The sequence below is a fragment of the Mustela nivalis genome (assembly GCF_964662115.1).
Source record: "Mustela nivalis genome assembly, chromosome: 4".
NCBI classification, from domain to species: domain Eukaryota; kingdom Metazoa; phylum Chordata; class Mammalia; order Carnivora; family Mustelidae; genus Mustela; species Mustela nivalis.
The window spans coordinates 27562281-27678695 of record NC_139023.1 but is presented as its reverse complement, the minus strand read 5'-3'; the positions used below and the strand labels follow the sequence as shown (position 1 = coordinate 27678695).

The 116415-nt window shown below is 41.0% G+C and overlaps 3 protein-coding genes and 1 pseudogene across 8 annotated transcripts in view; 1 reads left to right on the top strand and 3 right to left on the bottom strand.

Moving 5' to 3' along the window:
• Positions 1 to 8268: 8268 nt before the first annotated feature.
• CNGA1 (cyclic nucleotide gated channel subunit alpha 1) lies at positions 8269 to 57071 on the bottom strand (the record flags this gene model as incomplete). 5 transcript variants are annotated; one of them, XM_082728375.1, is made up of 10 exons in its annotated part: positions 8269 to 10110; positions 12287 to 12393; positions 13166 to 13273; positions 16191 to 16301; positions 16391 to 16432; positions 20783 to 20845; positions 21188 to 21313; positions 23234 to 23354; positions 40083 to 40185; positions 56974 to 57071. In XM_082728375.1, the coding sequence occupies 8 exons, from the start codon at positions 23338 to 23340 to the stop codon at positions 8696 to 8698; spliced, it is 2079 nt and encodes a 692-aa protein (XP_082584501.1). In that variant the 3' UTR covers positions 8269 to 8695. The 5 variants fall into 5 exon arrangements, with proteins under 5 accessions (XP_082584501.1, XP_082584499.1, XP_082584502.1 ...); XM_082728373.1 differs by lacking the exon at positions 56974 to 57071 and adding an exon at positions 44612 to 44669; XM_082728376.1 differs by lacking the exons at positions 40083 to 40185; positions 56974 to 57071 and adding an exon at positions 24159 to 24349.
• LOC309863493 (tubulin alpha-1B chain pseudogene) lies at positions 51700 to 53085 on the bottom strand (annotated as a pseudogene). Its single transcript has one exon. The product of its transcript is annotated as a tubulin alpha-1B chain pseudogene (transcript).
• Positions 56704 to 83155, top strand: NIPAL1 (NIPA like domain containing 1). The gene is made up of 6 exons (XM_082728385.1): positions 56704 to 57336; positions 69377 to 69643; positions 74493 to 74549; positions 76824 to 76914; positions 78707 to 78867; positions 79392 to 83155. Exons 1-6 carry the CDS (start codon positions 57291 to 57293, stop codon positions 80009 to 80011), a joined length of 1242 nt encoding a protein of 413 aa, XP_082584511.1. The 5' UTR covers positions 56704 to 57290; the 3' UTR covers positions 80012 to 83155.
• A 13769-nt stretch (positions 83156 to 96924) lies between these two features.
• Positions 96925 to 116415, bottom strand: part of TXK (TXK tyrosine kinase) — a 63812-nt gene continuing 44321 nt past the window's right edge. Inside the window, exons 9-15 of the mRNA XM_082728384.1 lie at positions 114736 to 114810; positions 111048 to 111219; positions 109501 to 109717; positions 107254 to 107318; positions 104923 to 105041; positions 103307 to 103464; positions 96925 to 99985 (exon numbers count right to left, since the gene is read on the bottom strand). Coding sequence (XP_082584510.1) covers positions 99917 to 99985; positions 103307 to 103464; positions 104923 to 105041; positions 107254 to 107318; positions 109501 to 109717; positions 111048 to 111219; positions 114736 to 114810 — 875 coding nt within the window. The 3' untranslated portion in view covers positions 96925 to 99916. The remainder of the gene's footprint in view (positions 99986 to 103306; positions 103465 to 104922; positions 105042 to 107253; positions 107319 to 109500; positions 109718 to 111047; positions 111220 to 114735; positions 114811 to 116415) is intronic.

Here is a 116415-nt window from a genome sequence, read left to right as displayed (position 1 = left end):
AAAGAGGTGACAAATTTTTAGGGATGCCTGGGTGGCTCAGTGGGTTAAGCTTCTGCCTTTGGCTCAGTTCATGATCTCAGGGTCCTGGGATCGGGCCCTGCATCGTGCTCTCTTGTCAGCAGGGAGCCTGCCTCCCCCTCTCTCTGTGCCTGCCTCTCTGCCTACTTGTGATCTCTCTCTGTCAAATAAATAAATAAAATACTTAAAAAAAAAAAAAGAGGTGACAAATTTTTAATTCTTTGAGGCCTTTGAAAGAGCTTAGATATTATTCCATTAGACATTATTCATGTGAGCTCAGCAGTAGTTAACCTGACATCTGAAAATCCTTTCCAGGTTTGTTGTTGGATTATTCTGGTGCATTTATTTTTCTAAGATTTGCATCAAAACTACGATACTAGAAACATGTTAGTTCTTAATGTGGAGTGACAGTGTGCTGAACAGCATCTAGTGCTTCTGAAGTTATTAGGATAATTCATTTCCACAAACACTGTGTTCTCTTGAAGAGAAAAGTAAAATCAGGTAAATCTTAGTTCTGAGTAGATTCGATGCAACTTGCAAAACATTCTTGCCATTTATGTGTGATCTATTTCTCTGAATGGGTTGAAAGAAAATCTAAGACTAGAAGAGCCGCTCCTGCGAATGAGGTTGACATTCAGATATCATTTAAAAAGGAAAAAAAGGTAATTCATCCATACATTACGGTCTCAAGAAGTAACAGGCAACCACTCTAAATAAACTATGTTTCATTCTGAGTCACAGCACTGTGAGGAGTTATTGTTTTAATGTTTTATATGAAGAAGCTTCCAGAACCTCCACTGTTGTGTATTTTCCCCTCCCCTCTCCCATTACATGATTTTCCTCACATCTGCCTAGTTTAAAGTGAATTCCTCTTCCAGGCAATCCTACTTATCCTTCTCTGGAAGGGTATCCCCTCCCCCTCCAAATTGCCAGTAATGGCCCATTAATTAATCATGAAATCAATTTAGTAATTTACAACAAGCATTTTTTTCAAAAGAACTAAAATAGGATGGATGGAACAAGTCCTCGAGGATACTGCATGTTTGAAGGGGAAGTACTCTTTTCTGAAAGGTTTGTTACAGCTGCGTGTTTCCTGGATCGCAATCAAAACCCATTTTATATGGGCCCTGTATTGTGGGTCATAATCAGGGAAGGTTGAACAGATTGCTCTAGAAACAGTTACCCTCATTTTTGCGCCTGGCCTTCCCCTACTCAGAAATATTTTTTTTCTTTTTCTCAAAACTCTGCTTAATGATTCACCTTTTTTTTTTGTTTTTTTTTTTAAGAGTTTACCTATTTATTTGACAGAAAGACCACGAGAGAAGGAACACAAGCAGAGGGAGTGGGAGAGGGAGAAGTAGGCTGCTGGCTGGGCAGGGAGCCCAATGCGGGGCTTGATCCCAGGACCCCGGGATCATGACCTGAGCCAAAGGCAAGCGCTTAACAACTGAGCACCCAGGCGCCCCTAATAATTCACGTCTAAGAATCATCGGCTGCCCAGTGAGAGAAGCAAGGGGTCCTGGAGCTTTGGTGCCACGTTATCTGCTGTGTGTCTGTCTGGCAAGTACAGCAAACACTCAGGAAAGTCTAATCAGTAAAGCAAAACCAGAGGCTACTGGGTCACTCTGTTTATCGTACACTTGGCTTCAGGACCTGATGCGTTGTAAGGTCTCTTTCCACCATGAGACTAATGTTCCTTTTCTCTTAGTCATCAGGGACAAGTCTGGGAATCATCAGCTTCTAAAGGCACTTTGAAGATGAATTCATCAATGTTAAGTCTCTCTATGCTCTTCATAATCCTCTAGAGGCCCGTTGGTTGTTGCTGTCTTTTTATTTATTTATTTATTTATTTTTTTAATTTCTTTGACAGAGACAGATCACAAGTAGGCAGAGAGGCAGGCAGAGAGAGGAGGAAGCAGGCTCCCTGCTGAGCAGAGAGCCCGATGCGGGACTCGATCCCAGGACCCTGAGATCATGACCCCAGCCGAAGGCAGAGGCTTTAACCCACTGAGCCACCCAGGTGCCCTGTTGCTGTCTTTTAAAGCATATTTCTCTCAGCCTTTGTCTTTCCATCCTGGAGCCCCACGCTCCCTCCCGCCCCTCCCCCCAGTGACATGTCACCCTCTTATTCATTCTCAGGACCTCATCCACCTCTAATAAAATATATTTCAAGGATCGCTCAAGAGGAGCGTGTACAATTTTTTAAGGTCAGATGCCTCGTGATTTTCTACAAAGGCAAGAAATGATGCTTCTTTAAACTTCCTAAAGAAATCCAGCCTTTTTGTGGGAAAAAAAAAAAATTTTTTTTTTTTTGGTTCCTCCCTGGTCCATTACAAGCTACAGAACTCCTTATGTAGGCCTTTATTGTATTTGATTGCTTAAAGCCAATTGTTTCAAAATTGTCATTTGAATTATTTTACTCCAGTGTGCCCCAGTAGAATTTATCTCTACTGAAGCTCATCCATTAGTTTTAAGAGCATTTTTAAACATGTTAGATATAAGTGGTCCCATCAGGATCAGTAGGTAGAGAATCTATTTATCCTTACCATCATGATGTGATCGTGTTCTAAATGTCATACAGAATTTAATTACTAATCATCATCGTTATGATAAATCTTTGAAACTTCAAATAAATGATTTTTACTGATTTCCTTTTGTCCAGAAATCTATGTACAGCTCAAATAGATGATTTAGTTTTGGTTTCCTGTTCTCGAAGATCACATAATTTGAAGACAGCAATCTTAACTGTGCTCAGGAACACTCAGTCCTCATTATCAGTACCTTTGGCATGCTGTATTTGATTACAGGTAAGTGTTTGAAATATGGTTAAGCTATATGATGTATTTCTAGATTTATTTTGTGACTTATTTTTGACCATCCTCCCTGAGGGCATAGAAGCAAAGACTTTCAGGTGTGGCATGGAGGCCAGGAGAGCGGGCTCCCTCTTCAGGTTCAAACATAGAAATGAAACTAGCTCAGTGGTGGTAAACTAAGAAGTCTATATTCAGAGATTCAGTACCAAAATTTTAATCAAGAATTTCTAACATGCGAGGAAATAGCCATTATTTCAGCTCAGTAAGAAAACGACTCTTATTATTCTGTCACCAAAGAGTCTTGTGTCTCTTTAATCAATGAGGTCAAATGCCCAATTATTTTAGACGTAAAACGAAAAGAAATATAATTGAGGTCTCTTTCATGTCACTTTTTACTGTGGCATACATACCTTATTGGTAATTTTATATATTTCATATTTTGGGGAATTTTGAAATTAAATGTGAATGGAGCAGTGGAAATACCTATAATGTAGATATATTAATTATTAGTAGTTTTTGCAAACAAAAGAAGTAGGGGGAGTGAATTATTGTTCAAAAATGAGTGGGAAAAAATTGCACTCCTGTTCTAGAGCCTCCGACTAATGGTAGGCAAACGTTCATGCCTTGTGCCCTGGGTGTCTCATTGGATACTCTTTATGCTGAGAATAAGCAACAAGGTCACTGAAGGGTATCATGGAAGACCATGGATTTGGGCACCATCGGAATACTGTGCCCCTGGGCATCGTGAACCTTTGCGACAAACCCAGGAAACAGGCTCACAGATATCTGAAGAACTAACTCAAGTAGGTTCTTGGACTAAGCCCAACTGGCTAGGATCAGCCCAGATAGAACAAAAATGAACCTAACTTAAAAGAGGAGAAAATGGCGCTCTGACAAGAAACCCAATATCAACCCTTTTTTAAGGGGCAACATTGTCAGGCTAGTGAGTCATTTTGTGGCAAATTGCTATTTTCAGAACCCCAAAGGGCTGCATTGGTGAAAAAATGCATTCTTTCACCTCTAACTCATCAGGAAACCAAGAGCCAGACCTGAAGTGTGTAATTCTAGAAAGTATTATCTCGAATTTACTCAATATGCAGACCGACTAAAGTGAAAACATAACAGAGAATAGACACGTTATCACCAAGTGGAGCCCCATAAAGCACTCAGCTTGGTCTGCGTAGAAAGCAATCAAGTACAACCTTTTAGTGAAGTTAACATTGAACCAAGGGTCAAAGGTCCAGGCTTTGTCACTAAACCAGCTGTGTGGATTTATACTTACCTCCTCCACTCCTCTTTTCTTCTTCATTTGCGATAGGGCGTGTATACCAAAATTATAGAGACTACCTATATCTGCACCTACGTTTGTCAGACCTTACCATTTGGGCTTATTTCCTTCAGACTGTTGAAAATATGAAACAACAGTGACAGCTGAAGTCCGCTGAATGTGTCCCTCTCCTCGAATCCCATGCCCTCCAGCCCCACAAGTCCAAGCACGGTTCTGATTCCTGCTATCCTTCCCATACCTGTTATTAAACGGTCATATCAGAGGTACAGATTCATAAACACCACACAGGATTGTGTGGTATGTTTGTGAATTCTGTGTGGAAGGGATGGTGTGTACACACAAATTCAGCACAAATGCCAGCATTAAGAGCAGGTACCCTGAAGCCTCAGTATCTGGGTTCAAAGATCAGTTTACCACTTCCTTCCCAGGAGCCTTGGGCAAATTACTTTAACTCTCTATGCCTCCCTTTTAAATAGAAAACACAATGGAACCTGTCTTATACGTTATCCTGAGGATTAAGTGCATCTAGAAAGTCCTTGTACAATGCCCAACACAAACTAATCACTAGGTGTTACTTGTTACTATTCAAACATTTATAGTATTCCATTATATGAACAGGTTCCAATTTATGTAACTAGCTTCCTCTCGATGGGCATTTAAGTTGTCTTCAATGATCTCATGTTCTATGTGTGGCCAATTTTCTGTAGTGACTACACCTAGGAACCTTGGCTCTAGCAAATATTTGCATCTGGTTCTCCAACATGTGGTAATAATTCTCACTGTTACTTCAAGTTTCAATAGCCTCACCAATTTTAATGTTGTCTGATCATCATTTCTGTATTTGTAAAATGAGGAGTCGTGAATTCGATGTTCTCTGGAGTCTTTTTGCATTTTCTATATTCTCTGGTTTCCTTTCCGTGCACGTCCCACTTCCCACTTTCTCCTTTCACCTAGAAATAAACTAGCTCTGGGAATAGCAAGCTTTTCTTTTGAGTCTGTAAGCCTGCTCTTTGGTATTTTATATTCCAAACAGTCTATAAAATGAAGACATCCAAAAATACTATTTCTGTAGTCATGGGAAGAATACCTTAATTGGCAGTGTTTTACCCAGGCATACTTCCAAAACTGTTAAAACAGACCAGTAGGGGGGCCTGGGTGGCTCAGTGGGTTAAGCCTCTCCCTTTGCCTCAGGTCATGATCTCAGGGTCCTGGGATCAAGCCCCACATCATTGAGCCTTCTGCTCAGCAGGGAGCCTGCTCCCCCCGACCCCGCCTCTGCCTACTTGTAATCTCTCTCTCTCTGTCAAGTAAATAAATAAAATATATATTTTTAAATTTTGTGTATATATATATATATATATATATATACACACACACACACACACAGACCAGTAGTTGCCAAACTTTTTAAAGCAATGGACTTTTTAAAAAAATAAAAACGTAACCCGAATTTCAATATAAGTGCTGCTTGCCTCCTTTTTTATTCCTTTTGCCTACCTCTAATACATACCTTACACAGTGGCAAAAAGCTTCTTGTAATGTAGCTGTCATTATTGCTTTGTGAAACTCTCTGAAATTAAGAAATACTACAATGCTTCAATCTGTCTTGTTGCTTTATCCATTCAATTTGCATACTAAATTTTATTTGATCATGTTTTAATGTTAGGCTTGCATAGAGTGTGCCATGCTAAAATCTTCTGGAAATCTTTTTAGGGAAAAAAAAAATGCCCATTATTGCCAGAGAGCTCTGATTTTACTACCTATAATTTCTGTGAAGAAAATTTCAAGCTTTGAAGGTTGTAATTGTAGACCAACATTGCCGCCTAATGGTAAAAAGTTGAATCACATCATATTTCAAGTAGGAAAAGTAGTTTTTTGTTTTTTGTTTTTTAAGATTTATGCAAAACTTTGAGAGATCTACTCCTATAAGAACATTACATTATAATAGAGTTGCGGGGGCACAGAGTAAATACTTATCAGACACACTGGGAAGACTAGCTGATTGGGTTCCTGCTCCCTCATTGATCTGCCATCAGAGTCCCAGAATTCTCTCTCATCGGCTCTCAGACGCAATTACTAAAGATACTCAAATTTCAACCAGCCCTCCCTCGTCTGAACTAGAACCCTGCCACCACCTGTCAGAGCCTCCACCTGAAGGCTTCTGGAAAAGGAGTTGGCTAAGCCGTCCTGACTCCCAGTCTTTGAATCAAAAATCTGTCCCCTATCCAATATAAGCATCAGAAAGAGTCATAGAGCTGCGGGTCAGAGTTCATGAAATCAGAATGCTTGGATGTCTCTAGCTGAAGTAAGACTCAAAGTACCCACCCTCCTGGGGGCTGACTGGGGTTGCTCTGCTTGGGACCCAGGCCCTGAGACAGGTATGTAACCCTTACTCATTCCTATCTTAGCAGATCAAGGCTCTTTACAGTGTCTTAGAGGTTTTTATAACAAGCAACACACGGAACAAAGAATAAAATGTGTGTGAAGAAGAAGAAGAAGAAGAAGAAGAAGAAGAAGCAGTTGTCTCAGGCAGAAATCATGTTGTGTATTAATTACACTCCAGAATTAGTCACTTTCTCTGTAGGGAAGAAATACTTGCTAGCTGTTACTGAATAGATGAAACGAAAAATGCCAACATGAGGGGCCTCTGGGCGGCTCAGTGGGTTAAAGCCTCTGCCTTCGGCTTAGGTCATGGTCCCAGAGCCCTGGGATCAAGCCCTGTGTCGGCTCTCTGCTCAGCAGGGAGCCTGCTTCCTCCTCTCTCTCTCTGCCTACTTGTGATTTCTCTCTGTGTGTCAAGTAAATAAATGAAATCTTTTTTTAAAAAAAAATGCCAACATGAGACTGCAAATACCATATGCAGTTCAATGAATATTTTTTTTTTGGTAGAACAGAATACAGTCTACCATAGGCATACACTGATCAAGGACCACAGAAATATCTGAAATGTCAAATTAACAAGATGCCATGTTAAGTCATATTATTATAGGCAGAGATAGAAATTTTATATCAACTCCAGTGACCTCTGCTAAGATTTTTTTAAACCACATCTGGGTTCAGTGGTAGAAAGCTATATGATTGATTAGCAAAGTCTTTCTCAACCACACACCTGTCATACAGTACCCTTTTCTGAAATTTCTAGAACAATCCCATTAACTCTTTCCTGGCTCTCTAGTTGGGTGCTTCTCAAGATTTAATGTAGGTATGAATCACCCAGGGGGCTTGCTAAAAAGCAGATCCTAATCCAGTAGTCATGAGGTAGGGTCTGAGATTCTGAATTTCTAGAAAGTTGCCTGATGATGCCCGCGCTGGTTCATAGAACTTACACACCTCCTTTCCGGACATTACAACAATTTTTTTTGTTAATCATCCAGCAATGGAATTATTTTTATACCTTTTTTTTTATTGCTGGCCAGTCAGATAAGGAAGATAGTAGTCCTTGCTATCAGGCCTTAATAATCAGAGAATCTGAAAAAGTTATCATAAAAGTACAAACTGAGGGTTGCTGTAGGGGAGGTGGGTGGGGAGCTGGGGTAAATAGCGATGGGCTTTAAGGAGGGCACTTGTTGTAACGAGCACAGTTGATGAATCACTAAATTCTACCGCTGAAACTAATACTACCGTATATGTTAGCCAACTTGAATTTAAATAAAATCTTGAAAGAAAAAATTCGTTATAAAACATTCCTACATTTTATGATTTTTTAAAATATTTTTTTAAAGATTTTATTTATGTGAGAGACAAAGATCACAAGTAGGCAGAGAGGCAGGCAGAGAGAGAGGAGGAAGCAGGTTTCTTGCTGAGCAGAGAGCTCGATGCAGGTCTCGATCCCAGGACTCTGGGATCATGATCTGAGCTGAAAGCAGAGGCTTTAACCCACTGAGCCACCCAGGCGCCTCCATTTTATGATTTTTAATGTTACATATTTATATATAAGCATAGATATGCAAAGTCTGATTTGTCACACTTTTATCGTGAGAAGTTCTCTCTTCACCACCCTTCCTAAGTCCTAGACTACAAGGATTAGTGTCCTTAAAATGACCCTAAAGGAGACTAAAATGACCCTAAAGGAGATTAAAAGACCTTAAAAAGCTCTAACAGATCCTAAACTCCCTACTAAATTATCAAATAAACAATATTCACTCCAGCTTTGTGACTTATTTTAGTTTATTACATTCTAATTCTTTTTAACCTGGTATCCGGGACACGATGTCCCTGGGAATTCCCAGTTGTTCCTCCACAGTGTAAACTGCTTGAAACTGAGGAGTACTTGTTCACTTTTATAAAGAATATTTACATAAAAGGAGCATACATGAAAAAAATCAGAAGACACAGATACTGACAAGTTAATCCTTCTCTATCTTTGCAAAACGTTATCCATTCTGAAAAATCTTAAGGACGACAATCCTTGAATCCCACTACCTCACAGGGGAGTGTGTGGGCCTTGTTCCCTCCACCTGAGCACACTCCCCTTACAGAAAAAGTGCCCCAGCTTCTTCTTCTTCTTCCAATTTAGAGTCGCTTAATCCTACCCCCGAAAGGATCATGAGGCACGTCCTTGTTAGTGACCACTTTTTCAGTCCTGCGTGGAGTCCAGGAGCTCGCTTTCAACTCCAGATCCTTCAAGAGCTGAAAATTCTGTGTCAAGGAGTGGTTTCAGAAATCTCTCAACTTTGGTTAGTCTTTGCTTCAGTTTCTGCTGCATTGACTCATACTCAGCCAGGATCCGAGCAAACCTTGTTTGCAAGAGGTCTACCGACCCCTCCATTCGGGTGACCTTCTCTTCGAGATCTTTGGGATCACTTCCAGCGTTTGCAATATTTATATCCAGTAGACCATCTTTCATCAAGATTTGCTTTCCCTTCTCTTCTAGCATAGTTTTGGCGTCCGGGTACTCAGTCAGAGCTTCCATGAGGTCGTCTTTGGAGAGACAGAACAGATCTGAGTAGCCGATACTTTTAATATTGGCTGTTCTTCGATTGCCGGCTTTGCTGCCTTTAATGTTAAGGATACTAATCTCACCAAAGTAGCTGCCGTCACTCAGTACCACAAACTGAGTGACTCCGTCATCGGCCACCACAGCGAGTCTGCCTTCTTTGATGATGTACATCTCCCGTCCAATATCCCCTTTCTTGCAAATGTAATCTCCGGGACTGTAGACTTGGGGTTGCAGTTTCAAGACCAACTCCACCAAAAGCCCAGCTTCACAGTCCGCAAAAATACGCACCTTTTTTAAAGTGTCTAAGTGAACGTTGATGGCAATCTCTGCTCTCAGCTTATCGGGGAGATACTTCAAGACTTCCTTTTCATCAACTGTTTTTTTGTTGGACCACAGGTAGTCGAACCATTTGATAACTCTCTTTTCCATATCTTTGCTTACATTTCGAAAATGCATATACTGCTTGATTGCATCGATTCTTGCTTGAAATTCTGCTCTGGCAGCATTCATGTTGGAAATCATAGAACCTATGTTACCAACGATGGTAGCAAAAATTAACACTCCGATTAGGAAATCAACCACCACAAAGACATACTCGGAATCCCTCACAGGGGGCGGTGTTTCACCAATTGTAGTCAGAGTCAGTGTAGACCAGTAAAGGCTGTATACATATTTTCTAGCCAAACGGCCAAATTCGGGATCATTAACATCAGGATACACCCATGTATCATTTCCAAATCCAACAGCTTTGGAAATAGAGAAGTACACGCATGCATTCCAGTGGATAATGATGACGATATACATGACAAGGTTGGAAATCCTGAAGATGTTGGGGAAGTTCGTTCTGGTTTCTGTTCTCTGGAAGAACTCAAACATTCGAGAGATCCTTAACAGTCTGTTTAATCTAATTTCTGGATAGTTCCACCCCAGCTTAAAATACAGCAGATCAGTGGGTATCACTGAAAGAAAATCAAGTTTAAATTGCAAGGTAGATTTATATTTCTTTATGAGCTTAGTCTCTTCCTTCACCAGCAGTCCTTGTTCTAAGTAACCTAAAATAGAAGAAAAAAACACAATGATTTAATGTTTTTTTCATTTTTACGCCATTATGAATATTTCTAAAATAACCCACCGAGTTGAAAACAAGAGTTCATTTCCAATAGAGGTGCCTGGGTGGCTCAGTTGGTTAAGCACCTGACTCTTGGTTTCGGCCCATGCCATGATCTCATGGGTCATAATCTCATGGGTCATGAGATCGAGCCCTCACTGAGTCCTGCACTGAGTTCTGCGCTCAGCGCAAATTGAAGATTCTCTCCATCTACCCCTTCCCCTACTTACTCTCTCTAACTCTCTAAAATAAATAAATAAATAAATAAATATATTTTGAAAAGATTTTATTTCCAATATACATGCTTTTTTAAAAAAAATATTTTATTTATTTATTTGACATAGAGAGATCACAAATAGACAGAGAGGCAGGGAGAGGGGAAGGGAAGCAGGCTCCCTGCTGAGCAGAGATTCCCAATGTGGGACGCGATCCCAAGACCCTGAGATCATGACCTGAACCGAAGGCAGCGGCTTAACCCACTGAGCCACCCAGGCGTCCCCCAATATACATGCTTTTACCAATGTAATAAGATATGGGTACTGATCAACATATAGCTATGGAAAATAATCTTTTGAAGAAATAAAACTTTGTAAGAAAAAAAACTTTGTAAGTGTAAAAGTGAAAGCTTATATGTTTCACATACTTATGTTGCATGTACACAAATCTCTCCAGTGCCAGTATCTCTACCCAGCGAAAGGATTCCTTCTACAAACAGCGTTCTTGGAAATTTTTGCAAACACCCTCACACTGTGCCTAACGCCTCACACCACTCTCTTGTCAGAATTCCAGCCCAACCCTTGAAGTTTGGGCACCCGCCTTACTGCCCATTATGTGTATTCTTGTCTTGTCCCTTCACTGTGAAGAATAAGTGTCCTTCAGAGGTTTGTTTTCTCTCTCCTTTTTGTCCCCCCGGCTTCCTTAGTCATCTGGGATCTTCCCTTCTCCTGTGTTGCTGCAGTGGGCCTTGAATGTCAGCATGCTGATACATTTCACCCGAGGAAGAATTTGTTCCTCTTCCTATACCGGCTACCAGAGCTGTGAATAGGACATAACAATGGGAGCATTGCTCCAGCACACTGATGTTTAGAGCGTGTCCCTGTCTTATAGAATGATTCTTTTTTTTTTTTTAAGATTTTATTTATTTATTTGACAGACGGAGATCACAAGCAGGCAGAGAGGCAGGCAGACAGAAAGGGGGAAGCAGGATCCCTGCGGAGCAGAGAGCCCAGATGTGGAGCTCGATCCCAGGACCCTGAGATCATGACCTGAGCTGAAGGCAGAGGCTTAACCCACTGAGCCACCCAGGTGCCCCTGGAATGATTCTTAAATGCTATTCTCTGCACAGCGGTTACCTTGGAACACAGAGCGCAGCATAGAAACGGTAAGTTATACCCACTGAACAAGAATACTTAAGGGGGAAGTTATCAGACCCTACTCCCTGGTCAACGACGCCCACCAGGACCCCAAAGTTGAATTAAGTATTTGTGTACTGTTACAAAAATTCTAGTACAGGGGCCCCTGGGTGCTCAGTGGGTTAAGCCTCTGCCTTCAGCTCAGGTCATAATCTCAGGGTCCTGGGATTGAGTCCCACATCGGGCTCTCTGCTCAGCAGGGGGCCTGCTTCCTTTCCTCTCTCTCTGCCTGCCTCTCTGCCTGCTTGTGATCTCTCTTTGTCAAATAAATAAATAAAATATTTTTTTAAAAAAAGATTCTATATTTTTTAAAAAAATTCTAGTACCGCTCTGTTGGGCACAATGACATCCCCCCCTACCTTGCGTCTTCATAGTATCTCTCTGTTAGGGAACAATTACCCTTTCCCCACAGAGCTGGAAGAACATTTTTCTTCTCTTTATTCCTCTCCCATGGCTCTAACCCAATGAACAAGTTAATGGGGGAAAAGCCACCAACCCACATTCAAAGTTTGCCTAATTAAGTGAATCGGTTGTAGTGACCTAAGCTTGTGGGCAGGTATATGGTACTCTTGCTTTCAACAGTGCCTTTTCCTCTAAAACAGATTTTTGTGAGTTTATTTCAAAGAATACTTGAATTACAAAATTTCAAATCATACCATAGAGATAAAAGCACAAAATTACAAAATATCCAAAGCTGAACATATTTACCTGTCCTTATTCGTACAAACATATCAAGAAGATAGATTATATCAGATATGTAATCTAAAATGACCCAATATGCTAGGTAATCAGACTGAAGTTCCTCAAAGCATGCTCTGTAAAAGAAAAACTTGTGTGATTAAAATGAAAAGGGGGCAAGTTTAAGTAAACATTCTCTCTGCATAATTTTTTATCATGGTAAGAGATATGATGCACTAAGACTAAGAGGGGCTGTAGGCCCATTTAATTAACCATGGCTCTTCTGAATATGGGCAGATGGATTTGGTTTTCTCCTGCTTCTGAATTCCAACATTCTTTCCATTACAATAGTTCACATTGTGAAGACATCAAAAAAAAATAAATAGTCTCAAGCCAATGTCAAAATACAATGGGTCCCACACATTGATAACCAGGTTCTTACGATCTGTCCCTAAAATGCGTCAAGGAATTGTGCTTCGTTCTGGATGGCCAAGATGCTTACTGTCTAAAAGACAGAAAACCATAGAAAAATCGCTTGGGAAACACATCTTGCTCTAAGACAACGTAGGTCTTTGATCTTTTTCCACTCTTGGCAACATGTTTTTCTTACAGTCTGAAAAGTACATAAACAAAATAACTAAGTTTCTCCCAAAATTCTAATGACATAGTTCAGCAATCAAAAGTTTAAAAAGGTCCTCTCACTCCCAGTCCAGTACTGGATTTCTAAGTATATTGAGAAGCAAAGCACCTACTCCTGATCTTAGGAAAACACATTGAGAATAACATAACCTCTCTTTACAACCTGTGGTGGAGAAAAGAGGTACGTCCCCAAAAGCCCTTGACCAAACTGTTAAGTCAGGTAACTTAGAAACCCGAAGCAGGTCAAGATCCACAAAAATAGATAGATACCTTGCAATAACCATAGTCCAATTGTACATAACAGGTAAAGAGATGCAGAACAGCCAGTTGTAATACGTAGTTCCTGAGGGATCAATAACCATGACTTCTTTCTTCTCCCTAGCAGCAATTAGAAAGTGGGAGATCATCAAGAAACAAGGACATTGGGGTGCCTGGGTGGCTCAGTGGTTTGGGCTGCTGCCTTCGGCTCGGGTCATGATCTCAGGGTCCTGGGATCGAGCCCCGCATCGGGCTCTCTGCTCCGCAGGAAGCCTGCTTCCCTCTCTCTCTCTCTCTCTGCCTGCCTCTCTGCCTACTTGTGATTTCTGTCTGTCAAATAAATAAATAAAATCTTTAAACAAAAAAAAAAAAAAGAAAGAAACAAGGACATTTTTATTTCACATATCGAATGTGGTTCTATCCATCACCCACCATTCATGAAACAGATGTAAGCTGGAGAAACTCACTCTGCAGGGAGAAAACGAGCTTGCCATGAGTGTGATAGACGTGAGAAATTGTTTATTGAGGACTGGATAGATAGTTAAATTACTAGTCTTACATTAAGGCTTGCCTGAGATTTTTTTTTTTTTTTAAGATTTTATTTATCTATTTGACAGAGAGATCACAAGCAGGCAGAGAGAGAGAGAGAGAGAGAAGGAAGCAGGCTCCCCGCTGAACAGAGAGCCCGATGCGGGGCTCGATCCCAGGACCCCGGGACCATGACCTGAGCCGAAAGCAGAGGCTTTAACCCACTGAGCCACCCAGGCGCCCCATTGCCTGAGATTTTTTAAACATCCTTGTTGTATTGTGATGTTGCAGACATTTCTATCAACCCAACTCCTGAGAAGGAATGGTGCCACGGATCATGCTAAACTCTGGATACGCCATAGACCTTTTTGGTAGGTTATGGGTGGTAAGAGAATGAGGCGTTGCCACTTCCCCGACCAGGAGACAAAGCAATCAGGAACTATGCTGTCAGAGGGAACTCATGGCTTCTTTCTCTCTTGTATGGAAAGAAGAATATAACACAATCTAATAAAAAGTCCTTGTTGATAAGCATCTGGGGAAGGATGAAGAGGCAATAGAGGGCAGAGGGAAAGCAAGAAGGCAGGAAAGAAGGAAGAGAAAAAGGAGGGAGCGAGGGAGAAAGGAAATATATGGTCAAATGGAAAATTTTTTAAATTTTCTAGGGTCAACCTACATTGGGTTTTGGCAGGGGCGGGAGTTGTTGTTGGTGGTGGTGAGGTTTTTTTTAAGGGCTTTTTAAAAGATTTCTTTTTAAGTAATCTCTACACCCAACACGGGGCTTGAACTTACAACCCCAAGATCAAAAGTCACATGTTTTATTGACTGACTAGCCAGGCACCCCAAGCCCATATTATTAAGAATTTTTCCCTTTTGGAAAAGTTTTAACAGCTTTCCAGCAAGCAAAAATAAGTGAATATTATCTAGTAAAGAGTTTTTTTTTTTTTTTAAAGATTTTATTTATTTATTTGAGAGAGAGACAGTGAGAGAGAACATGAGCGAGGAGAAGGTCAGAGAGAGAAGCAGACTCCCCGTGGAACTGGGAGCCCTATGTGGGACTCAATCCCGGGACTCCGGGATCATGACCTGAGCCGAAGGCAGTCGTCCAACCAACTGAGCGACCCAGGCGTCCCAAGAGTTTTTTTTTTTTAAAGTTTAGAAAACCCCAAAGATACAGATGTAGTGAAAAGAAGGGCCATCTGTACCCCAATGTTCATAGCAGTAATGGCCACAATCGCCAAACAGTGGAAAGAGCCAAGATACCCTTCAACAGACAAATGGATAAGGAAGATGTGGTCCATATACACTATGGAGTGTTATGCCTCCATCAGAAAGGATGAATACCCAACTTTTGCATCAACATGGACGGGACTGGAAGAGATTATGCTGAGTGAAATAAGTCAAGCAGAGAGAGTCAATCATCATATGGTTTTACTTATTTGTGGAGCATAAGAAATGACATGGAGGACATTGGGAGAAGGAAAATAAAAGTGAATTGGGGGAAATTGGAGGGGGAGATGAATCATGAGAGAATGTAGACTCTTAGAAACAAACCGAGAGTTTTGGAGAGGAGTGGGGTAGGGGGTTAGGTGAGCCTGGTGGGTATTAAGGAGGGCACATATTGCATGGAGCACTGGGTGTGGTGCATAAACAATGAATCTTGGAACCCTGAAAAGAATAAAATAAAATTAAAAAAATAAAATAAAAACATCTTTCACTTGGATCATCAAACAAACAAACAACAACAAAAAAACCTCCCTTTAATAAAAAGTGAAAAGATAACTGAAAATATCACTCAGCCTTACCCTCATGAAATTCTAACCCTCAAATGTTTGTTTAAAAAGGATCTTTCAGGGGCACCTGGGTGGTTCAGTCGATTAATTGTCTGCCTTCAGCTCAGGTCCCACATCAGGTTCGAGTCCCACATCAGGTTCCCCGCTCAGTGGAGAGCCTGCTTCTCACTCTCCCTCTTCTGCTCCCCCAATTGTGTTTGCTTTTACTCTCTCTCTCTCTCTCTCTGTCAAATAAATAAGTAGAATCTTAAAAAAAAAAAGGGGGGGGGGTGTCTTTCAAATGGTTGGTGCTGATAAGCATTTGATCTACTCTCAAAATTAAGCATGGCTTTTGCAAGGAAATTTGCTTACTTTTGGATTATTTGCCACGCAGTATTTATGACTCAAAAATGTTAATAAAATTGCTACATTTTTTATTTCAACTCAAAAAATTAATGTTAAGTCCCTAGGAACACAATTTTCTTGAAACCTAAATATCTCTCAATGGTAAATTTATCTTCACCAGAGCTTCAGAAAGATAATTAACCATAGCATTTTTGATGAGAAAACTAAGAATAAAGCTACCACTGCTCATTTTAAGGAAATTAAAAAAAATTGATTCACATTTTATAACAACATATGTAGTCTTTTACTCAAGGCTTCATAACTATAAACTTTCAGGAAATTACCCTGCATTCAAAATCCATTACAAATTTGTTCCTAACTTCAATGCCACTTACTCTTCTTTCTTATCTTTGTCTTTTTCCTCTTTCTTTTTCTTCTCTTTTTCCTTTGCTTTCTTCTTTTTCTTCTCTGAGTCCTTTTTGTTTTCATTTTTATCATCTGATTTGCTGAAAAGTGAGAGATGAAGTCAGTAATAAGATACAAAAATGTTATGGGCCCCAAAACCTGGGATTACTCATGCCAAAGTCTAACTTACCCCTTCTTTTCTTTTTTCTTTTTCTTTTTCTCTTTTGGCTCTCTAAAAAAGAAATGTCCAAGTCACATCATCAAATTACATTCTGACTTCCATTCTTATTTACTTTTCTCTCCATTGAGCCTTGAATTCAGAAACCCATGCTCAGAGACCAGAAATTTGGTTTTCTGCTGGAGAGTTCTACAAAAATGGGCATGCAGCCCAATGACAAAACACACACACACACACACACACACACACACAAAATTTCCTGGGTTAGTCCATGTTAAAAATTGAAGGAAATGGAGGTGGATAAAGGCATAAACCCAACAAGGGAAATTTAGGAAGCAACAGCTACCATGGGTGCAATTTCAAGGCCTCCAGGTGTCCAAAACAATTATTATTTGAAGTTTAAGTTTCTTGATATCACTTATAATAATTTATTATATATAATAATATATATTATAATTTATTATTATTTATTATTGAGTAAGAGCTTTGAAAAATTTCAAGAAAATGCCATCAATTTTATTTAGAGGGATAATCCTAACTGTGGCAATTTTTCATGAGTAGTCAGAAAGCTCCACACCCTAGAACCCTAATTCTTAGAATCATTTACTGGATTTGAGATCGCCTTTTTCTATATGCAATTTCTTCTGCAGTGGAGAATATGTGATTACAGGCGTCTTCCTACAGTTTGGCTCTCTCCCTATCAGCTGAAGGATGAAACCTGGAGGCAGGCAGATCTAAGGTCAAAAATAGGTTGCCATCGCTGGCTCAGATGTCTTGGGAAAGAAAGTTTATTATTCAGACATGAGTGAACAGGCATCTCACAACCAGGAGGGTAGGCAGAGAGGTAGTTACAGGGAGGGAGCTAGATCTAGGCCTCCAAGTATAGGTTAAGAGTTGGAGACATTGAGAAGAAGGGGGGGGGATGTTAATCGGAAGAAAAACTTTCAGGTGCAAATGTACAAATGAATTTATTCTGCATATGAATAGCCCAGCAGAAATGGAATGCTGCTATTGAGGAGGAGCAGGAAACAGAATGGACAAGGAGGAGGGGCTCGGCACCTAAGGTCGTCATGTACAAAGGGCAACACAACATAGAACTGGATAAGGGAGAATTTGTTGCTATGAGAGCACACCCTTGTGATACAGGTTTTAACACCCTAGCACAGATCCTAAGAAATGGTGCTGACACGCTGCTTGGATGGCTCCCGGAAGCTCAGAAAAGGGGACGGCTCATGCTAAGTGCAATAAAATTACAAACGGCCATGGCAGAGGGTAGAGGAAGGTACAAGAAAGACTCAGAGAAGTGATATGGTTAAGTAGACATCCCAGATAAGAAAGACAGTCCACTTGCTGACTATGGTCCCTCAGAGGGCTCAGAGGACACAAAAATGATAAGAAATGTGCTGGTGGGAGGGGCACCAGCATCAATGAGAAACTCAGTGGTACTGTCCTCTGGAAGCCAGGGCTAGGGCTGATAGTGGGAGATGCTTAACTGGGTACAGAACTGGGTTTCCTGAGAGCAATAGGGATGACAGAACCTGGGAATAAGTGATCAGTGGCAGTGTTTACTCATCAGAAGAGAGTTGGGTCCAATAACTGTAATTAACATTAAGGGGAGCAGGGGTAGGCAGAGGATTTATCCCACAGAGAGCTATGGAAGAGGTTAATAGAATCTATTCCTAGATAGATGCACATCCCTTTGGCTTGTCAGGGTACTGTTTAACATATACAGTCACAACAGATCAGGAATGGATAATCAGAAGATTGAGAGCAACTTAACCCAATAAAAAGTCATAACCTCAAGCATAGTTTCTAAACCTGAGCCAGCTCAGAAATGAAATCACTGACTGAAGAATGAAATCACTGACAATATATGACTTATGGGGCTTCCACTGGGTCTAAAGACCCCCACTGTGGTCATTTCTCCAGTTCCTCAGTGTAAAAGTGGAATATATATGTTTGGACATTGGTAGAACCCTCATCCCTACAAGCTCCTTGGCTTGTAGAAAAAGAGTTGACGATAATGGGGTGCGGGGGGTGGGGACAAGTAGAAGCCCTCCAGCTGCCCCCCACCTGTTGGCTGAAAACCATATTGCATCCTGGACAGGAAAGAAAATGCAATCCTTAAAGGCCTCATGCAGGCAGGGCTGGTGGTTCCTTCCCACCACCATTTCATTCAATGTCTGTTCCCTACAAAACCCACATGGATACTAGCAGCTGGCAGTAGACGAAGGCAAAATCAACCACAGAGTAGCCCCAGCTGCAGCTGCCTGGGCTATTGTGAAAAACAATGCTCTCGTGTGATCTAGACCATATACCCAATGTTCTGGGTCAGTCATGGTGAGTGTGTGATTTTTTTTTTTAATCGCTATTAGGGAAGAGGAGCAGAAATAGTTACGAGATGGAAAGCAGCACACGGGCTATGTTGTCTCTCCTGCTCAATGTCATGACACAGCCTAGAGGGGCCTGGACCATCTGGACATGCCTCAGAATGTCACACTGATCTACTCTATCAATGCATCGTGTTAATAAGGCCTGGAAAGAGGATTAACTAACCATGGGACAGAAAATGGCTATTGACCATGAGCTGGATTCTGCCAGAATTAGCAAGTGATAAGGTTGTACAGTAATCCATCCCATGATGAAGTGGAATATCTGGGCTCAAGCATGGGGCACAGTAAAATCCCCCCCCACCATGAGCTCTATCACTGTTGTATCAGCGCCTATCCCTCAGCTCTTCACCATGGCCATAGGCGGGGGTCTTACAGGAGGAGTTGAAGGAGCATGGTCTATGAATGGCTCAGCCTGACATCCGGATACAAGTCAAAATGGGCTGTGTCTACACTATAGCTCTACTTAGAGATGACCCTAGAAGATAATTAGTAAAGTCAATCTTCAAATAACACAGCTTCAAAAGGTGCACCATCAACTACTTGGTATGTAAAAGGAAATAGCCATGTATGGGTCTGGGAAACAAGGAGCTTAAGTAGGAGAGACTCACATGAGTGTGTCCTTCTCATCCCCACAACTTTATGGTCTGTGGAACTACAGGTTTCCAGATGGATCACGTGTCTTCCAGGCAACACAGTTAGTGTCTCATTAAACATTAAGCTGTGACTACTCCTCAGGCACTTTGGGCCCCCCAAAAATTGATAGGCAAGAAAAGGAGTCACCATACTGGCAAAAGTAACTGACTTCTTTCATCACAACTAGATAGTGTTGCTGTTGTACAATGTGTGTGTGTGTAGGGGAGGGGTATATTTGGCACACAGGTGATCTGCTCTGGTGTCTTTGGTGTTCTTCAGCCCAGTTTTAGTGGTAAATGGACAAATAGAGCAGGTATAGCTCAAGAAGAGTATGGTGATGACCAGGGCCCCAAATGCTTTAGGGAGAAGAGTCTATATCATTCATCCCATGAAGTAAATCGACTAGACCAGCAAAGTGCTGACCAGAGGTGACAGGATTCTAGAATGTGTAGGAAAGGAGAGCATAAGCAATTTCAGTTAAAGCCTCAAGACCAGCTGCAGCTGTCAGGGACCTAGGTTTATCTCATTAACCATCCTCTTATAAGCTTTCTCAGGAAAAAAGAGCAGGACTCCTGGAGGAGGTATATTCCCGCATAGGATGAATTTTCTATATGAGGAAATTGGACACGAACATTGCAAGAAGTGTGTTGTCCTGATGCATTAGTGCACAGAACTCTGGCACTCATTCCCCACTGGCCAAAAGTATTGGTTGCTGACAGCTCACAGCTCCCTCTCCTTTGGCTGGCCTTGGCTGACGGAGGCCACCAGACTCAAAGCTATGCCCCCCATCCTATGGGCTGCCCTCACCCAATGACTGAGCATGTGCAAAGGCCCAGTCCTGTTGCCTAACTATGACCCAACTCTGAAGGGGCATCCCTCCTCTAGAGCTTCCCATAGCAACTCTATCCCCCCGTGAAGTTCAACTTCTCTCTCTGCCCAGTCCTGCTCCCCACTCTCCTGGGAATCATTCCTAAGAGCACTCCCAGTAAACCTTTGCACACACACCTCCCTCTCAGAGATTGTCTCCTAAGGAACTTGACCTGGGGATATATTGGCCTAGAATAGAAAGGATGACTGATATTTCATTTCTTTTTGTCCACAAGGAGGGGCAATTGCATTGACACTACAGACAATGGCTTCCTGTATGTATTCAAACACATACATATACATACATACATACATGCTGCTTTTAATATAGGTAGCCACTTCTTTCAGAAATAAATAACCAGATAACAAAATAGTAAAATACTATAGCCATTGTATCAAATAGAGTTTTCCTAATAAAGATCTCCTCTGCAGCAGATTCAGATACATTCCTACCTTCTTAATGGTGTTCTTTAAAAGCACAGCTTTGGTTTTCTATTGTAAATGTACTTACGGCTCCTTATTGCTGCTGTTGTTAACATTGAAAAGCGCAAGGGCACCAGGCAGGTACTGCTCCCTGGAAAGTGAAATCACAATAGTCACCATCTGTATAACATCCATGGTAAGAAAAGTCATAGAGGACTGTGACATGAGGTTCTTCAGGGACAGAGACAGGTCTCAGGGAAAATGATCATCAGGAGCGTTGGTGACTTAAGGCCCCCATGGATATGAATAATCATCAGGTCGTGACAGTTTCCCAAGAGAGGAAAAGGATAAGCAGCAAGTTATTCCCAAGATCCTGTGAAGTGGCCTGGGTAGCAGAAACATTTGCCAAGTGCACGAAGTGGAGGAATAGAATACCTTTCTTTCATCTACATAATAGTTTAAAAGATCAGGAGGCATAGATCATCGTGCTCACCTCTGTGATGGCCCCCCTCTGTGTGAGTTATGTTTACGGGAACCCCTTGCATGGGGGTTTTCATTCTCTGATTCTTCAAACATGGAGGCGCTGTCATCATCATCCTCATCATCATCAGAAAAGGAGCTATGGTCCAACAGGAGGCAGAGATGAATTAGATCAAGGTTTTACACCATTATGAAGGAGTAACATTTCTCATTAGGAGGACCATGGCTTCATCCTTTCTCCTATCCTCTGAAACTAACATATAACTCTTTTGAATTAGAGTGAAATGAGAACTTTCAGGATCCATGGAATTAGGTAAGATATATGCACAATGCAGTAAAATGTGTGTAATTAAGAAACAACTTTTGGGACGCCTGGGTGGCTCAGTTGGTTAAGCAGCTGCCTTCAGCTCAGGTCATGATCCCAGCGTCCTGAGATCGAGTCCCACATCGGGCTCCTTGCTTGGCAGGGAGCCTGCTTCTCCCTCTGCCTCTGCCTGCCACTCTTGTCTGCCTGTGCTCACTCTCGCTCCTCTCTCGCTGACAAATAAATAAATGAAATCTTAAAAAAAAAAAAACTTTCAAAGAGCGCCTGGATGGCTCAGTGGGTTAAAGCCTCTGCCTTTGGCTCAGGTCATGATCCCAGGGTCCTGGGATCAAGCCCCACATCAGGCTCTCTGCTCGGTGGGGAGCCTGCTTCCTCCTTTCTCTCTCCCTGGCTCTCTGCCTACTTGTGATCTCTGTCTTTCAAATAAAAAAAAAAAAAAAGAAAGAAACAACATTCTAGGTCTTCCATATTTCTTTTGACACATTGATTAATGTTAATATTTATCAAATAGAAAGTATGAATCCGTGCTTTAGGTCACATTATACATTTTTATGAACAAGCCTGTAATAACATTTCTTCCCACAAAAAATAAATTCAACCACATTTATACATGCTCTATTCAGTTAGGGGTAACAACTTTATTGTATCTTTTATTTTATTTCCATCAATTAGTTAACATATAATATATTATTAATTTCAGAAGCGGAGGTCTGTTATCCATCAGTTTTATGTAATACCCAAGGCTTATTATATCACTCACTCTCCTTAATGCCCAACACCCAGTTACCCCATTCCTTCACCCACCTCCCCTCCAACAACTCTCAATTTGTTTCCTATAGTTAAGAGTCACTTATTATTTGACTCCCTCTCTGATTTCGCCTTATTTTATTGTCCCCTCCCTTCCCCTATGTTCACCTGTTCTGTTTCATAAATTCCACCTATGAATGAAATTATGTAATTGTTTATATAATTTCTCTGATTGACTTGTTTTGCTTAGCATAATAAAAGGTAACCACTTCAAATTATACTTTTAAAACATTTAGCATTTCACACTTTGTATTATTTTCACATTCATCTATGGCAATGCTTTCTCTGCAGATTTGAAATGTCCCATAAGAAAAGGCCTTGCCAATGAGTAAGGAAATATTTGACATAAATGCTTCTAAATAATGACCATAATAATATCTATGTTCATTTGTGAGACAAGTTATGCTATTCCAAAGTATAAATAAATGGATGAAATTAAATAAATTACAAAAATCAAGGTCACAAAAGTTAAACTGAAATTAAACCTAGTTAAATTTAAGAATGGTGGCTGGTATTAAAAATGCATGGAGGGGCGCCTGGGTGGTTCAGTGGGTTAAGCCTCTGCCTTCAGCTCAGGTCATGATCCCAGTGTCCTGGGATCGAGCCCGGCATCTGGGCTCTCTGCTCTGCGGGGGGGCCTGCTTCCTCCTCTCTCTCTCTCTCTCTCTCTGCCTGCTTGTGATCTCTGTCTGTCAAATAAATAAATAAAATCTTTTAAAAAAAATGCATGGAGAGGGTTGCTGGGGGGTGGGGGGGGTAGGGATAGGGTGACTGGGTGATGGACATTGGGGAGGGTATGTGCTATGGTGAGTGCTGTGCAATGTGTAAGCCTGATGATTCACAGACCTGTATCCCTGGGGCAAATAATACATTTTATGTTAATAAAAATAATTTTTTAAAAATGCATGAAAAAATACATGGATTTACCTGCCCACTCCATTTTCCATCCTTCTTATTTCGCTTTCAATATCTGGAGCAATCACATTGGGAACGTTTACAAAAGAGTACCATGTATTGATAATATTTTTCTTCATGGTAAGTTTAATATCTAGAGAGAAAAAAAAACCCATTAGTGGAAAGACTTTATTATTTACATATATAAACAAAACTTCTACTCTACCGTTTATCTAAGACTGTCATAATGATTTTATTTGGAAATTCTTCTTCTTTGTTTTTAAGATTTTATTTATTTATTTGACAGAGAGAGATCACAAGTAGGCAGAGACGCAGGCAGAGAGAGAGAGAGAGGAGGAAGCAGGCTCCCTGCTGAGCAGAGAGCCGGATGTGGGACTCGATTCCAGGACCCTGAGATCATGACCTGAGCCGAAGGCAGCGGCTTAACCCACTGAGCCACCCAGGCACCCTGGAAATTATTCTTTAATAGAATACAGATGTAGCCTAAACCCTTAATTACCACTAACGAGATTTTTTTGTGTGTATTTTTTAAAAATTCAAAAATACAACAGAGGTGCAGATTTTTTTTTTTTTTTTAAATTTTGGGTTTACCCCAGCTTTAAAATATTCAGGCAATGTAGTCATAGAACAGAGCTATAGAGACCTCACATACACATCAAACAAGTAAGAAAAAAAGTAGTAAAATAAAATACCAAAATGAATGTAATCATTTGTAAATGTCTCCAAGCATTCAAAAAAGGCGGGTTGGGGTGGGGTGGGGAGATTCTTGAACGGTATTCAAACTTTGGAGTGAAAAAGGTTGCGACCGATCCACATTTTTAGCAAGTCCTCTAAATTACTCTGATACATATCGTGCTCGGCTTCCCGTGCTTGCATTTCAGGCTTCAGGAGAACGCCAAGAACCAAGAGATCCTGAATTCCCTCAGGTATGTCCTACCTCGCAGTGGGTTCGAGCCCAACCTCTGGCTCTTGGGGAGGCGCGGTAAAGGGCGCGCAGGCGCACCGCTCCTCGCCTTTCTGGTGAGGCTCTGCCCGGACCCAGCGAGGACGCCCGCTGCATTGGGGACCGGCTCACGTTCATCCCCTGGTCTCCAGTGTGCTGCAGCCTCGTCACCCGCAACTTGGAGAAGTTCCTGGTGGGCGCGAACCGTGCGCCTGTGCGTAGGTTACAACGGCGGCTTTGCGACCACTGGCATTAGAAGCCCTGCTGTCCCAAGGGACGCAGCTGTGCCTAGGGCGCCCCTCCTATCCCCGCTTGCTGGGGTCACAGCGCTGCCCTCTGGGGATTTCATCCCTGGGGATGTTTCCTCCAAAGGCGCGTGAAGGAAAGCCTGAGGTCCAGGAAAATCCCTCGAAATGGACACCGGGTGTGCATCCCAGCCTCCTTTCTCCCGAACAAGGCTCCCCACTCTCTTAAAGTGTCAGGTCTCAGCAGGAAAAAAGAAAAATCAGTATCTGGTCACGGGCTCTGGCTCCAAGAACAGTGCTACGGTTTACTAGCTCTTGTACTGAAGGTGCAAGGCATGGTTTCAGCACCTTCCATGCCTCCGCCTTATCCTCTCTGGACAGCTGGTCATCTACACCCCCCCCCACACACACACACAACAAGCTCCTGGCCTGCCCTCCAGGTTTTTATTTCCTTCGTTATTTTTCGACCATGATTTCTGGGTTTGGACAGCAAACTTGACTTTGTCGTTAACAAGCAAAAAAACAAACAAAAAAAAAAAAAAAGAGAGAGAGAGAGAGAGAGAGAGAGGGAGGGAGAGAAAAGCAATCAAAGGATGTGGAAACGTGCATAAAGCACACCTCATTCTTTATACTAAGGGACATTAAAAAACGAATTGCTTTTCACAAAAGTTAAATCTCCAAGTGAGGATAGCAATCGATGGTGCTCTATATTTAACTCTGGCGTCTAAACAATGATGAAAATAAAGAGCAGCCAGTAGTCGAAAAGTAAATGGAGATTTTTGGTGATGTTAATGAAATGTGCATATGTTTTAAAATATAACTAAATTTGACTAAGAAGCAGCACTTTTTAGGAAGAAAGTTATTTCATTGACTCCTTTTCAGTATCTGAATGGATGTGACTATTCTGGCTATATTTATGGCATGCTGATTTGCTATTGACATCAGTGAACGCTCCCCCTCTGAGACCTCATGCCTCCTGACTAGGAAAGGAAGAACATATGCTTGTTTCATCCATCACAAGACAGAAAAGTTTATGTGAGTTAAAGGTTAAACAAAGACATAAAATATCCAATATGTCCGAACAAACCAAGCCAGGACCTTGCTTGTACCTAAGAAAAGAAGATTGAGATCCCTTGTCCTATAACTTCTTGGCCTAAGCTTTTTACATAGGAAAAAAAAAAATTGTTTTTAATTGCACAGTTACATTTTAATACCTATATGATATTTAATACATATATCACTCTAGTAATACAAATTTCACTCTAGGAAAAAAAGGAGAAAATATAAATGGAAAAATAAAGATACTCAAAATTCCACTCCAGACCTTAAAATTATTTATCAACATATTTTCCTCAATGCTTCTGTGGTTTCCTTTTTCAAAACAGTTTAATCCACCTCCAATTTATTTTGGTGTAAGGTCTGATGTAGAGATTTAACTTCATATTTTCTAAATGGCTAGCCAATATTCTAAAATGACACTTAATCAATAATCCATCTTTTTCCTACTAATTTGAAATGTCATCATTCTAAACATGCCTGTCAACCATAGAGATTTTGATAAAGATTTTATTTTTATTTATTTATTTATTTATTTATTTGAGAGCAAGTGCAAGGGGGAGCAGCGACGGTGGTGGGGGGACCAGGCTCCCCACTAAGCAGAGACCCAACTCTCAGGGCTTGATCCCAGGGACCGACCCCAGGTCATGACCTGAACCAAAGCAGACACTTAACCGACTAAAGTACCCAGGCACCTCAGGGAAACAATTGCTTTTAGAAAGGAAGTTTCAGTTTTCATTTTTTACCTGAATCACAAAAATTTCTCACTTCGGTGGGAATGTGGAAAACTGCACTGAAATATAGCAAAGCAAATGATTGGGAAAATCTTACGGACAGCTCAGGCAAAATTAATTTGGAACAAGAGCTATGAATGCCCAGGAAGCCGTCCATGCTATTGCTCAACATCAGGCTCTGTTTTAGGTTCAAATCCTGATTCTACCACTTACTAGTTGAATCTTATTCAATTTTAACATCTCTACAATCAGATTCATAGGATTTCTTTTGTATCAAATAGCAAAAAAGATAGGCTACATATCCTCGGTCACAAATCCACGCATGCAGACATAATTAACTGTGCAGCAGTGGTTCTCTGAATTCAGTAAGAATGATACCTATGAAACTCGTTTAAAATTCAGATACAAGAGCCCTGCTTTCAGAGTACGAAAAAAGTACGACTTTGTGCACATGAATCTACAATTTTACCAAGCACCGTTAGGTAATTCCGTTTCAAGCAATTCCTGAATCACACTTAATGCAATAGGGCTCTATGCTATGGGCCCTTGGCGCACTACCCCAGCCATATCTGTAATTCTGAATACAGTAGTGAGAGAGAGGAAATAACTGTCAGCAAAGGCTTCAAGGTTGTTGTTACTTCTCTGACATTTCAGACCTACAAATCTGAAACACTGAGAATCAATTTCCAAAGATAAAATCCTCAAACAAGTATTATACCAAATTCAATTTCATAACTTAAGAAATACAGACTTCCGGGGCACCTGGGTGGCTCAGTCATTTAGCATCTGCCTTGGGCTCAGGTCATGATCCCTGGGTCCTGGGATGGAGCCCAGCATCAGGCCCCCTGCTTGGCGGGAAGCCTGCTTCTCCCTCTCCCATACCCCCTTCTTGTGTTTTCTGTCTCACTGTGTCTCTCTTTGTCAAATAAATAAATAAAATCTGTAAAAAAAAAAAATACAGACTTTGATATGAAAAATAGCCTGTAAAAATCACCATATTAATAGAAAAAAGAAAAGTCATGTGATAATTTCAACAGATAAAGAAAAGGTATTTGACAAAATTCAACACCTATTCATAATATAAAACCTTAGCAAATTAGGAATAGAAAGAAACTTCCTCAACCCAATAAAAAACATGTACAATAAAGCTGTAGTTAGCATCATACTTAATAATGAAAGGCTGAACATGTTCCCCCTAAAGTCAAGAAAAAGGCTATTTTAGAGGTATTCAACATTTTCCTAGCTCTCTTACAGTAAGTCCTCAAAATATTTTAGCATATGTGCTGCTGAAGCGAGCACAGCCCCCAAAATATTTTAAAATAAAGAATAAAAAGCATCCACATTGTGAAGAAATAAAACTATATTTACAGATGACATGACAGTGTATTAGACCATCCTAAAGAATCTAAAAAAAAAAAAAAACAACTAGAACAAATAAGTAAACTTAGCAAGGTCTCAAGACAAAAATCAATGTAAAAATTCATTTTCTTTCTGTATGTTTGCAGTGAATAACTAGAAAATGAAATGAAAATGAAAATACAGGGCGCCTGGGTGGCTCAGTGGGTTAAAGCCTCTGCCTTTGGCTCGGGTCATGGTCCCAGGGTGTTGGGATCGAGGCCCGCATCGGGCTCTCTGCTCAGCAGGGAGCCTGCTTCCTCCCCTCTCTCTGCCTACTTGTGATCTCTCTCTCTCTCTGTCAATTAAATAAATAAAATCTTTAAAAAAAAAAAAAAGAAAGAAAGAAAATGAAAATACACATAGCAAGCAATTAATGTCTATGTCCATTTCGATACTAAATCCTATTTACAAAGTTCTCTGCCAGTTGCTGTAAGAAAGAAGCCCAAAGAGGAGTACAGCCATAAAGAGCTTACAACTAGTAGCAGGACAGAAGATGACAGCACCACACCAGACACATGGTTTGGGCCCATGAAGGGAACAAAAGCAAGTATTCATGACTGTCCATCACCTCTTTAATTTCCAAGATTATTTCTTCTTTGTTTCAAAATTTGTAGATCTTTTCATAATGTTATAGTCAAAGAAAAAAAGGATACTGGAATAACAGATATGTTTTAAACTCTAGCAGGGGGTGATTTAAAAAAAGAAAAAAAAATCCCTTTCAGCTAGATTATAAAGAAGTTCATAAGATGGCAGAGTATAAAAGCAAGGTCTACAATCAGGGTCTAATTAGAAAAATGATGAAATCGGACGTTCAATAGAGAGAGGTAATATCAAAAGCACTGGAAAACCTAAATAGGGAAACTGAGAAAACCCAGAGATGTACAGTAACAGGGCCGTCTCCCTGTCCTAGAGCAAGAGACATGCAGGGCAAAGGGAGTCTAAAACCAGCGCTTCCAGGCTGGAAGACAGAATTATTGTGGGAGATGCGTCAGGAGGCAAAGAATGAGTGGAAGAAATACTTCACCTCTGACTTCTGCCCTCCATCGTCCACAAGTGCCCCCCAGTAGCTGAAGCCAAAACAAAGCAGCGAAGCCTGGGAAACACAGATTTCAGGGAAGAGAAGGCAAAGATCTAAGCCTGAACGGAAATGAGTGCACGAGAAGATAGGATGGAACAGACGGAAGTAGGCTGGTGAAAGAGCCTTTCTTTCTGGGTAAAGAGGAATTCATGAGAAAACTCATGGGAATGGGAAAGAAGCTGTCAGGAGATTATAGATTCATCTAGTTTAACTAGAGGACACAGAGAACCTGGGGGAAATAAGTATGGGGAAGTAAGAAGACTTTGGCAAAAATAGGTGTTCCTTCTCTATTTCAATAAGAAATAGTCATAGAAGATTTTAAGGCATGGAATAACATTATCCCAAGGTACTTTAGGATGATTACTCTGGTAGCAGGTACAGGATAAATTGGATTAGATGCCTTTTAAATTCTTGCCATGGCATCTCAGTTGGCCCATACTGTTGCTCATCGATTGTCTTCCTATATCTGCAGAAGCTAGCCTGAGCCTCCTCCATTAGTTTAATGCCCTATTTCCAACCCCAACCCCAAGAGACATTCACTGCTTTGCTAACTTCTAGCCACATTGGTCCACTCACTGATAAAAATTATTGAAGGAAACATCCACATTTGAATGACCACACAGCACCCAGCAGAGATGTTTGCACTGAACAAGCACGTAGAGGATGGCCATGGAATTGACTCCAAGCCTAGGAGAAGAATCTGACGCTGTCCAAAAACTAAATTAAGATGAAAAAGCCACATGGTGTCTCTAGTCCTTCCATTCTCTCCTCCCATTTTCCCTTCCCTAGGGAGAATGCTAATAAACATTTCCACTAAAAATGTTTGTTCAACAGCTACTAGCAGCAGGAAATGTGTTAAGTGCTATGATACAACATGACACATGCTTAAAGAAATGCATATATGATTAATAAAACAGATAAGATATTTGATAGGTAAGTAACACCTTTGATGGAGGTTATCTTTAGAGTCTCAACAGAAAACAAAGATATACACAAAGTGGGGTAATTCTGTAAGAGGTTTATTTCCAAATGGACTGTTTATGAAGGTGTTCGGGTAAGGCAAACAGAAAGCACAGTGCAGTAACCCGGGGGCTTCTAGTGGCCAGTTACCACCCCTAGGCTCCAAACACAAGCAGAGGGAATGGGCGTCAGCCCTGGAAGGAGAGGGAGTATGTAGAGTAATGAGTTATGAGGCAGTAACGTCACTTAACACTGAGGGACACAGCCAGCACAGGGCAAGCCCACAGGAAGGATACCACCAGGGCACCCAACACCCTGACCTCATGTCTCCCTCCTCCCCCACCCCTGCTGGGGTTCCACACTGGGTGACCTCAGAGAGCAGGCAGATGCCTTCCATAGAGGGCAGTTCTCTCCTCCAGAATGCAGAATGCAGAAGGGTATGTTACCGGTTGAATTGTGTCCTCCAGAAACGGTATCTTGAAGTCCTAAGCCCCAGTGCCTTAGAATGTGACTTCATTTGGAAATGAGGTCTTTTTAATTAGGTGGGTCCTAATCCAGTATTACTGATGCCTCTATAAAAGGGAAAAATTTGGACACAGACAACCCCTCACACACACACACACACACACACACACACACATATGACTCTGTGGAGATACACAGAGAACACTGAGAGGATGGGGGGTTAGAATAATGCATTGACAAGCCAAGGAATGCCTGTGGCCACCTGAAAGGGGGAAGAGGCATGCAACGGAGGCTTCCCTGGTGCCTTCAGAGAGACCCTGGCCCTCATTAGACCTCTATGAGGTCCTTCTGGCTGTAGAACAGAGACAATACATTTCTGCTCTTTGAAGCCACCCAATTTGGGTGCGTTCATTATAGCAGTCCTAGGAAACTAAAGGTGGAAAGGGAGCAGGGGGTCCAACAGCCAATATCGAGCACATAGAGGTAGGTCGGGGTTCGGAGATGCTGCAGCAGCCAGGAGGAAATGCACCGAATCCTCTGCAGGGGCCGGAGATAAAGCTTCCAGAAAAGGCAAGACGAGGGCAGGCTTAGAGACAGAGCAGACACCTGCCAAGCCTATTACGATGTGGAGCAAGATTCCTGGCAGAAGCTATACGGTACGAAAAAACCAAACGCGTGAGAGAACACAATGCATCAGGCAATCCCTACAGACCAACTGTTTTCCCACCTGGTGCGACAGTTTTAGGCAGGATGAGAACAGGCATATGAGAAAGAACTTCTGTGCGTTGCCTGTTCTCCGTATCACTGGACCACTTTCTGACCAGAGGGACAATGAGAAAAAGGAAAGAAATGTCTGTTGAGTGTCTGCTAGAGGCCAGGTCTTCCATGAGGTCAGCACGTTGAACCCATGTAAGAACCCGAGGCATGGCTTTCTGTTCTTCATTTCACAGGGGAGGGTATGGAGCTCAGAGAGGTTAGAGGAGTTGCTCAAGGTCATATGACTTTCATTGTGGAGCTGGGATGTAAAAGCTCCACCCCACAGAGCTCAAGCTCTTGCTGCACATCTTATAAAAGGCGTCCTACAGGAACTTGGTCACCAGATGCCCCCAAGTGACCCTTCTTTGTCCTGCTTTGTTCCTATCAGGATGGTCTTCTCCATGAGAGTGTGTCTTTTGGATGTAGCCAATTATGGGCAATGTAAGGACATAAATTCAAAAAGCTTGTCTAAAAATAGCAACTTAGGGGCGCCTGGGTGGCTCAGTGGGTTAAGCCGCTGCCTTCGGCTCAGGTCATGATCTCAGGGTCCTGGGATCGAGTCCCGGTTCTCTGCTCAGCAGGAAGCCTGCTTCTTCCTCCTCTCTCTCTCTGCCTGTCTCTCTGCCTACTTGTGATCTCTCTCTGTCAAATAAATAAATAAAATCTTTAAAAAATAAAATAAAAATAGCAACTTAAGCAAAGGGATGGTTTTGGAGGGTTTTTAGCCTCCAATGATAGGCCTTAGGATCCCCAACTCACCTCCAAATAATACCTTTAAAAAAAAAAAAACAGTAGATTTGACAATTAAGCCTACCTTTAAGATTCATTTCTAGGCCCCACTTCTCATCAGATCTGTTCCTAAGCCCCAACTATATAGAAATTCTGAATCCACAACTGTCCTTAGGAAAAATACCAGAAAGGATTTTTCTGTAATTTCCCCTCAACTGAGTTCCTTAAGGGAAGGAATAGTTTTGGTTCGTGTTTCGTCTATATATCTGCAGCACTTAGAGCTGTGCTTGGAACCTAGCAAACACCCAGCGATGTTTGTGGAGAGAATGAATGGGGAAATGAAAGCCGGAGACCACGGAGCAGAGAATGGTGGTGGAACGACTCCTGATCATCTTTGCCAGGACCCCAAACTCTCCTGAATTCCCCTTCCCTGTCTCCTCTCTCTAGCACTTCCTCCCAATCCATAAATCCTGGTGCCATGAGTTGGAGTTGTAAGGACACTCGGATCTGATGATCCACACTGGAAAGGTAGTGTGGTTGTGAATCTCATTTTTCCATCAATTAGCAAATTCTGGGCCACCAAAGCTCCCGGGTGAACCAGACAAGCGCCATCTTGGACAAATCCACCCCGGTGACCGTTCTGTGACCCGAAAGCCTTCTGGAGCGCAGCCCCTCACCCCACATTCTTTCTTTTTGTTTACCCTCACCCTTAAGCATGCCCTTGGCATAATGTCCTTGATTTGCTCTGGAGATAGGACTGTGACACACACCTGTACTTGTTTTAAAATTTAAATTTAGCTAATTAACATATGAAGTATTATTGGTTTCAGAAGCAGAGGTCAGTGATTCATTAGTCTTATATAACACCCAGTGCTCATGGCATCACGTGCCCTCCTTAATGCCCGGCACCCAGTCACCCCCTCCCTCACCCGCCTCCCCTCCAGCAGTCCTCAGTCTGTTTCCTATGCTTAAGAGTCTCATATGCTTTGTCTGCCTCACTGATTTCATCTTGCTTTAGTTTCTCCTCTACTCCCCCATGATCTTCCGTTTTGTTTCTTAAAGTCCGCATATGCGTGAGATCATATGATGATTGTCTTTCTCTGATTGACTTATTTCACCCCGATCTCATCTGGTCTCAGAAGCTAAGCGGGTTCAGGTCTGGTTAGTAATTGGATGGAAGACACACACCTGTTTTTAAACATTCTCTCCTCCGTAGACCGGCAGCACTCCCAGCCTCTAGGGCTAGAGAAGCAGGTCTCAGGGGAGGTGGGGTTGCTGAGACAGGCCCAAGACATACTTCTGCCCAGAAGTCTCCTTAATAAGCCATTTCTTGTCAGGCTGGACTTGTCAGCCTTTTTCTTTGGTCCTATGGCTCCTTCAGCCTTTGGAGGCCTTTATACATGTACCTCCCCCTCACAGAACAGCTCCTAAGCGTGGGAGCCCCGGCCCCCTACAATTGTTTTCCCTGGGTCTTTCCATCTGTAGTAATAGTACCACAAAGGATACATCTTCCATATCATACACAGAAATTAGTGTTGCGTACAGTCCCACACAGCATCCTGCACTGCTCAGGAATTGAGGTGCCCAGACGTGTGCCCATTTTCTTGCATTAAAGTTCAACCCCCGGATGCCTGGGTGCCTCAGTGGGTTAAGCCTCTGCCTTCGGCTCAGGTCATGATCTCAGGGTCCTGGGATCCAGGCCCAAATTGGGCTACTTGCTGGGCGGGGAGACTGCTTCTCCCTCTGCCCGCTGCTCCCCCTGCTTGTGCACGCTCTCTCTCTCTCTCTGACAAATAAATAAATCTTACATAAAAATAAATAAATAAATAAAAGTTCGACCTCTTCTCTAGGCCAGTATCTCCCAATTCACTCATCCAGCTCTGCGCACATTCCCCAGCTCCTCTGCTATGGCTCATTCATTAATTCATTCCACCGACTTTCTGTCCCTCCCCTTCCATTTAAATTCCGAAGCGCCCCCTTCAGACCCTGTGTCCAGTGCGCCTGCAGATTTTCTCCTCCTGCCCTGTCAAGCCAGCTCTTCCAGACATTCCTATTTCTGTTCGCAGAATTGCTGTTTGAAATTTCAGTCACTTCAATTCCCTTAGAACTCGGAATTAGTCATCTGGGATTCTTTCCCTCCTGCCAGGCACTTCATCGAATCTTACCTATTCCGCTCTGCGTCTGTTCCTGCCCGCACGCCCATTGTTTCCTCCTAATTACCACCGAAATTTGTCGGGGGCCTGTTACCCCTTGTCTTCCACCAGTCTTTTAGCCGGTTTTTTCATCCCCAGCCTCACCCTCCCTCCAATCCAGCCTCCGGAGTACTCCCAAATTAATCCTTGAAAGGAGCATAAACTACTATGTTCCTATTCTAGAACCTTCCAGATTTTCACCATTGTCTACTGAATTATTTTTCTTCTGCAGCAGGGTCCCAACTTCCTTCTCTCCCCTCTTCTCCCTCCCGTCCTATCCTTTTATTCCTTCCAAAAAGATGTCCTATAGGGTGAAATAGACTGCAGTCAGTCATTAAAATAAGAAGGCACTTCTGTATGAACAGGTATTGAAAGTCCTCCAAGATATAATACACTACCAGGGGCAGGAGAAAAGGATATATGTATTATGTGTGTGTGTGTGCGTCTGTGTGTGTGCACGCATGTGTGTGCGTCTGTGTGTGTGTGCGCGCACATGTGTGTGTGCATGTGTATGCGTGTGTGTGTGTGTGTGTGAAGAGAGGGAGAGATGTAACAAGAATGTCATACCAGGGATTACTTGCTTCTAAGAAAGGGAACCATGGGTAGGACTGGGCAATAGGAATGCAAAAGGGAGTAGTTTGTACTTTTTAAATTTTGTGTCTTGTAAATTGATGACTTACCAGGTACACATAGGGACCTTGATTTTACAATGTGAAACAGTATAAAAATTTTATCATCCGTGGTTCCACCACCAGGAATTAATTGTGACCTTTCGTCTTTTGTCAAATTTATGTCCACACCTTTTATGGCTTATGAAAAACAAGAAAGCTTTATACCTTAAGTTAAAGCCCCATAAGAAGCTCTCCCCTCCCAGTCCCGTTCTTGCGGTCCCCCCTCCCTACCTCCCGGAAGCAGCCGCCACTGTAAATTTGGGGTGTATTTTAGCAGACCAGCTTCCCTCCTTTCAACCAGCTTCCTGAGCCTCCATAATCACGTTATACTTTGGGACATGTTAAAGCATATGGAGCTGTGTCCTCATCTGTGTATAATTTCACAGCTTGCTTTCTTCACTCAAAATTATGTTTAAAATTATTTATGCTAATATACACATTTTACAATACTGTTTGTAAATATTGCAGACTCTGTATATCATATTTTGCTCCCTTTTTCTATGTGTGTTTCCTCTTTCTATTAATGAGTGAGGTTATTTCCAGGTTTTTTTTGCTATTGTGAACAGTGCTGTAGTAAAATCCTTTGCATGCCTCCTTAGACACCTGTGCGAGAGTCGTTCTTAAGTCTATACCCAGAAGTGGAATTGTTTATTCTAGTGTCAGGTTAGTGGGGCTGGCCAAAGTGCTGCCCAAAGTTGAACTTCATTTTATACATTATACAAACACGTCATGTCCCCAACATCCTGGCCAACCCTTCATGTTGCCAAATTTTAAGGTTTTTCCCCAATTTGATGAGTGCAAACTTGTTTGCACCGTGCTTTTGATTCACATTTATGAGTAAAGTTGCAAAACTCTCATATGCCTATTGGTTATTCGGCTTTCTTCATAAATTAGATTTTACTATTCTTGGCCAATTTTTCTTCAGTTGGGTTCTTTGGTCCATTTAACATGTAACATATATTTAACAAATGCCTGCTAGACATCAGGCATTATTACTGTCCCCTAAGTGAATAAGGTACCCCTGCATCTCTATTAACTGCATTTTTTTTACCTTGCTAAAATCAAGATAAAATTCTGTCATCTACTAATGTCATTGGCATACTTGACTAATTTGTAAGTCCCTTAAATCACATACATATTTACTTATGTATAATTACAAAGATTACACAGCAATCTCACTCCTGTAATCCCACTGAACTACCATCACTACTATGTTATGATCTATCACAGACTGTATTGAGTAGTTCCTAAGCAGGAAACTACTTCTGGATAAAATTGAAAACTGAACTGAGAAATTCATTTTGCAAGGCTGACGTAATACGTAGACTTTATTTTTCATTTTTTTTAAAGATTTTATTTTTTTTATTTGACACACAGAGATCACAAGCAGGCAGAGAGGCAGGCAGAGAGAGAGAAAGAGAGAGAGAGAGAAGCAGGCTCCCTACTGAGCAGAGAGCCTGATGTGGGGCTTGATCCCAGGATCCTGAGATCATGACCCAAGACAAAGGCAGAGGCTTAACCCACTCAGCCACCCAGGCCCAGTATGCAAACTTTAAAGTATCAACTTTAAACAAGGATGGTTATGTATTATGCAGGTCAGAACACCTGCACTGCTAAATTATTCGCAGATGGCCGAAGATGATCCATCTCTGTATAGAATTCCTGGATATAGGTGCTTTCTAGAGTGGAATTCTGTGTGAAAGTTCCAAAAGATTATTATAAATGATGTGTTTGGGCTTTGTATGTTATTTGTTATAGTGACTCTCATAAGTGAAATATGTACCTTTAGGGCGCCTGGGTGGCTCAGTGGGTTAAGCCGCTGCCTTTGGCTCAGGTCATGATCTCAGGGTCCTGGGATCGAGTCCCGCATCGGGCTCTCTGCTCAGCAGGGGGCCTGCTTCCCTTCCTCTCTCTCTGCCTGCCTCTGCCTACTTGTGATCTCTCTCTGTCAAATAAATAAATAAAATCTTAAAAAAAAAAAGAAATATGTACCTTTAAAAATAAATGATGCTCTCTTCTCCATCAGGAGTCTAATCTGTTAATGCAACTAGTAAAATTCAGACTTCATAGAAAAGTCCAGAACTTATATGGACGACACTGTAAACAACAGTTACCTCTGAACTAGTCTGTTGTTCTCTATATTGTTTGAACTTTAGATATAAACATGTATTAATTTTATAATAAAAGGATAAACTTGGATATTTTTTCTCTAAAGAACGTCACTAAACAACTTGTAGAAATGTTCATGATATAGTGTTAAGCAGAAAAAACAGATCATTAAATAATATTTATAGTATCATCTCATTTTATTAAAAATTATGTATATGTGCATAGATAAACACCTTAATGTTAAACATGTTAAGTTTTTAGTGGAAAGATGATTAGTGTTTTTACTTTCTTCTTTGTGTTGTTCTGTATTTTCTCCTGGTTTATTTTTTTTATTTATTTTTTATTTTTTATTTTTTTATATTTTATTTATTGACAGAGAGAGAGAGATCACAAGTAGGCAGAGAGGCAAGCAGAGAGAGAGGAGGAAGCAGGCTCTCTGCTGAGAAGAGAGCCTGATGCGGGGCTTGATCCCAGGACCCTGAGATCATGACCTGAGCCGAAGGCAGAGGCTTAACCCACTGAGCCACCCAGGCGCCCCACTCCTGGTTTATTTTTTAAAATATTTTATTTATTTATTTGAGAGAGAGAGCATACAGTGAGGGGTGGAGGGAGAGAGGAAGAGGGAGAAGCAGACTCCCTGCTGAGCAGGGAGTCCAATCTGGGGCTCTAACCCAGACACTTAACCAACTGAGCCCCCCAGGCACCCCTAATTTATTTTTTAAAGGGAAAAAATAATGTTTTTAAATAGAATATTGTGCAAGAACAAAAATTAAAAAAAAAAAAGGGGGGGGGTGCGCCTGGATGCCTCTGCTTTTGGCTCAGGTGATGATCTCAGGGTCCTGGGATCAAGCCCCACATCAGGCTCTCTGCTCAGCGGGGAACCTGCTTCCCCCCATCTCTCTCTCTGCCTGCCTCTCTGCCTACTTGTAATCTCTCTCTCTCTCTCTGTCAAATAAATAAATTAAATATTTTTAAAAAATAAAATAAAAATAGAATAAAATAATGTTTTCCAGGGCGCCTAGGTGGTTCAGTCAGTTAAGCCTCCACCTCCAACTCAGGTAACAATCCCAGAATCCTGGGACAGAGCCCTGCATCAGGCTCCCTACTCAGTCAGGAATCTGCTTCTCCTTCTGTCCTTCCCCGCCCCATTTGTGATCTCTCTCACACTCTCTCAAATAAATAAAATATTTTTTAAAATAAATAAAATAAGGGACGCCTGGGTGGCTCAGTTGGTTGGGCAGCTGCCTTCGGCTCAGGTCATGATCCCAGGGTCCTGGAATCCAGTCCCACATCAGGCTCCTTGCTCGGCAGAGAGCCTGCTTCTCCCTCTGCCTCTGCCTGCCTCTCTGTCTGCCTGTGCTCGCTCGCTCTCTCTCCCTCTGTCTCTGACAAATAAATAAAATCTTAATAAATAAATAAATAAATAAAATCTTTTCCAGGGATGCCTGGGTGGTTCGGTCGGTTAAGCGGCCAACTCCTGATTTCAGCTCAGGTCATCGTCTCAAGGTCGTAAGATTGAGCCCTGCATTGGGCTCTACACTCAGCAAGGAATCTGCTTGAGATTCTCTCTCTCCTTCTCTCTGGACCTCTCCCCCTGCTTGTGTGTCCTCTGTGTCTCTAAAATAAATAAACACATCTTTAAAAAGAAAGAAAGAAAGAAAAAAGAATGTTTTCCAATCCTTGCCCAATCTTACTGTTTAGTTGCAGAGCTATGGTTGTGGCTTCAAATTTAATGATGTTCCTGGAGTTGTGTAACCATGTAAAACAGGCTTTACGGGCTACCCCGCCGGGAGGCAGCCCGTGCCTGCAAACAGCCACCTCCTGCTTGGCAAAGACCTGGGCTCCACCCTAGCTCTTCACCAAACTGCCAGCGAGACCTTGGCAGAAATCCTTCTAAGCTTCTGTTCCCTCCCCTGTAAGAGGGAGATGAGAGTGCCCACCCTACCCATTGTAATGATTCTCTCCGGGGAGCTAACAAAAACAACAAATCAATATATACAAAGCAATAAAAATAATAAAATATATATAAAGCAATACTGAAGGGTTCTACAGATGGAAGTTGATGATATTATTACATCATCCCCAAGCTCAGAGAGGCAACCATCAACCTTCTCATGGAGACAAGAGTTAAATGATACAAATGGTCTTTCTTTAATGCCTCCTCCCTTGAACTATTACTTTGAGAGGCCACATTGGTCAGAACAACTATTTAATAATTATCTTTATAGGATTAAAAGCAAGGCATAGTTCCTATGAAAATGAAAGCAGAGCTGACACAACATTGTTGCTGTATCTGCCCTTAGCACGCACAGGGACCTGTCAGACTCACTGAGTCACTTGTTAGCAACTCTGAAAAACACATTCTTTTCCCAGGGAGAAACAATTTCACCAAAGAGGGCTCTCATACTCATTATCGCTACCTTCACGATCCACAGACGATTTACAAAGTAGCCATCATAACATAAAATCTCGATTGATCACAAGTCAAGAACAAAACCATTAAATAACCAAAAACATCTTCCAATACTTCTTTCTTTAGCCAAAACATTTTACAAGAAAATAGTGATATAACAGAGGGGTTTAAATGCCAGAAAATGTAAGCATGGAAGAACAAAAGAACTCTGTTTTGTTCACCACTACATTCCCACTGACAAGAAATTTTTTGTTTGTTTGTTTGTTTGTTTGTTTTTAAGATTTTATTTATTTATTTGACAGACATAGATCACAAGTAGACAGAGAGGCAGAGAGCTGAGCAGAGAGCTTGATGTGGAGCTCGATCCCAGGACCCTGAGATCATGACCTGAGCTGAAGGCCGAGGCTTAACCCACTGAGCCACCCAGGCGCCCCTAGAAGTGTTTTTTAAATACATTTTGAAAATTGATTTTAACACGAAAATCATATATACTATGATGTTGGGGCGTTGCAAGACCCTAGATCGTTGAAGAAAGTTTTCTTTAAAATTAATACATTCAGGCCTCCTGGGTGGCTGAGTCGGCGTCCAACTCTTGATTTCTGCTCAGTCATGATCTCAGTGTCATGAGATCAAGCCCTGTATCTGGCTTGAGATTCCTCTCTCCCTCTGCCCCTTGTCTTTCTCTCTTTCTCCCTCTCTATAAATAAATAAATAGATATATAGAGAGAGACATAAAATCAGTGTGTTCTACTAACCAAGGATAAGAACAAAGACTTCCTGCGATGCTTGGAGGCTTTAATGTGTTATCTTTCCATTTTCTCCTTTGAATCAGACACTATTCAGAATTCTCAAAATTGATCCCCCAAAATTAATAAATTCTGATTAACTGAAGGTTTCCTTGCCTCTTACGTTGGGATATCTCACCCCAATACCTGTTTCACAGTAAAATTCCTCGGGAAATGCATACTGATGAGAGGTGTTTGGGGAAAGTCCTAGAGTTCCATCTTCTACAAAATCTATTGTAACTTCATCAACCATTAATATATATATTATATATATCAATACATGTATTGACTATATTTTAAATAAGTTCTTTGGCCCTAAGTACTTACTTCTTTGTATATATGTATCTATGGCTGCCTGTGTATGTCCTACTTTCCCGAGGTTCTCCACGCTTCTGAAGGACGAGTGACTTCCTTTTTCTCTGTCTGTGCCCTGGGACAACACAAACACAAACTTTTTATGGAAATCATAAAGGTGAATAAACATATAAAAAGGCAAATAAATACTTAGAGTCCAGCACTTGAGGTCCCCTGGACTCTAATCACACGGAGATTTGTCAGTCACAAGGAGTATTTGAAATTTAGGATAATCTTTTTCCTTTTCTTACAAATGTATACCTTATACCCAAAAGGAACACATTAAGAGTCCTGATATTTTTCCTTGCAAACAATTTGCAGATAACATTCTAATCTGCATTTACTATTTCTGCTTCTCAACATTTGCGGAACCCAAGCTATGTAATCAGCAGCCCCATGTAGCTTGCTGAGGTGTGAAGGCGAGAGAGAGACAAGAAAGGACGGATTATTGATTAAGACAGGCTTCCGGCCCTCGAGAAGTTAGCAAAGAGAACCCTGTAAGTAATAAAAATCTAAAAGGACAATTTTGTATGTGTGTAGGTCAACTCTGTACAGCTGGGAGATTCACAAAGAGCTTTCCAAAGCAGGGCATATGGAACTGGATCCTAGAGGGTGATTAGGAGTTTTCTAGGCATAAAGGAAATGAGCAATCTTGGCAAAGGAAACACCATGTGATAAAGGTAAAGAAAGAAGAAAAAAATCAAATATTTCTTTTTTTTTTTTTTAAGATTTTATTTACTTATTGACAGACAGAGATCACAAGTAGGCAGAGAAGCAGACAGAGAGAGAGGAGGAAGCAGGCTCCATGCTTAGCAGAGAGCCCAGTATGGGGCTGGATTTCAGGACCCTGGGATCATGACCTGAGCCGAAGTCAGAGGCTTTAACCCACTTGGCCACCCAGTCACCCCTCAAATGTTTCTAACGGCTGGAATTGGAATGCCTGGGTGCCTGAGGCTCCCCTCGTCTCTCACATAGAACGTAGTACTTAGCATCAGGGCACTGAGCCATTCTTTTATTATGATGCATTTATAGCTGTGTCTTTCCCGCCAGACTTGAGAGCGGGCACCAATGAGCACTGGTTTTATGTCTATAGTATTTTAAATAACGTCTAGCACAAAATAAACAATGCAAAAAATTATTTTACTTTTGTTACTTCTTTTACTGCATGAATACTATGTCTACACTACATGTAGTGGTAATAAACATCTACACTCCATCATCATTTTAATGACTATGTTTAAATAGCTATTTCTATGACAGTACAATGTGTATATTTATTATTCCCAGTTGCCTTTAGAATAATTTTATCATGTTCCCTAGAATGCAATGTGTTTTAAAAAGAGATTTAATTAGATGTATGAATTTTGGGGAGACTCAACATGCTTTATATATTAAAACTTTAAAAATCATATATCAAGGGACATCTGATTTATCAATAGCTTTTAAAAAATCTATTTGGACTCCATAATTTCCTCTAAATAAGCAATGCAAATTTCCTATTAAATACACTCTACAAATTTAAATTTTTATTTGTAAATAAGACCTAATTTTATTGTATTGACTAGTCATTACAAGCTTATAGAACTATTAATTTATACATTGATTTTTGTAGCCTATTATCTTATTGAACATTTTATTAGTTTTAATAGTTTTAAATTAATCTATTGAAGTTTTTGAGTAGACAATTATATTATCCATGGGTAATATTAATTTTATCTCTGCAAACTGTATACTTTGTTTTGTTTTCCTGTCTTACTGGGTTGAGTAGAAATCATAGAACAATGTTAGATAATATATCAGCACTCTTTGTCTTATTTCAGTCTCTAGAATTTCTTCTATTTTTGCCCATGATTTCAGATAAGTTGTATTTCTTATGTTAAAGCTTTTTTATTACTAATTTCCTATTTTATCAAAAATAGATGTTGAAATTTATCAATTGCCTTCTCATCAATTAAATCTATATGAATTAAAGCTAAATAGATTGGTACTTTGGAACGTTTGTACATTTAAGAACCATTAGTATAATTATAAACACTTGTACCATATAAAGAGTAGCCAGAGAATGTAGGCCGTGTACCTTTTTTGACGATATTTGCCTAGTTCATAGCATAGCTCGAAATCTTCATGCGGTAGTTGTCTGCTGAGGGGAAGGTACACTATGTTTTTCCTTTAAGAGATGTAGTTACCAGCTGTGGAAGGTTTGGTTAGTGCCACAGCCAAAACTTACAATATGGCCGCCCAGTTCCCATGTACTCTTTCCCAAGGGGAAAGGTTCTGGCATTATATGGATTTATTCCTTTGACCTATTGATGGGGACACAATAAGACAGTGACTGGCACACAATAGGTACTAAATAAATATTTGTTGAATAATTAATAAGTAAAAAAATATTTAAGTTATAAGTGGCATTTTTGGAAGTAGTTCTTGGACCCTTCTTTCAATTTTGCCTGTAATTTTTCATCAATTTGATTTTTACTTCTAAAATGAAATTTGGGGCATCTGGGTGGCTCAGTTGGTTAAGCAGCTGCCTTCAGCTCAGGTCATGATCACTGGATCCAGGGATCAAGTCCTGCATCCAACTCCCTGCTTGCTGGAGAGCCTGCTTCTCCTTCTGCCTCTGCCTGCTGTTCTGCCTAATTGTGCTTTCTTTCTGTCAAATAAATAAATTAAATCTTTTAATTAATTAACTAGTTAATTAAAATAAAATTTAGACATTCGTTTTTGTAGAAAATAATCTATTTTATCCAGACTTTTTACACATACTGACTTCACAGCCTAAAAATTACCTCCTTGAAAAAGACAAAGATCGGAATCGCTATTTTGTTATCTTTACTTAAAGACGTATTTGACTATTCTTCCCCGCCAACCCTATTCCTGCTTTTTTTTCTTTTCTTTTCTTTGTTATTTCTAAGGGGTAAGGCATTTAATTTAAACTTCACTTATTATTTCTAACTTTGACTGTGGGCAGAGAATGCAGCCTGTGTACTTCTTTGCCTTACTGAGATTATTCTATGATCAGAGTTTATAAACATTTCAAGTGTAGAGAAAAGAGGGTGTAATCCTCTATGGTATATAAAGTATAATCAATAACTATCAGGTCTTTTATTTCCAGTTATTCTGATACTCCCACCTCACCCTATCCTCTTTCATCTCCCTGCTTGATCCAACAAAAACATAAGTGAAAGATGTATATGGAAAGAATGCCAAGAGAAGGAATGAATGTAATTGAACAAATTAAGGGGTATATAAACAAAAAGATTGAAATGTAAAAAGCCAACTGTAAGACATGTGTTTATTGATAGGAACATTTTAGAAACTTAGTTTAATAATGTCTAACTCTCTAATATAGAATGAAATGGCAAGAATTCATAATCCTGTAACCTTCGCACAACAAAAAATGATAAAGAATAACTTTTTTAAGATTTTATATATATATTTATTTATTTATTTGAGAGAGAGCGAGAGCGAGAGAGAGTGATCGGGGTGAGGGGCGGAGGGAGAAGCAGACTCCCAACTGAGCAGGGAGACTGATGAGGGGCTCAATCCTAGGACTTTGGGATCATGACGCTAACAGAAGGCAGATGCTTAACCCACTGAGCCACCCAGGTGCCCCTAAAGAGTAGTTTTTAAATTTATAAAAACAAAACATGATGGGGTGCCTGGGGCACTCAGTGGGTTAAGCATCTGCCTTCGGCTCAGGTCATGATCTCAGGGTCCTGGGATGGAGCCCCACATTGGACTCTCTGCTCAGTGGGGAGCCTGCTTCCCCCTCTCTGCCTGCCTCTCTGCCTATTTGTGATCTCTGTCTGTCAAATAAATAAATAAAATATTTTAAAGAATAAAATAAGACATGACAGTAACAAAAAGTCTAATTAAAATATACATGTCTATCATGGAGAATTAAGAAAAGAAGGTAAGGTGATTTCAATTTGGGCTCCATCACACAACAGTAATACTTTGCCTTCAGAAACCAACTTAATCTCTTTAAACCACTTATTTATCTCTAAAAGGGAGTATGCAGAGTGCTATAATAAGTTTATAAAGTACCTAAAACTTAAGAAGTTCTCAACGAGCTCATATTTTCAGGAGTTAATTTTTTTATTAAGATTTTATGAATTTAATGGTGTTCAATCTCCAAACATTGGAAAGAGAAAGAAACCCCAGTATATGGTACTTCCTTTGCAGAAAGACAAATCTGCCAAAGTTATTGTTTCTGAGTTCTAAAAATGAACTTGAAATTTGCAAAAGGGATGTGGTATTTACTGTGTTGTGATATCCAGATTAGTAGACTCCTATTACCAGGTCTTTATTTATTATTATGTTTAACTAAAAGTGTATTTTAGTAGAATATTCACTTGTCGGTGAAAAATACAAGCAATCACCAGCTGTAAATAGAAAGTACGTAAGACAGAAAACAAAGCAAATGCTGATATTTTAATAAATCAAAACAGAGGTAGAAGCATTATGTGAAAATACAACAGTAATTACTACTGGGTTCTTACCTTTGGTTGCTTAAGCAATATATCTTTGTCTTCTAGAAATGGAAGTCAATGGCATATCCAAAATAAACAGGGATAGAGTATAAATCTTGACATTGTCAAAATCCGGTTCCTAATTATTTTAAATAATAAATCTGTTGGTCTTTTTCTTTTCTGTAATTATGTGCAAATGGCTAGTTTTCCTACCTAATCATTCCCAAGGAAAGAAACAGTTCTGTGGCATTGGCAAAGGAGGATTTTCATGGGTCATTATTGGATTTGCGGATTTATATACGGATGAAAATAACAGCAACCAAATCACCATTATCCTTAGCTTGACCCGGAGCTTATTAATATGTATGAGTTAGAGATAAAAGGGGGTTGCTCAGAGCTACACCTCTTGACAAATCTGAAAGTGAAGTTAGCCAAGGGTTATAGTGCCTAATGGATTTTATTAAAGTTACACTATCAATTCACCCAGGGTTATAATCCTGAAAGAATTGTTTGGGTTTAGGGATGCCTGGGTGGCTCAGTCAGTTCAGCGTCGACCTTCAAATCAGGTCATGATCCTAGGGTCCTGCGACTGAGTCCCACATGGGGCTCCCTGCTTGGAAGGGATCCTGCTTCTCCTGCTGCTCTGCCTGTTTGTGCTTTCTCTATCTCTGACAAATAAAGTGAATAAAATCTTTTTCAAAAAAAAAAAGAAGGAATTGTTTAGATTTTTTGCAATATATGATTAAATTTCTAAATACAGTGCGATCTTATTAAAAACTATTAAAACTATTAAAAACTATTAAAATATAGAGTGAATTATTTATTCATTTTGTGAAAGAATTGCATGTGTGAAACATACCTGACCAAGAGATAAAGAGTCTGAGCTTGCCTGAAAGGATAGTTCTTACTTCAGCTGTGCAAAAAACATTAAGTTATGCCAGTTAGCATCTCAGTGTTATTCTAATGACCAAAAAAAATTTTCCTTAAGAATTTTTAGTGCAACATTTGACAATTTTACATAGTCTCAAAACTTTGGCTTATGACTGAAATTCATGAACAATCTGAAATATTCTCTCCATTTAGCAAAACTGCTTTCATTTCTGTCTATCAGCTCCCAAAATACATCTTTCTTTCTCCAGTACTTGCACTATATGTCCTGCTGAGTAATTAGTCGCTGAACAACCCAGTTAATGTTTGCCGTTCCAGTTGGATGACCTCCGCACCCAGTGGGCTCCAAGGTCCTCAAAATGGGAGATCCCCCACGGTACCTGACAGAGAAAATTAGCGGAGTACTGAGTACTCTTTTCTTTTGGAAAGTTGGCTTTTGGGTTCTAGAATTTTAAAGATTTTATTTATTTATTTGACAGAGAGAGATCACAGGTAGATAGAGAGGCAGGCAGAGAGAGAGAGAGAGGGAAACAGGCTCCCTGCCGAGCAGCCGAGCAGAGAGCCCGATGTGGGACTCGATCCCAGAACCCTGAGATCTTGACCTGAGCCGAAGGCAGCGGCTTAACCCACTAAGCCACCCAGGCGCCCCAGGTTCTAGAATTTTAAAAGTAATATTTAATTTCTGATTATAAAAGAAAATATGTTTCATAAAACATGGCTATTACAGAAAGGAAGAAAATAAAACTAAAATGGGTTTACCTTACTCATATTCTTATCATGATCAATATTAACATTTTGGTTCATACTCTCATATGTAGTTTTTATATAAAATTATTCTGGTTTTATTAATATTATAATATTTTTTATTTTTTATTACTAAATATGTACCCAAAAGTGTCCTTTCAAAGACTGCATCACATTCTATGATATTCTATTATTACATAATTTATGGATAGATTTCAATTTCATTGGACATTTTTCTTCTGGTATAAATTTTTCAAAAGGAATGTTCTTATTTTTAAATCATTATGTACAACTGTGATCACTTATTATTTTCTTAGGAATGAGATTACTAGAATAAAGTGTATTACCATTTTTATTACTTCAAATTTGTATTGCCAGTATAATTTCCAGAAAATCTGGTTACCTGTTTGACTGTATAACATTAAGTAAACAACTGTCATTTGTAATTTGTTGACTTCTTTCAATTTTTCAACCAGTATGTTACCAATATACTATTTTAGCCCACTTTTTTGTAACTTAGTTATAACACCTAGCCTTTAAACTGTTAGAATGTGTGTTTTTGATAAAACCACTCCATTACACACTTCCTCCAAACTAACCAATGTAGTCACTTAGGTCACAATTTAGTTTTATGCTAAAATGTTATTGTTTCAGTCTCTCTCTCTCTCTCTCTCTTTTTTTTTTTTTACAATGCATGCTTATTATTTTAATTTCAGTCTGGGTGTGTCAGTCTCTTTAAGCAGAATTACATAATCTGCTTAGGAAAATAAACCCCTTGCTTTGCATAACACAGAGGTATCTTAAACCCATCTCTATGAAATTAATTGAAAACATTTCAAAAAGCATGAAATGGTAGTAAATATTGAAATCACCTATAGAAAGGATAGTAAGGAATGAAGAGACACACAAAGAGAACCCCCCACTCCTCTCCCCACTGAAACCCTCAGTTTGTTTCCCGGAGTCCAGAATCTCTCATGGTTCGTCTCTCTCTCTCTGATTTCTCCCCCTTCGGATTTCCCTCCCTTCCTCCATGGTATTGCTTATGTTCCACATATGAGCAAAACCATATACTAATTGTCTTTCTCTGCTTGACTTACTTCTCTTAACATAATCCCCTCCGGTTCCATCCCTGTGGTCGCATTCATCCTTTGTGATGGCTGAGTAATATTCCATTGTATATATGGACCACATCTTCTTCATCCATTCATCTGTTGAAGGACAGCTCAGCTCCTTCTACAGTTTGGCTATTGTGGCCGTTGCTGCTATGAACATGGGGGTAGCTGTGCCCCTTCTTTTCACAACATCTGTATCTTTGGGGTAAATACCCAGTAGTGCAATGGCTGGGTCATAGGGTAGCCCTATTTTTAACCTGCTGAGGAACCCACACTGTTTTCAAAAGTGACTGCACCAATTTGCATTCTCTAGACCTATCTCTTATGTGAAAGATAAAACTAAAACAAATACACCTGAAAATAAAACAAGATGATGAGACTGGGACTTTGTTCATGGAATATTCATTTTCTCATGGATTGTTTCTTATTTGAAACTTTCTTAAATGATTTAATGAATTAAATAGTTGGAGCAATAATTTTAATCAAAATTTCTTCCTCCTGCCCATTTAACTTCCAGTTGACATCATGAAACTTCACAGAACTTGTGATTATAAAACAGTTCTTGCCCCAGTGAATGTTAATGCGAGGTCTTCGAGCGCAATGGTCCAGAAAGAATTCTTGAGACATTTACAGTGCAACTTACTAAGTTCATTTAAGTAGTACAGGGGCAGGACCCTTGGGCAGAAAGACCTGCACATTTTGCCCTCTGAGGCTGGTGGTTATTGACTTAGTAATCAAAGAGAAGGGGGCATGCAGGAAGTATCAGATTACTTTGAATTTCTTTGAATTTCCATGCCTAAAACTAATTTTGCAAGATTCCTGTGCTGCTTATCATTCCGTTCAATATTAACTCTTGGTGAAATATACAGGCAGTGGTGAGACCCTTAAGGAATGTAGCAAATAGCAAATACTTGATCCTCATCCAAACTGTGCAAGCTTTAGGTCAGCCTTCTGGGCTAAGGGTAAATATTTTCCTGCCTCAAAATCAAATCCCTCAACCAGTCTCTCTCTCCCTCCATCTCTCTCTCTCTCTCTTTCTCTCTCTCTCACACACACACACACACACACACACACAATTCTTTACCTCTTTGGAATGACTCGTTTGTTTTATCTCAAATGCACCTTTCTTTACCATCTCTCACACTTCTTTCTTCTACCTTTCCCCCTCCAAATCCACAGTTAATTAATTTTAGGGACACCTGGGTAGCTCAGTGGGCTAAAACCTCTGCCTTCAGCTCTGGTCATGATCGCAGGGTCCTGGGATAGACCCCCGCATCGGGCTCTCTGCTCAGCAGGAAGCCTGCTTCCTCTTCTCTCTCTCTCTCTCTGTCTGCCCCCCTGCCTACTTGTGGTCTCTGTCTGTCAAATAAATAAATAAAATATTTTTTTAAAAAAGGATGAACTTTTTATTATCCCAATTCTCCAGGTAATGCTCTTCAGCTGTGTAGTCTAGAGACAAAATGACTTAATCTTCCTGAATTTCCATTTCCTCTGTGGAATGAAAATGTAATGCCTACTTCATTAGGTTTTTGTGAAGATAAATGGAGCAAGGTTATAGAGTGTCACACACTTTTGGTATACACAGTCAATGTTCTCTCCCTCTCCTTCCCTTTTCTCTGAGCTCTTAGACTGCATCTAAAGCTTCGCTGCCCATGGATGAGGTCTTACCAGTCCTCGATATGTTGTCATGGGACTCCTGGAAGCCAGGTACATGCAGCTATTAATAGCTAACTTATGTAAAGCTGTAGAACCATTATTTATATCTTGTTTCTAAATAATTTATTATATAATTCTAGTAAAGTATGATCAAGTGAAATAATTCTTTTTTTTTTTAATGAAAATCTGTTTTTTGTGTGTAGAGCACTTAACAATGTGAAATACTAATCGTTCGTAAAGGCATAGAATTTGTTCAAGTGTTCCTTTGTTCATTCAACATATAATTCCTAAGCACCACACTGTACTGGGCACTGTTTGAAGGTCTGGGAGAACACACAGCCTTTCCCTTAGAGACAATAACCAAAGAAGAGATTTTTACAATACAAGATAGTTAAGAGCTGAGGAAGCACTTACAAGGAGCTCTAAGATTTGGGGAGGAGAAGAACTAGACCGGAAGACTGCCACGGGAAAATTATCTCCGCTGAAATTGAAGGTAAATAGGAATGTTGTTTTCACACATTAAACGTACATACTAGGATATTCAAAGGGTGAGAGTGTGCTTTATTTTGTTTTGTTTTGTTTTCCCCTCCAAAGTGTGATGAGCTTGACCTAGCCCATCTATCCATGGATTTCTTTTCTTGGGACCTGCAGTAACCTTGACTGATGGAAAGAACAGAGCCACATTGGATTACCTGTTTAGTAGGCTACTTTTAGTCTGGTTCCGGGTCTTGCTTGGTCAGCTCCCTTTAATCTTTATAATCCTATTTAAACTGCCTCTAACTATAAATGCTCATTTGCATGACATTGACTCCTGTATTTTCATTTCAAAAATCACGTGATTCCAGGGATTCTGGCTCTTGACCCTAGATTATTAAATATTTGATAGTCTGCCTTCCAACCCACCAAGACTTTTAGCCAGAGTGGTCAGCGATGTCTTTGCAGCATTTATAACCATAATAATTAAATGTCATGTAATTAATTGTTTAATGTTTGTCTTCCCTGTAAGAAATGTAAACACCAAGGAGCCAGGCCCTGTGTCTGTGTTGTTCATCACTCTGTCTCTACTGTCTACCATCATTCTATAGTAACTGATATTACAAGACCCCCTTATAAATTGCTATGCAAATTAAATAAAATGTTTATTATTATGTCTGAATTTAACTGGCCTCAGAAACTTACAGAATTTTGATTAATCCTCATATATATAAGGAGAAGCTGAGTCATAGAATTTTAGCACCTGATGTTCTTAGAATATTGGAAATAATAAACTTTGGAGTCAGACTAATGTAGACTTGCATCCTTGATCTTGGGCAAATTTTTTAACTCCTCTGAGGCTCTGTTTTTTTCCTCAGTATAATGGGACAACTTCCTTGTTTCAAGTTATAGTAATTAGAATAATCTACATTAAAACTCTTCCCACAGTCTCTGGCACAAATCAGGCCCTCATTATGTAATTATTAAGATTATTATTATTTTACTGAGAAATAGTTCCTGAAGCCCACACTATTAGTAATTTGCTGCTAGATATCAGGTAAACAACAGAATTAGATAGAGAAAATCTCAAAAGGATTCAGCGTAAAAATGACTCTGTCATGCAGAAGTGTGTAGTTGTCCCAGAGGAGTTTAAGTCTTTTATTTTTTTTTAATTTAATTTAATTTTTTTTTTCAGTAAAAAAGATTCAAAATTCAAGATTCACTGTTTATGCACCACACCCAGTGCTTAAGTCTTTTAGGTAAATATGAAAACATTTCAAATTTTGAAATGTTTGTGCCTTCAGGATGCTAGGATTCTGCAGAATCTACAGTGGAAATATGGTTGCTTACTTACCTTCCTAAAACTAGCTTTGGATTCAGCTTTCTCAGATAAGCCAAATCTTCCATATGATACCTAACTTTTAAAATTTGGTCACTGTGCCCCTTCTCCCACAGGCCCACCCCTAACATGAGCAGGACTGAGTGAGGCAAGAGAACACATAGAGGCCTACATAACACATGTCTAAATATTTAAAATCAAGTTAATGAAGTATTAAATAAAATGTGTTTTGTTTTCACCTTGAAAAACACATATATATATGTTATATATATATATATATATATATAATCTGTAAAATAGATTGTTTTAACACAATTGAAACTTGGCTCAATGTCACAGATAACTGGATTTAATTTTTTTTGAACATTTTATTTATTTATTTGACAGACAGAGATCACAAGTAGGCAGGGAGGTAGGTAGAGAGGTGGGGGGGGAAGCAGGCTCCCCACCGAGCACAGAGCCCGATGCGGGGCTCAATCCCCGGACCCTAGGATCATGACCTGAGCCGAAGGCAGAGGCTTTAATCACTGAGCCACCCAGGCACCCCTGGATTTAATTATTTTATGTGTCTGGATGGGCCTATTGGAGGGCCAGGGATATTCACTAAGTAATAAAATAAAGATATACACAAATGATAATTGACTATATATTACATACAATTTATTTTTCTACCTTTTCAGGAAAATTATTAAATGCCTTATAATAATCATGATTTTACATTATTTGTGTTCTATTGATAGTAGGGCCAAGTTTGATAATCTTTTTTTCTTAAAGCCTTTACTTTGAGACACGATGGAAAACGGAAAAACCTTATAGGTAGACATGGAAAAGTAAGATGTGATCACAGTTAAAAGTGAAGCAATCTAATTAGACAGCTTTAATGCCTGTCCACTAATGTAGAAGCTGAAATTCTGAGTGTGACCTGTTGTAGGGCTGAAAGGAATGGAAATTAGTATTCTGCTCCTTCTTATTCACCCTCTCCTTCAACAGAATCTACACCAACATCCTGATAATCCTTCTCAAGGGTGGCCATGTCCTCATGGGCATCAGAAAACTCTCTTTCCTCCATGCCCTCCCCCACATACCCATGAACAAGGGCACACTTGGCATACAGCAGGTGGAACTTGTGGTCCAGGTGAGACCAGGCCTCAGCGATGGCTCTAGTGTTGCTCAGCATGCGCACAGCTCGCTGTACTTTGGCTAAGTCTCCACCAGGTACCACGGTGGGAGGCTGGTAATTAATGTCCACTCTGAAGCCCGTGGGGCACCAGTCCACAAACTGGATGGTACACTTGGTCTTGGCAATGGCAGCACTGATGTCTTTGGGAACCACATCACCACAGTACAAAAGGCAGCAACCCAGGTATTTACTATGGAGGGATCACATTTCACCATCTGGCTGGCTGGCTCAAAGCATGAATGCATTGGTGATCTCTGCTATAGAAAGCAGTTCATGGTAGGCTTTGCAGATGAGATGACAGGAACATATGTGGCCTGAGGGAAGTGCATGTGGGGATAGGACTCCAGGTTGGTCTAGAATGCTGTCAGACCAACATGCAGGGCTCCATCAAATCTGGGGAAGTGGTGATAGAAGAAATACCTCACTAATAAGGTGGTTAAGTTTATTGTAGGTTGGGCATTCAATATCCAGGTTTCTATGACAGATGTCATAGATGGCCTCGTGGTCTACCATGAAGGCACAATCAGAGTGCTGCAGGGTGGCCTGGGTAGTAATGATGGAGTTGTAGGGCTCAACTACAGCTGTGCAAATCTGGGGGTCTAAACGGAGAACTCCAGCTTGGACTTCTTGCCATAATCGACAGAGAGACGTTCTATCAGCAGGGAGGTGAACCTTGAACAAGTTCCCCTCCAAAACTGTGTAAAACCAAAAAGCTTTGCATGCAGTGGTCAGCCAATTTCTGAATTTGGTTCAAAACAAGGTCAATGATCTCCTTGCCAGTGGTGTAGTACCCTCAGACATAGTTATTAGCAGCATCTTCATTGCCTGTGATGGGCTGCTCAGGGTAGAAAAGCTGGCAGTCAGTGCCAGTGTGAACTTTACCAATGACTGTGGGTTCCAGGTCTACAAACACTAAGAAGGTATTGAAGGTGTGCTTGCCAGATCCCATCTCACTGAACCAGGTGTTGAAGGAGTCATCTCCTCCTCCAGTGGTCTGCTCACTTTCCATCTGGCCATTAGGTTGGAAGTATTCCAGGCAATAGAGTTCCCAATAGGCATTGCCAATCTGGAAACTCGCCTGGCCAATGCGGATGAAGATACGCTCATGCATGGTAGCTACGGGTAGCAAGGGCAGGTGACAGGAGCAGACATTAGTCCCAGTTACCATCCCTGATAAGCTAGGAGTCAAGGTTAAGTAATGCACTCAAGTTAGATCATACTTCTTGAGTCATCATAGAGTTTACATCATTTTGTTAATTTCTCTGTAGGCAATCTTTGTATTGTTTGCCAATACAACTCATAAAATGATACTTAGATTTAGAAATAAATCATAAATTTTAAATAACATGTTTCAACATTGTACTTGGCTCTTATAAGTCATCTATATTATGGACTTGGCTTTGCTGTGACAATGTAGCTTGATTCCAAACGGGACAAAAGATATGAAATCACTGTCTTCAAAATACTGCACAATAGCATGTGAGTGTGATATTTGAGAGAAGGGGAGAAAATGAGCTGAACCATTTATGAACTATGACAAAATGAGATAAAGCAGAGCCCAATGGTCTAGCTTAGTTGAGGAGCCTGAAATATGATCTTGGAGACCAAAGTGGTTAGAATTGCAGAACAGAGTTCCAGAGAGGAGGAAACTGTGCAGACAAAGAGCTCCAGAAATCTGCAAAGAGGTCTTCTCAAGTCTTTGGTGGAATAAAATAAAATAAAATGCATCTTCATGTCATTTACAAGAAATGGCTTTTTAAAAAGATTTTATTTATTTGTTAGAGAGAGAGCATGAACTGGAGGAAGAGGGAGAGAGAATCTGAAGCAGACTCCATGCTGAGTCAAGAGCCCAACCCCAGGGCTCAATCTCACCACCACAAGATCATGACCTGAGCCAAAACCCAGTCTGCTGCTCAACCCACCCAGGAGCCCCATGTACAAGAAATGTTTTAAACAGAGAGGTACCGGGATAGAAGAAGGTAGAACGTGTAAACTCTAGTAATAAAACAGCTGGTTTAGCTATATTAGTATCAAAGTAAATTCAAATCAAAAAGTTATTATTAGAAATACACAAGAACATTGAATAATGATTGAAGTGTCAATTGATTAAGAAGCCATAACAACCCAACTTGTATGTGCACCTAATGACAAATCTTCAAAAATTCATGAAACAAAAACTGGCATCACTAAATTTGTAGACAAACTCACAACTGCATGTGATTTTAATACTTTATTCTCAGTAATTGATAGGACGAATTTAAAAATCAGTAGTAAACTAGATCTTGAGCAACGAATTTGTCCTAACTGACATTTATATAACACTATACCCAACAATGGCAGAATTTATATTTTAAATTTTACTTGGCACATTCACCAGGACAAGCCATATGGTGGGCCAGATGCCAAATCTCAGTAAATTTCAGAGGGCTGTAAGTATAAAGAATATATTCTATGTTCAAAACAGAATTAAATCAGAAATCAATAGTAGGAGGGAATCTGGAAAATCTCCAAATATGTGGAAATGAAGCAACATACTCCAAAATAGCCCATGGTCAAAGAAGAGATCACTAGGAAAGTTTTAGAATACTCTGAACTAAATGATAAAAAAAAAAAAAATCAAAATTTGCTGTATGCAGCTAAAGCAGTATTTGAAGGCAAATTAGTTTTAAATGTCTGAATTAGAAGGAGTAAAGTTTTAAAAATAAATGCTCTTCCCTGATATGAGGAAGTTGAGAGGTGGAGGATTTTGGGGGTAGGAAAGGAATAAATGAAACATGATGGGATGAAGAGGGAGACAAACCGGAAGAGACTCTTAATCTCTCAAAACAAACTAAGGGTTGTGGGGAGGAGGGTGGGGAGAGGGTGGTTGAGTTACAGGCTTTGGGAAAGGTACATGCTATGGTGAGTGCTGTGAAGTGCGTAAACCTGGCGATTCACAGACCTGTACCCCTGGGGCCAATAATACATTATATGTTAATAAAAAAATAAAAATAAAATAAAAAATTAAAATCAATGATCTATGTTTCCACCTTAGAAACTAGAAGTAAATTAAAGTCGGTGTAGAAGGAAAGAAGTAAAAATAAAATAATAAGTAAATGTATCGAATACATAATAATGATAATAAAAATGATAGCAGAAGCTAATGAAATCTTAGAAGTCAGTAAAGAAAATCAAGATAAGAGCTGGTTCTGGGAATAATTAATAAAGGGCACCTGGCTGGCTCAGTAGTGGAGCATGAGACTCTTGATCTCGGGGTTATAAGTCCGATTACTTGAAAGTAAAATTTTTAAAGAAAATAAAAAATGAATTGAAACCTCCTAGAAGACTAATTGAGAAAAAAAAAAAGGGATCACAAATTCTCAACTGTAGACTTGGCACGGTTCACTGGTGGGCCAACTGGAGATTTTTTGATGCTCCTTTTTTGGTTATATAAACACCATACTTTTGGGGGGAATAAAAATCCCCCAAATAAATGTCACTCAAGACAGTCTATGGTGCTATAACAGCATAATATCCAAAATCATCCAGAAATAGGCAGTGAAGGAAAATATAAAGTTCTGCTTAGGCAACAGTTAAACTGAGAAAACAAAGATCCTAAATAAGGTTAAATATTTTTTTTTGAAAGGTTAAATATTTATTTTTCTCCTTCTTATCAGAACTGAGAAAGAAGAATTACAGCAAAGTGCCTCCTACCTAAAATAGACCTTAATAAGAAATGGGAATCCAATTTTTATAAGAAATCATCTGGGTGGTACATTTTTAGTGGGTTTGTTTAAAAAAAAAAAAATCCAATTAGCAAATAGGATAAAACATAGACTCTGAAGCCAGACTTCATTAGTTAGCATTCCAAATCTACCACTTGCCAGCTATGTGTCCATAAACAAGTTACTTAATGTCTGTGTGCCTCTCTTTCCTCATCTGTAAAGTAGGGGTTAATAATATTATTGCCAATCCATTATAATTTAAAAGGCAAATATTTATACGTGCTTAAAATAACTCACACAGGTGCCAAATAATTAATAAATAATACTTTAGATCACATTTACAATCATCATCAATCTTTAATCAAAGCAAAATTTTCAAGTCTGATGTTCAAACAAAACGTTTAAATAGAAATCTAAGTTCTAAAACTTACTGTCCAAATTTTGGCATAAATCACCCTCCCTTCCAATTTTCACCTAGTCCCCCCCATGATATTCCTTCTCCACCAAGCCATCCACACATAAAAGCGTGTGCCTCCTATGGTTGAACTGACTGTTCTTAACTCTTCGTTTATCAGCCTGAGAACAAGAAAAGCAAGATTGAGGCCGCTGTCATGAAACTCTTAGGTAATAAAGTTAATAGCACTGTTCATAGTACCTAGAACAAAGGCAAGGTGAGCAGAGGAGAGATTTTTCATTGTTGAAGTCCCAGAACACAGAGACATCCCACTTTTACGGCAAAGGTTTTAACAGGATTTATACCCACTTCATACCAGATAATCACCTACCACCAGGCCTTTCACCAACTCATTGGTTAAGTTACTTAACCTTGCTCGGATCCCTCATCTGTAAAAAGTGGCCATTAAAAGACTAGGTTGTGAGATACAATGGGTGCCCACATACGCATGGCAAAGAATATCATAAATGTTAGCTACTTCTATTTTGTGGGAATCAGTCCTTTCCGTTTGAGCCTTGTCTCTGCTTTAGGATTTATGGTAATAATTGCAGGACTTAGAAAAAAGGGCTTTGGAGGACATGAGTTTGAAGCCGAGGGACCGCGGGGAGAATCTGATAGCACCAGAAGGGCAAAATCTGTTAGAATCAGCTTAAGCCTGGTCATCAGAGCTGAAGCCCAATAGCCGGCAACTTCCTTGCAGAGCGGTTAACATCTGCAGCAGGGCCCTGGGGAAATTTCTGGACCTCGGAAGAAGGCAGAAGGGGTGCTCAGCACAGCCTTTACTCCACTAAATTGCCGCAGAGTTGGCCCGCGGCCTGCACGCTCCGGGGGGCGTCTTTACCCTGAGAAGTGTCCACTGCACGGTTCCAGGCGCAGAGCCGAGAGCCGGCGGGAGCTGCCGCCAGCCCCACGAGGGACCAGGCTCTGCCGCCGAGGTCCACACCCCAAGCACTGGGTCCTAGCCTCCGACCTCGGGGGCGTGGCTCGCGCGGAGGTCCACCCCTCTCATTGGCTAAGGCTGCCCCGGGGGGCGGAGTGAACGCGCGCCAGTCCCGGACCCTACAGCTCCGCCCCATCGCGGGTCCCGGGGGAGGAGGAGTAGCTTGGGTGGAGGAGGAGGAGGGAGAGCCTGCTGGGAGAAGCCCCGACTGGGGGGCCATGGGGGGACAGGTGAGGCTGCCGCCTGAAGAGCCCTGCCAAAAAGGTGAGTGACTGTCCCCAGCCGAGGGACCTGGCCCCGGGGTGGTGATGAGACCGGGTGGGCGGTCCCGGGTCCTTGGTTTACTCATTCAGGCTCTCGGCCAGTGAGTAGATATGTACTGGTGCGCGCAGTATGCCAGGCTCTGGGGAAGCCAGAGCCGGACGAGATAGACAGACGGGGCTCCCCGTCTGGTGCAGGAGGCAGTCCCATGTAAATTGCAGCGTCCTGGGCGTCGCGACGGGGAAAATCGGGGTGCTGGGGGGAAGACTCCTGCGTCTCGTCTGAGAAAGGCGCTTCCTCGGACTCAGACTCGCTCCCGAAGTCCGCGGTCGAAGTCACCCGGTGGGCAGAGGGGCGTGCCTCGGGACGGGGCGGGAGTCGGTGTTGCGCCCTGCGTGGGCTCCTCGAGGGTCAGACACTGCGCGAACTCAGGCGCGCTGGGCCTCGCGGGGAGGGCGCTGGACCCTCCCGGGCCGCCCACGTCTCTCCTCTGTCTTCGAGATGAAAACTTTCCCAACCCTGCTGGCCTCGCGTCTGACTCGCCGTGCAGTCACTTCTTGGCTACTTCAGGCGAGAGCCCAACGGGAGAGGAGGCGGGGAACTGGGCGCAGTCACTGGTAGGTTTGTCACTGTCCGCCAGGCTGGGGTTTCGGCCCCCAGGCGAATCCTGAAGAATCGCTGGGCCAGGCCGCTTGCCCTTTGCCAGGTGTTTGATCGCTGCCTGGCTTTCTAAAGTCACACACAGTGCAGAAGGCCCGTGTGAGCCAGGATCGAAGTAGGACGGAATACTGGGAGCGTGCCCCTGACGGGAAGGGTGTGTCTCAGCTGAAATGACAGTTTTCAACGTGTGAAGGCGAAGGCTGATTTCTAATTTACCTGGTAAGGACAAGAAGAGGGACGAGTGAGGGGCGTGGCAAGAATGCTTTTCCAAATTCGCTAACAACTTGAGGTTTCCTCTCCTCTTGTCTCCTCCAAATTCTTCTTCTTATTATTATTATTATTATTTATTTTCTATGACCCTGCAATTGCACTACGGGGTATTTACCCCAAACATACAGATGTAGTGAAAAGAGGGACCATCTGTACCCCAATGTTTATAGCAGCAAAGGCCACAGTTGCCAAATTGTGGAAAGAACCAAGATGCCCATTAATGGACGAATGGATAAGGAAGATGTGGTCCAAATTATTCCTTGATGCAGAGTTTACATTTTAAAAAGGGAGGCCTGGGGGAGTTGGAGAGAGTGTCAGTGAACGAGTCGAAACTATGCTAGCAAGAGAGAGAAGGAACACAAAGAGAAAATGCCTGAAAAACTCACAAATTACTCCAAAGATGAAGTTTTGGAAGTTGTTACTAGAGTAGCTGGATCTGAAATTATTTCCTAGATAGATTGCATGATCTTTGTCTAAATAATTCCTAAGCCAGTAAGTCAGACTGTTAATAGTATATCCACCCTTATTTACCCAAGGGATCTGTAAGTAAGGAGGGTTTGTGAATTACACTTGCTTGTTTGAACTTAGATGTTTTTCCTGCTTTACTCGTGCATTTAGTTCCAACAAGATGTATTCAAGCTCAGTGCTTAATTCCTATGATTAATTATAATATTGTGTGGGGAAGACTTGAGAGAAATCCGAATCCTTATCAATAGTGGGAAGAGATTAGGCTTTGGCATCTGTCTTCTCAACTATACCTGAACGTCCTTGAGTCTTCATCCTAAACCAGGAATAATTTGTGCAGTTTACAGTTGTCCGATTACATATGAAGCACACGGCTCAGAGCTTGACATGGAGTAACAGCTCAATTTTCATTCATACATTCATCCAAATAACAAGAGTCCATGTGTCAGGCACTGACATGGGTGCTGCTATAGATGAATTTGCAGGACAGTCTGGTCCCAGACTCTAGTAAGCCTCCCATGTAGCTTACTGTGTAGAAGGCAGATAATATGCAACAAACAAATGAATAAAAAAGGACATTACAAGAGTGGTAAGTGTTATAGATAATGTATTGAGAAAGTTGAGGATGTTTAGATTGGGTACTGAGGGAAGGTTCCTTAGAGAAAGTTCTGTTTGAGCGGAGATCCAGATGACAAGAAGTTCATCATGAGATCTAAGCATAGAGCATTCCAGTTGGACTTCCATAAAGGAAAAGTTAACCTCATACTTTGTTTTTTACCTGAAAACCATAGATGCTTCAAAAAGACTTCCAATTCTAACTTTTCTTGTTTCTTTTTTCGAAGATTTTATTTATTTATTTGAGAGAGAGAGAGTGCATGCGTGAGCAGGGGGAGGGGCTAAGGGAGAGGGAAGAGCAGACTCCCCACTGAGCCGGAAGGCTGCTGCGGGGCTCTATCCCAGGACCCTGTGATCATGACCTGAGCCAAAGACAGCTGCTTAATTGACTGAGCCACCCAGGCACCCCAAACTCAAAATTTTCTAAAAAAAAAAAAAAATTAACACACATGGAGGGAGTTTTTCATGTAGGTGTTTGATACTATGTTACATATTCCGCAGATCTCAATTGGAGTCCAAGAGCCAATAGAGGCTTCCTAATTTGCAAATATGACACCATGAAAATACAGTGTAAGAGATATACCCAACTGCACGAAGACTCTGTCCCCAGGACGATGTGGGGTTGTGAGAGGAACAAAGGACAGAAAAACTAGGCTGTAAAGAAGACAAACCATATATCCCAGTGGATCTGTTTGAGAATTCTGACCTGATTTGGCAGCAAAGAGAATAAGCTGGAGATGGACAGGGATCCAGTGGTTTTCAAAGCTTTCTTTGACCATGTGAACCACTTTTCCAGGGAGCAGCCAGCTAGCAGAGCGGAAAATGACATAGGTGGGTTTGGGGACTGATTTATCTGGCATGATGTTGAAAGGAAGAAACATCATCTGTATCTCTCTTGTACTGATTAGGGTATGTCCTGTATTCATGTATATACTCTTAAATTTTCAAAACGGGTTCTCATAAAAATGTATCAGTTTATCTTCATACATCATTAAATTCTGTGTTTTATTGGGTAGTCATTTTTTCCTTTTTGCAGATTAGAAACCAAGGCCCAAAGAATTGTATAATTGAACATCGAATAATGTTTCCTAATTAGTGATCAAACTAGGCACAAAATTATTTGGGCCTTTGTTTTTCTGTAGGTGCCCATACCCCTTTGCTGGCTTTCTTGGATGCAGTACGACTCATTTTAATGATTCTGAGATTTTTACTTTTAAGAACACCTATGTCTGAAACATTTCTCAGAATTCCACCAAGTGAACACAACTTTCATTATCAGGAAAAACTTCATTTTTTGTGTAATGTATAGACGCTTTTCTTACTGTACTAAAGAAAAATGTCCTCCAAATTTTTGCAGGTTGTTTTTCCATCTTTCTATAGATGTCCTAAATGCTGAAATTCAAAAGTACTCAAAGCTAGTTAAAATTCTCCACTAAAGGTTATTCAGAAAACAATAAGCTGGAGTGCCTGGGTGGCTTAGTCAGTTAAGCGTCTGCCTTTGGCTCAGGTCAAGGTCCCAGGGTCCTGGGATCAAGCCCGGCTTTGGGCTCCCTGCGTAGGAGGAAGCCTGCTTCTCTCCCTCCCACTCCCCCTGCTTTGTGTCCCTCTCTTTGTGTCTCTCTCTGTCAAATAAATAAATTAAAAATCTTTTAAAAAAAAGAAAACAATATGTAAAAAATAGTTTAGTCTAATACTTAATACATAATTGCTTTTATTTTTTAAGTTTTTATTTTAATTCCAGTTAGTTAACATACAATGTAATACCAGTTTCAGGTATACAATATAGTGATTCAACACTTCCATATATCACCCAGTGCTCCTTAATCCCCATCCCCTATGTCAGCCATGCCACGCCCCCCTCTGTTAACCATCTCTAACTGATGGTTAGAGAACATGGTTTGTTCTCTATAGTTAAGAGTCTGTTTCTTGTCTTTTTTTTTAAAGATTTTTAAAATTTATTTGAGAGAGTGAGAGAGCATGAGCAGGGATGGGGAGGAGAGGGAGAAACAGACTCCCTGCCAAGCGAGAAGCCCCACACAAGAGTCTCCATCCCAGGATCCTGAGATCATGACCTGAGCTGAAGGCACATGCTTAACCTATTGAGCCACCCAGGCGCCCCAAGAGTCGGTTTCTTGATTTATCACTCTTTCTCTTTTTTTCCTCTCTTGCTTGTTTGTTTTGTTTCCTAAATTCTACATATGAGTAAAATCTTATCGTATTTGTCTTTCTGTATCTGACTGACTTTGCTTAGCATTATACTCTTCTAGAACCATCCATGTCATTGCAAATGGCAAGATTTCATTCTCTCTTACCGCTGAATAATAGCCCATTGTATATATATATGCCACATCTTCCTTATCCATTCATCCGTTGATGGGTACTTGGGTTGCTTCCATAATTAGGCTATTATAAATAATGCTACTATAAACGTAGGGGTATTTTTATATTCTGGTTTATAAGGTAGTTCTATTTTTAATATTTTGAGGAACCTCCATAGCATATTCCACAATGGCTGCACCAGTTTGCATTCCCACTAGCAATGCAAGAGGGTTCCCCTTTCTCCACCTCCTTGCCAGCAACTGTTGTTAATTTTAGCCATTCTGACAAGTGCATCATCTTGCACTTGTTTTGATTTATGTTTCCTTGATGGTAAGTGATAATGAACATCTTTTCATGTGTGGCTTCATGATCTGTATGTCTTCTTTGAAGAAAGGTCTGTTCATGTCTTCTTCCTGTTGTTCAATTGGATTATTTATTTTGGGGCGTATTGATTGGGAGTCTGATAAGTTCTTACCTATTTTATCTTTAACAGTTTAGTAACTTTAGTGATGTACATGTTGTAAAGTGTGAAAAGAGCAGAAGTTTATGTAGGAAATCTAGTGGTCAGTAGTCCTAGAGTCCTTGGCTTCTAAACATGCTGATAGTGGTTAGATCTTGCTTAAATTTTTTAAAGATTTATTTATTAGTTTGAGAGTGAGAGAAAGAGAGAGGGTGCACAGAGAGAGAGAGAGAGAGAGTAGGGGGAGGGGCAAAGGGAGAGGGAGAGAGAGAATCCTTAAACATATTCCCTGTGAGTATGAAAGCTGACGTAGGGCTTGATACCAGGACCCTGAGATCCTGGCCTGAGTCAAAATCAAGAGTTGGTTGCTTAACTGACTGAGCCACACAGGCACTCCTTAATTTTTTTTTTTTTTTAGATTGGTAATGTCTTCTTAATTTGGTTAATTGAAATAACGATCTTCTTACCCAGCCTTAATGGAGTTTATTTGTAAATCTATTACTATGATTTGATTTCCATACTTACTCACAATGATTTCCCATTCTTATTCTGTGCCAAATTTTCTCTAAATTATTTCTAATCCCTATTCTGCTCCCCTGTTCCTGTTTGATAGTTCTCTCACTTAAATTGTCAGCTCCAGGGGCACCTGGGTAGCTCAGGTCATGATCTCAGGGTCCTGGATTTTTAAAAAATCTTAAAAAAAAAAATTGTCAGCTCCATGAGAACAAAGACCTGTTCACCCGTCCTGTTGGTCACTGTCTTTTTTTTTTTTTTTTAAGAATTTATTTATTTATTTGATGGAGATTACAAGTAGACAGAGAGGCAGGCAGAGAGAGAGAGAGGAGGAAGCAGGTTCCCTGCTGAGTGGAGAGCCCAGTGTGGGGCTCGATCCAGGACCCTGGGATCATGACCTGAGCCGAAGGCAGAGGCTTTAACCCACGGAGCCACCCAGGAGCCCCCTGTTGGTCACTGTCTTACCCATACTTAGAACAGGGCCTGGTACTCAGGAAATGCCCAGTAAGAATTTGCAAAGTCTTGAATAAATGAATACCTAATGCAGTGCCTTGCACGATAGGTTTTCAACAGCTAGTTTGTTGAGCAAACAGAAGAAATAGATATATGAATGTACGATGTTGTTGTATAGTCATAACAAAGCTGTGAGAAGAGGTTGGTTTCATCATCAGCATTAAATAATGATGATATGGTGATATGATGGAAAGAGGCTGAGAAGTTCCTTTGTTATTCTTTTTTTTTAAGATTTTATTTATTTATTTGACAGACAGAGATCACAAGTAGGCAGAGAGGCAGGCAGAGAGAGAGGAAGGGAAGCAGGCTCCCCGCTGAGCAGAGTTTCTGATGTGGGGCTCGATCTCAGGACCCTGGGATCATGACCTGAGCTGAAGGCAGAAGCTTTAACCCACTGAGCCACCCAGGTGCCCCCTTTTGTTTTTCTTTAAAGATTTCATTTATTCATTTATTTGAGAGAGAGAGAGAGAGAGTGAGAAAGCAAGGGAGAGAGACCATGAGCAAGGGGAGTGGCAGAGGGAGAGGGAGAAGTGGGCTCCCTGCTCATCGAGTCCCTGGGGCTTGTTCCCAGGACCCAGGGATCATGACCTGAGCTGAAGGTAGACTCTAAACCATCTGAGCCACCCAGGAACTTCTGAGAAGACCCTTTAGAGTGCAAGGGCAGAGAAGACCTTTCTAAGGAAGAGACATTTTAAAGATTTATTTATTTATTTGGGCGGGGGGAGTGTGCATGGGAGGTGGGAGGGGCAGAGAGAGAGGGGGAGAGAGAGAATGTCAAGCAGACTCCACACTCAGCACGGAACAGATGGGGGGCTCAGTCTCACGATCCTGAGATCATGACCTGAGCCCAAATCAGCAGTCAGATGCTTAACCAACTGAGCCACCCAGGCTCCCCAGAAAGTGACATTTTAGTATATGTGCTGCCGAAGCGAGCACAGAAAGTGACATTTTGAAGTGAGACTCAATGAAGAGGAGTTAGCTCTGCTTGCAACTACCAAGGCTAATTAGCAAGTAACAAAGCTTTGAGGCGACCAGGAATTTAGCCTATGAAAGAGGATGAAAGAGAAAAAGAAAGAAAGAAAGAGAGAGAAGGAAAGGAAGAAAAGAAAGAAAGAAAAGAGAAAGGAAAAAGAAAGAAAACCAAAAAGCAAAACAATTGTAGAGAATATGGTTAGAGAGATAACTGGAGGCAGGATTCTGGAGGCTCTTGTAGACTGTGGTGGAGATTTCAGATTTTTCCTAAATGAGAAAGGAAGCCATTGTAGAATTTTAGAGGGAGAAATGACAAGATTGGGCCTACTAATCTAAAGACTCATTTCCCCTGATCTTACCCTCTGCTATATCCGGACCTCATCTCGGGCTGTCTCTCTTCCACCACCCCAGCCAGCCTGAAGTACATTCCTGCCACAGGGCTTTTGCATTTACACATAGCAGATAGGTTTGTCCACTTAATTAAAGAAAAAAAAACTCCTTTTTGATACTTCCCTGCTTTCCAAGGCACTCAACATATTATGTAGTTATTAATTTACTTGTTTATTTATTTATCTTTGCCCCTCACTAGAATAGACATGAGGGCAGGAATTCTACTTTATTTACCATTGTATCCCCAGCTTCTAGAAAATGCCAGCCAGACAGTAGATACTTTTGTGGAGTCAGCGAGTGAAACAACTCACTAGTTTGATTTCAGGGAATGAGTGAGAGAGAGACACACACTATATGATGTCAGAGGTGAACAAGCTTCAGAACATGTAAAACTTAAGGAGTTCAGGATGAGGAGTTGAGGTTTTATTGTCATTGCAGTGAACGCTCATGGGGAGAGCAGAGGGAAGTTAAGCAGGGGAGTGACGGAATCTAATTCACACTGGCTGACATTTAGAGAGTACATTGCAGGGGACATAAAAAAAATTCATTCATATTTTTTTCTATGATAAAAGAAATGGGCAGGTGTATCGGTCAGCTATTGCTACGTAATACACAGCCTAAAACTCAGTGGCTGAAAACAATAATGTATTCTTGCCTCTGCCTCTGAGGGTCAGCTGATGGTTGATTGATCTAGCCTGGGTTCACCTGGGTGTCTCTGCCTCAGGCCCCATGGCCACCTGGGTTTGTCTCCTTTAGGTGGGAAGAGCTTGGCTCTGCTCCCTGTGTGTGTTTCCATTCTGGAGCTCAGGCTGAAGAGGCCACAGCTGCTTAGGAAAACTCTATTCCTGACCAATACAGAGGTGGGAGAGAGTAAACCTAAGTGAGTAGGTGCATTTGAAGCCTGTCCTCATATTCCCCCTGCTGCTCTCCCACTGGCCACCAGCTCACCTGCAGCCTGACATCAGAAGAAAAATATTCTGCCCACATCAGGAGGGGTAAGGGACTAACTATTTGCTGAATAATAAGCCAAACTAACAGATAACTTAGATGATGAGATAATGATTTCCTCAAACTGGAAATACCTGGTAGTGATTTAAAATTCAGTTTGGTTGTTTTTTTTTTTTTTTTAAAGATTCATTTATTTATTTATTTGACATACAGAGATCACAAGTAGGCAGAGAGGCAGGCAGAAAGAGAGAGGGGAAAGCAGGTCTTCTGCTGAGCAGGGAGCCCGATGCAGGGCTCAACCCCAGAACCCTGGGATCATGACCCGAGCAGAAGGCAGAGGCCCCAACCCACTGAGCCACCCAGGTGCCCCTAAAATTCCGTTTTTTTTTTTAAAAAGATTTTATCCATTTATTTGACAGAGAGATCACAAGTAGACAGAGAGGCAGGCAGAGAGAGAGAGGGAAGCAGGCTTCCTGCTGAGCAGAGAGCCCTATGCAGGACTCAACCCCAGGACCCTGAGATCATGACCTGAACCGAAGGCAGCGGCTTAACCCACTGAGCCACCCAGGCACCCTAAAATTCAGTTTTAGGTTATCATTGACTCCTTAGGAAACAGCTTTGCTATTGTATATAATTAACTGAATAATTTAAAGTATTATTCTCTATCTATAGGCAAATTGTACTTGAAAAATTATTCAAAGCATTTCAGCTTTGTGTAAACATTAATAACAACTTTTAGCTGCATTTACTTGTATTTGACGTTTTTACATTTCTGAAATAAAAAGAATACTGGCCTGGGAATTGGGTTGCTCCTTGGCTATAATTCTGGCAATTACATGGCTTTGGCCAGTCACTTAATATCTTGGCCTCAGTTTCTTTGAAACGTCTTTCGATTACAAGTGCCCAGGAGCTTAAAGCTGGTGTAGCAACAACGTTTATGAGCCACTGGGATTATAAGTAAATGTCTCTGGGAACAAAGATCGTGTATGATCAAATCACAAAATTAGAAAAGGCATCTTCAGAATCACTGAGTAAAATTCCCTTATTTTAGAGATGAGGAAACTGAAACCAAGAGTAAATATTGAACTTGGCCATGACTAGAGACAGAAACAGAGCACAAGGTGAGGAAAGGCACACGATCCACAGAAAATTTAAATTTGCTTTGAAATCTTTAGTTTGTGTGTGTGTGTGTAAGTGACTTTCACACTTGTGCATGAAAGATACATATTAAGTTCAACCATACAGAACTGCTATTTTTATGGGGTCAAAATTGTCAAATATCATGAATTAGATATATTTCAACATAATTAAGAACTTTAGCAGTACTATTTGCGAGAATAAAAACATTGTACATGACTCAAATGTCCACCAACTATAAAACAGAAAAATTAATTGGGAGGTAAACATGCAGTGAAATTGTGTAGGACAGTGGGCAAAACCAAGTCCTACAGCCACAGGCAGGCGTCAACACTAACAAATCTCAAAAACAAGCAAGTCCCCAAAGAATACATACTGTATGATTTACATTTTATAAGATGCAGAAGCAAAACTAAACAATTTATTATTTAAATATACAGTCATATAAGGGAAATCTTTTTTTTTTTCCCCCAAAAAAGTGATCTTACACAGTAAGTCAGGATAGTTGTCTCTTCGGAAAGGCAATGTTTATTCCTTAAATTAGGTGGTTGATGCATTGGTGTGTATTGAATTTTTCTTTATAACCGATACATATTTTCTAAATATTAATTACACAATGTTTAGAAAAAATAATAATACCAAAGAAATAATACATGCTCCCTGCTGGCGGGAGTATAAATTAGGACCGTCACTTTGGAGGGCTATTATAGTGTCTATTAAAATAAAACATAATGAATGTAATTGATTTTCTCTATGTTGAACAAAGTTTAAACTCCCTGGATAATTACTTTGCTTACTAGAATCTCAAGAAGCCAACCGAGATAGCTCTAGATTCCTCTGAAATACTCCAGACTCCCTACCCACACATTCTACTTCGCCTGTCTCCTGCCTCAGCACTCCATCCTCCTCAACCCCCTCCACGTCCTCCCCCCCCCCCCCGCCCCCACAACTCACCCTTCACTCCCTGACTCCCTCTTTCAGTCACATCTGCTGTAGGCCCTCTCCTCAACAGGCACCCAACATAAAACAATTTAAGGTCTAAGGTCAGAAGCTAGACAGGAGTTTTATTATTTTTCCTGCCATAAAATTTACAGCATTAAAAGCTACTGCTCACAATGAGAACTTACAAAATGCAACAAAGATTATTTGCTTTTGCTTATAACCCTCTGCTCCCACACCCCCTAAAATGCTGGAAACATTTTGCTATGCCAACAGCTTAGAAGGAATATTGTTTCACTGGAATGAGACCTGCCTACTCTGTTTTCAGAGATGAAGTTTTGGAGTGGTTATGTTAATTACATAATAAGTAACACTAATGCAGCCTTGGAATTCACTGGAAAGTCCAGTCAGATATTTTCTCAGGAAATAGTGTAATGGAAATTCTTACTGCGAAAATCACTTTCCATTCTTGGAGTTTTAAATGAGATGAACAGTGACTGAAACAAGATTGCTAAGGGTTGGCTTGTTTGAAAATGAGCAATTCTGGGCGCCTGGGTAGCTCAGTGGGATCGAGCCCCACATTGGGTTCTCTGCTTGATGGGGAGCCTGCTTCCCCCTCTCTCTCTGCCTGCCTCTCTGCCTACTTGTGATTTCTCTGTCAAATAAATAAACTCTTTTAAAATTATTAAAAAAAATTTTTTTTAAAAGGGAAATCTTTAAAAAAGAAAATGAGCAATTCTTAAAACAACCTGCCTGAAAATTCCTCAATGTTACAGAATATTCCTGAAGTCGCATAATTCTCCTTGGAATATTTAGAAGTTTTGACTTAGAATTTATTCTGTTTCTTTAAAACAAAGTTGATTCATTTTCAACTTATGGAAATAGGTGAAATAATAATCACGAAAAGTTTCAATGCAATTATTTTACCTTTTCAGGGACCTGAACTTTATCATTGTTTCTTAACTTTGTTTTTTTTGTTTTGTTTTTGGGTTTTATTTTGTTTTTGTGTGTGTGTGTGTTTGTTGTTGTTGTTGTTGTTGTTTGCTTGTTTCTTAACTTTGTAAGTGGGAAATTCAGATAAACACATAATGTTATGCATGGAAGCATAGATCCAGTTACCAGAGTTTTGTTCCGAAGACATCATTTGGTCAAACTGTCCTTTGTTGTTCATAGGACTTCTTAAGATTTTTGAGATGTAAAACGAATTTTTTCATTGAATTCTAAAATTGTAGTTGATTCATTTTTCTTTGCCCTTTTTGTTTAGAATAAATCAGAAGGGGGAAATACACTTCTTTAAAGAAAAAAAATGAAATTTAAAAAAAAGAAAAAATGAAACTAATGTAACATTGTATGTTAACTGTACTTGAAATAAAATGAAATAATGGGGCACTTGGGTGGCACAGTCAGTTGAGCAGCCAACAGTTGGTTTTGGCTCAGGTCATGATGTCAGGGTGGTGAGACTGAGCCCTGCATTGGTCTCCACCCTTACTTAGCACAGAGTCCGCTTGAGATTCTTTCTCCCTCTTCCTCTGCCCCTCCTGTTCTCTCTTTCTCTTTGTAAAATAAGTAAATAAATCTTTAAATACAATAAATAAAATAAAAGGAAACGAACTATTGAGACTTCATCAAGCTAAAAAGCTTTTGCACAGCAAAGGAAACAGTTGATGAAACCAAATGATAACCTACAAGAATGGGAAAAGGTATTTGCAAATGTCTTATCAGATGATATACAGAGTACCCAAGGTCCATCCACTTGGGTTTCTCTTCCTTGGAGAAAAGCAGTAATCATTCATGTATCTCCCTTTGGTGTTTGTTGACATTTCCTTCTGTCCTTTCTTTCAGGCTCTGTGCTGTCTCTGCTGTGCTCAAACTCCTCCCAGGCCTGGTGTGAGATCACAAACGTGTCGCAGCCTGGGGCTTTTCCTGGCCCCTACAGGAACCTGAATGCCAGCATAAACGCCTTCAGCAGTTCTGCAAAAGTTGAAAACAAATACAGTCTGTACATGGGCCTGGTGCTGGCGGTCAGTTCCAGTATTTTTATCGGCTCCAGCTTCATACTGAAAAAGAAGGGCCTCTTGCAACTGGCCAAGAAGGGCGTTACCAGAGCTGGTGAGAATCGGAGGCAACTAGCCCGTTCAAGTTTCTGCAGCAGCTGCGGAAATAATCCTGTTCGAAGACCGTAGTGCTACAGTAGTGATATTTTACTGCCTCTGTCTTTTTTTTTTTAAAGATTTTATTTATTTATTTATTAGACAGACAGAGATCACAAGTAGGCAGAGAGGCAGGCAGAGAGAGAGAGGAGGAAGCAGGCTCCCTGCTGAGCAGAGAGCCCGATGTGGGGCTCGATCCCAGGACCCTGAGACCATGACCTGAGCCGAAAGCAGAGGCTTTAACCCACTGAGCCACCCAGGCGCCTCTTACTGTCTCTGTCTTAGCCCCTGTCTCTGTTCTTAGCAGATCTCCCCCTACAGTTTCCAGGGTTGAACCAGGTTGTGTCCCCTTGAGGGTGAAACTGAAGGTCTTGTTCCCAGAGGTTGAGTCCTCCTATCAGAGCTTTTGTGTGCAATTTCAGTGTTCAAGTTCAGATGTACATGTAGCTTCCCTGCTTAAGACATGTCAGTGGCTTTTCTTTGCACTCAGAATAAAACCCAATACCCTTCCCCAGTCTCTGACCTCCTGCGTAGGATGGTCCTCGCTACCTCTCTACCTGTATCTTCTGCCTCTCTCCCTTTCACCTACTTCGGTCTGCTTCCTGGAACAGACCAAGTTCTTTGTCCCTTCAACGCCTTTCCCTTCACCTTCTCCCTGGCCTGCCTTCTGGCTGACTCATCCTTCAGACTTCAGCTTGAGGATCATCACCTTGGCTGATCTTCCTTTCTGGGGAGGTGTCCCCCAACCCCACCTCCATTACTGTCTATCATGGCACGAAGGGTGTCCTTCATGGTACCTGAAACAATCTGTCATTGTAGGTTTATTGCTTATTTACTCATTTATTGGTAGCAGACCCACAAGAGTAGGAACCTTCCCTAGGATAGTGTTTGGGACCCAATGAATATTTGTTAAATTAATAAATGCATAGCCATAGAAATAAGTTGCTATTTATAGTGATGCTTTACATGCTGAGTAACAGCTTAATTACCCTTCATTAACCATAAATCTCCATTCATTTTTTCACTTTGTTGCCATTTTATTGATAGGTATTGGAGATACAAACACTTCACATATTTAGTATATACAATTTGATGAGTTTGGACATATGAATATACCTGTGATACCACCACCATAACCAAGACAATAAACATATATATTACCTCCCAAAGTTTCTTTATGTCCCTTTTCCTTCTTTTGTTCTTTTTGGGTTTTTTTTGGCCAGCAGAATATGTAACATGTCTACCCTTCTGTGTTTTGTTTTGTTTTTCTCTTTCAGACATTTCTTTTTATTTACAATTTGTGTTCAAGGCAAATCAATTCTATAATATGAGAAGTTACTATGTGTCAAAGCATAAATACACAAACACAATATACAATCCAAAATAGATGCATAGCATTCAGGTGTGAAACAAAACAGAATGTTCATTCACACACTGCAACTTGACATCTGTTGGATATTGTTGTTTCAGCACAGGTTCCTATAGATGGGGGGAGAAATGACTTTGGTTATCAAGACTACTGTGGCCATATTAGATATTGGAACATCTAAGCATCCGTGCAAACAAGTCCTTACAGTGTTCATTTTTAAAAAGCTTTGTGTGCATTGAGACAGAAAACATCCAAGATTAATTAAGAGATGATTTTTTTTTAAGATTTATTGATTTATTTATTTGACAGATAGAGATCACAAGTAGGCAGAGAGGCAGGCAGAGAGGAGGGGAAGCAGTTTCCCCGCTGAGCAGAGAACCCCATGTAGGGCTTGATCCCAGGACCCTGAAATCATGACCTGAGCCGAAGGCAGAGGCTTTAACCCACTGAGCCACCCAGGCGCCCCAATTAAGAGATGATTTCTTAAAATGTAGCTTAATAAGTATGGGCACAGGGGCACCCAGGGGCTCAGCTGGTTAAGCTTTCTGCTCAGGTCATGATCTCGGAGTCCTGGGATGGAGCCACTCATTGGGGTGCCCTGCTCCTCGGAAAGCCTGCTTCTCCCTCTGCCTCTCCCCCTGCTTGTGCTCTCTCTTTCTCTGTCAAAAAAATAAAATCTTTAAAAAAGTAATAAAATAAAATAAATAAAAGTGGCATTTCAATCCTCTGGGGGAAAGGATAGATTATTCAATCAAAAGTGTTAAGACAATTAGCAAAAATTAGGAAAAAATGTAAGAGTTCTACCTCATACCATTCAGGAATTTAAAATGAAATGATTTTCTCAAGAAACCTAAAAGGTCTTTCTAAGAATGTAGATAAAGGGAAGAATCTATTCTGTATAAAGGAAGAGACTATCTGGATTGATTTTTAAAAAAGAAAAAGAAAGAAAGAAAGGAAAAGAAAAGAAAAGAAAGAATCCTACACAGCAACACCTTAACTAAAACTAAAAACCAAATGACATAGGGGCTAGGGGTGGAAGGAGTATTTCCAAAATATATGACAGACAAAGGATATTAAGATCCACAATATATAAAGAATGACCATAGTTGATAAGAAAAAGATTAGTAGCTTAAGATAAAATAGGCAGATATGTAAACAAGAAACTCACAAAATAAGAAATGCAAGTGTCCAATAAAACATATATAAGTAAATGTTATATCATTAGTACCAAAAGAGATACCATCGTATAACAAGGAGTGCCTGGGTTGTTGTCTACTATCTCTTTTCTTTCTTTCTTTCTTTCTTTCTTTCTTTCTTTCTTTCTTTCTTTCTCTCTCTCTCTCTTTTTTTTTTTTTTTTTTGGTGGGTGGTGGAGGGAAGGACAGGAACAGAGGGGGAGAGAGAGAGAGAATCTGAAATAAGTGTCACGTCCAGCACAGAGCTGATCATGACGACTCCAAGATCATGACCGTAGCAGAAATCAAGAGTCAGATGCTTGGATGCTTAACCAGCTGAGCCACACAGGTGCCCCTGTTGCCTATCATCTTAACAAGGTTTTGTATTTTCTTTAAAAGGCCCTACATTGGTAAGGGACTTAGGAAAATAAATAGCCCTCCCAAACATTGCTGGAGGCAGTATCAATGGGTACAAACTTTCCTAAGAGCAATTCCGTAAAGCTTAAAAATGTCAGTGGCTTAAAACCTAACAATTCCACTTCTGGAAATGTATCTTAAGTGAACAAGGATGCCACCTATAGTTACATATTATTTATATTTATTTATATTTTTATTATATTTATTTTATTTTATATATTTATATTTATATTTATTTATATTTTTATTATATTTATTTATATTTATATTTTTATACTCCAGGATATTTATTTAAGGGTTTTATATAATGAGAATAAAAGTAGAAACTTAGTATGTGTATGTGTATAGCTGCATGCCGGTTAAGTAAATAATGCTATGCCAGATTTTGAAATAATATTCAACCACTAATTAAGGACATGAGGAAGTATTTATGGTATATTAAATTTTAAAAGACATTATGAAATTATTTTGTAATATTCCAATTTAATCATGTGCATTGTAAGAAGAAAATCCTAAATCAACTACTTGGCAAGATAATATTCACAGCTAATACACCCTGTTTCATTTAATTATAACAAAATCAGAGAGGTCAAATACATAGGATTAAGTATATTAAAATTGGTGAGAAAATTCCATTTTCTATAGCAAACGTACCTGTGACTTTAGGTCACAGATTACAGTAAAGAAAAGAATACCGTTAGAATACCTCAGGAAAGCTTTTTACCCTTTCCAGTAGACTAGAAACTCAATTTTCTGATGCCAAGGTAGAGAGTAAGGAGAGTCTAGCTGACTAATGTTTGTTACCCTCTGACTGACTATCCAAAATCTCAAAAGCTCTTCTGTCAACCACCTTCTTCCCTTTAAGGTCCTCATTAGGTACTGAGAGAATTTACAGCTTATGGTTTTCTGTCTTCAATTTTAACTGTAGCTGAAACAAAGAATTTAGGATTTAGAATATTCTGTGTCCACACCTCTGGCGGGCATCCATACAGTAAACCTAACGATTAAACAAAATTTTCTTGCAAATGAAAAAACTACAGAAATCAAAAGTGATGTAATCGAAAGCTGTCCAGGATCTTTAAAAAAATGACCAAGTTGGGGCACCTGGGTGGCTCAGTGGGCTAAAGCCTCTGCCTTCAGCTCAGGTCATGATCCTGGGGTCCTGGAATCAAGCCCCGCATCGGGCTCTCTGCTCAGCAGAGGGCCTGCTTCCCTCTCCCTCTCTCTCTGCCTGCCTCTCTGCCTACTTGTGATCTCTGTCTGCCAAATAAATAAATAAAATCTTTTTTAAAAAAATGACCAAGTAAATAAGCTGAAGACTAGCTATCCTGAGTTGGCCTTAAGGTGGGGTCTCAATGGTGTGTCTCTCAATGGGTGGGGACTCCCACATTTGGGGGGTCCCAAATGTGGGGCAGCGATAGGGTGGAAGCCACTGGTGTGGGAGATGAATAATTCACCTGAGGCAGAACAAAGGAGACAGAAGTTGATTGAATATATCTCAAGAAAGGGAGTGGTGGGCAGAACCGCATAGGAGAGGCTGTCTGACCCGAGGTAGTGGGTGGAGGCTGCTTTTATAGGGGGAAGATAAGGAGATATGGGAATGTATGGAATTCTCCCTTTTTTGGTTAACTGTGCTTAGTCCTAAGTAGCCCAGTAGTCAGGTAGGGCCCGTGGGTATCTTGAGGTGGTCTCCCAAGGGGCCTTTTCTGCATTCCATTGCTCAAGGCTGTTTGCCTGGGCTTGACCCTTGAGTCTTGCCTTTTCCAACCGTATCCCATTACCTCTCCTCGTAGTCAGCTCTTGAAACCTTCTTCCTCCAGTTAAGAACTTTTTTATTATGCTCCTAGGGCAAGGTGGACATTCTTACCTCAAGGAATGGCTCTGGTGGGCCGGATTACTGTCAAGTAAGTCCTTTACTGCTCAGAAGAGTGTTTGCTTGTAACATGATCAATAAATTACATGGAATCGTTCAGCATTGATTACTTTATCTTCCTGGTAAGGATGGCATTCAAGTCTAGAAATTTTCGTGTGGGTATCATATATTGTCTTATATGTAAAATAAGTTCTAGGTTTTTAGAATTAATTATTCCTCTTCTCTCCCTCCACCTCCATGTTCTCAATACTGTCCTGGAATGCAAGGGTGGGGAAGTTAACATTTGAAATATTATATTTTAATCACAAACTTCTCCTTAGGTTATATCTTATTTCTTGGAGCAACTGAGGAAAATGCCTTCTTCCCACATTTCTTTGCTTCTAATTGGAACCTGTGACTGTCCTAGCTGCATGTTTTCTGAGGAATGGGTTTATTTTACTGGTCAGGACCAAAATGTGGGTAGACTTAAGTCCCCTCTGGCTGCTTAGCACTGAACAAGTGGAGAGAAGCTGAAGCTTGTGGACACTGCCCTGCTCCCAGACTTGCCCTGAGGACACCGAGACTATTGGATGGAAAGCACAGTATAGATGCTCATGTGATGTGCAGAGAAGGCAGTATTATCTCTCATGGCACTTCTGTAGATTTCTATCTCCTCCCCTAAATCCTCCAAAGATTCTTGAATCCCAACCTAAAACTACCAAAGGTGGGACCTCATAAACTGTCATTTCCCACCGCCTGCCAACCAACCACCTCCCTCTGCAGCAAGAAGCGTGCAGACTTCCATTTATTTTCTCATACTACGTGACACACATCAGACTTGTGCGATCCTCTTCTGCCAAAGAATTGGGAAAGAACTTTCTACAATATTAGAACTTTCTCTAATATTAGAATCTCCAAAGATGATAAATAAGAATTATTTAAATGTAAACGTGTATAGATAGCCCTTTTGTAGTTGTTAAAATGTTTTCTGGTTCTTCATCAGAATAAAAATTGACAGGGACTGAACTGAGAAGATTCCAGATAGATACTTTGGATGATTTTTTTCTCCTTTTCTCTCTCTCCTTTTTGTGTCTCCCACCCTCTGCCTGCACAATAGGATGAAGATATAAGGAGAAGGTTATGTGGCTACATTTACAGTTTTATTCTCATCAGGTACAAAGTTCATGCTAGTATTGAAGAGAAAAAAGCAGAAGTCTACAACATTAGAGATTTTTATCTAGTGACAAACATACAGCACTTCTCACGAAATTAATGTTTTCCTGGAAAGCTGTCTATAGAGATAAAAATATAAATATTATCAAGTGTTCAAGAAAGCTTCATATTTGAAGAAAACTGCCATGGCTCTTCTTAGAAGAGCAGTCTCCCAGTTGCTCTGTTCTGGAAGCTTCTATCTGTGTTACAATATTTCCCTAAACCTGAGTACTCCTGAAGATTTGGCTGGGAGAGAAGGGAAGGCTGGGAGCATAGCAACCAGAGGGGAACAGGAAAGTATTCTGGTGTCTTTTATCTGTTCCAGAAGCTCTCTCTACAATGTAAGTGTTTTCTTGACGTGATTTGCCCTCATGAAATACTACATTCTGTGGGCAACTGTTCAGTTGTAACCCATAAGAATAATTTGGCCCTCAGACAAGAACCTGTCCTTAGAGGGAGTTTCCCTGACTCTAGAGGTCATCTCACTAGAAGTGTAGAGTTTCTCAGATAAGAGAAAGATGGCAGGAGTCCATCCCTGTGATTGTAAAGCCCTTCGGATCTCCTCGAGCTTCTAAGATACTGTCAAGGTGCTCTTGGGCCATCTACAATTCAGAGATGCCTAGCTCCTTGGGCCTGTGGTAGGCATTTCTGGCTATCTTCTGCCAGCTCAGTAGACCTCCGCAGAGCATTCTAATTTGCCACAGGGTTTTTGTTAATGTGCTTAACAGTAAGCATGCTTGAGCGCCTAGAATAATTCTTTGCTTAGGCCAAAACTACCTCTCATTAGATTTTGTCAAAATGACCAATTGACCAACTATGTTTTTGTTAGTGACATAACTAAAATCTCTACTGGAAGTCATTTAAAGTGTGTAATCATCTGACCTCAGGTTTTGCATGGATTGAGTTCATATCACCAGGTAATTACAATGTGTCTGCATCCCTTAAGACCTATCCTTCCCCACCCTCCATAGGAAAACATCAAATTGTTCCTTTTAGCTAGATCTGTCAGTATCTCTGGGATGGAAGTCTACCTACCACTTTGCATGCATTATTGCTTTTTCTCTTCTGGCGAATAAGTCCGTCTCTCACATCACCCCTGTGGCTTGCTTTCCAGTGGGAGCCGGCGAAGCGGCAAATTTTGCAGCCTACGCTTTTGCACCTGCCACCTTGGTCACCCCGCTGGGTGCTCTGAGTGTTCTCATAAGGTATGTGAGAAATGAACTTGGCTTCTTTTTTTTTTTTTTAATTTTTTCAATTTATTTATTTTCAGAAAAACAGTATTTCTTTCTTTTTTTTTTTTTTTTAAGATTTTATTGATTTATTTGTCAGAGAGAGAGAGCACAAGCAGGAGGAGCAGCAGGCAGAGGGAGAAGGAGAAGCAGGCTCCCTGTTGAACAGGGAGCCTGATGCGAGACTCAGTCCCAGGACCCCAGGATCATGACCAGAGCCAAAGGCAGACGCTTAACCACCTGAGCCACCCAGGTGTCCCCGAGCTTGGCTTCTGTAGAGATGTCAGTACCATGATGAATATAAACCACAAGAAATACATCGTTAAACATATCTTAAAGTATCATACAACTCATGTGAGAAGACACAGGAAAGCACATGAGCCTGGGAATAAATTGTGGTGTTATTTAGAAAACCTATGAGGGTGGGCCTGGTTTCCTGCTAACATAAAGTAATCCTGTGTTACGTTTGTGTTTATTCAAAGAAGACTTGCAGTTGTTTTTGGTTTTTTTTTTCTCTCTCTCTCACCTAAACACATTGCCACAGCCCGTTCAGTCCTTTGTGTTGTCATAGTGGTTAATGACCATGGTGGTCATTGGTCATGGTGGAGGACTTTTAAAAGCATAGTGTTTGGGTTAAAGGTCAACTCTCACTTCAAGTCTTCCCTTGTTTGCCAGAGAGTTGTGTTTGGAGACCTTTTAGTTTCTTTTGGTAATGGAAACGGGAATAATTTTCATGTTTGTAGAACAGGAGATCTCATTTTTCTGAGCAGTCCTTACTATGATCCCAAATGATCGTGTTCAGTGGATGCAGGAAATTTTATAGCTAAGCAACTCTATTATTTATTGTATTTTATCTCCATTCAGTATCCACCTTGGGTGGAAAACCTATGACTAGGCCAACCCACTTCTTTTCACGTTCTTTGTAGGACTGTTGAGAGAAGTAAATGAGTCAGTACACATAGAACTCTAGAACACTGTCTATGCATGGGACCATAACTCTTAGTAGTAGCAATGTTTTGGCTGAGGCTGCTGTCCTCACTGACTCTAAGAAGGTGCCAGGTGCTGGACGACAGTCTCAAGTGCATCTTGGTACAGATCATAATGGTACTCCCATGTGGAAGTGCCAGGGCATCAAGAGAAGGAGGCCAGAGTGCAGAAGCCCCAGCAGACGTATTTTGTGGAACAGCAGGATGGCATAGTCTGGTGTCCATGATGGTACCAACAGAACTTCCTGAGGCCATGGCAACCAAAGTAGTGGGGACTGTTGAGTAAGTGAAAGTATCAGGGCAGTAGCAGCTGGTAAGGAAATACTTCAGTATTTTGACAACCCATGTGGTTATTCTTGTGTGTCCTTGCTACATATCAGCCCTGAGCTGGTGATTCTTCTTTAGACATGGATCTTTCTTGAAGCTTCCATGAGCACACATAATCTCAATGAATCTTGCCAGTAAGATATAAAAGATCTTCCATTTTGTTTGGCTTTGCGGGTGAAGATGGGAAAATAAAATTAATTGGGTGGGACTTACCTCTCTTGGGAAGATGCCACGGTTCAGAATGTCTGTTAAAACCCTTTTGATATAAAAGCAAGCAGATTTGATTGACCATTTCTGAGTCTTAAAACTAATCAGGTGTTTCAGTGTCCTTTAGTGTATACAGATCAGTTGATTGGCAACTGGGATAGAAGGGTGGATACCACAGTGGGACTTGTGAGCTGCTACGGAATCCAATGTTAACTGAATGAGAGTGACTTTTTTTCTTCTCCCAACAGTGCAATCTTGTCTTCCTACTTTTTAAATGAGCACTTGAACATTCATGGGAAAATAGGCTGCATTTTAAGTATATTGGGGTCAACCGTGATGGTTATCCATGCCCCACAAGAAGAGGAAGTCACTTCTTTGCATGAAATGGAAATGAAATTGAGAGACCCAGGTCTGTGATTCAACCAAAAGAAACACTCAGAGTCTGTTCCACTTTCTCTCCTCATCAAATGAATTTGGAATAATACTGTAAAAGGCTCCCTTCAAGCTTCCTTGTGGGTTGGGTGATACAGTGAGATTTGACTGTATTACAAGTCTTTGGTAAAGGTGACACAATGTACTGGTCCAGATTTGCTCTCTACACAGCGAAAGGAGATGGGAATAGGAGGGGTAAAAGGCATATACTCTAACCCCAACTTTGGCCACTTTCTCCCTCTGAAAATAAAAAGGCTATCAGACGATACCTGCCATACCTCATAGTGTTATCTGTGCAATTCAAATGATATGTTTGTGAAGGTCCATTGTAAAATGCCCAGGGCCATGCAGTAAAATGCTGTTTTGTTTCTGTTATTTTAAGTTAATCTCACTTCTCTTTCAGAAACACCTGCCCTCCTAAACTCATGGCTAACATGATTTTGCAAAAGATAGAATGCTACTAGCATTTTCTGAAGTCTAATTCTTTTCTCTTCCAAACAGGATTTATTTCCTTTGCTGTGATCGTAACTGTGATCTCATTGGTGCTGATTTTGATCGTGGCTCCCAAGAAGGGACAGACCAATATATTGATCTACATTTCAATCTGTTCATTGATTGGAGCGTTTTCAGTGTCTTCTGTCAAGGGCCTGGGAATTGCCATTAAGGAACTATTGGAATGGAAGCCAGTTTACAAGCATCCCCTGGTCTTCGTTTTGCTGGCTGTACTTGTGCTCTCAGTGACGACACAGATTAACTATCTCAACAAGGCCCTGGACACCTTTAATACATCTCTTGTAACTCCCATTTATTATGTATTCTTCACGTCCATGGTAGTAACTTGCTCCGCCATCTTATTCCAAGAATGGTACGGCATGAAAGCTAGAGATATCATTGGGACGCTGAGTGGGTTCTTTACCATTATCAATGGCATCTTCCTTCTAAACGCTTTTAAGCACACTGACATTACCTGGAGTGACCTGACATCCACTACTCAGAAAGAAGTCCTCTCTCTGAATGGTAGTGAAGACAAGTATGTCCTACTAGAGAACACAGAATGTTCAACCCCAGGATTCAATGATGACATTACCTTGTTTAGCAGGACTGATGATCAAAGTCTCTAGCAACCCTGAACTTAAATATAAGACATCTGAAGAGGATAGGAAATGCCTGATTTTTTTTTTAAGAACTATTAGGAAAGCCGGCATTTTTAAAGTTCTAACTAATAATCTAGATGTAAGATGAAAAAAAAAAAAAGGAGGCCTTCCTTTTTGGCCATCAAATTTGAAAGTCAAGATTTGGATCCTCCCCCGAGAAGACTTCTACTGTTTTTCATTTCTACAAACTTGAAATATTCTCTGAGCAGAAAAGAAGTTAGGGTTGCATGAGTTTCCAAGTAATCTCTCTGGTCACAATATATTTGTCTCTGCCAAGTGGCTCTTCATTTCTTTGGCTGCTATTCTTAGTAATTCATAGATAAACTCAACTATGTGCTGATTAGCAAAGTATCAATCATCATTCTCTGATGAGTCATAGTTTCAAATTATTAAACCTGAGAAGTGAGATTACTGATGCTTCCTCCCACCCCCACCCAACTTCTATAACTTCCTTCTTTCTAAACTAGATGCTAAAGAGTGGAGTGTTAAAGAAAAAATAGGCCTGCCTTGGAAATTTGCTCCCTGGTGGGCTAGAATGCAGAAGACACACAGCCCATGAGGGGCTTATCAATTGTAATTTATTGCCATATTAGAAAAATTTATTACCAATTCAACAGAGGAGAATGGAGAAGGGAGAGAAATACCTAAATGAAACATGGTGTTTTTTCTTTTTCATAAAAACAAGTGCAAATGATTCGAGTCAAGGCTTCTTTTAACTCAAAACTGAACAATGTAAGACAAAATTGAATTTCTGGAGAATTCCAAGTGATTTCAGCTTTGGAGTTCCTTATATTCACTTTGTCCCTTTTTCTGTTATCCCAAAGATCATTTTTCTTGTTGACAGAGAGACTTTTATAAAAGTAACTGATATATTACTTTAGGATTATATGGTACACCTCAATTTTTCTCAAATATCTAATCTGCAAAGGGTAAGTTTTCCACAGACTGTTTGGAAACCATTAGAAAAATCTTTTTGAAAACTTGAATGAGTCATCATAATTGTTCTCTCAAATTTGACACTTTCACCCTTATTAAGGAAATTATAGTCACTAACCTTTTTAAAAACATACATATCCTACCACTATAAGTGGTAGATTTTTCTTTTTCTGTTGAATTTCATCCTGACCATATTTTCCATACATTTTATTGAGAAGTGTTTTGGGAGAATAGGAAGGGGAGTAAAATTCCCAGAAAACAAAATATTGAGACCTTGGGGACTAGTACAGGAAAATACCTTTTGGATATTAATACTTCTATGCGATTTTCCTATCTCCAAGTATACAGTAAGAATAACATTTTTGGTGGGCTTTCATGTCTATGGACAAATATCACTCACTGATTTCAAGAGAAAATTACCTACTTCCAGACTAAACTTATTTCTGTCAAAGCAAAAATCCTAACCAAAAGATTACAAGATTAACACAAAGAAAACAAAAACAAAAAACAAAAACCTTCAGGTTGATTCAGTTTTTCTGGTCCAACATTAGAAGTTATTTTATTTGTTTGTTTGTAATCCAGCTCAAGTCTGTTCTGGGCAATAATAGTAAATTCTCCTATTGAGAATTTTATTCCACTGATTTTAGCATTTCCCAGTTCAGTTGGGCTCTCATTGATGTTCCCAGGGATATCCTGAGGTGACGTTAAAGTTAGAAAGGACTGTCAATGTCTCTTCAGCGTAGGTCAATGTTGAGTGCACCTCAGTGCGTTCTTATTTTTGAAAACTAATAATCCATGGGAGATACATGGGTTGATACCTCAGGTCAAGTATGTGTTTACTCTGTTGGTTGCTGTTTCACTTTCGCTGTCTATCAGATACATAAGCTATGAGCACAAGTTTGTAGGAGAAGTATTTTCTGAAAAGGAAGCGTTAAAAATGGTAGAAATTCTTTTAAAGATTTTTTTTTCCTATTGAAAAACTCTACTGGTTTCTCCAGGACATGTTCTTAGTGAGGAAATTAAGGGCATCCAACCTGAGGCTGTGCTGGTTCTCCACTCTAGTGAAAGTCAATGTCACCTGTTACAAAGCTTTGCCCTTGGTGTATTGCACCCAGGCTAAAGGCTCATGGAACACAAGAACTCGTGTGTATCCTGGATTGGAAAATGAACTGGTGTTGACATACATGCCCAGGAGAAAGGCTGAGAAATATTTAACAAGTTGAAACATGTTGGAGAAACAATGAAATATTTTTAAAACTAAAAATCCCTGGAGGGTATATGCATGGAAAAACCAAAATGTCATTGTAAATCTAAAACCAACAATATTTTTTCCCAAACAGGAAGATGTTGTCTAAGAAGGAATAAAATGCTGGATCCCTATATTCAGACTGACTATGTTAGTCTTACCTGGTAGTTTCATGTATGTATATATTATAACATATATTTTTATTTCACTAGGTTTCTTAAGATTTATTAGGTGAATATCATGGGTCATTAGGGATGGCAAGGCTGTCTTCACACAGCCAGATTGAAGGTTTTCCCAAATTCTTTGAATATAATAGTTTCATCTTACTTTTGACATAGTTTTATTCTTAGGTCAATGCTTAAGAACTTTGTTTTTAGTTCAGATTGCATACAGTTTTCATAAAACTCTTTAGATTCAGCAGATGAAATTAACACCTTTGTTTTAAGATTACAAAATGAAATACACAGAAAACACCCCACCTCAGGCCTGATGTAGGAGGCATTTAACAGAATTTAGTTCTTTTTGAAATGACATTTTCTTACAGTCTTGTTACTAGACGGTTAAGAGCCATTAGTTTCCAATTTTCATACATTCTTTGTCTTTTCTTGACTTGTGTCACATTACCTTGTTTTAAATAATCCAAATGGAAATGAATTACAATTATCTCAACACCAAAATGAATCCAAAAAAATATTTTTTCTTAAAGCCCATAAATCTGAACTAAATGCAATCTTCACATTCTAACAAAACTTTATGGAAAAGTAATTTGTATAAATATCTATGAGATGTTCTAAATATTTTAAATAAACTCTAGAGTCATGAAATTTTCTATTTTTCAAATGTTTATATGTACTGTTCATTTTAGAAAGCTTACGAACTTTAATGTTTCTGTATATTTTTTATTTGCAATAAAATGTGGTTTAATCACGTTTGTTGGAGTTCACTTTTTAGTTTATTGAAATTAAGTATATGTAGTGGCAAAAATGTCCCCATGTAGATTTGAGACTTTTGTTTTTTTTATTTTAAGTTTTGAGGTTAAAAAAAGAAACTGCACTTGGGTTAATTTTGCTCTATCATTTTCCTTGAAATTGAAATCTGTTTTTTAGAAGAAGTTTTCTCCACAAAACCATTTCCTGTGTAACTGATTTGACACCTGAACCAAAGGTAGGAGAAAAGCATCTTATCTTTAAATAATTGTATTGAACAAAACAGGTGTTTAAAGCAGTCAGTGTAATGAAATCTCTCAGTTCAGGAATTCAAAATGAGAAAACATTATGAAAATACCTGGTAGCATTGCATTATATTAAAATCACATTTACAGCCTCAGCAAATTGAAGAAGCAAAGGAAGAGGGAGAAAACAAAAATATTTGGTAGCATTGCATTACATTAAACTTTACATTTACAAACCCTCAGCGAATTTCCTTCAAGCCTCTCTGGAACTACATTGTCATTTCATGGGGTGCCTGGCTGGCTCAGTCCATACAGTCCATGACTCTTGATCTTTAAGTCATGAGTTTGAGCCCCAGCTTGGGGGTAGTTTTCATTTAAAAAAACAAAAACAAAAACAAAAAACATTTTGCTTCATGTATTGACATCACTATGACCTTATTAATTTTCCCTCTTTTGATTTGAGCTCATGTTTGCGTACAACCCCCTGAGTTGTTTCTATGGAAATGAATTGTCTAGGGGTCTAAAAGTCCTCTTTTCAGCCTCTCTTTCCCACCATTGTATAGATAAAGAAATAATACATAATTCCTTAAATCAGGTAGTTACTTAGGGCTAGAGTGAGGACCAAGATACAAGTCTGCCAACACCCGGAACCACTCAATCCACTTAGAGATGTCAGCATCTCTAAGGAGGGCTTGGTCGAGTTGGAAGCGTGCAGAAATAGTGTATCTCAGCGGAGTGTTCATTAAATGTTCATCAAACATTATAGTACCCTGGCTTCAGTATATAGGAAACCTCTAAGAGGTAAGCAGAAGTTACCAAGAGTCTTAAATTTTATTTCTAACACCGAGTGACATAGTCTTCCCAATGGAAAGCTCTGATTGGTTGCAAAAAGCCACAAAAAGTCTTTTGAGAAAGATGGCTGCCTGAAGCACCTCTTCAGTCACAAATCATGAAAAACCTTTCTCTGGAGGGAAAAATAAATCTCTATACATGCCATTTGAAGAGGAGAAAAACTGTGTTTTAGAAGACATTTTAGTTTTTATATGTAGAGTTCATTTTCTGCCTCTGTGACCCAGCTAGTAACTCATGACTGCCAGTAAACAAAGTCCAGTCACTCTGGCTGGAAGGGTGATGGACTGCTTTGCGAATGCCTTCTCCAGGGACTCATAGTCCATAGAAAGCCAACCCAGGGCCCTAGGCTCTATGGAGAAAGCCTCTGGATCTCCCCTAGAATGGATCCTGGGTAATGATATGGGGCAACACCGTGAGATCATTTTACCTAACAAATGTCCAGACAGTACACTCAAGGACATCCATAGTCCAAGGCCAATAAAACAGGTTGCTTCATAGACCAGGAAGGTGCAAAATCACCCCCTGACTCAGGAGGTCTCCCTCTCTCAGTTACCTTTGGTCTTTGTTTTCATCATCAACATCTCACCATATTGCTAGAAGAGTTTGAAATAAAATATATTTACGTAAAAGAGATCTGTCTTCTCCTTAACTCATGGAACTATAACACTGGGTTATAATGGGCAAGCCTTAGGAAACAGAAGAATTCCTATCCATAGAATTAGGTTTTATTTACCCATTACCTTACTTGAACTTAATTCCTTCTGAGTAGTCTTGCATGCACAGAAAAAGAGGACCAGGCTTTCTACCAGTTTGGAGCCTGATTTCAGGATCACCAGGTATGGATTTTGTAATGCAGTGATTCAATCTTTTCAGCAAGCATTGAGATAGACACGCAGCTGCCGGATTAAGTTTACACGGGCAGAAACGAGAACCACCGTCCAAAGCGCCATGAAATCGTCTTACTGTGGGAACCAAACTGGTTTAGAATCAGACAGACTTAAGGAACTCAGTGCAGTTCGAGTTACACAGAGCAGGTCCATTTACGGGGAGGGGCCTGCTGATTGAAGATTAGCCCACAGCTAGAAGAAAAATAAAAAGCTTGGAGGAACTGGTCAAACAAGATCAAGTGTTCATTATTTGCGGTGCCGCGCGGTGGTGTGGACTGGCCCCGGCTGGCACCTGATCTACTTCCACGGCATGGGCAGAATTTCCAGGCCAGCAGAGTAAAGGTCAGCCTCTTCCACCAAAAACACATCTGTGGGTCCAGTGGCTCTGAAAGGCCGTAACTCCAGAATGGTCGAGAGACATCAAGGATGAACTCTTAATACCTGTAGCTACGCAGAAACACGTCCAGTTTCATTCCCAAGCAGACGAGCAAGGGAGGCTGACTTCCAAGTCAGAAGCCAACTCAGAAGACTTTTCATTTCCCCCCAGTCAACAGGCAGACTCCACAACAACCAACCAACTCCTTCTTAAACTACTTGAACTTCTGACTCTTTTCTCAGGCGTCATGGACATGCTCCCTGTCGTGCAGCTCCCCTGAGGAGAGATACAGAGAGAATCCCACCCCTTTCTCTAAATTTTTAAACTCTCCGGAGACCTGACAGCCTTGACATTGAGTGAGGAGATGCTGTGAGCCACCCATCTCTGCGTTTTGGGCTTTCAGTGTTTCCTTCACTCTCCCTAGCCTTGATGGCACACAGCCACCCTGGTGGCTGACCCAGTGGAAGGGTAGGTGGGCTAGCCCAAGCCTCTGCGCAGTTAGTGAGGGGACAGCCCGTGAAATAGCCGCTCTTCATGGGGCATTGCTGGGACAGGTTTCTCTCACTGTTCCACCTCTTAAAGAACTTCATAAGAAGGCTTGACTCACAATAAACATACCTACACATACAGAAAGTATTTTATCTAGTACCATGATTTTTGGCCCTGGCCTGCATAATTACTTACACTGAGGAGGCTTTTAAAAATTACCATGCCTGGGCCCAACCCCAGGCCAATTAAATCAAACTTCAGAGGGTAGACACAGGCAGCGTTTCCTATCTGCTAAAAGCTCCCCAGATGGTTTTAATAAGCAGCCAGGGCTGAGAACCACTTAGATCTAAGTCCAAGACCCCGCCTAGTCTAAGTCACATCCCAATTTCAGCATTGTTTTTTTAAAAAGTGCTGAAATATACACATATTCTGTGGTTGCTTTCAGTGTCTCAGGCAGATTTCAACAATCTCCCATAAAGGTACATAATCTGTACCTAAGTACATAGTACAACAACTTCCATGAGAAGAATCAGCAGAAATGTATCTTTAGGAACAGGCTTGGCTTCAGGTAATTGAACATCAGACCGAGAGAGGCTTAAAGCAAAGGGGCTCATTTGTTTCATGCAACAAGAAGTCTGGACGTGGGCAAATCAGAGTTGGAGCGGGTGCCTTTATGACCCTAGTAGGGACCCAGGCTTTTCTTTCTGCTGCCTAGATAGGATTGCCAAATTTAACAACAACAAAAATGCAAGGCGAGCAGTTAAATTTGAATTTCAGACAAAGGACGAATAAGTTTAGTATGACACATGAAGTATTATACTTCATGTATATGTCGGTGTACTCAAGACAGCCTTGAAAGCTGAGTGCTTTCACATGCATAACAGGAAGAATAAAGGGGGCATAGCTGACTTTTGGAGGATAAACCCACAGCACTACTAGGAAATCACCTGTATTTCCAAATACTTCATGTGTCATACTTACACTATTTATACATGAAGTATTAATACAAATCCTCCTCCTCCTTTCTTTATAAAACTCCCACACCTGAGCAAGCTGATAAGACAGGCCTGCTGCTCCCTCCCTTGGCGCCAGCTTCAAGTTCAAACTGCGTACCGCCAAGCCCTTCAGCTCAGCCCCATTCCCTATCACCCCGAAACTCCAAGAGAGTTGCCCCATCCTGCTCTCTCAAGCTAGTTTTGGATCTGCAGGGGATATCCCAGCAGATGTCCCTAGCAACCCTCATTATGTGAGTCAGAAACCTTTCATACCTTCTTGGTACGTGCATGGTGTCAAAGGTCTCTGTGTCTGAACCTTGTATGGGATGGGGGGTCCACCCATTTCTGGGGCTGACCATAACAGGAGAGGTGATTGCAACACTTGGACTAAAAAAATCTATTCACTTATCTGAAATTTAAATTTAACTGGACATCCTCTATTTTACCAAGCCATCCTAGCTAGGGGCCCTCATCTTCATGCCTGTTTCCATGGAGACATGGACCTTTGGGTCTCAAAGCCATTCCCCCGATAGGAAGAAACAAAAAAGTTTTCTTTCTGGTGCGTCTTGGCTTTTTATTTGGGAACAGAAGTTCTCATGTGCTTCTGGCTGCATTTCATTTTGTGAGACTTGCTGGTGTCGGTGTACTCAAGACAGCCTTGAAAGCTGAGTGCTTTCACATGCATAACAGGAAGAATAAAGGGGGCATAGCTGACTTTTGGAAGATAAACACGCAGCACTACTAGGAAATCTCCTGTTGCCGTAGGTAATGGGTTTATATCTTTACTTATCCATAAGTCAATTTCCCTCTCTCCGAATCCTGCTAGCCTGTAGGATATGCGTGTGCAAATGTCACCTGGGAAGAAGGGTATGATCCCAGGACTTGCGGCTTTGACATCAGCTAGGAACTTTTAAAAATGCAGAACCTGAGGTCCCCCTTGGGATCTCCTGAACCTGCATTTTAACAAAGTCTCCAAGCCATTGTATATAGATCAAAGATTCAAAAGAACAGAGATAGAACACTGAAAAAGTGAAGAACATTTACTAAGCTATTCTCCATCCCCAAGAGCTATGGATGGGACCTAGAAGCTTTACTATGTGCTCAAGATGGTACAGGAAGCAACTGAATAGAGAACCGGAAATGCTGGACACCTGGATGGCTCAGTTGATTGGACATCTGACTTCAGCTCAGGTCATGATCCAGGGGTCCTGAGATCGAGTCCCACATTGGGCTTCTGCTTGGCCCACTTCCTCTGCTCCTCTCCCTACTTGTACTCTCTCTGTCTCAAATAAATAAATAAAATCTTGGAAAAAAGGAAAAAAGAACCAGAAACACTATGGTGGCACTGGCCATCCAAGAGGCAAGATGATAGCAGCCTCTGATGCCAACAGGCATCAGAGAGAGACCCTCAGTAGCAGCAAGGACCCAAGGTCAGGTCAGCCAGGGAAGGCTCGGGGGCGGTAACCAAGTCGGGAGAGACCAAACCACCCAGCCACCAACCGGGTCTGTAAATGCCAGCAGGGCAAGCAACTAGCGGGAGGTAAGAACTATTGTTGAGACCAGAGGTGCCAGGGGACCCTGCTCCAATTCAAACAATCCTCCGGCTCACCTCCCCACCCTAAGGTCATCTTCCGGAGGCCGAGGGCCAGTCTGCATGAGAAGGTCTGGGCTGATGACCGGAAGTCAGTGCCCATTCTGATTGGTCTGTGCCTGTGCCAAATCAGTTGTGAGATATTCTTAATATCACCATTGGAGAAGGCCACCCCTCCCCCTTCTCTACCCAGATACTACCTTGGCAGAACCAGAAGGAAGGAAAAGCAAAATCGGAGTGTCCACCCTATTCACTTGCGAAAAATATTTTCATGGGTGTACCGACGAGATTAGGCGAAATTGAATTTTCCCAGCATTCCCTAGCACGTGGGGGGAACAGGAGGAAAGTAGGAGAGGTACAGACTAAATAAAGCAGCTATGGGTTGTCTGCATCTGGCAATAGGGTGAGGAAATTTCCATCCCTGCTGTGGACATAAGGATAATCGACTTTCTCTATTAAATATTTAGCTATCTATATGGATGTATATTTTTCTGTAGCTGTATTCAGGTGTCTTTTATTTCTAATAATCCGATGCCAATCACTAACATGATGTATTTTTCTCCACGTAAGGAGGGAGAGGGAGATACGGAAAATGATAGGTAAGTCAAGTCCTTCCAGAAAAAAACAAAAGAAGACCTGACCTGAGGTGATACGCTACAACCAGAAGGGAAAACAATCCACCAGTTGTGTGGAAATGTTACCGGAAACCCAAGTTTGGCTTCCGGTGGCAGGAAAGGGCAGTACTCAAAAGACAAGTTTTGATTAGAAAGGAATTTGAGCTTTATTCAGGAGGCTGGCCATCTGGGGAGGAGGCTGACTCTTATCCAAAAGCCAACTCAGAGGTTTCTGCCTGGCCCAGAGAATTTTAAAGGGATTCAATCAGGTAAGGGAGTTCAGTGGCCCGGCGGTATTTCTTGATCCCGCCCTGGCTCCATCGTGCCAGCTCCAGAATTATCCTGGTGCTTGGAAGTTGAAGGTCTGGGTCCTTGGTAACCAGGGGTTGTGCAAGAGTGTTTTGTTCTTTCTGCAAAAGAGGGTGAGGTCTACCGATAGGCAAAAGGAGGTCAGTAAAGTCATCTCTGTGTCCTGAAAAATGAACAACATTTTGCTGGAGGACTGCTGGGCTCATCAGAAAGTTGAGGTGGCTTAAACAGACTTGCTGACCTCTATGACCTGGGAATGTTCTGGTCCTTTATTCCCCAAGCCAGTGGTCTACAAATTGCAAAGAAAGTAAATTTGTTTTGTTACAGATCTTGGACCTTAAGTCATCAAGCAAGCTAACTTGAAGCAAGTGAACCTTTAAGACCAACTATGGGGCTGTTATAGAAAAGCAATGGATTAGTTCAGAACCCCAAGAGAGGAGCTGCTTATCAGACTGACCTCCATCTCTGGAAGATGAAGCTTCTGGATAATCAAACTACTCTTTCTTCACTGGGTCATTCCATGAATATTTATTTAGCTTAACTCTGTGATGGACATTGTTCTAGGACCCAGGGATCCAGCAGAGAACAAAACAGACAAAAAGACCTAACTTCACAACTGTTACAGTTGCGGGGGGGCAGGGGTAGGGGAGAGACAATCGACTAATTAAATATGTAGAAATATGTGATTTATTATATAATGTTAAGAGCAATAGAGAACAATAATTCATCAAAGGGAGACAGGGAATGTCCATGGTAGGGTTACAATTTTAAATAGTATGGTTAGAGAAAGCCTTAAAGAGAGAGTAGCATTTGAGAAGAACCTGGAGGACATGGGAAGGCAAGCCAGGTAGATATTCAGGAGAGGCAGGAACAGGAACAGGAACAGCAGGTGCAAGGGTCCTGAGATAAGAAGGGCCCAGGCTGTGCAAGGGACCACACAGGAGAAGGGAAGAGTAGCAGGAGGTGAGGTCAGTGGGAAGGATGCAGCATACTGCTCCAGTCCAAGCACCTTCGTCATCTACACTTTCAGCCCTTCCAGAAGTCACCAAACCCACCCCCGCTTACCCTAAAGGAAAGCATCTTCATGGGCTTTCCAACTTCTTCTTAAGATCCTCATGTATTGCTAAAGCTCTCTCTTAAATTGTGAGAAGATCATTTCAAAATGTTCAAATGCTGGAGAAAACTGAACCCAGCCAACTGGCACTTAGTACAAACAAATTCCCCAATTTACTAATCATGTTTGAGCTTAATCTACATTAAAGAAACATGGATAATAGCTGAACAGCTCCAAGTGGTTCCTAGAAAAGATAGTAGAACACGTGTTAAATGGCCAGAAAGCAAGGGAGTAATGAGGAAGAGCAGAGCAGTAGATATTTGTTGATTATCATTCCAGGATCTGTGACTTCCCCTTCCCTGTCCAGCTCCCTCCAGAGCTCACAATTTCTAATTCCAAGTGGTGGCAGGTCATTGGAGTCCATCCCTGGCTCTTGTGGGAAAATGTGACCAAGGCTAAGCCAATAAGAGCATTACATGCCTCAAGCTGCAGAGACGTGTAAAAGGAGGCATGTGTCTTTGTTCCAGTGACAGAGAATGTTAGGATTCTGGTACAAATGCAGGGACAAAGATGTTTTCTCCCTTTGGATGATATGAGGTGTCAAGGTGAGATGTGCAGCTATAGTAGCCACTTGCCGTCTGGGGGTGGAGAGGAGAGGGAGGGGAGGCAGCCTAAGGACCAAGAAAGGGAGCTAAAACTATGACAACATGGTGAATTTCTGCACCCCTGGACCAGTCATATGGCCCAATAACACCTGATTCAACCTCAGCCCTATTGACTTGGGGCTGGATAATTCTTTGTGAGGGAAAGTTCTGTGCACTGTATGATGTTTAGCAACATCCCTGGTCTGTAGACGCTAGATGCCTATAGCACCTCCCCACTGGTGGTGATGGTCAAAAATCCCTGTCATTTGGGGATTGGGCTTCCCCCTGCCTCTTATTTTGGAAGTAGAATGGAGCCATCTTGACCTCCAGAGAGATTTGATTCGTTGACTTGTCTCCCTCAAGCTAGCGAGGTGTGGGAGCTCTGGAGGAGAAAGTGGCCTGAAATGCTCATCTGGAGATGGACCCCATGCAGGTTGGAGGGGCTGGTTGCTCTCCAGCGCCCCCCTCCCTGCTGCCAAACATGGGAGCAGTGGAGACTCCACTCATCGCATCACGCCCCCTTCGCACTCATCAGAGGAGTAGAAGGCCAGCAAAACAGAGGTCAAGCAAACCGGTACTGAGGACCAACTCTAGCAATATCTGGCGAGGGAGGACAGAGATGGCTCTGAGGATAGAAAGTGCCTGGATGGATTTGCACATTGAGGAGTCAGCCCGTAGCACTGGCTAAACTAAATCCTCACAGGGCTTCTGTTAAAGCAACGATAAGCAGCAGTGGCCTATGGTCCAGGTTCAGAAACTCTGTTCAAAACAGAGGTTCTTAATTTATTTGGAAGTCTGGTGAAACCTTTAATACACCTTCTCAGAATAAGGTCTTTAAGTACATAAAATAAAAATATATGAAGCTGGGGCTCCTGGGTGGCTCAGTCGGTTAAGCCTCTGCCTTCCGCTCAGGTCATAATCCCAGGACCCTGCTCAGCAGAGAGCCTGTTTCGCCCTTTCTCTATGCCTGCCTCTCTGCCTACTTGTGATCTCTGTCTGTCAAATAAATAAAATCTTAAAAAAAAAAAAAATATATATATATATATATATATATGAAGCTAATAAGGTAACCCATTATATTGGAAAAGCTATAAAAATGTTTAAAAGACATATGTGTGCCTTAGTAATATGTCTTTTTAAAAAGATTTTATTTATTTATTTATTTATTTATTTGACAGAAAGAGAGAGAGACTACATGAACCACCCAGGAGCCCCAGTAGTATGTCTTATTCATTGAGTTAAATGAAAAGATCTAGCAACAGTTCTAAAAGCTTCATGTCTTTGAAGTTGATGAATGTAAATTCTCTCCTAAGAAAGCTGCAACAGCTCTCACATGATATGAAAATAACAGTTTTCCACATTGTAAGAAAGTCACAAAAACTGCTAATATAAAGAACTGGATTTTGTTGTTTTGTTTTGCCTACATTTGGAATTCGAAGAAATGTTACATTTTAGTTAGAGGTCTGGAAAAATAAAGATGTGATTTTTTTCTTTTTTAAGTTTAAGTTTATGGCTCTCTTTAATTCCAGGTCAAGAAGCTTTTGTAACTAGATCAGTGGTTCTTAACCAAGGGCCATTCTGTCCCCCAGGGAACATCTGGCAATGTTCCTGGGTCATTTTTTGTCGTCCTCACTAGGGGGGTAGGGATGTGCTGCCAGGTCAGTGAGCAGAGGCCTGAGGATGAAGCTGAACACCCGACAGGGTACAGCATATCTTTCTACGGTAAAGAATTAACCAGCCTGAAATGTCAGTAGCACTAAGACTGAGAAACCCGGAACTAGAGGAAGAACACTTGGTCTGGAAAAACTAGAGTAAGGATAAAGACTTTCTAGAGGCAGCTGGGGAGTCTGCTCCTTGCACAAACCACATGACTGATCTTTAGGAAGCCTGAAAAGCCTGTCATCCCCACCTTAACCCTCAGCACTGTTGTCTTTAGAAGAAGATAAGGGGCAGGATTGTGATTCTAAAGACATGTGCTTCTTAGGATACCCATACTTCCTGTGTTTAGAGGTTTAGGCCCAATGAGGGCAATTATGCTGGATGTAACAAAAAGAGAGGAGACAGAGGCCAGAGCTTAGAAATGAAGTAAAGAAATGGGTTGATCTGGGGCCAAGAGGTTGGCTTCCTTGAGACTGGCAGCTGATGTGATGGGTAGTGACCGAGAGTCGCTCCTTGACCCAAACATTAGTCAAGCTTCTCTGAGCCCTCTTCTTGACTAGGCCTCATCCCTGGGCCCATCTCTCTGGCTATACATCCCACCTGTCTTTGCTGTACTTGGAGTTGAAATGCATCTCGCTCCCTTATTGCAATAGTTTTGAATAAAGTCTTCTTTAGTATTTTAACAAATGTGAAAACATCTATTCTCTACCAGTCAAGTCCCAAGCTCTGCAGCTCTGAGGATGGAGAAGGGGGCAGGGGATCTGTAAAGAGGCTGAGCACTAATGGCAGTGGCCCTATAGAGAGCAGGGGTGAGGTTCTCTGTGGTTGAGCCCACGTTGGCAGGGAGGACTCCTACGAGGAGAATTGGTATGTCTGACAGAAGCAGAAGACCAGGTACAGCTGCAACCCGAAAGAGAAGGAAGCACCGAACACGTGGGGGCAGGACAGCCCTCCCTTCCCACTCAACCCTCATCACATTCTCTGTGTAGTACATAGGCCTCCAGGGTCCCCGCACCGACTTGGGGAGTCAGGCTCATCGTCTCTCCCGAAAGGCATCTCTCACCAACCACAGCAAAGGAGAGACCCCAAACCAGGTTTAATTTGATTCAGAAAAATAATATTATACTTTCTACATGGAGTACTGGACAGTGTATTTACCCTGGCTAGGTGTGGATGTGTGTCTGCATATAGGCGGTTCCCTGTTTAACACCCAAGTCTTCTCCATAATGGAACTGGGGCAGTTCTCCTCTGGGTGTGGCTCAGGGTCGTGGCTCCACCCTGGTCTGCACTTTTCTTATCTCCTTGTGTCACTGGCTGATATTCTTCTGTTACACATTCTCTCCCGCATCCCACACCATCTATGTGGGATTTTCCCACCAATGCCCAGCACCCAGATAAGAATTCCTTGATGCTCCCAGTTATCCAGGTTGCTCTTGGATACTGTCTGTAACCAGGTGTTAGGGGAGGTTCTTTCCATCCTGAAAATCAAGTTCAATCCTCAGTGTAGCAGTTGCAGTTGCACCTGTACATAACCAAAGCTTTTCCCCAGATTGAGACAAGTTCCCTGGAGGTTTACAGTTTCTTCTGCCCCCCCCCCGCCCCCCGTTTCTTCTTCTTCTTCCCAGGTGCTGCCCTGTACACATAGAACCAGATGTGAAAATTACACCATGCTCAGCATTCATGAGTCCAGCTGACTCTAAGGAATGGCTGGGGTTACAGGGATGGGACAACACAAGACCACAGATGTTCCTGCTCCCCCAAGTCTCCCACTGCCATCAGGCAGCGTCCTCCTTCCACTTCTTTTATCTGCTTCTGTCCTCTCCCCTCCATCTCCAGTTTCTCCATAGGTCAAGCCATGCATCCATTGCTGACGCCTACCCTTAAACTTATTTGGTCAAACTTATCAACTTTCTTTTTCTTTTTTTAATTTCACAGACAGAGATCACAAGTAGGCAGAGAGGCAGGCAGAGATGGGTGGTGGGGGGAGCAGGCCTCCCTGCTAAGCCAAGAGTCCGATGTGGGGCTCGATCCCAGGACCCTGGGATCATGACCTGAGCTGAAGGCAGAGAGTTTAACCCACTGAGCCACCCAGGTGCTGCAGGCCCATCAGATTTCTTATCAAATCTTGAGCTTTCATTTAATAAGGCCCCCACTCCCTGGAAAGAAATCAGAGGGACAAATAGCCATGTGATATGCGTTTGTGTGTGTTTATCCCACACACAATGAGAAACTCAGATCTTTCATAATATCTCCAGATCCAAGTTCTTGCTTCTTTTTAAAAGTTTTTTTTTCTTTTTTAAAGATTTTCTTTATTTATTTGACAGACAGAGATCACAACTAGGCAGAGAGTCAAGCAGAGAGAGAGGAGGAAGCAGGCTCCCTGATGAGCAGAGAGCCCAATGCGGGGCTTGATCCCAAGACCCTGAGATCATGACCCGAACTGAAGGCAGAGGCTTAACCCACTGAGCCACCCAGGTGCCCCAAGTTCTTGCTTCTGTCAGATTCTCCTTCTCTGCATTGCATCTTTAATATTTTTCCTTTTGTGTCACCCCAAATCCCTTGAATCCTCTCAAATACTACTTATTTTTGGCTGTGCATGGAGCCTATTGCTGTGCGGACAGCAAAGAATGGAGGACAGAGATTACATTGCAACACAACAAACAACTTAAAAGTAAATATGTGGGGCACCTGGGTGGCTTAGTGGGTTAAAGCCTCTGCCTTTGGCTCAGGTCATGATCTCGAGGTCCTTGGATCGAGCCCCACATCAGCCTCTCTGCTCAGCAGGAAGCCTGCTTCCCCTTCTCTCTCTGCCTGCCTCTCTCCCTACTTGTGATCTCGCTCTGCCAAATAAATGAAATCTTAAAAAAAAAAAAAAGAAAGTAATTATGTGACATCATTGCCCATTAAAAATCCTTTGGCTATTGTAATGAGTGAGACAATTCCAAATACTACTGAGGACAAGAAGCAACTGGAATGTTCACACACTGATGCAGGTTGTGTCCTTGGTAATGTCCACATAGAACACTGCTTGGCACTATTTACAAAAGCTGAACATATGCATACTTTTTGTCCCTGCAGTTCCACTCCTAAGTACATACATAACAGAGCTACACTCATATTTTCACCATTGAACATGGAGAATGACGCTCATAGCAGCACCGACCCTAATAGACAAAAACCAGACACAACTCAAATGTCCATCCAGAGTAGAACAGATAGTTAGTCTGTGATGTAATTATACAATGGAAGACTCTACAGACAGAGAACTGATGAAGTACAACTACATACAACATGGGTGGATTCAACAAACATATTAAGTGAAAGAAGCCAGGCACAGAAAAGTACATACCATTGAATTTCACGTACATGAAATTCAAAAACGCCCACACTAATCCATGATGTTGGAATTAGGATATTGATCACTATTGAATTAATGACTTGAATAGGAAACAATAATGGATTCTGAAATTCTGGAATGTATCATTTCTGGATCTGAGTGTTAGTTACACAGACCTACTCACTTTATGAAAACCAAACTACATACACGTGATTTGTGTACCTTTTTCTCCCAGACCTAGATCTGCCTGGGAGGATTTCAGGTTTCCCTTTTCCCAGCATGTGAAGAGCACAGTTTTTTGAGTATGTCCCAAGATCAGTTGGGAATGCTGGGTCTCCGGGCCGGACATGTGATTGGTGCACTGTGAAAATCTCTGATCTCTGAGACAGCACATGAGCAGGGAGACCTGTGAGTTGTAGGCCCACAGGACCAGTGGGAAACCAAGAGAGAAGCTTCTTTGTTTAAAGACGAACTCCACACACCATGGCCTCATCCCCCAGCAATCAGACACACTCCAGGTGGGTGAGGAGGGACCCAAGCCTCTATGCATGTGAATGATTGGGAGGCTTCATTGAAACGGAAGGGCCATGCGTGCCCTTCTCTGTCCTGAGCCTCTCTAAAGAGCTGAGCAAACATCGTGCTGGATCAAATGCTATCGTCATATCACGTGCATTTGATTGCCGATCAAATACGTTGCCAAGACAATAGTGGGACCATGCATTGTACTTTAATAAGAAGTTTATTAAGGAAAAAAAAATCCTTTGGCTATTCTTGCCAAGTGAGTATTTACCCTGAACATATTCTATTCTTGGCCTCCAAATTCCTTCCGTTTTTCTGGACTTCCCCTCTCTCCTTTGACCCCGTCTTCTCTTTTCAATGGCTCTCCCTCATAACCAACCCTTAAACTCCCCGTTCATTTCTTATCCAGGGTTGTTTATTGCACTGTCTCACCCCAAACTGTATAAGCTATCCACAGAAAACTCCTATCAATAACGAATACTAAGATTGGTTGCAACACAAAGTTCCCTTCCAAGGAGACGTTGTATGACTACTTCTTTAAGGAAATTTTTTCTTTTCTTTTCCTTTTTTAAAGAAGTTTTTTCTTCTGCTAGACGAAGAATGCTGAATCTCTGTCTGAAGACATTCTGGGGGTGGTTCCGTCGGTTAGGTGTGTGCCTTTGGCTCAGGTCATGATCTCAGAGTCTTGGGATCAAGATTCACATTAGGCTCCCTGTTCAGCAGAGTCTGCTTCTCCCTTTCTCTCTCCCTCTCCCTCTCCCCCTGCTCATCCTTGCTCTCTCTCAAGTAAATAAAATCTTAAAAAAAAAAAAAGACATTCCAAATTCATACATGATCTGGAGCCTCAGTTACAGACATGATAGCTCCAGTTACTCTTGCTTCTTGGTATCTCGAACTTTCCAGAAGTGTCAAATCATGAAGGGCGAGAGCTTGCCTACCACTCCCAACGTATGCTCTTAGATGGGCCAGCGGCTGCCATCTGACCTCCAGCAATGACTTATCTCTGGACTCGTTCTTGATCTGTACCCTGTCTCCCTGCATTGCACTGACGGCAGCTGCTCTGCAGTCGATCCTAACTTTTCAGTGTTCAGATTTTCTGTTTATCCTAACGTTAACCTTTCCCCTGGCCTTGGCTTTTACAGTTGGATAGTCTCATGCCCTCTTGCACTAAACTTTGGCCTATCTCACTTGAACTCGAGTCTCAGTAGTAGGAGCCGTGTCTCACCTCCCATAGTCATGAGGAAGAGCGGTATGATAGTCTCAGAAACAGCACAGGGTCTCATACAAATATTTCTGAGCGCAGCACTTGAATTATCAGAGTTGAACATTCTCGTGCCTGATGTTCCTTATTTCAGTGCGCGTTGACTGAGGACCACGGATATTCAGATATATCATTTTTGCCATGGGGAAATATGACGTAAAAGTCACAACTACTACCAGCCAGCTATTTAAATTCTAGTGAGACTATAACGCAGAACCATGACACAGGGAGGAACGGTGTACAAAGACTAGGCTCCCATTGTGAAACCCTACGGTGAGAACATTAGTGCTTTTGGCAACCCCCTTCTTCCAATGGGAATTCTGAAGCACTCATAATGATAAAGATAAATTTCCAATCCCTTTTACAAACAATGCATGAGAAATTAAGGTTTAATTATGACTACGCTTACTTTGTCTTGAACTCAAAGCCCTGGACTTCAGAAATAATGGAGCTTGAGGTAACAATTGGATATCTTGTTTTTGCCTCCTCTTGTTCTTATGGGAAAAAAAACAAAAACAAAACAAGTAATCCTCTAAAAAGATACTGGAGGTAATTTTTCCAACCAAATGAGGCTTCTTGCAAAATCAGACCCATAAATACAGAGAATGAATTGATGGTTGTCATAGGGAAGGGGACAGCGGAATGGGCAAAATGGGTGAAGGGGAGTGGGGGATACAGACTTCCAGTTACGGAATATATAAATCACGAGACTAAAAAGCACAGCGTAGAGAATATAGTCAATGATATTGTAATAGCATTATATGGTGACAGATGGTAGCTACCCTTGTGAGTACAGCAGAACACACAAAGATGTTGGATTACTATGTTGCACACCTGAAATTAATATCACACTGTATGTCAACTAAACTCAAAAAAAAATTTTTAAGACTTTAACTTAAAAAAGACATGAAATCTTCAAAATATATAACTTTTCTTTACCTAACTGTGCAATAAGCATTCTTTTACACTATGAGGAAAATAAAATAAAACATATACATTGCACATTTAAAAAAAAAAGTCTTTAAAACCGTTCAATTTCACACAAAGTATGAGATTTTAGCATTGGAATTCAGGTTCTGAACTAACCCTGACAATGGGTATTGCTGGAAACAGGAAAGTCACCAGGTCCTGTTCAAAGAACTTTGTCTTCACAGTGTTTAAAACTGGAACACCGTGGCGCACCTGGGTGGCTCAGTTGATTAAGTGTCACACTCTTGATTTCAGCTCAGGTCCAAACTTGATCTCGGGGTTGTGAGTTCAAGCCCCACATTGGGCTCCATGCCTATATTATTTAAAAAAAAAAAAAAACTGGAATACAAGAAACTGTCTCCTAAATTATCATATATGTGCAAAACCAATTTGTTAAATAACATAAGGAAGATTATACAAGAGTTTAAGAATGTTCACATTCATGTGGCTTATAAAAAGGCATTTTCCACAAAGATCTGTATAGCTCAGAAGCATTAAATTCTGCAGAGAAGGCTCCTTTAATCCATGAGTTAGCAGAATGTCTTCATTTTAGCAAGCCACTGAGGTAAGGAATGTCACTCCTCTTCCGAAAAGAAATTTTCTCAGCCCTGTAACGGGTCAGGTTTTCATCTACCCTTAAGCGGTTCTCAGGGCTACTTTCATGAGAAGCAGCCACTAAGAAGAATGTTATGGAGAATTTTTTCCTTTCTTCACATTTGGGAAACAAATAGGACAGGAAAAAAAAAAAAAGGGGAGAGTTTGGAAGTCCCTCTCCAACATCCGTGTGGAAAAATGACTGCCAGGATATTCTTAAATTTTAAAGTTTGAAAAGCCGGTGATCTCTGCACTGCTTTCAAGAGTCAGCAACTCTAAAGGAAGGTGTTCATCATCAGTGACCCCACACAGGATTTCCTTTTGTGGTAATTTTGCAAGATGATCCTCTGGGTTGCCATTCCGTTCGGGTCACCAGGTTTCCGCAATCTCTGCGAGAACCTGCAGCAACTCAGCAAATGTAGGGCGGCCTTTAGCTTTCTGGAAAAGAGAAACAGAGACGGTCAGCTCAGCCTGAAAGTCGCTCAGATACCAGCTCTGAGACACGCTGGCAGGGACCTGGATCCAGGCCGATTCTCCACAGATGGAAGAGAAAGTTCTCTGGGCTGACACACCGGGCATGCCTGGTAGTTGAGTGAAGCATGAGTGAAATTTTAAGAGTACAGAGCACTGTCAAAACAACTTTAGCTGCAAACCCGAGATAACTGAGGCCATTTCGGTTTAAACTGTTAAAATTAAATACATTTTTAAGTTCTGTTCTCTGTCACACTGGCCACTTTTCAGTTCTTCAATAGCCAGGCATGAGCACTATATTGGATAGCGCAGACATAACACAGTTCCATCGCCACAGAAAGTTCCTTTGGACGGCACTGCCCTAGAGATCTATTTGGATGCCGTGATAGGCATGGGGTACAGAAGAGCTGGGAGAGAATGGGAACCCAGACTTCCTGGCTCTCAGGTTCTGCCCAGTTATTCACTAGACTTGCTCCCCTGGAGAAAGAAGGATTTCAGTCAGAAAGCAAAAGGCATGTTTTTTTTTTTTTTTTTTTATAAGGGACTTTGCAGGTCCCTCTGTGCTATCTTAAGGCTCAGTCAACAAAAGCCCCGGTCACAGACACAAGGATTAGAACATTTTTCCTATTTCACCGTGGGATGTGGGTTTGGCTTTGGCTCCATGTGGAGGAAAAGACAACACTGTTGGCATCTTTAAAACCCATGGGAAATAGAACCACCTGTGGTAGCCACATTCTCTCGAAGACCACGGGCAGCAGAGTTTGTGGGGAGACACCACCCTTAGTGCTTCCTAAACACCACCCTTAGGGGCCCAGTGGAAAGGACCAAGCTGAAGGGTGTGGAAACACACATTCAAGTTCTCCTTGACGTTTCAGGAATAATTTCTGGAGTTTTTAGAGAAGGCTGACATTCTGTAGGTAGTAGAGCATATGAAACAGTATGTGTGTGTCAGAGTGCATGTGTGCATGCGTGTGTGTGTGTGTGTGTGTGTGTGTGAAGGATAATATGATAACATTTAAATTTAAAGGTACCTGGGGCGTCCGGGTGGCTCAGTTATTAAGCGTCTACCTTTGGCTCAGGTCATGATCCCAGGGTCCTGGGATTGAGCCCCGCTTCCCTGCTCAGCGGGGAAAATGCTGCCTCTCCCACTCTCCCTGCTTGTGTTCCCTCTCTCACTGCATCTCTCTCAGTCAAATAAATAAAAATCTTTAAAAAAAATAAAATAAATAAATTTAAAGGTGCCTAAGCACTTAGGGCATTTAGATTACCTTAAAAAGTTGTATCATCACTAGCCATCAGGGAGATTCAAATTAAAACTACATTGAGATATCACCTTACACCAGTTAGAATGGCCAAAATTAGCAAGACAGGAAACAACATGTGTTGGAGAGGATGTGGAGAAAGGGGAACCCTCTTCCACTGTTGGTGGGAATGCGAGTTGGTGCAGCCTCTTTGGAGAACAGTGTGGAGATTCCTCAAGAAATTAAAAATAGAGCTTCCCTATGACCCTGCAATTGCACTACTGGGTATTTACCCCAAAGATACAGATGTAGTGAAAAGAAGGGCCATCTGTACCCCAATGTTTATAGCAGCAATGGCCACGGTCGCCAAACTGTGGAAAGAACCAAGATGCCCTTCAACAGATGAATGGATAAGGAAGATGTGGTCCATATACACTATGGAGTATTATGCCTCCATCAGAAACGATGAATACCTAACTTTTGTAGCAACATGGACGGGACTGGAAGAGATTATGCTGAGTGAAATAAGTCAAGCAGAGAGAGTCAATTATCATATGGTTTCACTTATTTGTGGAGCATAACAAAAAGCATGGAGGACATGGGGAGTTAGAGAGAAGGGGGTTGGGGTAAATTGGAAGGGGAGGTGAACCATGAGAGACTATGGACTCTGAAAAACAATCTGAGGGGTTTGAAGTGGCGGGGGCGGGTGGGAGGTCGGGGTACCAGGTGGTGGGTATTATAGAGGGCACAGATTGCATGGAGCACTGGGTGTGGTGAAAAAAATAATGATACTGTTATGCTGAAAATAAACAAATGAAAAAAAAGTTGTAGGCAAATTACCTTTTGCAAACAAATAAATCAGCATAACCAAAAACATTGTTTTAGTCAATGCTCTGACCATGATTTGAGACTGACATCATTTTCTCGGGCCTCCTGTCAGCCTCCGATTTATTCCCTTTTCTGTTTCCTCTCCAGAGATAAATGAAATCTTAATAACTATTATATTTTATGCACCTGTACATGTCTATTGTTCCACAGGCAATATATCTTTCTAAGCTATCCACGCTGTTATTGCTAAGAAGCTCTTAAGATAGCCATTTGCTACTGATAGCTCACTTAACCTCTGCCTATCTTTTAAGATTTCCTCGCAGAGCAGTTCACTATATGTAAAATATTTTCAGACATCAAGGATCTTTATAAAATTAAAACTTCTTTAAAATGTGAGCAAGGACATGGCTCTTGAAATACTGAGTGTTTCAGTGCTTGTGGATTGCGAATCAAGTGATTGCTTTTTCAGTCGGGAGGAAACTCCTCATCCCACTGTGGGTTTTTTCTCCACAGACACTGTCAGCTGGAAGGAGAAAGCTGTCAAAAGTCACAGAGGAGTCTGATATGAAGGGGAGACGTGAGTTGGGTCGGTGCCCTGAGAAGACGGGACATGTCTGGCTTTATTTTTAAGGGTTGGCATTTCAAGAGAAAGAAAAGCTGGACTGACGCCCCCACCCCCCACCCCAAGAGAAGTTCCCAATTACAAGTTCAGGGCACACTTTCTGCCTTTATTCCTAATATATCAGGAGTCTGAAGTGCCAAAAAAGAGATGAAACCCACTAGAGTTAGCCTTGGAAAAGCAAGACAACTTATAGCGGAATGAAGTAAATACAAACATCCTTCTCTTTCCGTGTAGACATTTACCAAACCCGACTCTACTCTTAGTTTCCACCCACCGGTTGTCAAAGGGAGTGAAACATCTCACTGCTGAGGCTCTAGTCACATCAAGAGTTTCGCGGAGAACCAATCTCAGACAAAGAAGATTTGAAAAAGGCTCTGAATTCCTCAGATGAATGGCCGTGGTTAAAAACAAAATGGGTTCATGACTCCATAGTGGGAGTTTCAGATAGAAATAGCCCTTCTGGCTCTTAGGGATTCTTATCAAGAAACAGACTCCTTCTCCTGCCCTGGTGGAGTCCTGGGGTCATATCTGTCCCACTCAGGTCTGTTCTCAGATGCTGGGGCTGCCGACCTTCTCTGGAGAGCAGGGAGAACTCACCTCGTGCCAACAGCTGTACATGACTTCATAGACGCACATCGGGGCCAGTTGAGGACGGTACAGCCGGAAGCCTTGAGAAATGGCTTCCACGACTTGCAAATTTGACTTATTCTCAAACGGCATTTTTCCTTCTGTGAACACTTCCCACATCAAAACTCCTACACACGAAATGCATGTAAACAAGAGGTTACTTGAAACTGAAACAACTGTTTCAAACTGCAAGGCCTTATTTTTCTCTTTCAGCCTTTGAATTATAATCCCCCAGAATGAGAGCCGTTCTATCTAGGAATGGGACCATGTGTGTCTTCATTTTCGAACAGGCCTACAACCTGAAAATATTCCAAGTGGAAACAATGCCTTTCTTTTCCATTGGTCTTGACTGCCTCCTGAGTGAAAGAAAATGCTGCCAACATGTTCGTTCCTAAGTATGTTCCTGTCTTCACATCCTGAAATCAACAGGCCTCTTTGCCATTCCATAGAAAAATGACAGAATTGTGTGGCCAAGAGTTTACCAGCCAATAGAAGTCACGTGTTTCCCTCTTCCCACTGAGAGATGAGACTGCTGGGTAGAACAGAATATCTAGAAGGGGCTTATGTTCTATAATCATTGACTGGTTGATTAGTGAAACTCCCTCAAGGTTCCCATTTGAACTTCATTTAATTATTCACTTTTTCTAAGAAAATGTATTATGTATTGATTAAAGACCAGGCAGATGCTAGAGCCAGAAGACTCCAGAAACCAGTCCTTGGGCTTAAGCAGCTCACTGTCCCATGGATGATAGAGACAAGTGGTCAGGTAAAACTCAGAAATTCTAACTGCTCGGTAACCACATGAACCAACCCTGTGCTGCTGATTGTTCATTTCACAACTTGACTGCTCCCCCGTAGACTGTAAAATGTCACCTGCTGAAACTACCAAAAGTCAGTGGAGAGCTATGAGATCAATGATACAAGTTTAACCTTATGTGGACAATAAAATTCATACCCTTCTGAAAGTGCAGAGGTCTCTCTGGACCCAAAAAGCTATCCAGCGAGGTCTGGGCAAAATAGAATGGATAGCTTATTGCAAACTGACTGCCACTTTTTGAAAATCAACTCTAAGAGCAGACTCCACTTGACAGGGGTCTACAACATCTCTTTCTCGATGAAGAATGTTACACAATATAAATTCCAATTGACAGTTCCCAAGGAGGCAACATCTAAATTCCACAAAATCAGAAGGTAATGAAGTAAATGCGGTGGTGTTGCTTAGCACTTAGAAATGAAGTTGATTAATTACACTCGAAATTCAGTGACATCTTAGATCTATTTTCCTGGCAAGTCTCTGTAGTGTAAAAAAGATGGCTGCATTTGTTTTCTAGATCAGTAGACTCTCTATTACTGTTTTCCTGCAAATGCTCATTGGGAAAAGATACGATCCGCATGGTAGACTTATATAAGAAGGTGAATGGTATCAGTTGCAAAGACAGCCTAGATGTGCTTAGAACACTTAAGGCAGAAGCATAGTTACAAGAAGACCTTTCTAGAATGCCACATCATGCGAGGAAATCAAAGCTTAAAAAAGATTGGTATTTTATTAAATCAATCTCCATCAAATAAATATCAAATTTACTCACCAAATGACCAGACATCAGATTTGCTGCTGTACTTGTTGAAATGGAAAACTTCAGGAGGGGACCACTTGATGGGGAACTTGGCTCCAGAAGAACTGATATATTCATCATCCAAAACGTACCTAAGGTCATTAGATTCAAAGCACATTGTGCTAATTACCTCCAAGTTCTATTTAATTCAAACCCCATTAGTCTACTTTAAGTTCTAAAAAAGAAACCAGGGGTGCCTGGGTGGTTTAACAGGTTAAGCGGTCGATTTTTGATTTTGGTTCAGGTCGTGATCTCAGGGTCCTGGGATTGAGACCCCTGTCAGGCTCCCTGCTAAGCAGGGAGCCTGCTTGAGGACTCTATCTCCCTCTCCTCCTACCCCCACCCCTACCCACTCAATCTCTCTCTCTCTTTCTCTCTCCCTCAAATAAATAAATAATCTTTAAAAGAGAAATATTTTTACCTCTAAAAGTTTCTCTTCTTGTTACCAAAATGGGAAAGTATTCTTTCTATACAGTGATTCCTCCCCAAACCAAGCCTCAGTTGGGTTTATTTGGGTCTCAGAAAACCAGAACAATTCTTCAATCCAAAACGGATTGAAATCAGGAACCCACTGATTATTTTGGTTATGACAAATTCTTAATTCTGCAAAGGAACATGCTGAGTGCTCTAACAACCAGGGTTATAAAAAGGAAATTAAAAGAATATGTATATATGGCAAATAAGTTCAAAGTTGCATGTCTAACTTTTTTCTTCATGTGTATGTGTTTTGTGAGGCAGAGAAAAGGGGAAATAAGCATACTGAACATAATACCTTTGATGTGAAAAATGTCCAATGCATTAAGATGGTCCTATATGATCAGTAATAACTATCACCTCCTTCTAAAAACTACAAAAATATTAAACCCTCTCTCTTGTGAGACTTGTAGGCAGAAACACCAAGTAAGGGACTCTGGGGAGAAGAATCTGGAGAGAAGAATGATAACTAACTTGTAGCCCCTGGAGTGTGCAGTGTGGTAGCTTTGAATTAATTAGCGCTTCCTCACACCCTCTTCCCCCCCCCCCCATGTACCCTACCACCCCCCACCTTTAACTGTTTTATTGCACCAGAAGTCATCCTACTAAGGGAAAGAGTGACTAATAGAAAACAAAAGAGAAAGAGCCATTTTTCATAGCTTTTGAGTTTCAAAAGTCTCAGCTTTCCACAGCAGGAGGCGGACTGAGCTGTTAATAAAATTTTGGGGAGAAAGACTCATAAATAAGAGTGATTCTCCCCCCCACACACCATCCATCCATCTCCTCTGGAGCTGGGAGGTGGGAGAGAACAAGGGGCAAGGAGAGGAGTATTAGACAAGTAGTGGGTGACTGAGGCAGGGTTCTGTCCCCTGCACCCTACCAGCACTGCCCCACTTACATGGCAGGGAAAGAAGTCCCCACAGTAGGTGGCTGGGATTCAAGAGCAAAACAGAGCCTGTGCCTCTTCCCCAGGTCAAGCCCCAAGAAAAGCAAAAAGATTCCTGAAAGCCAATAGTTGTGGATGTGTCTAAGCAAATAGGACCTTGGAAAGCTCCAGGGGGTTTCTAATCATGGAGAATGCCAGAATGACAACATCTTGCAGTAGATTGGGGATGAGTCAGCAGCCACCTACGCAGATGTCCAGCCAAGGACAAAACAGGAGGATGTTTGCTGCAAGGGTACCAGTTGTCAGTGGCTAACAACAAGGACCAGACATGCCCTCTCCACTACATAGCCCCATGAGGTCATACAGAGAAGAAGTCATTCAGAGAAGAAGACATATAGAATTTGAATTTGACCCTGAAGTGAGTCAGAGATATTCTGAATTCACGGGCATTGAACTTTTGGCAACCTGAAGGAAGGGGTGCTCAAAATATCAATGGCATTGTGTTTCAGAAAATGAGGTTAGATTTTCCGCACTTGAGTCGTAGTCTTAAAGTCAACCGCTACAATTGATCATAGACGTGCATGACAATGGTATGGAAAAGTCAGAGCTAAACAAATGTATTCATTTATCTTTCAGAAATACACATATATCACAGAAGCTTTTTTCCTCAACTTCATGCATCTGACGAGTAGTTTGAGATATTCTGAAAATTTTTAAGTTATGCGTAACTGAAAAGATCCGAAGAATAGTTCAAAGCACCCATTTAGCCCACAGCTAACATTGGGTTATGTCCTAAAATTCAAAGCAGGGCTACAGGCCAAGCAAACACATCAAGATTTTCCCCAGGAAAAAAAAAGCAATGCTCTTGACATCTTTGGTTTGTTAGTAGACAGATGTAAGATTCCCTCTTATGAGTAAACAAAAAATATTTGTATATATTGTACCTCGTCATTCCAAAGTCTGATATTTTTACTATACTTGCAGCACTGACCAGACAATTCCTTGCTGCCTATGGAAAGAAGAAAAGAATCCACATTTGAATATCGCCTTTCTTTAAAGAGTTTCTATTTGCCTTTTCTTTACTGTATTTGGGGTCCCACATGACTTCTCTATGAGCAGCCATGTTTTCCAGGGAATACCTGTGATACTACGTATGACTCAGTATATCTGCCCTCAAGATGGATTTTAAGGATTCTTCAAAGAAATAACAAAAAGTAAAAAAGCAATTTTATTTTTATATTTTAATTTTAATATTTTTATAATTATATTTTCCTTTAAAAGTTTTTAATCCTTCTCAACAAGTATCTTTGATAAATAGGAAGACTATATCAAGAGGCATTAAATGATGAACCCCAACATTTAAAAGAGTATGTGTTTTTAAATAATGCGGAGACCACGTATATGAGGCCAAAATAATCCATTTTCAGAGAGCTTCATTAAAGAAAGTCATTGAATTGGTTATTGAGCGTCATGTAATTCAACAGTTTGATAGATTTTTTTTCTCTTCTAAGCTGATATGAACTTCAGTTAGTCTAAAAACAAAAACAAGGAACTTAAAATGGTAAGCCAGAAGGAGCCAGTTTGCAAGATTTTTGACAAATACTAGCAACAATCTCCAAGCCAAGCCACAAGCTAAGCCCTTGACGAGGAAAAGACTCAGGCTTCGCTGGCAGATTTTAAACGGCATCAAGATGGATAAAATAGAACACAAAAGAAGGCAACGGAGGAAGAAACCAAGGATGGGGGGAATCTGAGAAAAGCCACTTGGAGTAAAGAGAATGACCAGGACCATCACCCAACGAAGTTCTGAATTCTAATCTCTACACTCTAATCCAATCAGGTCAAGAAAGACTGAGCCGCAGTCAGGGGAATTAATGCTGTATTCATCCCTTCAAAAATTTGTGTAATAGCTATCACATGCTAGAGTCTGGGAAACGTGCCGTGAGGGTGGTGGTCCAAATGGGTATGGAAAGGCTATCGCTGTGGAATAGCATTGCTGAGCTCCTCTATAAGGCCAGGAGCGACTGTAAGTGCTCACATGTCGTAGTTCATGTAATCCTCCCAACAAGCCCACAGGAGGAAGGTGCAATTCATACCGGGTCCTAGCTGACTAGCTTGCCCAACATCACACAGCTAGCAAGAAACAAAGGCCAAATTTCAACCCAGGCCGTCCACTTCTGGAGCAGTGGTTCTGAATCTCGGCTGCCCCTTGAACTCAACAGGGCACAGGGGGCAAGACAAGCTTTAATTTTTTTTTATTAGGCTGTAATGTTCAGAGCATTCCAGCACAGAAGGATTTCACATTTCTAGTCCTCCTCAGTGATGTTAGCAATGCTGTTGTGATACTGTTACAAGCAAACCACCCTCACCTGGGGGGAGGGAGTCCCTAGAACCTGATCTGCACCACCATATGCCCCAGACAACACTTGACCAATATGGGCCCTTAACACGTATTTGATTCTTGGTTGAAAGGAAGAAAATTGGAAGTAATGGAAGAAGAGCGGGAAGGTGAGAGGAAAGAAAAGTAAATTAGTTTTGGCGAGTTGATAAGTGCAGTAGTTAATCAGCTGAAAGCATATTTAGAACAGCGCCTCACTCAGCCACAGCATCAAGGGGCCATTAAAAATAAAGCTCCAGGGCGCCTGGGTGGCTCAGTGGGTTAAGCCACTGCCTTTGGCTCGGGTCATGATCTCAGGGTCCTGGGATCAGGTCCCGCATCGGGCTCTCTGCTCAGCAGGGAGCCTGCTTCCTCCTCTCTCTCTCTCTGCCTCTGTGTCTACTGTGATCTCTGTCTGTCAAATAAATAAATAAAATCTTAAAAAACAAAAACAAAAAAAGAGCTCCATTTCCCAGAGAATTATATGAATAGGAAAGCATTTAGAAACTAAGCCAAAAGTGTTTTATTTAAAAGAGTGAAAATCATTAGGACGCTTGGGTGACCCCATTGGTTAAGCATCTGCCTTTGGCTCAGGTCATGATCCCAGGGTCCTAGGATCGAGCCCTGCATTGGGCTCCCTGCTCAGCGGGGAGCCTGCTTCTCCCTCTTCCTCTCTTCTTGTGAGTGCTCGCTCTCTCTCTCTCTCTCTGACAAATGGAAATAAAATCTTTAAAACAAGTATTGAAAATTCTCAATAGTCAGAATCTTCCCAATGTCATGCAGAGAATAATCGGCCGATTTATGTCCGACTTACTAAGTCCCTGTGGATGAAGCAGTTCCTCTCCAGATACTCCATCCCTTCACAGACATCCTGGCACATGCTCAGCAGCATCTCCTTGGTAAGCGCTCCCCTTCTGTCCCTGACATATTTCAGCAGGCAGCCGTTCTCCATAAACTCGGTCACTATGTACAGCGGCTTCTGCTGTATGCACACTCCATAGAGCTGGACCAGCCTGGGATGAGATAATTTCCTGTTGAAGAAAAAGCACACACCAGTTAGCAGACTCATTTTTGCCCTTGAAAGCGCGGAGACGCAACTGGTAATATTTACCAACTCTACGTATGTAATCTTCAACATCAAGATTCGAGAAAAATGAACCCAACCACAGAGAAAGTAGAACAGTTTCCTTTCCACTGTACGTGCTGCATAAGTGGGGTCAAGAGTTCAAGCAGCACTCCCCAAGTTCCTGCAGGTACAGAATATTACGTGCTCCGTATTCTGTTTTTTTCTGCTTTTCTTCCTGCAAGCAAGGCTTTGGCTTCCTCATGGCCACTTCTCCTTGCCTGGGTCTTAACAGAGCTCCTGTTCCTTGAGTTCCACCTTTCCTGCCCGCAGCTGCTCAGATGAAAATTCGAGACAGATTGAAGGGAGGAAACTGTGATTGATGCATTAAAAAAAGAAAGAAAGAAAATTAAATTCTAAAAAAAATAGGGCTCCTGGGTGGCTCAGCCGGTTAAGCGTCTGGCTTGGCTCAGGTCATGATCCTGGGGTCTGGGATTGAGCCCTGCATCGGGGAACCTGATTCTCCCTCTGCTTCCCCCTCTCTCTGTCTCTCATGAATAAATAAATAAAATCCTTAAAATTTTTTTTTCTAAAAGTAAAGACATTGAGAATGAAATTTTAGATAAAGTTGGAGACCAAAAACACTTGCCAACTTGAAACCCTGCTCTGTATTTAGCAAACACATACACATACACAAACACACCACATACACACATGTCCTTGAATGTTGCTTATTAAAATACAGACAGAACTTTTTAGTGATCTAAACTTCAAAAGTTTATTGTTTCTTCTGGAGTATAGCACTCAGTCCCTAAAGGCTTGTTAAGCCAAGTAGGCATCATGGAAAACAATATTCAAGTTAATGTTTGTAATTTTAGAAGATGCCTAATAAGCCAACTTCTCTGTTAGTCAAAAGTAACTTGAAATGTTACCTATTTTCATTCATAGAGGCAAAATAAAGTCAATGACTCAGGGAGATTATTTACCCTAAAATAATGTAAATGAGTGATTAATTGACATATTACCTTATGATTAGCATGCAAGACCACTACCAGGTAGTGGAAAAGAGGCGTTCAGAGAATCTCCACATGATTTTAACCCATAGATAGATATCTTGTATATGTATATTTTGTCTGATTTCTCTTTCTCCTTTATAAAATGTATTTTTCAGTTAAGGGACGCCACACAAGCTCGAGTAAAGTTGTGGTATACATCGAAGTGTGATTGCTCCCAAACCCATGTTCTTTCCATGACAGCAGAATGCCGCATGCTGCTTATCTGGCATGGCTCATACTCACATCATCACTTTAGCCTCCTCGATGAAGTCCTCTTCCGACATGGAGCCTTCACTGATGGCCTTGATAGCCACCCGGATGTGCGCCCGCCATTCACCTAAATGGACCACCCCAAACTGACCGCTTCCAATCTCCTTTACAAAAGCCAGCTCAGCAGGATCGATCTCCCATTTTTCTAGAAAAAGAAAACATCGTGTTACGAGTAGGGAAAAATTTTAGAGCTAGAAGAGATTCAAAAATGATCTAGACCTACTCTATTCCTTTACAAAGAAGTTAAAATTTTTATGAATGAGGGGAGCAGAAAGGCAACCATTTTTAACGCTGTCTTGGTCGTTTCCATGTGTAATTCCAGAATTCAAGTTTAAAGATACGAACTTGAGGGGCACCTGGGTGGCTCAGTGGGTTGAGCCTCTGCCTTCAGCTCAGGTCATGGTTCTGGAGTCCTGGGATCGAGCCCCATACCGGGCTCTCTGCTCGGTGGGGAGCCTGCTTCCCCTCTCTCTCTGCCTGCCTCTCTGCCTACTGGCGATCTCTCTTTCAAATAAATAAATAAAATCTTAAAAAAAAAAAAAAAAGATATGAACTTGACTTGCTTGGAAACAATGAAAGGCAGGCAAAGCTTTGTCTTTCTGAACCAAACCTACCAAAATTAGATCCGGCCCCAAGAATATGTATGTCCCCATTTGTTTTTGTCCTTCTGAGTAAACTTGTGAGGCACAGGACATTTGTTTTCCCCCACCTCCCCCCACACCACTTCTTCTGTGGCTCCTTTGTCCACTCCCACCCCTAAAGGGCTTTCCTGTCTTTACGCCTTCTCCTAGCGAAAAGCCTAACAAATTCCCCTAATAAATAGGTCCAATGCTACAATTCTAACTCACACGTCTCTAAGTATATGTTTGAAGTGAAATTTGTGTTATGATATATTTCACTTCCATAGAAGCCAAATGAGGCAAAAAAAACTTTTAAAAATAACCCTCTTGAAAACAGTTCAAAGAGCAAATTTCCTTTTTAGGGTCTCTTTTTACTTAGTAACAGCGCCATCTGGTGGAACTTTCGAATAATGCCTTTTAAAAAATTGTAAAGGCGGCCTCCCAATAGTAGGGTATGTTTTATGTTTTAAAAATAACATGGTCTGCATATATTTATGACTTTAATACTGACATAAATTTATTCAACAGAACATAACCATGAAGGAAAATACTGACAAATTACACTTCATAAAAATCCTGTTCATCAAATATACCCCTTTAAGAGAGGGAAAATGTAAGCCACAGATTGGGAGAAGGTATTTCTAAAACATGTCACCTGTAAAGAATTCCTATTCAGAATATGAAAAAATAAATTAGAAAAAGGTAGATAACTACATTTTTAAAGGTTAGAAAACTTGAATGGAGTATCTTTCACAAAAGAGGGTACCCAAATGGCCACTAAACCTATTAAAAGTTGATCAAAATAATTAGCAATCAGGGAAATGCAAATTTAGACCATAACAAGATAACACTAGTACATAAACCAGATTGGCTAACATGAAAACTAAAGACAAGAATCCACAAGAATACTAAATATTGGCAAGGGTAAAAGTGTGGAACAGCTGGAAAGCCCATATGCTATTGATTGAAGTGTAATTTGGTATAAGCGTTTTGGAAAATGAACCAAATCTGAGTGTGCACATACTCTACGACCCAAGAATTCTACTCCTAAGTGTACAGCTAACATTGTTGGAGCTTAAACGTGTACTGAACCTCATCCAAAGACATGCATGAATGTCCATAATGATGTTATTTATGAGATAAAAATTGGTTTCAACCCAAATGGCCATCTACAGAAACTGGTAAATCAGCTGTGGTATAGTCGTGAATGTCACACAACACCCCAGCGGAGATGAGCAAGCCACACCCAACACCACCGGGGAAGAGGAAGAAGCCAGATACAAATGCACGGTGTCTCATTCCATTCATATTAAATAGTCAAAACCAGGCAAAACTAATTGAGCTATAGAGTTATGAGTTGTGCACTGTTCTAAATGTTAAAAAATTAAGGTTTTTTTTTTTTGAGTGTTTTTTTTTAATTTTTTCAATTTATTTATTTTCAGAAAAACAGTATTCATTATTTGTTCACCACACCCAGTGCTCCATGCAATCCGTGCCCTCTATAATACCCACCACCTGGTACCCCAACCTCCCACACCCCCGCCACTTCAAACCCCTCAGATTGTTTTTCAGAGTCCATAGTCTCTCGTGATTCACCTCCCCTTCCAATTTACCCCAACTCCCTTCTCCTCTCTAACACCCCCTTGTCCTCCATGATATTTGTTATGCTCCACAAATAAGTGAAACCATATGATAATTGACTCTCTCTGCTTGACTTATTTCACTCAGCATAATCTCTTCCAGTCCCGTCCATGTTGCTACAAAAGTTGGGTATTCATCGTTTCTGATGGAGGCATAATACTCCATAGTGTATATGGACCACATCTTCCTTATCCATTCGTCTGTTGAAGGGCATCTTGGTTTGGCGACCGTGGCCATTGCTGCTATAAACATTGGGGTACAGATGGCCCTTCTTTTCACTACATCTGTATCTTTGGGGTAAATACCCAGGAGTGCAATTGCAGGGTCATAGGGAAGCTCTATTTTTAATTTCTTGAGGAATCTCCACACTGTTCTCCAAAGAGGCTGTACCAACTCGCATTCCCACCAACAGTGTAAGAGGGTTCCCCTTTCTCCACATCCTCTCCAATACATGTTGTTTCCTGTTTTGTTAATTTTGGCCATTTTTAAAAAATTAAACAGGAACATGCTCTACCTAAATAAAGGGTTAATGACCGAACTTCTATTATATGTATAGTATTAAGGGCAGAGGAATAACCCAGGACCCATAATACCCTGAAACATTCTCCCATCCCAGTTAAAATAGAGAGCCTGAGTCCTGCTTATCTGTTACACTATATAATGATGTCATCATTTATCTAGGTATTTTCTGTTTCTCACTAATGAGAGAAACTTAAGGGAATAAAGTGTTGCCAAATTTCAGAACAGAATTCTTTGGCTCTTCTTTACTCTTACAGATTTGCAAATATTCATCTGCTAAAAATAGTTCAAATTAAACTTTCTAAGGTTGTATTTTCTTTTAAGATTTTATTTCTTCATTTGACACACAGAGAGAGATCACAGGTAGGCTGAGAGACAGGTAGAGAGAGAGAGGAAGGGAAGATGTGGGACTCAATTCTAAAACCCCGAAACCATGACCTGAGAGGAAGGCAGAGGCTTAACCCACTGAGCCACCCAGCCGCCCTCTACAGGTTGTATTTTTAATAAAAGGGGAAGGGGACACTCTGGGTGGCTCTTTGTAGCAGTTCTCTCTTGGACAGCAGTCATTTCCCGGTCATGATGGTACCCAGTCAGCAACAGCTCAAACTGCCAAACAAAAAGGATTGTAATCTATCAAAAGCGTTCCTGCTACTGTATAATGAAATTTGAAGCAAAACCGAAACATTTCCTTCCAAAGTTTAAATTGCTCTTGTGAGATGCATGTATTTTATTTAAGTATCTCAGAAGGGGGATTTAAACTTTGAGAGGAAACCTATCTAGACATCTCAGAAAAGCTAAGAATTTAAAGAAACGTAGAGGGAACTTGGGGTGGATTCTTTGCTGGACTTGATGTCGCCCTTGGGTACACGGGCATACGTTACCATAGCTAAAGCCAGCTGTGGTTGGCAAACAGCTGCCCATCAGTCCGACTGGGTAGCGGAGACGGGTCATGAGACCTGGGGAGAGACAGAAATCGGCATTTTAATCGGCACTTACTAACATAAAAGAAAAAAACCAGTGTACTAGATGATGATGTTGGTCTTCAAATAAGTTAGGTAGAAAAGTGTTCTCCATGAGTCTATTTACTTATTTTCCCCATTTTTCATAAAATAATATTTGCTCATTGGACACACATTTTAAAATCCAAGAAAATTTAAACACGAAGAAAAGATCTCACAAAATCTTAGCAGCCAGAGATGCATTGTTATCATTCATATGAACACCTTGGTAAAGATCTCTATATATGTGTTTGAAAACATATAAACACTCGATATGTTTCACAGAAAAGTACATGCTTTCCTAGAAACTGTTTTACACTCAATATGCCATTGATATATGTTAGTGACTATAAATTAGAGTTCAGTTATTTCTAAGATGCCACTATTATAAAATATGCTGTATGGGTTTTTTTTTTAAGATTTTATTTATTTAGTTGACAGAGATCACAAGTAGGCAGAAAGGCAGGCCTAGGGTGGGGGTGGGGGGAAGCAGGCTCCCTGCTGAGCAGAGAGCCCGATGTGGGACTCGATACCAGGACCCTGAGATCATGACCTGAGCCGAAGGCAGAGGCTTAACCCACTGAGCCATCCAGGTCCCCAATGCTGTATGTTTTTGAACATAAATTTTTAGGTACCTCTCAAATTATCTCCTTAGAATAAATTCCTTAAAATGTGACTTCTTGATCAAAGCACATATAGAAAACTTGTACCGATTCATTTAACCACCAACAGTGTTTAAGTGTACCCATTTCCTGATCCCACTTTTTGAGAGTGGTTGGGTTGTTTTTTGTTTTGTTTTGTTTTGTTTTGTTTTTCCTTTTTTTTCTTTCTTAAGAGCATGGTAGAGTAAATGAGACTTCTTTTGATTGGGTCAGCCTGTAGTATTCTGTTCCATCAATTTCAATTTAGTTCAACAAACATTTATTATTTATTTCTTCGACTAATGTTTATTTGGAGACTGCTTTGTGCCAAGCACCATCTAAACGGTGGGACAGAACAATGAGGCAGTGAATAAGCCAGTTATGGTCCCTGTTCCTGTAAGGCTGACCTTTTAGTAGAAGAAGAAAATATAAACAAGTACACACACACATAAGAAAAAGCAGACGATGATGAAGGTTAAGCAGAGTAGATACAATACAGCTTCTATCGAGTGGGTGCTCAAGGAAGGCCTTTCTGACAAGATGACAGCTATGCTGACGTTCATTGACAAGGAGTCGTCTTACAAAGATCAGGAAGAAAAGCTTTCCAGGCAGATGAAACAGCATGTGCAAAGTCTGGAAGACAGAAACAAATGTGGCCAGTGTAAGAAAAGAAAGGAAGAGCAAGACAGAAAGAGCAAGAAGAGCAAGACAGTCTTCTAGGTAGATCTCCAAGATTCTGGAGGACTGAAGATGAATAAGGTTAGGACTCTGTACTCAGGGGCTCCATCTCAGTGAGGGGAGACAGGCAGAGAAAGGCAATTCTAATATAAAAGGAGTAGAACCTGGGCTGGGGAAACACAAGACGCTCTAAGACACAGCACCTCACACATTTTTGGATTCAAAGAAGTCTTCTGGAAGGAAA

Coding starts and splice junctions, on each gene's coding strand:
- NIPAL1 (XM_082728385.1), top strand. CDS start 57,291: ATGGGGGGACAGGTGAGGCTGCCGCCTGAAGAGCCCTGCCAAAAAG. Junction 57,337..69,376: donor TGAAGAGCCCTGCCAAAAAG/GTGAGTGACTGT, acceptor CCTTTCTTTCAG/GCTCTGTGCTGTCTCTGCTG. Junction 76,915..78,706: donor GCTCTGAGTGTTCTCATAAG/GTATGTGAGAAA, acceptor TTCTCCCAACAG/TGCAATCTTGTCTTCCTACT.